Source organism: Zootoca vivipara, chromosome 6 (genome assembly GCF_963506605.1).
Source record: "Zootoca vivipara chromosome 6, rZooViv1.1, whole genome shotgun sequence".
In the NCBI taxonomy this organism is placed as follows: domain Eukaryota; kingdom Metazoa; phylum Chordata; class Lepidosauria; order Squamata; family Lacertidae; genus Zootoca; species Zootoca vivipara.
In genome coordinates this window covers 25785953-25928661 of record NC_083281.1, presented here as the reverse complement: position 1 = coordinate 25928661, position 142709 = coordinate 25785953, and the positions used below count along the sequence as shown (strand labels likewise).

At 46.6% G+C, this 142709-nt stretch overlaps 4 protein-coding genes across 4 annotated transcripts; all 4 read left to right on the top strand.

Moving 5' to 3' along the window:
- The first annotated feature begins 28663 nt into the window (after positions 1-28663).
- LOC118086255 (uncharacterized) lies at positions 28664-47607 on the top strand. Its single transcript, XM_060275271.1, has 8 exons — positions 28664-28697; positions 29132-29191; positions 31164-31370; positions 33977-34108; positions 35473-35625; positions 43925-44071; positions 44747-44881; positions 47435-47607. Exons 1-8 carry the CDS (start codon positions 28664-28666, stop codon positions 47605-47607), a joined length of 1041 nt encoding a protein of 346 aa, XP_060131254.1.
- A 10327-nt stretch (positions 47608-57934) lies between these two features.
- Positions 57935-66471, top strand: LOC118087192 (protein NKG7). Its single transcript, XM_035119612.2, has 5 exons — positions 57935-58214; positions 62068-62312; positions 63369-63515; positions 65040-65174; positions 66071-66471. Exons 2-5 carry the CDS (start codon positions 62138-62140, stop codon positions 66127-66129), a joined length of 516 nt encoding a protein of 171 aa, XP_034975503.2. The 5' UTR covers positions 57935-58214; positions 62068-62137; the 3' UTR covers positions 66130-66471.
- A 12040-nt stretch (positions 66472-78511) lies between these two features.
- ETFB (electron transfer flavoprotein subunit beta) lies at positions 78512-97324 on the top strand. The gene is made up of 7 exons (XM_035120256.2): positions 78512-78614; positions 83680-83838; positions 91005-91163; positions 92666-92728; positions 94434-94592; positions 94906-95093; positions 97084-97324. The coding sequence occupies exons 1-6, from the start codon at positions 78552-78554 to the stop codon at positions 95074-95076; spliced, it is 774 nt and encodes a 257-aa protein (XP_034976147.2). The 5' UTR covers positions 78512-78551; the 3' UTR covers positions 95077-95093; positions 97084-97324.
- Positions 97325-100307: 2983 nt separating this feature from the next.
- Positions 100308-137092, top strand: VSIG10L (V-set and immunoglobulin domain containing 10 like). Its single transcript, XM_035121052.2, has 11 exons — positions 100308-100718; positions 110743-111072; positions 114690-114953; positions 117327-117614; positions 120056-120313; positions 122057-122332; positions 123973-124260; positions 128148-128270; positions 129726-129787; positions 130680-130811; positions 136254-137092. The coding sequence occupies exons 1-11, from the start codon at positions 100655-100657 to the stop codon at positions 136335-136337; spliced, it is 2169 nt and encodes a 722-aa protein (XP_034976943.2). The 5' UTR covers positions 100308-100654; the 3' UTR covers positions 136338-137092.
- The last annotated feature ends 5617 nt before the right edge of the window (positions 137093-142709 follow it).

Genomic DNA, 142709 nt, shown 5'->3' with positions numbered 1-142709 from the left:
CTACTTCCTTTAAAGCAGGTGTGGCAAAACCTTTGCTGTCCAGCTGTTGCTGAGCTACCACTCCCATCATCCCTGTCTACAATTCCCCAGAGTGGGTTAACAACCAATCCTTCATCCCAGGGAATTCTGGGAATTGCAGCTCTGTGAGGGGAACAGGGGTCTCCTCCCGGGAACCTGAACAAACGACAATTCCCAGGGTTCTTTTGGAGAAGTCACAACTGCTTCTCCCAAGTGCTTTAAATGTACACTGCAGATGTGGACTAAATGCCATCTGTGTGTGCCAAAGGCACAAATCCCAAAGCCTATCCCTTATACTGATAATCCTTATTTATTGGGATCCTTTGGCGTGGATCTTTTTTAAGCCACAACAAATAATTTGAAAAATTTCTGCTCTCCCTCCCCGTTTTGGGGCAATTTAACTTTGTGTGCATATTAGCATGTGGAGCTTGCAGAATTTTGCCCTGACATTCCTGTCCACCTGGCATTGCTTGACTACCCAGCTCTGCATTCTAGCTTAAATTAGACATTGCTCTGCTTTATAGATTGTTGGCCCGGGCTATTGAGTTCACCACCTCACTCCACACTGTCTGACCTGCCAGGGTATATTTACCTAAGGCGAAGAACAGAACAAAGACAAAGCAACCAAGGAAGAAATCCTGGTATAGACTCAGGGGCACAGTATCATCCATTAAAGTTCTGATCTTTGTGTATATAATCACTAGAGTAGTCAGCATGCAGATTGCTGCAGACAAAGAAGAGAGTATTAGGGTTGTGGTGTCCTCCTTCATCCCCTAACAGCTTATCCCAGCCTTCCCCAACCCAGGGCTCTCCAGATCTCACTGGACTACAACTCCCATCAGCCCCAGACAGCATGGCCAATAGTCAGGGAGATAATGATAGGATCCGTAGTCCAACACATCTGAGGGGCATCAGGTTGGAGGAAGCTGGGAGCATTACAAGGCTTTAAAAATCCCCTCCATGAATTATATAGGGGAAGTTTCAGGAGGGAGGAAATGGGAAATGGCGCCTGGCCTCTCCTCTTTCCTTTCCTGCTCCCCAGAAACCTCTCCTCCTCCCCAATAAAAGATAGTATTATTGGGATAGTTCTGTGGTCACCATTCCTGAAAACAAAAATTGGCTCAGACTGGAGGGATCTGCTCTTTTGCAATAAGCGCAGAAGCAGACTTCTCATTCATCTTCTCTCCAATCTCTTTTGCCATGCATTTGTCCTCTAAGACAGGCATAGGCAAACTCGCCCCTCCAGATGTTTTGGGACTACAACTCCCAGCATCCCTAGCTAACAGGACCAGTGGTAAGGGATGATGAGAATTGTAGTCCCAAAACATCTGGAGGGCTGAGTTTGCCTATGCCTGCTCTAAGACAAAACATGGGGCTAAGTCCTTAGCTTTTTCTTTTTAAATTGCACAGGTGGGCAATCTGGATTGCGAAGGCAGTGTACAGAGCAGGGTGGCTTATCTCTCCTCTCCCAAGGATGAGAAAAGGGGCACATGCACCCTTCCTTTTACCTCTGGGAGGGATTAAAGGATTCCTTGCTCTCATGAGAGCAAGCCATTGCTCTTGTATCACGCAATATACCATCAAGCAGCCTCTTGATCTTTTTCATGGTGCATAACCTAACCCAGGGATGAGGAACCTCGAGTCCAGGAGCCAAATGCAGCCCTTGGAGTTTCTCTACTAGCCCTCAGGGCTCTCCCTGGGCCATATGACTTGCTCCTATCCAGCTGTGATAGTGCTCTTACTTTCCTGGAGAGGACCGTGAGTATGTCAAAACCTCTGACTTTGTTGCTGGAATATAGCCTTCCATACAAAGGTAACCGTCACATCCTTTCCTCCACCCACATTTGTACCTGGCCCTGCCCGCCACCTGTCTGCAGCCTCTGAAAGGTGGCACACCAGAGCAAAATTCTTGCTCAGGATCTAGCCTACTTTGCCCTGTGTAGAAAAGTTCTTGAAATAACCATCTGAAGACGCTACCCTGTTGTTTACTGGGGCTCAACCGTCCTCTATCAACTGTAACGTTTCCTTTCCTCTCCCCCTGCGCTGTCACTGATTCTCCAGGGCATTTCTTTGTTTGTTTTTGTTTAATACCAAGCCTAAATAAAATGTCTTTAAAGCTCAAACACTTACTCACTGTACATGTGTGTGCGCACACACCCCTCCCGTCCCCCGAAATATTGTGTAGTCATTAGAGTGCTCGACTAGGACCTGAGAGGCAAGGGTTCAAATCCTACCTCAGCCATGAAGGCCACTGGGTGATCTTGGGTCAGGTCACTGTCTCTCAGCCCAAACTACCTCACAGGGTTTCCGTGAGAATAAAATGCAGAGGTTGAGAACCAGGAGCTCCCCTACCCTCCAACATTTCTCTGATGAAAATAGGGACGTCCTATTCCATAATAACAATAATTTTATTATTTATACCCTACTCATCTGACTGGGTTGCCCCAGCCACTCTGGGTGGCTTTCAACATATATAAAAACATAATGAAACATTAAATATATATAAAAATCTTCCCTATACAGGGCTGCCTTCAGATGTCTTCTAAAGGATGTACAGTTACTTATCTACTTGGCTTGGGGGTTGCATAACTCCATACTCTCCAACATTTCTGCAATGAAAATAAGGACGTCCTAACCTAAGGAAGTGTGGGACATTCTGGGATCAAATCAGAAACCGAGACAGCTTCTGTAAATCTGGGACTGTCCCTGGAGGATAGGAGCACTTGGAGGGTCTCAGCTCTTTGGAGGAGAGGTGGAATGCAAATACAACAATAATGAATAAAATCTACAGCTGTAATATAAAGGCATCCTGTTACTCAACTATCCTTCGTAGGTGTGTGGCATATACATAATACCTGCAATGAAGTTAGTCACAAACAACGTCACGGCTTGGTCAATATTCTCTTTCAAACAGCAAGGCAAAAGATTCCATGATGTAATCAAGGCAGTTAAACAACAGCCAATGGCTATTATCAAAATGGCCCGGACAACAGATAGATATACTAAAGGGAAGAGAAAATAACAAGTACATATAAAGTTGTCTTACTATAATGAGTCATTCTGCTGAGAGAGAAGAGTTTCAGACTACGACCTGGGCTGCAGTCTCCACCCAGCCATGAAAACTCATTGAGTGACCTTGGGCCAGTGCTCTCTCTCATTGTCCCTTGACAGGGTCCTTGTGAGGCTGAAAACGGGGAGTGTGGAAAGAACTATGTCAGGGATGGGGGAGTTTGTGGTCCTCCAGCTGCTGCTGGTGTCCCAATTCGCTGTCACAATGGTGGAAGTTGTCATTCAGCAACATCTGGAAAGCCAAAGGTTTGCCATACCTGGGTTAACTCCACAAAGCCCCATAGCCCTGACCTGGGCATTTGCAGTTCCACAAGAACACCAGCCATTGGCCAGGCTAGTCAAGGCTAGTTTTTAATTCGGTTCAGGCTTTTGTCTAGAAAGATGGTTCTTTTTGCTCAGACCTATGAGTAAAAAGCTTCCCCCTAAGAAAGCAGCTCAGTTTCCACTAACTGGAAGCTGATCTCGTGGTGAGCACCTGTGTTACCTCACCTAGGTGGGTACCTCAAGTCCACGATGGCAGTTTGATAATGGGAAGAGATTCCTCAGTTGTGAGATAACACACTTCCTCAGTTGTGAGATAACACAGGTTCTGAAAAGCTACAACCTACAGCCTGATTGGCTAGGAAGACAGATCAGTTGTTAGGCCAAATTCTGGAAGGTAACTCATATCCCTTTCTTTGGTGCCTCATATTTTCTTTGACTGACACCTGGGCTATAGCAAATATTATAAAATGTCAGCAGTGATCCCTCCTCTAGAAGGAAGCCTGGCTCAGAAAAGGGTTGGTGCCAGTGCCAGTGTGGTGTAGTGGAGACCAGGATTCAAATCCTGCCTTAGGGATGGATTGCCACATTGCATAATTTAGGCAGGTTGTATAACTGCAACAGCCCTAACTGTAACTCATTTGGCAAAGGACACCAAGCGATGTGAACACAAGTCGTGTCTCTTACCTGAACTTTCAGAAATGACAGCACATTTTTTCTGAAAGCAATAAGTCCAAACCCCCGTAGTAAAATGGTCTGCCTCTGAAGGATGCTTCAGCCAGTAGGGCGATACAGTTATGATTATAAGCACCAGGAAGTTGACACAGCTGACACCATAGTGTAGGTTTTTGTAGAAACCAGTAGGCCAGCTCTTGGAGAACTGCGGAGGGAGGGAGAGGAAAGCTCAACATCAGAATAGTAAACTGGCACTGGTTCTTCAAAGCACTCCACATATGTGATGGAAAGGGACATGTGCAGAGGAGGGTGACCAGGATAACGAAGTGTCTGGAAAACAAGCCTTATGAGGAACGTTTGAAGGACTTGGGCATGCTTAGCCTTGGGAAGAGAAGACTGAGAAGTGAAAGTGATATGATAGCCATCTTTAAAGAGACCTCTGGGTATAGGGCAGTATATAAATTCAATAATAATAATAATAATAATAATAATAATAATAATAATAATAATAAAAATAATAATAATATAAATAAATATCTGAAGGGCCGACACAATAAGTGCTGTGAGATTCAAGGCACCTTCCAGCCATTTTTTACTGAGGTGACTTGTAAACAGGAACCCACTGCCTTGGCAATCTTACCTTTTTTGTTGTGTCAGCTTCCATGTCAAATCCACTCCCTGCTGACAGTCGTTCATGGTTTTCTCTTCATGCTTCTTTCAAGTGGGTTCTAGAATGGTTTTCCCCCCCCTGATCTTCCAGAGATCTTAGATGATCGATTGTTCCCCCTTAGGGATTTTCCCCCCTTCTCCCTAATGCACACACATAAAGTAAAGACTGAAAAATATTTTCAATGTAGGCAGATCACATGCGCACCAAATTTACTAGTCTAACACGTCCTCAAAACACACTCCCCACTCTGCGACCAGGGTAATTACTAGTGCTGTTTTTCTAGAAAAATAGGTGCTGGAACTCACCATAAATGACTCCCTTGTTATAAGGACAATGGTGCCTATCTGAGAGGTGCCAGAACTGAGTTCTGGCAAGTTCCAGTTGAAAAAAGCCCTGATTATAAGCAACCTTACATGCCTCTAGTCAACAGAGGAAGGGATTGAGATTAACAAGTGGGAGGGGAATGCAGTTTGTGGTTTCCCACCCAACTCTGACCCTTCCTCTCTCCTTCATGAAGCGGCCATGAGAAACTAACTGCCATCGTGCAGGTTTAGAATCCCAAGCTATCACTGTAATAATAAGCAGTGAGTACAGAACCTTTCTTCCCCCTTTACCAATGGGATCTCTCTGTGTTTTATTTTATATTTTTAAAGCAGTGTGTGTGTGAGACATAAAACACAACATAAAGGGTGATGGCTACATCTGGCTTCCAAGCTCTTAACTCTGCTCTAAAATAGAAAGCAATTTTATTATTAAAACCCAAGAACTTCAATCTTGCATCTTCAGCCCACAGCCCACAACCCAATGCCTCTGTGTACGCCAGATATGCCCATTCCACTCCCTGGCAAGGCAGGTTTCTTGATCGCAGAGAGGCTGGTGAATATGTTCAGGCAAATGCACTTACAAGGCCTCTCCGATAACCCATTTTGTTGCTTTCCAGGTGGGGCAGAGATGCTGTATAAGCTGTCATTAATATTGCTAGGGTTCTTGTTATCCTGGAAATGTCATGTGGCTCAGGGCTGCAGTAAGTGGAGGAGCGGAAGCAGAAAGACAACCCCCCCCCACACACACACTTGCTTTTGGTTTCACCACAACTGAGCCTGAAAAGAGAAAGCTTCAACTATCTCCCATTCCAGCCATGCTCTCTACCCTCCTCTTTGTTTGCACTCCTCTCTTGCCATGACCCTAACAACAAAATGGCCGCCCAGCTTCCAAGAGTCTTGGCTTCCAACTGCCATGGAATCTTCCCTCCGTCCAGCAAAAGAATCTCAAGGAGACCGGAGCAGCTGCTTTTCATTAGGAGACATCCTCTTTTGTTCCTTGGGAGAAATTCACACTAAAATGGCGCTTAATTGACAAAGGGTTTTTTTAAAATAACGACGACAACAAAACGGCGAGGAAAATGTGCCAATTGCTGCAGAAGTGTGGAGAACTGAAATTTTCATTTGGTTATTGTGTTTACATCCCCAATGTTTTCTCCAAGGAGCTTGAGGTGATGCGCATGGCTCTCCCCCTCCTCATTTAATCTCTGCAACAACCCTGTGAGGTAGGTTAGACTTAGAGCAGTGACTGGCTCGATGTCACTCAGCGAGCTTCGTAGCTGAGTGAGGATTATGAACTTTCAGGTCTTTAGTCGAACACTCCAACCACTAAACCGTACTGGCTATAAACTTGGAAACTCAGATAACTGGAATGGGAAAGTTCTTACATTCCTCCTGTTGGGAGGTAGTTGGGGGCTGCCCTGGCCATGAGGCATCACTAGATCCAGCAAAACTGGGTGCAAACTTGGGTGGGACTGGTGGTATGAGGCAGGCATGGTTGGGGGAGCAGCCTGAAGATGCCAACTCAGTCCCTGCCTACATATGAGGCAACAGGCAAGACTGAAAAATCAATAATTTTGCAAGCCAAAAAATGGCTTATCTTCTGAGTTATGCCAATAAAACTCTGAGACAGGAGGAGTTAGGAGTCCATTATGTTTATTGCAAAGCAATAAGGTTACAGTCGAATCTTTTCGCAAAACTGCAACCCCGCCCAACGTGGAGCAGAGGAATTTATAACATTTCAGACAAAGGATTTTGATTTAACCAATCACATAAATCATTACATCATTTTATATTTAATATTCATCATTACCTCATTTCATGTTTAATACGCATGCGCAACAAGCATCGCTAACTAAACTTTGATTCTCACCGTAATCTGTTACATATTGTTAGTTTACATGCATGGGAACCTGTGTCATGTGTGGATATAACTTATGTTCTAGCTTATGAATTATATCTTTGTGATTTGCATATTAGCTGACCTTCTGTTCTAGTAAAAGAACGGCATCTTGCTGAATCATCAGTTTCTTTAAAGCACCAGGTTACCATAACTCTTCTAATATAAGCATATTCCAAGATTTATAAGGATTTACATTATCACCTTAATTGTGGCCCTTTGGGCCCCTGCTACAAATACCCTCTGAGTAGCGCTGATTAATACAGAGACAAAAAAAGCCACGAGGTGTTGGAGAATTGTGTGATCATTTGTTGTCTTGCCTCTGACTGAGAAACATCCAGCTGTCAAGTGTTTTTATTATTTTATTTTTCAAAGTTGCTGAGTAAAAGTGATGTAGGTAAGAAGTGAGAGTAAAGTAATCAGCTGTTCCAGGCAGATGTGAAGGCAACCAGGTTGGCCAAGGCAGACCATCTTAGACCATTATTATCCAATCATGTTCCAGGGCCCCTGTTGTTGTAGATATGGACTATGGTCTAGAATTTCAGCTCTGTTTGGTGGTCTGTACTCTTCTCTGGGGATATTTCCACGCACAACCTCTCCTCTGCTGAAGTGAAGCCCATGTGCCGTAGCAGGCTCTGTGTGCCTGGAAAAGGGAGAGAGAGCAGGTCATAATGAATCGTCCTGCAACTTGGCTGTTTCACGGTGCATTTTTTTGTAACTAGTAAAGATGCCCAGGTGACAGTATCACCAAAGTAGTTTCAGGTGAGCACCAACAACTTCAGCCAACCCACCCGTGTTAAAGGACACGATCATGCTGAAATGGTGAGTCATAGCTCAGTGTGCAAACACTCAACAGTCCTGCAAAAATATTCAGCATCCCCCAGTTGAAAAGTGGTGGAGGGGAAGTCCCACCTATAGCCACTGAGAGTCACTGTCCGAGGGGAGAAAAAGCACTGATTCAGCATAATCTAACTCAGCATAAGGTAGCTATGGGTTCCAATTGTGCATAGTGTCATCTTTCCTAGGAATGCTGGAAAAAAACAACCAATCTTTGCTTTGAAAAAGTTTATGGGAACTTATTTATCCCATACTAATGAATGCTAGTGATGTGTTTGTTTTGAAAGCTTCAACAAATCAAGGACCACTTTAATGCTCATCAATCTCTGCTCTTCTAACTGGCCAGTGTGGTAACATTCGGCTCAGTGAACAACTCCTTGTGGAAACAGGGAAACAGAATCTACAAGTCACTTCCATTCATATTGCAGTTTCTATAGGGAGCCTAGAGAAAGGTGGGCTTTTCCCTACTGAGAGTTCTATGCAGACGACCCACTGGAACTGTGATCTCTTTCTGTGTAACTGATTACTCTTTAAATTACTGGCATGGCAAACTAAAACCCTTCTATCTTCAATAGCAATGAGGAAGCAGATGGTAAAGCAAGAACTTCTTTTTGGTATGTAAATTCACCTGTATTCTTTTTATGTATTTCATGCTGTTTGTATCAAGTGTCATATGGGACTGGTCAGTTTCAGATACTCTCTGTTTCTAAATTTCCCAGCCTTAAGTTCACTTTGCCTCCCCGACCCCAACCCCCATTTCCACATTAGTTTTGCGAACTTTTCTTCAAGAAGTCTGCCTGAAAAATCTGCATGCGTTTTCACAGAACAAGATGCCTTTTCACCTTGCCACGTCTCATTATGGTGCCTTTGTCTAGATTAGCACTCCAATAACAACAACATGAAAAAGAACAACAATGCGGGTTCACCATCATGGTGAGCATGATTTGCGGTGGGGGCTTAACAAACCACTCCTGAGTCCAAAGGTGGGGGCATGAGTGGTCACTCCTCTGTTGCTGGGCAAATTCTGATGTTGCGATTTTGAGGGTCAGCCCCCTGGGTTTAAAAGCCAAGAAAGAGGTTTCTCTTTCTCTTTGGATGCGTTTTTGGATCCCCACCCTCCCTCCGCTGTTTTTTAGGCCTCTGTGTTGACATTACTGTGCCTCTCAAGGGGTCGTCTGTATTCAGGGGCCTGGTAGGAATTTTTCCATTTGGCTGATTGGCTGGTGCCATCTGGTTTTTGCCTACTGCATAGCAAATAAGTCACAACTTGTAAGGTTGGCGGTTAGGCATTGGTTATTGGTTGTATATGGGGTCTGTTGACTTCGTTGGCCCCTTGTGTTAATGCCTGAGTTAGGGGAAATTCTGGTCAGGAATACAGGGGCTCTATGCAGTGTCCATATCCCCGGTAGGGGACCAGCAACACACATGAGCCCCTGGGAGCCTGAGGGGAGAGGGGAGAGCCTATTGGACTCAACTCCCTGTCTCTCCCTGTAGGGTTTCCCCTTGTTGACAAGGCGATTTTATTTCTGTCCTTAGGTGACAGTTGGAGAACCAATGCCTACGCAACCACTCACTGGTTTGATTTGTATTCGATAAAAGTTGTGGCCAAATTTATGCCAAAAACCATTAAACAGAAATTCTGTCTATGGTGCGAGTTATTTGAGGGGTGGTTTGGGGGACCTCCACACGCAACAGCAGCAGCAGCAATGCAGAAATTCAATCTCTCACTCCCACAAATTATGTGGAGTCCCTTTGCATTTGGGGAAATCCCAGGGGTCAGCACACCCTGAGAAATCTACCTTCATGATCATGTCAGGTAAGAATGCATACTAGCTCTCTTAGACTCCCAGCTTCACCTGCACCCCACTCCTTCCCACCTGTGCCATGGTGCCATTGAGTGTACTCACCCAAGAGAAAGCACAAGATGCAGACGAAGCAAGCCAGGAAGAAACCGCAGAAAGGTGTGAGGCGATTTCCATCTGTATCTACTTCAGTTCTAAGCTTTATGTCTGTAATCACCAGAGAGCACAACAGGATGATTCCTGCAGGCAAAGGGAAAGAAGCATTGGGGTGATGGTTGTCCCTCCTGCCTTTGGGGCCTGGCTTCTCTTTCTGTTCATCTCCTCCACTCTTCCCACATTCCACCATCTTCAGCTGACTGGAGGTCTCCCTCACCATTAAACAATTCCACCCATTATCCCTTGCTTCCCTGTTCTCACTTATTTCAGATCCCTCCTCTAAACTCCTCTGTGTGACCTTTGGCTTATCCCTTGCACCCTCATTCTCAGTTGCAACCAAGCATAAATGATGCGCAGTTGCTCTGTGGTTTTTCCATGCTGACCATTCTAGATTGTAAGCTTCTTGGGAACAGGGACTTGTGCATTTCCCTTTTTATATACATAATTTTTATCAAGTCTTTCTATTTTACGTTTTAGAATATTCATATAAACAACCTTAAAATATCTTCTTCTTTATTTTTTTCATTTTTTTTCATGCTTATTACATGCCAAAGAAGAAAAACAATACCGAAAAGGGGTACAAGAAAAAAGAAAGAAAATAAAATTTACACAATCTGTTAATAAGATAAAAATTATGACATAAATTTGAAATTGCAATTTCATGTTACAATAAAAATAAAAAATCTCATTATCTTTTATACCCAACCACCCATTTATTCCTTAATTCTTTTTACATAAATTTACTGCCATATCAAAATACTATTTTTATATTAATATTTTCACAATTTATAAATGTTTATATTCATATATAAGCAATTAGTAAAAACTGCTGGGATCACTCAAAAGCTGCTACAGATTTTAACATGGTATAATTTTGTTTAAGATATGTTCTGAAGGCCTCCCATTTTGATACAAATTCAATTCTCGGTTTATTTATTTTTTTCAGATAGACTAATTCAGCATATTCAGTCAAATTTTGTATCCACTCTTGTCTAGAAGGAATTATGTCGCTCTTCCACCTTGAAGCTATAAGAACTCTCCTTAAAATGTTTAGGAATATCTGAATCAGTAATGCCCAACAGATATGCCTCTGGTTTTCTAATAAATGAGATTCTTAACATTTTTTCTAGTTCAAAGTGGATTTCCTCCCAAAATTTCTTTATTTTGCTACATTGCCACCATATATGGTACAATGAGCCTGTTTGGTCTCCACATCTCCAACAATTACTTTTGGCTCCTTTGTACATTTTAGCTAATTTCCTTGGAGTTAAATACCACCAGTGTTGCATGTTTAACAAGTTTTCCTTTATGACATAGCACGTAGTAAATTTCTAACTATTCTTCTACAGGTTTTCCTATTGGGACATTGTTATAGCATACCGAAAGTCTTGAGACCACTTTATCATGGCTGATATAACTTCCTCCTCCTCGACTTCCCAGTCGAGGAGGTGGCGATAAGCTTTAGAGAGGGTTTTACTTTTTGAATTTATTACATTGTATTCAAATCTTGAGGTTTCCTTGGCGAACCCTTTTTGTTTATCTACTTTAAATATTTTGAATATTTGATAATATTGGAACCAATCTGTAATGACATCTCTTAATTCCTCAAAGCTCTTAAGTTTCCATTGGTTCTCTTCTTTTTTAAAAAGTGTTTTCTAGGTAGGCCAATTTTCCAACATTTTCTTCTTCTTCACCACTGTCACGGTCTGGTCGGCGGGAGGTAGCAGGCCCTCCTGAGGACGTCAGGACCGGGGGCAAGATGGTGGTGTGGAAGCAGGAACGGGGTCCGGATGGTGCAGGGCTGAGGGTCCAGCAACAGGCAGTCGCAGGGTCAAGAAACCAAAGGTTGGGAAGCAGGGCGTCATGGAGGTGAGGGCCCGAGGGTCAAGGAACAAGGCGGAGGTGAAGGTGAAGATCCAAGGGTCAAGGAGCAAGGCGAAGGTCCAAGAAACAGGAGGCCAGATGCAACAAGGCAGGGGTTGCGTTGCTGTGGCAAAGAGCTGAAGGGAAATGCTGAGCTTTTATCCCTCCCAGCTCTTGCCACCAAGTGCAGTGAGTTATCAAGTGGCCTCACCTGAGTGGCCACTCCTTGCTTCTCCAGCACAAGCTGAGGCAGGCCCCAGTCCTGCAAAGCACTACAGGCCCCAGAGCCTGACTCCTGCCCATACTCATGACAACCACTGGGGCCTCTACTGGAGAGGCCCACCACCGAATTTTGAACTCTTAACTGATCTTTATATTTCTCCCAAACTTTAAGAAGTGACCTCCTTATGATATGATTTGAGAAATCTCTGTGTATTTTTGCCTTTCCATATATTAAATAAGTGTGCCAACCCCAACGGTTATTATGTCCCTCCAAAGTCCAACATATCAATATCTCTCAAATTGCACCATTCCTTCGTCCATGTGAGGCAGGCTGCCTCGTAATACAAAATCAAATCAATTACTTCCCTTCTTCTCTTTCCATGGTTCATTTTACATAAAATAAATGCCTGCATATTTTACATAAACTAAACCTTTCAGTATTCCATTATTACATCCATAAAAACTTATTTACACTGTTGAATTTATCTTAATGCTGCCAACATTTTAAAATGTACACAATTTCCCCCATATATTCAATAAACATTTTCCAATCTTCTTTAAACATATGTTCTTATTGTTCTCTTATTCTATATGTTAGGTCTGCAAGCTGTGCATATTGCCATTCTTCTTTAGTTGGGACCTTGCTCGTTTTCCATTTTTGGGCTAACGAAACACAGGCTGCAGTGGTGGCATACATAAATAATATTTTTTGACACCTGGAAATGTCCATCTGAATTATCCACAATAAAAAGGATTTGTGTATTTCCAAACATTCTGCCCCACTTCTCCTGTTCTATAGAATCATAGGATTGTAGAGTTGTAAGGAACCTTGGGGGTCATCGAATCCAATCCCCTGCAATGTGGGACTCCTGTCCTGGGTGCACTCAAACCACCAGCCTTCTGGTTAAGAGAAATATGCACTGACTCATTACATCACCTCAGGGATTAGCTCAGGCTTCCTCAACCTCAGCCCTCCAGATGTTTTGAGACTACAATCCCCATCATCCCTGACCACTGGTCCTGCTAGCTAGGGATGATGGGAGTTGTAGGCCAAAAACATCTGGAGGGCCAAGGCTGAGGAAGCCTGGATTATCTGCTCCCTCATCTCCCAAGTCTTTGTCCCTTATTGCAGGAGTGGGGAACTGGAGCCAACCAGTAGGGACCTCACTTTTATTTCCCTGAAGCCCAGCCAAATTGGACAGGAGGGTGAGGCCATCACACACCACAATGATGTCAGGTAGCATGTTTTCACCTGCATGGTTTTGGAATTAAACCATGCAGGGATGAAGCCACAACAACCAGCTGGTTGTCAGGACTTCAAAGCACCATGCAGTTCTCTCTTCAAGCACCCAACTGGCTGGTTGTCAGAGTGTGTAAAGAGCTATGTGGGGTGCTGTTCACACCCCACAAATCCTTTGTTGGCTCAGCACCATCTTCACCTGCACACCTGATTTCATACATGCATGTAAATCCAAAGTTCATGAAATCAAAATCATCACACGTCTATGCAAGACGCCATTCCCACCTTCCACTGCTGTTTCCTCATCAAATGTTTTAAATTCTAAACTCCAGTGGAGGAGAAACCTGTCTTACTTGTTGTTTGTGATGTTCTAGGTATGCAGCTACCGGTAGCACAATACAAATATAATCGTCATAATATACTTTGATCTATTATCATTACTATGGATGTCAGGCACTGTATACATTTACAGACAGTGTGGTATAATGGTTAAAGTGTCAGACTAGGACCTGGGAGACCAGAGTTCAATTTTCCACTGTCTCTCAGCCTAAGACACCTCACAGGGTTGTTGTGGAGATTAAATGAGGATTGGGGAGAACCATGTACACCCCCCTTGAGCTCCTTGGAGGAGAAAAAGTGGGATATAAATGTAATAAATAAATAAAATAAAAACATTATAAGAATGTATTTTATCATTATTATCAAGAACACCAGCCAATGTGGACATTGACTCAATTAAATCAACAAGGTTTAATTAATGTCTCATTAAAAATAGAAATTCTGTGCTCAGATGATCTTGATCAAGGATTCAAATGACACCCCCCCCCCAAAAAAAAACCCCTCTATATATTATGCCAATGGTGCAGAATTTCCTCTGATTTAGTATGCTTTATTTTTGTTTTGCTAGTAAGGAGCAAGATGCTATTTGAGGCACTGAAGGCATGCATCACAGTAAATGGTGTTTATCTCTCCCTGTCCCCAGCCCTCTGTTTTCTGAGGTTTCAGAGGTAGTGCCACATGCTTTCAAGCGTACCTGTGCTGAAGTTAGCCAGAGAAGAAATCAGGGCTTCACATATCTGCACGTTTGAAAAGCGAGAGAGGAGATCCCGTGATGAAAGCACAGCAACTGAACTCATAAGGACAGCTAATATTGAAAGGACCTGAGTAGCCTCCATATATCCTGGAAGGATTTTTTTTTATAAAAACAAAAACAAAACAATTATTAAATATTAAGCTTCCTTAGACTAACTCAGGCTATTGATCCACTGGTGACTCACCTGTGGCCCTCTGGTTGCCATTGGACTACGACTCCCATCAGCCCCGGCCAGCTGTAGCCCAACAACCTCCGGAAGAACACAGGTTCCTCACCCCATTTCTGCCCCAACTAGCATTTTGTGTGTCCAAGATCTTCTGCATTCTCCGTCCTAGCTTTTTGTAGATTTGTTCCAGACAAATATTGAAAGGTATTTCTTTCCAATACTCAGGGCCAACCCACCCATGAGACAAGGTGAGCTGACTGCCTCAGGCAGCAGAATCCACTCCCACCTTGCCCCTGGTGTAGATCTTGCCTCACCCCTCTTCCCTGGCAGGGAGGCGAGCACCATTTTGGGGACTGTCTCAGGTGCCGAAATGTCTTGGGCCACCCCTCCAACATCTCATTTCAGATCACTGGCTTTGACCCTTGTGCTGAGGTCCTGAGCCTTTCCCCCAAATGATATGTCCCTGGGGAGTGTTTTATTATTTCGTGATTAACATCTGTCACATAAAGTCATTCTTTCTGTCTCAGGGAGACTTACATTTTAAAAAAAAGAGCAGTGAATGTCAAATTGAAATGCAAAACATATTTTATATATATATAAGTTACCTAAAAATACTCATCCTGCAACACCTAAAAAAGGCCCTGGTTGATGGCCTTTCACTTCTGCCTACTGGGTAGCAGAACCCCCACAAATCATATCTAAGAAAATAGATCAACTGGATCTTGCTCATGATGGAGGCACGTTACCCTGCTGCCAGTTGAAGTGCTGGATGGGGGGAGGGGAGAAAAATCCCAGTGTTTCTCCTACCTATACAATGGTCCGACCCTAAATTTGGCAAAGTAGTAGAAATGTGCAGGCTACAGTATGCAGTTTAAAACGTGCATTAATTTGCTCAGTTGGTTGTTGCTTTTGTGGTGGTGATAGTGGTTGCTAACATAGGCTGCATAATTTTAGCTTAGCATACTGCACCATTTATAGCCCTGATAATTAACAATTACCCATTTGGCCCAGGAACTCCCTACCCATCCCCAATATTAACCAAGCATGCCACTTACCATTTAAGACAAAAATGGCATCACACCCTAACTGATCACATATGGTCCACCATCCCAACATTAAATATTGAGCATCTTCATAATGATGCCATAGTATTAAGGGAGATCCTATGACAATTACGAGCAAGGTGAGGTTGATGCAGCACAAAGTAAAGTATGTCTTTTCCTGGAAAGAAACCTGGCGGATCTTGAGGAGGACCTGCAGAAAGGGGGGGAAAGCCCAGCATCATCAGGCATCCTTAAAATAGTAAGACTTCACATTGATATGTCAGAGCAGGTGCATAGCTGCCAAGTTATCCCCTTTTTTAAGGGATTTTCCCTTATGCTGAATAGGCTTCCTCGCGAGAAAAGGGAAAACTTGGCAGCTATGCAGGTGTGGGGAACTGTCCTGCTCTGGTAATGGAAAGGAGGTGATAAAATAAAACAATGCAGGTTGCTTGTTTCAGTACCATGGAGACCTCCTAGTGAGTAATGTACTCTAATAAGGCTTGGATGGAGACACTCCAGCCCACCTCGTCTAGGCTCTGTCTCCTTTGGAACAACTAGAGTCTCTTAAAGGATCAGTCTTCTGGCCTGATGAAAGGCACATCTCCTGCACTCTATAGGCTCTTACCAGATGTGTTCTCTGTGCCATTGGACTTGCAAGGGGGTTTGGGAGGTGCTCATAGGAACATGGGAAGCTCCCTTATACAGAATGAGACTATTTGGTCCATCTCAGTAGAGAATGGTCCATTTGGAAGACTGGGGAAATGCCCAACAAATCTCAGTCTGCCCTCAGAAATTCCTCACATGCCTGCCTTCTTACTTGGAACCAGTTCAGAGGGTAGCACTATGTGTCAGTTTCCAGGTCTTCCTTAGTTTTAGTGTTTACCCTTGTAGAACATAACTTGGGAAGCCGATGGGGACAAAACTAGCATTAGTTGGCTCTGCTCTGGGATTCTTCTGAACAGAGTTCCACCTGCCCTACCTGCACTACACATTTGAAGCAATATCATGCTGCCTTAAACAGACACAGCATCTTCCAGGCAGAGGGCCTTCTCAGTAGTGGTACCCACCCTGCGGAATGCCCTCGCATCAGATGTCAAGGAAATAAACAACTGTCTGACTTTTAGAGGACATCTGAAGGCAGCCCTGTTTAGGGAAGTTTTAAATGTTTGATCTTTTATTTTATTTTTTAAAATCCTGTTGGAAGCTGCGCAGAGTGGATGGGAAAACCCAGCTGGATGGGCGGGGTATAAATAATATATTATTATTATTATTATTATTATTATTATTACTCCAAAGGATCCTAGCAGCTGTTGTTTGCTAAGCGTGTTGAGAGATGTTAGGAAAACCCCTTTCCTCCCCATGCAGAGGTACCATTTTCAGAGTTCTCTGGGAAGAGGGATTGATTGTTAAATGCTGCCACAGAGTGTTGGACTCTCAGCTCCTGGAAAAGGATGCCAACTGCCTGTGCTTCCCAGTTCATTTCCCACACATTTATCCCCAGAGGACACTAGAAGGGTAAAGAGGAAGGAGAAGAGGGGGGTATGACTGGAAGGCAGAGGGGCAAGAACTATATGGAACTTAAGAACACAAGAAGAGCCACTTGGATCAGGCCACTAGCTCATCTAGACCAGCATCCTGTTCTCTCAGTGGCCAACCAGATACCTGAGGGAAACATTCAAACAGGACCCGAGAACAAGAGCCCTCTCCTCTCCATAGCTGCCAAGTTATCCCTTTTTTAAGGGATTTTCCCTTATGCTGAATAGGCTTCCTCGCGAGAAAAGGAAAAACTTGGCAGCTATGCTCCTCTCCCACAGTTTCCAGCTACTAGTATTCAGAAGCATTAAAGGTAAAGGTACCCCTGACCATTAGCTCCAGTCACAGACGACTCTGGGGTGCACGCTCATCTCGCTCTATAGGGTGAGGGACCTGGCGTTTGTCTGCAGACAGCTTCTGGGCCATGTGGCCAGCATGACTAAGCCACTTCTGGCGAACCAGAGCAGCACATGGAAACGCCGTTTACCTTCCCGCCAGAATTTATCCACTATTTCTCTACTTGCACTTGATGTGCTTTTGAACTGCTAGGTGAGCAGGAGCAGGGACTGAACAATGGGAGCTCACTCCGTTGTGGGGATTCGAACCGCCAGCCATCCAATCAGAAAGCCCTAGGCTCTGTGGTTTAGACCTTCAGAAGCATTGCTGTCTCCGAAAGAAAGTTTGTGAATAAAGGAGCAGCTTGCCAGAGTCTTGCCTACTCTGTCTTCCTGACCAGATGCAAGATACAAAGTGATTTGCTCGCATATTCTCAGGTCTGTGGATTGGGATGTACCTTATTGCTCAGTATCATCTCTCCCTATAGTTGGTTCTGTCCTTCAGCATCAGATCACAGGAACACGGCCTCCTTTCCTCTGTGCTGCTCATCTAGCAAGCATGATTCTGGGTGGTTTCCATGTCTGCCTTTGTGATATTTCCAGTGATGTCACACACCCCTCTTTCTGCCTAGACCTAACAATCCCCAGCTCCCATGGGAACAAAGAAAGCCATGTTTTAATAACAATGTACTAGCTGTCCTAGGGGAGTGGGTGGCGCTGTGGCCTAAACCACTGGGCCTCTAGTGCTTGCTGATCGGAAGGTTGGCGGTTCAATTCCCCACGACAGGGTGAGCTCCTGTTGCTCTGTCCCAGCTCCTGCCAACCTAGCAGTTCAAAAGTGCACCAGTGCAAGTAGATAAATAGGTACCGCTGCGACAGGAAGGTAAACAGTGTTTCCATGCGCTCTGGTTTCCGTCACAGTGTTCAGTTGTGCCAGAAGTGGTTTAGTCATGCTGCCCACATGACCCAGAAAGCTGTCTGTGGACAAAAGCCTTCTCCCTCGGCCTGAAAGTGAGATGAGCGCCACAACAACATAGTTGCCTTTGACTGGACTTAACTGTCCAGGGGTCCTTTACCTTTAGCTTTTACTAGCTGTCCTACACAAAGTTTCTTCTTTAGAATGAAAGAAGGCTCTGATTTCATAGCACAGGTAGCCAATGTGGTGATTTTAGCACTCAGAAGGGTCTGTTGGCAGTCTTTCAAATATTTGGGGCCTCATTTAGCACTTTAAATATCAATGTGAGCACCTTGAATTGGGCCTGGAAACTCTTCTCTTCTATTCCTCTCCCCCCCCCCCCAATGCCAGAAAAAGCCTCCCTTGTAGGCATTGCTTGGCTGCAGAATTGTACTGCAAAATTCAGATAGGTGCATGTTTTAAAGGATGGCTGTGTTCCTGCTCACATATCATCGTGAAAAAGGCAAGTGAGGTAAGTTTACCTCTAATTGCAAACTGAATCAAATTTCTCCCTCATGTTCACCAGACTAAAAATAGTGCAAAGTTGTCCAGAAATATGGGTTACTGAATCTATCAATTTCAGTTTCTCTCAATTTCTTATTCACATTTCCACATCAGTATGCGATTTAAAAAAAAAACAAAAAACAAGAAAAATTGTTTCCACATGAAACATGAAAACATGGGAAATCCTCCTGAAAATTGTGTTTGCTTCATCGTTTCTTTGTAGTTGCAATTTTGCCAAATTATTAGCATTATTTCAAGCAGCTTCCTGTAATACATGTTCTTCTGCCATTCTACCTAACATAAGCATTTTGATGCACACTTTGCCCCTCTACACACACTTATTGGTACTTCTGTACCCATTGTTGTGGGTTTGGAGTCATATTACAAACTTCAGAGAAGCAAATTTAAAAGGATAGCTCTGTTTCAGTTCATGTACTGATTTTGAAAGTGAATTGTTCATGCTGACAACTGAACTGACTTTCTCGCTCATCCCTAGCCAGAAGAGAACATTTGGAGAAGTGTGGGCTTCTAAATAAAATTAACACAGAGACAAAACTAGCCACGAGAAACAGAATAATGAAGTGAGTGTGCATAGCATTACATATCTGATTGAGAAACATCCATTTGACAAACAGTTTATTTTTAATGCTGCTATGTGTATCTTGCTGAAGTCCTTCAACATCTCCAGTGACTCTCTTAAGTGACATCGCCACACAGAATTTCCATTTTCCAGACAGGCTCCAGGACCTGATATGTGGCTTATGGAGAAGAATGCCTGCAATGATGGGTACAGCCCAAAGACTGCACAGGAGATATCATGCGATCCAACAGTAATGCACTTTGAATCCACGGCTGGTGTTATTTAGATCTTCATTATTTTATTTCCAAAGAACCACCTCCTGTGCTGCAGCAGACTCAGGGTTCCTGGGTGCAGGGGGAGTAGAAAAAAGAAGAAGCCATCACTAGTCCAGCAAGACGGCTGTTCAGAATCCACTAAGCAAGTAATAACAATAATTTTAGATTTTTCAGCTATACAATTAAATTTATTTAGCAAGCAAAGGTGTCAGAGCTACAATTCTCAGATCGGTTTAAGAGCCCATCCCTCTTCCCAGGGAACTCCGGGAATTGCAACACTGTGCTAGGGTCTCCTTACAACTCCCAGCACCCTTAAGAAACCCCACTCAGTCTGCTGAACAGGTGTTGCTCACCAGGGGTGCCAACTTGAATAAAAACATGGGGGACTCAGGTAAGCTCCACCCCACATAATAACAAGATGACACACCATTTGAATGGCAATGGCCACCAACTTTGCAGGGGCCTGGATTCCTCAAATATTTTATTGTGGGGGTGGGCTGAAGGGACCCCAGCCCCTAGGAGTGCCATGGCTCCTGTGCTGCTCATTGCTGATGGGCAACGCCAAGTCTCCTGCAGCTCTCCCTTCTGACGGCTCCTAATCTTAAAAGTGGGCTTGTGCCAGTCAACTCTTCAAGTAGAGGGTTGCCCTCTGAAAAGTAAGGTGCCTGGGCAGGGTTGGCATGCCCCGTTTTGCCGCCTGGTGTGAAATGGGAAGGTGCTGCCCCATGTTGCTCCCACTGCTGCCCCCTTTACCTGGGTGTCACGGCGGCTCCCACAATGAAAACAATGGCAGCAGGCTTGCGAGATCTTGCAGGGAACTGCCATTTCTCTGCCGCCTGTGGGGTGCCCACTGCATGGGCGAGCCACTCCTGTGTATGGGCTGTACTTACCTAAGATGAAACACAGGAAACAGGCAAAGCACCCAGCGAAGAATCCCAGGTATGGTGCTGCATGAGTCCCATCCGAATCAACCTCAATTGCAAGCTTGCAGTATGTAACCACTAAAGAACAGAAAAGGAAGAAACCTGCAGGCAGAAGAAGGACGAGAGAAGGCTTTGTTGTGATCCCATTCTCCTTTTCCCTCTTCTTCTGGATGTCTTAATTTTATTTTCAGAATTATCTGGTATGGACACCTTAAACATACATATCCATCAATAGTCGACATAAGGTTTCCAAACACCCAAGATCAACTTAAAATCGCACATAGTCAGCCCTATACTCCATGGCTGAGCAACCTTTGGCCCTCCAGATGTTTCTGGACTGCAACTTCCATCAACCTCAACCACTGGCTATGCTGGCTGGGGCTGATGGGAGCTGGAGTCCAACAATGTGCGGACACAGATACTTCACCCCTGCCCTACTCTCACTTCCTTGAGAGTAAGTCCCGTGGACCTTAGTAGGGTTTATTCTCAGCAGGCATGAATATGATTGCATGAGCAATGCACATACAACAACAACAACAACAACAACAACAACAACAACAACAACAACAACAACAACAACCTTATTTATACCCTGCCCATCTCGTTGTGTTGCCCCAGCCACTCTGGGCATCCCTGTCAGTGATAAAGGGGGGAGGAGGAGGAGGAGGAGGAGGAGGAGGAGGAGGAGGAGGAGGAGGAGGAGGAGGAGGAGGGCCCTTGATGTAAGAAATGACCAGCTCAGCCTGGCCTTGTTCACTCACATGTGTGGGTTTCTGACTGAAATAGGAATTATAAGGACTATTTTCTTTTTTAAAGATCCATTTTTACTTTTGACCTTCTTGTTTAATTCACACACGCACACACACACACACACACACACACAGAGAGAGAGAGAGATAGCTTAAACAAGGGACAACCCCTATCAAAGTAGTGTTCAGTTATTTATAAAGCCAACTTGCTTAAAAACGTCCCTAAACAGGGCTGACATTTAGAAATCACCTAAAGGCAGCCCTGTTTAGGGAAGTTTTTAATCTGTGATATTTTAAAGTATTTTGGTATTTGTTGGAAGCCGCCCAGAGTGGTAAATAAATAAATATGGCCTTCATGAGCCCTGGGAATTTAGAGGCTACTTGCCTCCCGCTTTCTAAGCCAAGTGTGGGGAACCTTTGCTCCCTCCACCCAGATGTTGCCAAACTACAGTTCTCATCATCCCTGCTCTTTGGTCATGCTTGCTGGGGCTGTTAGGAGTTGTAGTTCAGCAGTATCTGGAAGGACAAAGGCTCTCCACACCTGCTCTAGGGGAAAATATCACTCAGGGAGGAGGCTTCACCCTCTGGCACAGGATTCCTGTTCCCTTTCGCATTTGCTCCCTTTTGCAGTGTTCACAGTTGGTCCTTTCTCTCCAATCCTGAATCAACACTCTTCCATGGCTCACTGCTCTGTGATTTTTTAGCTGGTTCGTGGGGGTTGGGGTTGGGGTGGGGTTCGGGAGTGCTATTCTATCATATATTACTATTACGGCTTACACAATACCTGCGCTGAAGTGGGCCACAGAAGAAAGCAGGCTTTCGGATACCACCTTTTTCATGACCCGAGTAAGAGGCTCCCATGAAAAAATAAGGGCAGCGAAATCACAGATTAAGGCTAGTATCAAAAGCAGACGGACCACATGCAGATATTCTAGAGAAAGTGAAAGGAGGGGGAAAGAGTTAATGATATATAAAGCTGCCTTATACCATATCGGGTTACTTAGAGTTGGAGTGGTGCAGTGTTTTAGGTTACATGCAATGCACACATTTAAAGCGGTATCACAAACAGTGATGGCTTCCCCAAAGAATTCTGGGAGCCATTGTTTGTTAAGGGTGCTAAAAGTTGTTAGGATATCCTTTTTCCCCTCACAGAACTACAATTCCCAGAGCAATTGCTCTGCCCAGGGAAATCCAGAAATTATAGTTTTGTGAGGGGAATAGGGGTCTCTCCAGACAACTCTAAGCGCCCTTAACAAACTAGAGCTCCCAGAATTCTTTGGGGGAAGTCATCACTGTTTAAAGTGGTGTCACATACCCTCCAACACTTCTCCAATGAAAAGAGAGGTGTTCCCTCCAAATGCTTCTCCAATGAAAATATGGATATCCTATTCCCTACCCACCAGCATTTCTCTGATGAAAATAAGGATGTCCTACCACACCCTCCCTACAACACCCTGATGTTGGGAAAGATGGAGGGCACAAGGAGAAGGGGACGACAGAGGACGAGATGTTTGGACAGTGTTCTCGAAGCTACAAACATGAGTCTGACCAAACTGCGGGAGGGAGTGGAAGACAGGAGTGCCTGGCATGCTCTGGTCCATGGGGTCACGACTAAATGACTAAACAACAACAACCACACCCTCCAGCACTTCTCTGATGAAATGGGGATATCCTAAGGAAAAGCGGGATATTCCGGGATCAAATCAGAAACTGGGATGGCTTCTGTAAATCTGGGGCTGTCCCTGGAAAATAGGGACACTCGGAAAGTCTGGTGTCATAGTATGCTTAATGTGTGATGTGAACATAGCCTAGGAGTGTACAGGTGAGGGTTCAAGTCAACACTCAGCTACGAAGCCACTGGTTCACTTCACATATCCTGTGGTGTACTAGTAAATTCTGAATGGCAGGAGTTAATAATGAGAGACCCTGTAGCCACACCCCCAAGGAAGGTCCAAAAACACATCAGTACTATATAGCATGGCAGCCAATTTCTTGTGAACAGCGCATCTTCAATCCCCTGCAATTTACATGGAACAGAATGTATACAGCCCCGATCATTCCTAACTCATTTGTCCTGGGACTCAAGAAAATGGAAAACAAACTTTTGTCTCTCACCATTGACGGGGAGAAAAATGTCATCACACTCTAGATGATGGTTGCATATGGCCCACAATCCGAAAAGACTCAAGAAAATGGAAAACAAACTTTTGTCTCTCACCATTGACGGGGAGAAAAATGTCATCACACTCTAGATGATGGTTGCATATGGCCCACAATCCGAAAACAAAATAGCCGTCCACATAGTCGTGCCGGAGCCATAAGGGAGTTGCCATGACATTCATGAGCAGCATGAAGTTGATGAAGCACAAGGTGCAGTAGGTGCTTCTGTAGAAGGATGCCGAGCATATCTTGGCAAGGATCTGAGGAAAGAGGAAAGCCCACATCAAGCTATCCTAAGAGAACAGTAAGGCTTTCATGGTGGCGATTGGTACGATGGCAGTGAGCATTTATTATTTTGATGGGAGGCACCCGGAGTGGCTGGGGCCACTCTGGCAGATTAAGTTGATGGATTATGCCGAAATGGCAAAAATGACTGGAAGAATCAGAAATCAGGAAGACCAAAATTTTAAGAAAGAATGGGGGAAATTTATAATTTGTCTATAAAACCATTGTAAAACAAAATCCAGTAGCAATCCAGTTTTTAGAAATCCAGGACAAGGCCCTGTTTGGGTTTATTCTGAATGGTACGCTTTGACCTTGAAACTATGAAACTAGAGCTGATGAAGAATAAACCCAAACAGGGCCTTGTCCTGGATTTCTAAAAACTGGATTGCTACTGGATTTTGTCTTATTATTCTCAACTTAAAACTTTCTAAAATTTAATCTATTACCTGGCCAGAGCTCTTGGAATATTTTCATTTGATTTTCTCAACTCTCCAAGGACTCCAATTTATTTAGTATAAAACCATTGTAAACAGTTAAAATTGTTAGTACGATTGGAATAACACTTGTAGATTAATGGTGAATTTTGGATATAATGGAGACATAAAAGATTTGGATTATTATAAAAGGTGCAGGAGGAAATGACTAACAACAGGACCCACAAAGGGGAGGAGGGAAGTCCAGGAGATTCTTTGGAATCTTATTTTAAAGTTGAATGTGGGATATGTGATTGTAAAACTGTAATATGAAAAACCAAATAAATAAATTTAAAACAAAACAAAACAGAGTGGCTGGGACAACCCAGTCAGATGGGCAGCTAACAACAACAACAACAACAATAATTTGTTGATAGACCGACTGACTGACTGACAGTTTTAATTCTAATAATGTCTAATAGCTTTTTAATGACTGTTTTTAATATATGCTTTTAGCTGTTTCTGTTTTATCTGTAAGTCACCTTGAGTCCCTTCTGAATAAAGAAGGGATATCAAGATGATGGTGATGATATCCCTCTCCTGCTGTTGCATCCTTACTGTAACCATAGCTGCCAAGTTCTCCCCTTTTTTAAGGGAAATTCCCTTATGCTGAATAGGCTTCCTCGTGAGAAAAGGGAAAACTTGGCAGCTATGACTGTAACCCTTTCCAACTTTGTATTTTTCTTGAGAGCTGCAGTACAGGTGTGAGGGACCTTTGGTCTTCCAGAGGTTGCTGAACTATAACTCCCATCAGCCCCAGCAAGTGTGGCCCATGACCAGGGGTGATGGGAATGGCCGTTCAGCAACATCCAGAGAGCCAAAGGTCCCCCACACCTGACCCCACAGGAAGAATGAGAGGATGGTGAGAGAAAGAGAAGGGAGGCGAGATCGAAGCAGGAGTCAGAAGAAAGAACAATAAAGGAACCGTTTGTTTGTGTTCGAGCCTTGCCTACTGTGTCCTGCTTACCAGGGACAAGAAAGCAGGCAATCTGGCAATGGATCTTGGGATCCTATGTATTGTCAAACACTTCTTAGTCACTATCATCTCTGCCAGGAGTTGTTACGGACCTTTGGCATCAGAGAACACAGTAAACAACTGATTCGAGGCCTCCTTCACTCTGTGCTGGTCACCTAGCGACCACCAGCTGATGTTTCCATGCCTGCCTTTGTGATGCTTCCAGTGATGTCACACACATTCCACAGACGCAGATTTAGGGGAGCACGGCTGGTTCTCCCACACTGGGTGCTGAGCCGAGAAGGCGCCACAGGGGGTGCCGCAACAATGACTTAGAATGGAAGGCGAGAGGCAGGGGGGGACATTGAATTTTGGTGTTGCATATGGCGCTGCTGAAATTTGAAGAAGTCCACCACTGCATTCCACACATCACCTCTCTTCCTGCTTGTTCCTGGCATTCCCCAGCTTCCATGAAAGCAACTGAAGTCATTTTTTTTAAAAAAAATATGTCTGCTATTCCATGAACCCATTGGCCATTATACAGCTACGTGGTGCCAAGTGACCTCCATCTATTTATTTGTTTATATGCATTTATAAACCACTTGATTACTTTTTAAAAAAATAAATAAATAAATCTCTGTATGGTGTACAAGGCTGCTGCAATTCTGCAAAAGTGTAAAAGCGTGGTGCTGGATGCATAATCTAGTGTCTCGAGAAACTCAGTTTCTGGTACTCACCTTCAGCAGCACATATACTAAAATTGGAATGATACAGAGAAGACTAGTTCCTGATTTAAGGACCAAGCAGGTTCCTAGTCTTTCCTGTTACGAATATATGCTCGCAAGTGTCTGGGGAGTGCCTGGAAAGGCCTCATGAGCCATAGGAGCTGCTCAGCTTGTGCATTTGTTACATCTGAAGTAGCAATTAAATATCTGAAAGACCATACCCATCCCTAACTGACTGTCTTAGGCATTAAGCTCTGCAGTGGGGGCTTATTTGGTAGTTGCATCACCCTCAGAAGGGCAGAGAATAGCAGCCCAAAGAGGACTTCCTCCATGACAGCCCCTAAATTGTGGAATTTCCTCTTTTTGGAGGGGCGTCTAGCATCTTCAGAATACAGTTTTTGTCACATGCTTAAGATGAACAATTTAAAAATTAATATTTTGTTTTTCATGACCCAGCTGAATTTATATTGTTGTGTTCCATCCTGGAACGGTATTGTGTGTTTTAAAATTGCAGTGATTTTTATCCATTTTAAAATCGAGTTTTGTGTTTGCTGTCACCCACCCTGGCAAAGGGTGGGTAATAAAGCTTACCAACCAATCATATGCTTATATTACTTAGACTAGTGATCTAAGCAGCCATGGACACAAATAATGCCAACTCTGTCCCCATATCTGGGGGTTTGTTCACCTTCTCATCTTCACAGATCACCCCCGAAAGAGGAAATGTATCATCAGGACAAATGAGGACACAAATCTGCAGAAATCCGGCACACACCAATTTATATGTACAGCTGCAAACTTAGAAATAATGGGTATCTATTAAGTAGAGTCACAATGCGTCCTATTGCAGTGAGTAAGACCAGGTGATCTGTGTGCCTGCTCAGTCTGAAACTTCAAGGCCCCTCCTGCATCTCCCCCTTTTGATGGTTCTTTATCTCTAAACCAGACTTGGGTTGGTCAGTCCTTCAAATAGACAGCACCTTCAAATGGAGGACCGTCCGCTGAAAAGTAGGACACCTGGACACCCTTGTCATAGGCTATGGCTCTAGTCTCTCTTTCTCTTGGTAATGTCTACCATTACAAAACATGTGGTGTGGCATGGGAGAGAATTTCCTGGCCATACTTAAGGAAGCGAGGTTGAGAAACCGGTGGTGTGACGGCATCACATGTTTTCGATTTTGACACCATCGATGGGAGCCAAGCTTGATCCCATAGCTGTCAACCCCTGGATTTGAAGATAAGGAATCCTATGGGGCTGTCAACTCCTGGATAAGGGCACTGAATAAGGGAATTTCCTGCAAAAAAGGGGAAGTTGACAGCACTGCTTGATCCCCATTCACAAGCTGCTCCATCACCCACCCACCACTACAACGCAGGGCTGGCTGGTGCCCATGGGGTCTAGTAGGGCAGAAGGAAAGGAGACCAACATTAGTTGGCGCCAGAACCAATGACAGCCAGAGCCAACTCACTCTAATTTTGTGCCTGTTCTTCTGCCTGCTAAGTTCTACAAGGGCAACATTGAGCTTGAGGGGGAGGAAGCTGACAGGCAGTTCCACCCATCTGAATGTTAGAGATTCATTCCCCATGTTTGCTGTCATGGGATTGTTGTCCATCACATGATGGTATATGTTTTCATTCCACAGTGGGAAGTGATGAAAACAGGATGTTTGTGTTACTGTGTTTCCTGAAGTGGGATTATTGTCCTTTGTTCTTTCTCTTTGCTGCCTGATGCCAGAGAGAGAGAGGGAGCCATGCTGCAGTGCTCCATGTGTGTTTATATGTCAATAAACGTATAGCCAAATGCTGAGTTCTGTTACGCAATTGTGCAAACTCTGCAGATCCGTAAGTGTGCAGGTGTCAGTTGGCATCAGTCGCTGTGATGTTCGAGCTGGAGAAAGCCTTTGAAGCTCCCGAACGATCGACCAGGAGGGAGAGAACATGCCAGTCAGGCATGTGTCTCTGCCAGGATCCTACTCACGAGTAGGATATCCTAACACTGAACTGGTTGCAAATGCAGCGGTGCCTCGCAAGACAAATTTAATTCGTTCCGCGAGTCAATTCAATTTGCAAAAAATTCGTCTTGCGAATCGCGGTTTCCCATAGGAATGCATTGAAATTTCTTTTTTTGCCCATAGGAATGCATTACTTAAATTTCAATGCATTCCTATGGGAAACCGCGATTCGCAAGACGAATTTTTCGCAAAACAAATTCGTCTTGCGAGTCACCATCAGATCGCAAGACGCATTTGTCTTGCGAAAAGTTCGTCTTGCAGGGCATTCGTCTTGTGAGGTACCACTGTACAAAGGTAGACAGGTGGGGACTGGTTGAGGGCACACTGAGATTGGCAGGGCAGTGGCCCATTTGCCCAACTGGACCAGCCTCCACTGCAAAGCTGTCATATTGGGAGTTGGGTCTGTGTGTGGGTGTGGGGGCTGAGGAGGGAGTGTGGCCTGGAAAGAGTCCCCAGGGCCATATAAGGAGGCCTGGAGGGTCAAAATTGGGCCACTGACTCCCAAGCCTACTCTTGTGGAGAGAAGTTCTTCTGAGAGCCTGGTGGGTGAAGAAGGTTCTATGGCAGTTACAGACATTTGGAACCTGGCCAGGAGATTCCAGAAAGCTGAGCTGAGCTGGGGAGGTTCTGAAGAAAAAGGGGTGCATCCCACTGAGCTTGTTACTGTGGCCAGTGGAACTGCTGACCCTAGAGAGGATGAAAGCAAGCATCTAAGAAGCAAGCCTAAGTCACATACATGGGAAACAGAGGGCAGGTAAGTGGAGAGGAACCAGAAAAATAGCCACAGCGGGAAACAGATGTATGACAAGGATAGATACTATTTTAGAACAGCCCTCCTCTACATTGGTCGCCAATGTGGCGCCCATGGGCACACATGTACCCACAGAGGTCTTCCTGGGTACCCCTACAGCAGGGATTACCAACTGCCACATGTGGGAAAAGGTAAATACCATCTCAAAAATCCACAATGCATGAGAATTGGCTTCAGGATGGTGATGTCAGAGTGAGAGCAGGAGAAGAAAGTCCTTGCTCTACCCTCATTCTGGACTCATCATCTGCACAGGAAGAAAAGCAACAACTCAGCATTAGGGGCCTACATGATTGCTACTGCTGCCTCTAGAACCGTATGACTGAGTGGCAGCAGCAGCAGAGAATTGCAGTAGTTGGTCTACCTTTCAGAAGCTTTTCACCCTCCAGCCAACCCAAAGACCCAACATTTGTGCCTACAAATATTATTTTAAGAGCTTTGGCCTCCGCTCTGTTTTTATCCAGTGCTAAAATCTCTCTGCTGAAAGCTGATCCCAAGTTTCCTTTGGTTGTGTCTCTTGACAGGTGCCTCTGCTGTGTTTGTGAAGCTTTCCCACCACTTAAAGATGCAATTTTTGGGGAAAAGTAAGTAAGTATGAACAGCACAAAAGATTTTGATGGAGACATCTCCATTTATTTAATGTGCCCACTATTTAATGTGTCTTAGATACAGAAGTATAAAATGAAATAGATCTTGTGATAAAATAATAATTTTATTATTTATACCCCACTCATCTGCCTGGGTTTCCCCAGCCACTCTGGGCAGCTTGCAGCACATTAAAAAAACATAATCAAAAAGCCAAACATTAAAAACATCCCTGGTACAGGGCTGCCTTCAGACGTCTTCTAAAAGTTGTGTAGCTCTTTACCTCCTTGACATTTGATGGGAGGGTGTTCCCTGGGGAGGGTGCCACTGCCAAGAAGGCCCTCTGCCTGGTTCTGTCTGTCTGTCTGACTGTCTATCCTCTCTCTATGACTTCATCTGCGCTATACATTTAAAGCAGTGCCATGACACTTTAAACAGCAATGGCTCCCCCCAAAGAACCCTAGGAAGTAGCACCATATGTATGCATAGCAGATATCCTGCCATTAATCTACAGCCCATCCTTGAGTGCTTTTGCCTGGCTGGGATGTGCTCTTCAGCTGTGACCATGCCTCTTGTTTGTCTGGAGAGAGATGAATGGACTTTGTATATATGCAAACCACTGACCCTTGGGTGACTGCAGCGCAGCCTACTATAAAGAGTGAAGTACAATACCTGTTGCTTTGCCCACTTTTGCCTCAGTTCCTGCCCACCTTTGCTATGTGGTCCCTGGAGGATTGTCTATGGGGAAATGAGGCTCATGTTGTAGGCCCCCTTGAGCTTGGAGGAAAGCTTGGTGGAAGACAGCAGGAGGAAGCAGCCCGGATAGAGGGTTAGCAGTTTGAGCCCCTCACCAGGAGCCCATCACTTGAGGCCAGAGGAAAGGAACAGAAATGAGCAGATGGTCAGGGACTACACCTGGGAGCTCTTGGAGGAAACTGATTTTCTAGATCTATTTCAGTTGAGATTTAGGCCTGGTTTAGACACAGAAACTGCTTTGTTTGCCCTGTATGATGTATGATGTATGTATGATGTCTCTCTCTTGGGAGAGAGACAGGGGAGATGTGTTCCTGTTAATTCTCATCAAACCTCTCAATGGCTTCTGGAGCAACTGTCTGAGTTAGGGCTGGGAGCCACTGCTTGGTGGTGGCTCTGGTCTTACTTGAGTCATTTTCAGAGGGTGATGCTTGGGGAGAGCTGTTCAGCCCTGTGAAGCCTTCAACCGGGGGTTCCTCAGGGTTTGATTTTATTCCCTATGCTCTTTAGCATCTACATGAAACCACTAGGTGGGGTCATCCGGAGGTTTGGAGTATGTTGTCAGCACTATGCTGATGACACACAGCTCTGCTTCTCCTTTACATCTGCAGGTACTTGGACCATTGTTTTGCCCTGGTAATGGACTGGATGAGAGCCAATAAACTGAAGCTCAATCCAGATAAGACTGAGGCACTATTACTGGGTGGTTCCCTAGACCAGATGAATGGGAAGTTGCTTGCTCTTGGTAGGGTTACACTCCCTGTGAAGGATCGGGTATGCAGCTTGGGGTTACTCCTGGATCCTTTGCTGTTACTTGAGGCTCAAGCATGCTGGTTATATGAGGCTGGTGACCCTACAGATTATTATTTTAGTTCGATTTATACTTACAAATTCCAGAGCAGTTCACAAGTCACACTGTCAAAAATAGAACATCATCATCATCATCATCATATGAGCAGACCTTTCCAGAGAGGATGCAAGACTCTTCTTTTCCATAATGAAGGTGCCTGGTGCCTGACATCCTAGCATAGGATTCTATGCTAGCATTGGATGTTAGTACACTATTTAGAATGCTGCTGCTGCTTATGTTTTTGACGTGGGGGGTTGGAATTTAATGTTTTCACGAACCATGTTTTATGGATGAGCTGGTGCTGCTGGCCTGTTAGACGGGGGTTAAAACATCTCACTTCCATCACCCCTTCCCATCCCAACTCTCAGTAGACACCCACCGTTCTGAAGATAGCCATTTATCCTTCCGGTACAAGTTCTTCATCAGAATATTCAGCTGCGTTGGCCTGGTCTGTTTGTTTATCAGTCTTCTCTCTCCGTTCTGGATTGAGATCTTCCACAAGAATTTCGTCACCAATTTGGGCCTCTGGAACATCTGCATAAAAAGAAGATGCAAGAGAATTAGGCTGAACTCAAGTAAGGCAGCCCCTTTCCCTCCCTGCCTCCCTCCATCTCCCCCCCCCCAGCAGTGCACCTGGGTTGGTCTTTGAACTTCGCCGACCCAAGGACTGGGGAAATGTGTTGCCAGGTCCGGCCCTTCCAGTGAATGGCAAGGGAGGAGGAGTGGGAAAGTGATGTAGGGTGGGGCTACAGAGGCTCCTGCACCCCCTAAGACAGGGTGGTCCACTATGCAGTCCTGAAGGCCTGTTTTGGCAGGCCGGGGAAAGCTTAGTTTACCGGCATCAACTATAAGTGGCCATGGGTGCTCATCCCCTGCACCGTGGGGCCATAGCTGCCAAGTATCCCGTATCCGCCGGGAAAACCCCTTTTTTCTTACCGTTTCCCGGCGGTCTCCCGTTTAGCGGAAAATCCCGGTATTGTCCCTTAAATCGGGACACTTGGCAGCTATGAATGGAGGAGAATTACCCGGCCATTTTTCTGGTGCCGCTTGCCCTTCTATGGGCACCAGAAAATGGCGGCGCCGGCGCCGGAAGTCACTTCCGCGCATGACCGGAAGTTGCATGACGCGACTTCCGGTGGCGCTTCGCCCTTCTATGGGCATCAGAAAATGGCGGCGCCGGCGCCGGAAGTTGCTTTTACGTGTTTCCGGTCATGCGCGGAAGCGACTTCTGGCGCCGGCGCCGCCATTTTCTGATGCCCATAGAAGGGCGAAGCGCCACCGGAAGTTGCGTCACGCAACTTCCGGTCATGCGCGCACTGCCGATCCCGGATCTTTACGACCCGGACTTGGCAGCTATGCGTGGGGCATCCAATGTGACTTCCGGTGCCTTGCGAAGCACCAGATGTCACATCTGAGGCCTCATGGGTGTCAGGAACGCCCCCCCCCCAGAGCGCAGCAGAAGAGTCAGCCTCAGAAATTGAGCTGAGTGAGCAAGGGGCTGCCTCTGGGGATGAGAGTTGTCTGAGTTTAGAGAAGACAGCCTGGCCCCCCTCACTCCCAGGGAACAAGCTGTTAGCTCCCAAAGAGAGGAAGAGCTGGAAGTCGGCCAAAGTGTTGCCAGGCAACCAGCAGATAAACCAGAGTTGGAGGCTGTGTCTTCTGGGGAAGAGACAGGCCGGCCATTCAGTCCCCATACGAGGAGGTTGAAGAGAATCAGAGAGCAACAGAAGGGAAGGAGAAGAAAGGCGGGATTTGAGCATCCTTCCTGTTGGGGGAGGGACAATGAGTCAGACTGAGCAACTAAGGTTAATGAGAGCAGGCAGAACACCATGCTCTGGATGTGTTTTATTGTAAATAAACTTATATAAAACTGACAAAGAGTCCTTACTGCTTATCAGGCTGCTTGCCTGCCAGAGATCATTATAATGGGCGGCCTAGGTGCCGCTGCGGCGTATGCAACATGACGCAAGTTGGTGCCCTTGGCTTAGTTAGTGTTTTCCCCACTTTGGGAACAAGGTGGGAGGTTTCTAGGATCCTGCCAGTGTCTCCCACTTCCTTCCCAAAGCCTGGTACCACAATTAGCCCACTTTGGGAAGGCAGGGAGAGGGCTCCCCACCTGCCGTGTGACATGGCAGTGTGTGGCCTGCAGGTTTGAAGTACCCTTGTGGCCCACTTGGTATGAAAAGTTGGACCGCTCTGCCCTAAGGGGTAGTGAAGAACACTTTCCTATTGCCAGTGTTGAAGGAAGATTGAGGTGCCCGCCTGATTGGCACACAGGAGCGGGATGCCATCTTGTCCTTTGCCTCAGGTAGCAAAATTTCTTGGGCCAACACCATTGTCAGGGAGCGGCTGTATGACAAAGAGCGGTTGGAGGCTTCAGCCGGGGAACTCCCAAGGGAAACGACAGAGGAGGAATGCTCAGAGCCAGGGGATTGGTGGTGAAACACTGGGGAGAGGTCAGAGGGAGGGGATTGGGAGAAGGGGCTGGATGCTGGGGGGGCAACAGGGTTTAGTGAGCAGCAAGAGCCTGTGACAGGGAGAAGTTCAGACTCCAAAGCTGAAGCAGAGGCTGCTGAAGAATTGCCCTCTCCTGCTGCAACAATCCCCTATCCCCTCTGGTCTCCGAGAACATGCAGAATAATGAGAGCAGAACAGTGGCCAGTGGTGCGCAGACACAGTTTGAGACTGCATGGAAAACATATGGGAGAGGAGAAGCCTTAGAAAGGGTGAAAGGCCCTTCAGCCCTGGCAACTGCTCCATAGAGGCAAGACCTGCTGGGAAGGGTTGCTGAGGTGTCTGCCGTTTCCTTGAATAAAGAGTTAACTTCACTGACAATTGACTCTGCCTCTTCCTGCTGACATGCTGGGCTGACTCCAGCCCTGGCACCTGTGTACTTGCAGTAATATTTGGATTTTTTTTGGCACAATCTCCCTTTAAAAATGCTTTTCTGTGCTCATTCTTTGGCTGCAGAACTGTGCTGCAAAATTCACAGGAGTGGGGATTGTAAAGGACAGCTGTGTTTCAGATTCCACGCTGGGTTGAGGAGTGCGCGTTAGGGAGCTCCTTATTAAGATGCAAATAAATTTGAATGACCCCCCTGTTCCCTACTGTACTGTAATGCTAAGAACCAATTCTCTTACACGTCTGTCTTTCAGCATCACTCACCTTTGATTCTCCCCAGAAATCCTCTTGGCCACCAGAATCTTGATGTCAGTCAGCACAGTCTTTGGCTTGGTGGCAACTGCCTGCACATTGCTGTCCAGCACCACCTTAAGGCTATCCAGGTGGCCAGCTGTCGCCAATTTATGCACAGGTACAGCTCTCTCTGAAAGGCTGATGATTTTCCCTTAGCATTTGTGTAATACTCGGTTAATTTCATTGTACACAGGTTGTACATTAACAATAAAGGTATTATTATTATTATTATTATTATTATTATTATTATTATTATTATTAATATTTCAGTGCTACTATGCCCGCATTGCTTTATTGTGATCTTTACAGCTCCCCTGTTAAGTAAGTGAGCATTATTCAGTGCTGGGATGACCCTCCCAGTTTTATTGCCTCGTAATTGCTGCACTCCCGATAGCCTTGGATGTGATAGGGCTAATGTCTCAGGGCCATTGGTTCCAGCCCCGCATTGGACAAAATATTCCTTCATTGCAGAGGGTTGGATTAGATGGCCCTCATGGTCCCTTCCAATTCTACAATTCCATGATTCTATGTTTTATTTCCCAATTTATATAACACCCAAGTAAGGCTTAAGAGTTTCACCAGCGACCAGCCTCTTCAGCAGGCAAAGAGGGGAGGAAAAGTTGCAAACATCTAGCTTGCTCGCAGCTTGACTCCCCTTACTTGGTCTGCTAGCGAGAGTATAAGTAGAATATTGGGATATTAGGAAATTTATACAAGTAGGATGTTAGCAGACAGAGGGAAAGCAAAACATTGTTCTAGAGGAAACAAGGAGATGGAGAACTTTTTTTTCAGTCCAAAGGCCACTGAGGTCCAGAGTATTTCTGGGAGGGCAGGTAAGCCTTGCCTGCAAAATCAATCACAAGACATAGTACACACACATCATTTGAATGGCAATGGCCATCAACTTATTTGGGGGGAACTGTCCCCCTCCAATATTTTATGGGGGGGGGAGCAAAAGGACCACAGCTCCTAGGAATTGGCTCCTATGCTTCTGGGCAGTCTTCCAGGAACGCCATGCCAGTGGTGGGCACTGCCCCCTGGTGTCACATTTCAATGACGCATTATGAACGTTAAAGGCAGAACGTAATGTGTCTGTCGGCATTATGAAACCGATTCCTTAACGCTTCCTTAACGTTATAAACCATGAGTGTAGATCCACCCTCACAACTCTCTATCCTCCAGCCAGGTGAGCAAGAAGCATGGTCAGAGTTCAAAAATGCATTCCAGCCGGGCAATTGCATTCGAGGAGGGTGTGAAGCAGCACCAGTAAGGGGTGTCCTGGGGATGGGGCAGATAGAGTGGCCTGGAGGGATGCTGTTGGCCTCCAGACCTGGGGTTCCCCTTCCTGTTTGAGTGAAATGTTAAATGTGGGCCAAGGATATTCGGTGCATCGAATAGCATACTGCAGGGTATGGCAACTCCCTGCAGGAAAAGGGTTTTTGTCAGGGCCTGCTGCTGAGTGCTCTTTTTTCGTACCCACAGGAATCGTTTCACTGGTCACCATGGTGTTGTACGGCACGTCAATCTCACCCAACAGCCCCTTTGACAGCCCAGTCCCTTATACTACCTCTCCAAAGTATCTCTCCTGGTCCTTTGTGATAGGCTGCTTGGCCGCCTTCCTGTTCCTGACAAACAGTGAGTTTTCCTTTTGTGCCCTGATATACGGGGGATGCAGAAAGGAGGAGGAGGAAGACAGAAGGGAGGGAGAGGAGAAAAGAGAAGAGCCGGCTGCTGAAGCCACGCCATGCTTGGCTTTGCATTTTGCCTCTGTGCTTTTTACAGGTAGATGTTGAAGGGACTCTGCCCCATCCCAAATATATTGGGAAGGAGCTGGCATCCCTGGGGGCTAGAAATTCTTTTTAAATATTTAACAGCTTAAAAGCATAGGCATGAAATTCCAAGAACAGCGACAAAACTTCAGCAGCAGCAGCAGCAGCAGGCACTCTCCTGGACGTACCTGCTCAAACTGCCTTGCTCTGAAGAACCCCAGCCTTGCCTCAGAGCGAGCCAGAGGGGAGGAGGAGCCTGAGGCTGAAGGCATGGCAAATGGTACCCACATGTTAGTGGCTGCAAAAGTGTTAACAAGGGGAGCGAGCAAGCAGGAGCCAGAGCAGTGGGGAAGAGAGGACAGGACTTCTGTGCCTTTAACTGCCCTGCTCTCTTTTGAGTCTGGAAACCTTAAAGAGAAACCAGCAGGCCCTTTGTTTAATTTCCAAGCAAAGGGTCTGCTGGTTTCTCTTTAAGGTTTCCAGACTCAAAAGAGAGCAGGGCAATTAAAGGCACAGAAGTCCTGTCCTCTATTGAGTCTGGCAACCCTAGTTGGTTCTGGAGAGACGTGTGCAGAACCAGCACATCCATGAAGCAAGTTTAGGCGACCGCCTCAAGCAACAGGATCCAGCAGATCCAACCGCCAAGGGATGGGGTGGCCGCAACAGCTGTGGCACACTCCTTGGAGGCCAGATCTCCTGCCACTCTTGATGAATAGGCAGAGTGGCTGGTATCCTCTTCCCCTTGTTCCTGATGTAGACCTTTGTTTCTCCCTTGTTCTTGATGTGAATCTTCACTCACCCCTTCTTCCCTGGCTGGGGGCGGGGGGCACCTCAGGTTTGCCTCAGGTGCCCAAACACGTGGCCAGCCCTGGCCACGTGCACAATCTGGGAGAGCCAGCGAGTGAGTGGAGAGCCTGGGGGCCAAATTCACACCCAGCCATGCCCACCACCTTAGACAATTGCCTCCTTTTGCCTCAGGATGATAGAGCTGGCCTTGCACGCATTGATGGGGGCCGATGACCGCCAGCGCGTAGCTCTGGTGCTCAAAAGCTTGCACTGGCCATGCATAGATTACCGGGCCTAGTTCAAAACACTTGCACTGATTTACAAGGCCTGTAGCATCTTGGGTATATGTTAAGGATCACCCAATCCCTTATACCCCTGCCTGATCACCAAGATCTTTGAGGAGTCTCTGACATGGCTCAGATATACAGCTTGAAACTAACTGCAAACGATGCATTCAGTGTTGTGGGCCGAAACCTGTGGAACTCCCTCCCACCTGACATTAGAGACAGAGCCCTCTTTGCTGAACTTCAGGCCCATGGCAATGGGCTTCTTATTCCAGGAGTCGTTTTAAGGTAGTGTTTGGTTTTATGATAGCTTTCTATTTTTTATTTTTTGGATCCCTGTTTGGTCTCTTAGGTACATTGCTTAGAAATGCTAATGATTAATAAAATAATAAATAGGTCTACCAACAACTTGTGTTCTCCCCAATCTCCCCAACCCACCCTGCCTCAAACAGTACTCCTCTTCATGCTGATAGAACTTGAGGGAACCAGTAGTACACATGCTGATGTCCCGCCAAAACAACGTCGCCTCATCTTGGTCAAATAGAAGAGTGTGGAAGCACATTGGTCTTGGACCAATCTAGAATGTCCACATTTAAGGATTCTGATGCAGGAGCTTTTTCTTCCCCTGGCGCTGAAGAAATACCCTGGAAGGAATATCCAGAAAATCTTGTTATATCAGAATGCAGTTTTTTCTTTTTTAAAAAAAGAGAGAGAATTTTATTTAATTTTTTAAAAAATTAAGTATGCAGAGTGCAAGAAAGAAAACCAAGCAAGAATAACCATATGCAAAGAGCTTCCTGCACATCCTGCCTGAATCCACAATGGTGTGAACAGGGAACACCACCATAAAGCAGAGTCACAAGATCCAAAATTTACTGTAACAGAAAAGCACCAGGAGGTCAGCCTACTTCTTCAAACCCCAAGCTATTTTTTTTACTGAGAGCTGAACCATTAAAATGAATATCCACATGGGGACTAAGGGTCCTTTGCTCTGCATTTCTAGCCACAGTTCTGGGCTTTCTGGGTCCGAGTCCAAGGGCTTTACTTGCTTGTTTATTTTTGCCCAAGCGCTTTCCCCATGAAAACCCCACTCTTTGCTGCTGAAAACAATTCCAATTTGGTGGTAAAGATTGAGTTTACCTGGGGAGAGTGGCAGTGCAAGGGTGAGAGGTAGGTGTCAATGAGCCCGAACTTTGTCCCTTAATTTTGATGCATTTACTTTGAAAATTTGTTCCATACAAACCCACTGTTATGAAATTTAGATATGGTAAAGATGCTAACATGGAATGCAAACACTTGTGTGTGCATCTCTCTCTTTTTAACATTCCAACACTTTTTACCATTCTCCTGGGGCGGACTTTGATAATGTAGCGGCCCTGTGCAAGGCTAAAATCTTTGAACCAGAGGTGGATGGAGGTGGTTGAGGGGTGATTTGCAGCTCAAGGCTGAAGTGGTTGCAGCTCTTGGAGCCCAGCCACCCGGGGAAAATCTCAGCAGTCTGGAGAGGAGGGGAGCTTTATTGCAGATATTAATATTGTGCAGCTTGAAGCCACTGGATACATAAAAACTGACTCCTTTTGGAACAAAACATTCTCCAGACCTATCAGATATTACTCAAGACTCTATTTGCAGAACTTTCTTCAAAACAGAACAGAAAAACAGTAAATGATATATCAAACTAATTTCATACAATATCTTGCGCAAGTCCAGCACAGGTTCAGCATCTTGGGGGGGAAAGATAATTCCAAACAGAACTATAAACAAAAGTCTCTCTCCTTACAGCCTCCATTTTGCCAGAAGTCATTTCCTCTCCCTTCAGGGGACTCATTTACTCATCCTTACTCCCACAGAGCCTGAGAAACAGACTGAAGGGCACTGTTGGCATTTGATGGCATACACAATTGATCCACCCAATCTTAAACAACAACTCACCCACAATAATACCGCCACCAGACTTAACATGGACACTGGTACCAGAGCCTGCAATAACCCCAGATGCCAACTTTGCTGCCACATACACCCGGACAACAACATTACTGGCCCTAACATCCAACATACCATCTCAGGACTATTTAATTGCTCATTTTCTAACATTGTGTATGCCATCAAATGTCAACAGTGCCCTTCAGCTCTCTATATTGGACAAACAGGCCAAACCCTACGCCAAACGATAAATGGACATAAATCTTACATCAGGAATCACAAGACAGAGAAATCAGTAGGAGAACACTTCAATCTCCCAGGACATTCTATACAAGATCTCAAAGTAGCTGTCTTATTACAAAAGAATTTCAGAAATAGACTGGACAGGGCTGGCCCTACGGCTAGGCTGGGTGGCGCAGGGCGCCAGGGGGGCGCTGCACAGCTGCGCCCACCCGCCCACTGCGGAGCTGCGCCCGCCCCCCACCACGGAGCTGCACCCCCGGCAGCCGCACTGTGCGCTGCGCCCGCCTGCCCCCCCAGCCGTGCAGCTCCAGCCGCGTAGCTCCGCCCGCCCGCCGCGCTGGGAAACGGGGCAGGGGCGCCGGAGGGATCCATCGCACCTCGGCGCCAGGGCGCCAAATATACTTAAGACGGCCCTGAGACTGGAAAGAGAAGTTGCTGAATTGCAACTTATTACCAAACTTAAAACCATGGAGAGACCTGGTCTGAATAAAGACATTGGATTCTTATCTCATTATACATGATAAAGCTTTCTTTAGCCATCTCACCCCTTGCTTTTACCTGCAAGACCAATTGCAGTCGTTAACAGTCATTAACAGGTTTACCACTCTTATCAGCCAATCACCCATTCCCACCACCCTTCTGAGTAATACCCCTCTCCACACTCTGACTATACATAAGGGTCTGGTGACTTCTGTTTCAGTGTATCTGAAGAAGTGTGCATGCACATGAAAGCTCATACCAATGACAAACTTAGTTGGTCTCTAAGGTGCTACTGGAAGGATTTTTTTTTTTGATTTTTTGTTTCGACTACGTCAGACCAACACAGCTACCTACCAGTATCAAGGAGTTCAGATATCACTTAGTATACTCCAGTGGCATTTCCCCATGTTACACCTTTTCAGCAATACACATTCTTAATTAAACAATTATATTTAACAGGATTATGGTGTGTTCTTTGACACATTACAAATTTCTGTGTTGGTTTTTGCACCCCCTGGGCTCAGTGCTTCATGTGGGGGAACCAGTAACACTGCCCAAAATCTGCCTCTGGTTAATTCTTCTGTGGGTCAGGCCACAGTTATCTCTGGGAAGTGTGGGGGACAGGACGAAAAAAAGAAAGAAAAATGAAGAAGGTTTGGGACAGAATCTACAAGTGGACATGTCCACACACTGCCTCCTAAAGGCACAATCCCACCTCTGATCTGCACCGTAAGGTTTCCCTGTCAAACAAAGAGGCCCAACCTGGCTGTTTGCCTTGGAGACATTGGCCACCCCTGGGCAGCCTTCAGGTGAATTTCCCCATTTCCCCAATATGCCTGTTATGGATTTGTGTGTGTGACCTGGTTTACTCAACATTTCCAAACTTCACCTCAACTTTTATATGGATTTCAATGCTACTTTGACACCTAATGGTGGCAGTGGTGGGAACTCACCAGTGTGGGTATGGTAAGATCAGGGTGTTCACCACACCACCAATAAGTAAGGCTTATTGGTGATGTGGTGAGACACCAAAACCGACAGATGAGCCCATATCTATGCACTGCCCCCCATTCAGGGCACACGGTTTTTAAACTTTGCAGTCCCAAAACTGAGGGCAGTGTGCACGATTGTCAAAAAAGAGATACAGCACAGCAATAGGCCTGATAGGAAAGTCTGTGGCCACACCCATGCCATACATTTAAAGCATGTGATTTCCCCACCACTGTAAAGAACGGTAGTGTGTTAAGGTTGCTGGAAAATGCAGCTCTGCAAGGGGTAAACTACAGGTCCCGGGATTATTTGGGAGAAGCCATGTGCTTTAAATGTGTACACCGTAGGTGCCATATCTCTGTGCAGCTCCCCTGTGTGGTGGTGCACTGAACTTAAGGGGGCAGGTCCCCAGTGAGGCACCTTCACACCCTAGACTGGCTATGTCCACCCAGCCTGCCCAATGGATCCTCTAGGACAGGAAGCGGGTATGAAATGCTTCCTGTTGCAATTGAGCTGTGCTTGAGCATCATGGTCTTTTTATATCCTTGGCTAGGTCTGGCCACTTGATCCTGCCTCCTGGCTTTGGTGCTTTGCTCACTGATTCCTGGCTCGTTCCACAGTTCCTGGTTGCCGGCTTCTGGCTCACCTCTGATGGCTATCCCTAACCAAGCCTGGGCAACCTACCACAGTGCTCTGGAAAGAAGCATCAGCCCTTCATTCCAGACATGTGGAATGTGTCATTTCTGTTATTACATCTGTTGGTACAGCACAGCACTTCAGGGAGTTACACAGATCTCTGCCCTGAGGAGTTTACAATCTAAAATATATGGGCATGAGGAGGAGGAGGAGGAGGAGGAGGAGGAGGAGGAGGAGGAGGAGGAGGAGGAGGAGGAGGAGGAGGAGGAGGAGAGAGAGAGAGAGGGAGAGAGAGAGATGAAAGCAAGATCGGCACACTGCTTAATGAGGAAAGTCACTGTCCATGTGCTAACAAGCACTAAATATAAATATTCATATTTAGAGCAGGCAAGGGGTATGTGGAAGGAGGCTTTGCATATTGCTGGTCTATTGGGTTGGAGGAGTTCAGTGGGTCCGAAAACCACACTCACATGATATATTTAAAACATTATGATACCACTTGAAGCAGTCAGGGAAGAACAGCCTAAGAATTCTTGGAGTGGTAGTTCGTTAAGGGATCTGAGAGTTGTCAGGAGACCCCCTATTCAGGACCTCAGGACCTAAACCAGGCATCCCCAAACTTCAGCCCTCCAGATGTTTTGGACTACAATTCCCATCTTCCCTGACCACTGGTCCTGTTAGACCATGGGAGTTGTAGGTCAAAACATCTGGAGGGCCGCAGTTTGGGGATGCCTGACCTAAACAAACACCTCTCCCTATACAAACTATTATCTGTTATCTAAGGCCCCTCTCTATGTCCACACTCCCCAAGGGGTTCAGATGTTAGCAACAGGAGAACGGGCCTTTTCTGTGGTGAGTCTCCAACTGGAATACTCTCCCCCGAGGCTCACCTGGTATCATCATTGCATGTATTTACGTGCCAGGCAAAAACATTCAGCCTTACCCAGGCCTTTTGGTCATTAAATAATATATGGCCTGTTAAATCTGGCTGAGGGGCCCGCTATTATGGTGATTTTATTATTATGCTGTCTTTTATTATGCTTTTAAATTGTGCTCCATAAAATACATTCTTAATGTTATACACTACCTTGGGATCTTTTGATAAAGTGTGGTATATAAATTCTGTTTTGTTGTTGTTGATCTCCCCCCCTCACAGAGCTACCATTCCCAGAGTTCTCTGTGAAGAGAGATTGATTGTTAAACCATTCTGAGAACTGTAGCTCTGTTAGAGAAATAGAGGTCTCCTGAGAGCTCTCAGCACCCTTAAAAGACTACAGCTACCTCAATTCTTTGGGGGAAAGCAATGACTTTAAAGTGGTATCATGGTGCTTTAAATGTATGGTGTGAAGATTGCCTAAAAGCCATGGCACCCCATCAGCGAAGATGCACCCACCCATTGGATAGTTAAGTCAGGCCTGCTTGGCCAACAGAAACCCTACTGATGGCTATGGGGTGTTCCACGGTAGTCAAGGTAACCAAGAAGCAAACGATGGAACCAGCAGTGGGATGACAACTCTAAAGAGAAGGCTGACGATTCCAGGTTGTGAGCTTTTCATAAATCGAGTGGAAGCAGGGGTAGATTGCCATTTCTGGCCAGGTCGAGAAACCCTGTCAGGAAACCACTGTTTGAAATGGAATCCGCTTGGAGAAAGCAGGTGGCGAAATAAAGGGAAGCCCTCAGACCTACTGACAGAGCTATGGGGTGGAACGAAGTCTTGGCTACAGGGTTCACAGTCTTCACTATCCTTTTGCTTGTCTGCGCTGTCATGGATCACCACTGGATCCTAGTCGAGACCAAGATGCAGAGTTACTACAGCGGCATTTGGAAAGTCTGTATCAAACAGGTGTGCTCCGATCTCATTGCCGCTTCACGTAAGTTTCCCATACCTGTGGACAGCCCCAGATTCTTTTACTCAGGAATTAGTCATTCAGAGGGCCACCTATAAGGAAGGATATAAAAAGCCACCTTTCCCCATCCTACCTTGTGTTAATTTTCTAGAAAAAGAGGCACTAGAGCTCACCACAAACTTCTTCTTTGTTCTCTTAGAATGGCAATGGCACCCACCTGAGAGATGCGGCAGTGAGCTCCTGGGAGTTCTGGCTGGGGAAAAAAGTGCCCTGCCTATATCACAGCTGAATTGTAAAAGATAAATAATGGCACTAGTGTGGGGTGGGTGGGGGTGGAGTCATAGCTGTCAAGTTCTCGCCTTTTTTTAAAGGCAAATTCCCTTGTGCTGAATAGGCTTCCTCACGAGGAAAGGGAAAGCTTGACAGCTATGGGTGGAGTGGATTTCCTAAATGCATGATTTGGATTTGGGAAAGGATGGGGGGGCTTGCAATACCTTCCAATGTGGCCCTCTACGTCTCACAGTCTGGCCCTCAGCATTCTCCTTAGACCACACCTCTCAGTGGCCCTGCTGTGCCTCTTGAGTGTTTTTCACCTGGCAGGAATGTGTCCTTGAACTGTGGCAATACCTCTTGCTTGTTGGGCTAGAGAGGGGTGATGGTTGGTCTTACTGTGTGTGGAAGCTGGCCTAACTGCGCAAAGGTGAAACTGAGATAGTTGCTCAGAAGGGACTGGGAGTGAGCTCTCGGTCTGAAAAGGGTTTCCTTCTATAAAAGGTGCATTTCCTTGATGCAGAATTTGGGTTTGGGAAGAGGCATGGGAGTGTGTGTGTGTGTGTGTGTGTGTGAGAGAGAGAGAGAGAGAGAGAGAGAGGGAGAGGGGGAGAGAGAGAGAGAGAGAGAAGGCGACCATGGAAGGGCCTTGCTATCCCCCCACCTCTAATAAGCCTTCCTTTGTTTTCTGCCCCACCACTGCAGCCAATGTCTATGGTGCCCGGACGCTCCTGGTCTTAGCCCTTTTCTGTGGAATTATTGGGGCCTCATTTATGACATTCACTTACCGCTACTCCTCCCCTTTCACAATATACCGCTACCTGGTTGCTGCAATGGGATCTTTGATTGCAGGTATATATATATTATATAAAGAAGTAGAAGAATGTTGCATTTCAGGGCACATACAGAATGAGCTTACACTAAATCAGTCCATCTCTAACCTGGTTTTGGGGGTGGGCAGACAGCAGGTTGGAATGCCAGGTCATTTGTGTGGGAATGGGGTGGGGGTTATTGTTTTGCTGCTTTGTTTTAATGATTTACTTGTTTTTATCCTGTATTTTATTCTGTGAACTGCGACCTTACGATTAAGGGTGGTATATTATTATTTATTATTAATTAATTAATTAATTAATTAATAATTTGCAACAGAGCAGCAAGGACTTCTGCCTCCTGGTGGGGAAAATGAAGAGCATGAGATGTGCCAGTGAGGGGGCTTTCTGAACTCCGAGGACCCTCAGCCAGTGCCCAACTCAGCTGACCACTGGTACTAGGCTTGGGGCATATCAATAGTCAAGCTCTCTCCCAAAGGAGCTCACCCACTTTCTCTCTCTCTCTCCTTTAGCTGGGGAAACTCAGATAAGCTCCTGGCAAAGCCCAAGTTCCTCAGGGCACAGTTTGGTTTAGTTCAGGGGGCACAAACCAAAAACTGGCCTAAAACGTAGAAGCCAGATTGTTGCAGTTCTGCTGTCTCTCTTAAAACATTCCAGGGGACCACACACTAAATTTGTCCTTGTGTTTTCCCCCTAGCTGCCTTGGTGTTCTTAGCTCTGAGCATTTACACCATCCGTATCTCCACGCACTCCATCAGCAGAACAGGCAATATCACGTACCTGTTGTCTTTTTACATGGCCTGGACCTCCTGCCCTTGCTTCATTTTAAGCGGTGAGTCAGGAGGGGGAGATATTCTGTCCAGTTTGCATTTAAGGATGACTCTTGTCAGATCTGAAGTTTCTGAAACACAGAAACGTCCTTTGAAATTTGCACATCCGAATTTTGCGATGCAGTTCTTCAGCCAAACAACCTTGCTCAAAAATGCATATAGATTTGGGGAAAGTGTGCATTATAATGGATATAATAGTGAAAATGATACATAAAAATGTAGTGAAAATGATACATAAAAAGGCATTGTATTAGAAGAACACGCTTGCAAACAACAACAGCACCATGTTAATTGCATACAAAATGTGTTCATTAAGATGAATTTGTTCTATAATATTGAAGAATATGCATTAAGATTTTTATTGTATTTTTTTACTGCAAATTGCTGCAGAAATGTGGGGAACTGAATGTCACATTGGAAAAAAGGAGAAACTGAGAAGAAACCAAAGTTGACTGATACTTCCATCCCTAGGGGTGAGGGAAGAGGATAAGGTTATAGGCTGATTGTAGTGTGGTACGTTGGGGAGGAATAATAGGAAATTAGAATGACTGCTTAAACTGGGAAGGAGCTGCCATGCAAGTTTCTGTACCCAACACAAGCTATGCATCCAACTCCTGTGTCTCGTGGAGCTGCTGTCTTGTCAGTTCTAAAACCCTGTTCCAGCCTCACTAAAAGGCCTGGCAGCAAGGTGTTCATTTTGGGGTGGCATCAGTTCATTCCTATTATCCTAATGTGTGTCAGGCACATTGATGTTGATTCCTATTGAGAATTTGTGTAGTTGCATTCAGGGCCACTGCCATTTTCGCTTTTGGACTTTGAGACACCTGTATCTGCACATTCCTCTGCATTTTGCTACCTGTTAATGCTCATTCTGCATTTTTATGCCTGGTGTTGATGCTAAGGCCATGATTTTCATGCATCTACTTCTTTTTGTAATATGGATGTACGGTGGTACCTCGCAAGACGAATACCCTGCAAGATAAATTTTTCACAAGACGAATGCGTCTTGCGATCTGATGGTGACTCGCAAGACGAATTCGTTTTGCAAAGAATTCGTCTTGCGAATCGCAGTTTCCCATAGGAATGCATTGAAATTTAATTAATGCGTTCCTATGGGCAAAAAAGAAAGAAAGACATTTCAATGCATTCCTATGGGAAACCGCGATTCGCAAGTCAAATGTTTCGCAAAATGAATTTACTCGCGGAACGAATTAAATTCGTCTTGCAAGGCACCACTGTATATTTCTTAGAGTCAAGGTCATTCAGTTCCTGCTGCTTCCCCCTCCCCCTTTGCTTTGCCTTCTTCAGTGAATATGTTTCCCTTCCCTTCTCTTTTGTTTTGCCTTTGGTTTGGACTGTATCCTGAGCCGGCCTCCCCATGAAACAGACTGGAGTCAGGACTGGAAGGGCTCATATATGCCTTGATGAGTTGCATTTCCCACCTCTGGACACTAGATGGCACAAGATCTCCTCCCCTGTGTGCACCAGTTCCTGTTCAGACTGCCTGCACATTGAGCATGAAGGGGCAAAAGGGGCTTCTTGGTGCATTCAGTTAGAACATGCTTAGAAGCCTCCCTGCCATCAGAAACCCTGATCTTACAGCCCAGCATACTTTGGTCACATCCACAACATACATTCAAAACACTCTTTGATCAGGTAGGTAGCCGTGTTGGTCTGAGTCGAAGCAAAATAAAAATTTTTTAAAAAAATTAATTTTTAATTTTAATTTTTCAGTGCTACTGTAGTAATTTTTTTATTTTACTCTTTGATCACTTTCACAGTGATAGCTCCACTCACCAAGTGTCTTTGGGGACTGTAGTTTACTTGAAATACATAAAATGTGCTCTGGAAGAAATGCTGTTAGAGTTCTCATAAGTATATGAGCCTGCATGGCTCATGGTGCTGGTAACCCCAAGGTTGTGGGTTCGATCCCCATATGGGACAGCTGCATATACTTCAAAGCAGGGGGTTGAACAAGATGACCCTCAGGGTCCCTTCCAACTCTATGATTCTATGATATAGCCTAGAGAGGAAGTTGCAAAAGTGTGAGGTCGCCACTGAAACTATATTAGCATCCCCCCCCCTTTATTATGCTGACGCACCAACAGAACACAAAGAAAACTATACATTTACGTCATTTGTTACAAATACTATACTGGCATTTCAGCTTTCCCCAAGGTCCGGGGATAGGGGGAATCCGAAATTCTCGTCTTTAATCTGGATTCCACCCTATCCAGGAACTGTGCTGGAAATGCAGAATGTCAAAGTCTGGGGCAGAATTCACTTGAGCCAGATTCATTCTCAGGATTTCCAAACTGTCAGTCCTACTCAGGGATTTTTGCAACTTATGCTGGTGTCATCTTTTTTTTGCTTGAATAGGTTTCAGGTCTCCTTCCAGATCAAGGCAAACCATTTAGTAGATCGCTGAAACAAGGGATCAAAGAATAAGAAAATAAAGTCTAAGTGAAGTATCTAAATGAAATAATGTGCTGCTTCACCACTTTGTGCTGCTACCGCCACTTCCCTCCCCTTCCCCTTCCCCACCCCCTCTGTAGGTTTGTTCAGCCTGATGGCACACCAACGTTTGCTGGTGCACGGATCCGGCTTATCAGATGGAGAAAGCTCCACAGCCATGTCAAGCTCCTCAGCATGGACCTCAAGCTCCACGAGCTATTTGGATGATTCAGATGGAAAGACGTCTATTTCAAGGCGGTCCTTTCCTAAATAATGGAGAGGGGCACATGTCTGTGTTGTGTTTGTCGGGGGCATATGGCTCCCAAGCAATCTTTTGTGGTTCAGAAATTGTCAGTGCATGCATGGGTGATGGGGGTGGGGGTGTGGGGGAGGGAGAGAAGATGTAAACAGAGGTTTGTAAGTTGTATCCTACCTTGTTAAATGACAGCTGGGGCGGGGGGGGGGATGAAAGTGTGGTTTATAAATTCTTAAATAAATGAATCTTGGTCTTCAGTCTTTCTGTTTGTTTGTTTGTTTAGATAGTGAATATGTTGCTTATTTTAAAGCAAGCAACGTAGGTGAAAACAAACAGCAAATACAAAAACATTGCAAATACACACACCACAGATGTGTTGACAATTCAATGAAGCATCCTTTGGGGAATTAAAATTAAAATTGCATCTAAAAATCAAGAACAGGTATAAGGGGAAAACAATCATAGCAAATAACTAAACCTCTGTAAACACCACAAAGTAAAATGCTACAAATTGTGGTTTTATATTCTAAACTGCCTTGTGGCCCTTAGATGAAGTACAGTATAGAAACTGTGATCATGATGATGATGAAAAATGAAATAAAACTAAAAACTATGAGGGCTGTATCAAAGTAAATTTTACTCAAAGTAGGCCCACTCTGAAATTAATGGACATTAGTTAGACCTTGGAAGACGCCTGCTTCTTGGGAGAAAAGCAATGGCAAACCTAGACAGAATCTTAAAAAGCAGAGACATCACCTTGCCAACAAAGGTCCGTATAGTTAAAGCTATGGTTTTCCCAGTAGTGATGTATGGAAGTGAGAGCTGGACCATAAAGAAGGCTGATCGCCGAAGAATTGATGCCAAACTGTGGGAGGCAGTGGAAGACAGGAGTGCCTGGCGTGCTCTGGTCCATGGGGTCACAAAGAGTCGGACATAACTGAATGACTAAACAACAACAAAGTTAGTCCTGGCCATTAATTTCAATGGGGCTACTCTGAGCAGGAATAAAATTGGATACAACCCGTAAGATATGATTGACCATTGGGCCAAAAAAGACAGACAGGAATCAGCTTAGTCTTCTCAGTCACTGCCCCTGCACCAATTATTAATTATCATTATCATCGCCACCAATCATCACCAATAATGCCAGTATTACATTTGAGACCTGCCCTTCACTGATAGGGGCCAGGGCAGGTTAACAGAGATGTAAAATTCAAGATCAAAAACAGTTTAAATAAATCACCACCACAGTAAATAAATCAGCCCCGTGCCAGGCCGCTTCCTACCCCCTCAACCCAAGGATGTGAAGGAAGTCAAGATTCCACGGCAGTTGAGGCCAGCCTAGAAGTATCTGCAGGAGCCTTAACTGCTGTGCAGAGATTCTGGGAACCACTCGTTCTCGGTGGTCCTTGGTGGCTGCTTCTTCCCCCTAGTGAAGATGCCCCCAGCCAATGCCTGCCAGTGGCTCCGAGTGAGCTTGCCATATCGAGCCACCACAGCTGCCTCAACTTGCATCAGTTTCCTCCTCCTCTCCGTCTCCCTGCTTAGTCCCTCCTGGATGGAAATCATTGTCCCAGACACAAACGCGCCTCCTAACCCCGTGGCCAACAAACTCTGCAACAACGTGGCCTGCAGTCAACTGAGCAGGAGCAGCGGTAAGGAAGTGTGCTGGTGCCCGCCGTCTCTGTCCTACACCTCCCAGCTCTCTGCCCCAAACCGTCTCCTCTTACCCCACGGCTACATGACTCCAGTCCTGGGGAATCTGCCCTTCAGGAGATGTCTAAGTCAGTTTTTGGATCTCCAGCGAGATCCCATGCCAACATGTACTGATGTGTAAGCCCATATGAAGCAAGGTGTTTTGAAATGTTTATTTCATTTATGAATTGCTTCCTGAGGAGATAAACAATTTGCCCATGGATATTGTTGCATGCAGCCCCAATCTCTGAGCAGTGCGAGATTGCAGGGCCCAGGGTTTGTGTTTCCTTTGAAACGAAAGACAGCAGAGACTGTGGTATATTTATGATTTATGGCTTGTTTACACATATATGCAGGTTCAAAGAATTAACTACCCAAGAGAGCTTGCTTCCCCCATAGCTACAGCCTTGGATTCAAACAGAAAACATCATTTGCTTCCCCCCCCCTCTCTTCTAGCTCACACCACTCTACTTCCTGTTCACAGCCCTGGTTTTGGCCTCCTAACTACCCAGAGTTGAGGGAGGGTGGAGCTCCACCCATTTGCCATCTTCCACAGAACTGCTTCCTTTGTTCCCCTTAATGGCCCATCACCCAAGCAATCGCCTTAACAGGAAGCTAACCTGACTTTCCCAAGAATTAGAAGGCTTGATTAGCTTTTAACTGTTAACACTTATTGAATCCAGGTATTAGGAGGGTGTCCGCAAACAGCCCAACACTGTCCCTCCAAACTCATAACTATTACTACAGTGGTACCTCGGTTTGCGACCGCAATCCGTTCCACAGAGGCGGTCACTCGCCAAAGGCACGCTTTTGTGCATGTGCAAAGCTCTGATAGAGCGCTTCTGTGCACGCGTGCACTGTGCAGATCGCTTCTGCACATGCGTGAGCTGCGCAGATCGCGTCTGCACATCCGACGCCGCGGAACCCGGATGTAAACACTTCCGGGTCCGTGGCGGTCGCTCGCCGAAGCGGTCGCAAGCAGAGGTAGACGTAAACTGAGGTTTGACTGTACAGTATCGATATAGATATAGATATAATCTTTGGCTATATCTATATCTAGCTACTTATATATCATCTCCATATCATGATCTGAAGCAATTTGATATGGAGCAGAGATTTGCTGATTATTGTTAACAACTGTCAGGTGGATGAATTTTTAAAAACTGTTTTTTAAAAGTGCCTTCACAGAATGCCAAAATCCAGAAAGCATAGAGAGATTTGGTCTCAGGGGGGCATGATGAGGCACCTCCAAAAGTTCAGCCCCTGAACATGGCAGTGATTTAGCCAGCCTATAGGGAGCAAGACCCTCTTAAGGTATCTTGGTCTGAAATTATTTACTGTAGGGCTTTGAACTCTAGTCCCCCAACTTTGAAGCTGGGCTGGGGACAGACAGCTGGTGCAGATGCTATGGCACTGTTGTTACAAGCTGTCAGAAAGTTGGTGATAATGATGATTTGTACTAGAGTCTACAATCGTCAGCAACTCCTGAGAACTAGAGCCGTCAAGATCAAGACTGATGTTTAGAAGGGGAAACCACATCCCATTTGCTGCCTCCTGAGAACTGAGCTGTTGAGCTGTAAAGAGGCAGCTTTAAGAAAGAAACACTCCTACCCTCTGGAGCAGAGGTCAGGTGCATTGTTTTTTAAAGCAAGTAGGGATATTCACAACTGATGATGCATCTATTTGCTTGATTTTTTTCTCTCCCCCCACTCACCCCCCCATCGTGCCCTTTTCTTCCAATGAGCCTGGGGCAGCATGTGCAATTCCCCCCCCCCTGCCCACAACAGCCGTGCAACATAGATTAGGGTGAGAAATAGCAACTGCAACACCCAGTAAGAGATCCAGAAGGGGTTTAAACTGTTCCACATCTTTAAGAATGCATCTTCTGTTTAGGGTTTAATGGATATTAGACTTATGTATGTAGATCAGGAAGGGAGAATCCCAGTTCTCTCTGTCCAGGCCTTGCAACAATCTCGATGCAATGTGCCCAAAGTGTTTTTGTTTTGTTTTGCCTAGTGGGACTGTGTCCTTGAACTCTGATCATGCCTCTAGTTAAGGGCATAGCTGCCAAGTTTTCCCTTTTCTTGCGAGGAAGCCTATTCAGCATAAGGGAAAATCCCTTTAAAAAAAGGGGATAACTTGGCAGCTATGGTTAAGGGTTACCCAAACTTGGGTCTCCAGCTGCTTTTGGACTACAATTCCCATCATCCCTGACCACTGGTCCCACTAACTAGGGATGATGGGAGTTGTAGTCCCAAAACAGTTGGAGACCCAAGTTTGGGAAACGCTATTCTAGCTTCTCTAGATGGAGGACAGAGTGTTGCTGCAAATAATTTAGACAAACCAATGGTCCTTCTTGCTTCCTATGTTCCATGCCCCAGCCCTGACATCTGTATGTGTATGTAGCTGGAGCAAATGAGCTTATCGACCTGGACAACAGGGCCATAGTGTCAAAAGTGGTATATTGCCTCGGCTGGGCCTGCATACATTTTTTTTAGAAGGACCTTCTTTAGGAACACATTCTCACCACACATTAAAAGCAGCATGATGCCGCTTTAAATACAGCCTGCCCTTCCCCCAAAGAATTATGGGAGCAGTAGTTTTTTAAGAGTGCTGAGAGTTGTCAGGAGAGCCCTATATTCTCCTCACAGAACTACAGTTCCCAGAGTTACCTGTGATGAGAGATTGATTGTTATGAGCCACTCTGGGAATTGTAGGTCTCTGAGGGGAATCAGATCAGACCCTCCAAGTGCCCCTGTTTTCCAGGGACGTCCCTGATTTAGAGAAGCCATCTTGGTTTCTGATTTGATCCTGGAATGTCCCACTTTTCTTTAGGGTGTCCCTATTTTCATTGGAGAAATGTTGGAGGTTATGGAGTTATCTGACCCTCTGAGCTACCTGAAGGCAATCCTGGATAGGGAAGGCTTTTTTAATGCTTAATGTTTTGTTGTGTTCATTGTGGGCAACAAGTCAGATGTGTGGGGTATAAATAGTAAAATTATCATTATGGAATGGGACATCCCTATTTTTATTGGAGAAATGTTGGAGGGTATGGAATCATGCCCTAACCACTTTCAGCAGCGTTTAAGAACTACAGCTCCCAGAATTCTTTTCGGGAAGTCATAACTAGGTTTAAAGCAGTATCGTAGTGCTTTAAATTTATGGTGTGAGTGTGTCCTTGGTCTTATTTAGCAAGTATATTGGTACACTTCTTCTGACTGATATTTTATATGGGTTTGTTTTCCCAAACTGTTGCCTTCTTTGGGTGGTTATTGTTGTTGGCTCTGCCTGTGTCAAAAGACAATGGAGTGTGCCTTCAGGGGTGAAGTAAAACTGCTGCATTAGCAGCACTGAGATGACTTCTCTGGGGCACAAGCCTGAGCAGTGTATATGGAGGCCCTGGGCTGCCCAGACAACAATAGCCAACGTATACATCAGAAGGTCAGCGGTTCGAATCCCCGCAACGGGGCGAGCTCCTGCTGCTCTGTCCCAGCTCCTGCCAACCTAACAGTTTGAAAGTATAAAGACTTATAAAGATCTGAGGAAAATGTGGGAAATGATTGTAGTTAAAAAAAAATGGAATTATGATATTGAGATGTATAGGAATAGGACTTGATGGATTGGTTGAGCGAAAGACTTTGTTCCGATAGGTGAGACTGGATTCCATGCCAGCTAGCCTCTATGGAAGGAAGAAGCCTCGGCCAAAGAAGATAAAGAAGAAGATAAAAAAAATAAGACTGGCAAAATAAATTTACTGAACTATGCAAGACGAATTACGTATTACAAAAAAGGGCAACTGTTCAATGCATATTTTTTAAGCTTTGTGTATAGATTCTTACATTAACATAACTTTTAAAACTCAGTTGTAATAAGATGAAGGTTTTAAAATTGGATTGTTAAGTACCGGTATATAAGGTTTTATGGATGTGCATGAAGCAGTATATTATAATGAAACCAAGAGGGGGAGTGGAGAGAAGTCGACCAAGAATTATGGTTTAATTTGGTTATGATTCCCCCCCCCCTCTTTTCTGTCCCCCACCCCCGGTTGTTGGTTGTTGTTTTTTTTTTGAAAATTATATATATATATATATATATATATAACCATCCAGGGGTCCTTTACCTTTTGTTGTTGTTGTTGTTGTTTAGTCGTTTAGTTGTGTCCGACTCTTCGTGACCCCATGGACCATAGCACACCAGGCACTCCTGTCTTCCACTGCCTCCTGCAGTTTGGTCAAACTCATGTTCGTAGCTTTGAGAACACTGTCCAAACATCTCATCCTCTGTCGTCCCCTTCTCCTAGTGTCCTCCATCTTTCCCAACATCAGGGTCTTTTCCAGGGAGTCTTCTCTTCTCATGAGGTATGAGAAAGTATTCAGCTTCAGGATCTGTCCTTCCAGTGAGCACTCAGGGCTGATTTCCTTAAGAATGGATAGGTTTGATCTTCTTGCAGTCCATGGGAGTCTCCTCCAGCACCATAATTCAAAAGCATCAATTCTCCCAAAAGCAGGCGTCTTTTAATTTCGTGACTGCTGTCTGATGGCAGAAAGTGAGGAGGAATTAAAGAACCTTTTAATGAGGGTGAAAGAGGAGAGCGCAAAATATGGTCTGAAGCTGAACATCAAAAAAACCAAGATCATGGCCACTGGTCCCATCACCTCCAGGCAAATAGAAGGGGAAGAAATGGAGGCAGTGAGAGATTTTACTTTCTTGGGCTCCTTGATCACTGCAGATGGTGACAGCAGTCACCTTTTTTTTTTTATCCCTTTATGAAACCAATGGACTTAAGCCACCTGTATGCAGGCATTCTCCAGGATTTCAGACAGGACACAAAGCATGATCAATCCATATTAATCTTTCTCTCCCTGGCAGGTATCATGAGAGCGTCAAGAATCCTCCTGGCAGTCGCTACTGTCACTGGCTTCGTGGCAGCCGTCTCCCTCCTCATCTCCTGCCAATGCCTGAGGCGTTGTGGGGGACCTTCCAACATGCTGTTGTCCTCGGCAGCAAGCTTCGCTACAGGTAAGAAAGAGGACTCCCCTTAGTTTCGGAAGGGCTCAGTGGCACAACAAATGCTTACATGCAGAAGGTCTCAGGTTTCAGGCTTCATAGGTCAAAAGCAGCACTTCCAATTGGGCCCAGAAACTAAATGGCAGCCAGTTCAGTCGGCCCAGATTCGGTGTAATATGCTCACCCCACTGAGAAGCCTGGCCATCAAATTCTGCACCAGCATTCAATCCCCAGCATCTGCTGGTTGGCTGGGGAAATCCTCTGTCTAGAACTTTACAGGGCAGCTGCCAATCAGTGTAAACAATACTAAGTTTGTGTTGTCTGTAGCTTCGTGGTAGAGGAATTTGTTTTGCATGCAGAAGGTCCCTGGTTCAATCTCTTGGGAGGGTTGGGAGGGAACGCTGTCTGAAACCCGAGAGAGCCTCTGCCAGTCAGTGTAGAGACCATTGGTAGGCAAACTAAGGCCCGGGGGCTGGATCTGGCCCAATCGTCTTCTAAATCCGGCCCACGGACAGTGTGTTTTTATATGAGTAGAATGTGTCCTTTTATTTAAAATGCATCTCTGGCTTATTTGTGGGGCATAGGAATTATTTCATTTCCCCCCCTTCAAAATATAGTCTGCCCCCCCCCAAGTTTGCTGACTCCTGGTGTAGATGGTACTACACCAGATTGTCCAGTGGTTTGGCTCAGTATATGGCAGCTTCCTACCTTCCTGTGCATTCAAAACAGGATGCTTTTGGGCTTCATTCAACAGGTTCACGAAAAAACCTGGATCAAATGGATCCTCCATCCCTACTCAGGTGGCATCTCTGACTCATTTTTACTCCTTGGTAGGCATCTTTGGCTTTGTCACAATGGCCCTATACACAGTTGATGTGACCCAGAGAGATATGAGTTCTGTCGGCCACCTTCACTTCACATGGAGTTTCTGCCTCGCCTGGCTGGTGTTCACCCTCTATGTCATGAATGGTGAGTGTTGTTAAACCACAGTTTCTTGGGGCATCCCTACTGGGAAACCATGGTTCAGGTCAGGATGTTATAATAAGCCATCACTTATTAGGACAGCAAAGTGGAAGGTGGATCGGAGCCATAGGGCACAATCTACCAGGACGTTCTCTCATGTAAGCCCTATGGCACGGATGGTCAATCTCCTTAGGCCTGTGACCTCCTTTGGAGTTTTGAGTGAGTGCCGAAGCACCACCCCCTCTGGTCAATTCTCTCCCTTCTCCTACAGGTCAGCCCGTGGGACAGAAAGAGAGCTAGTGTTTAGGTTTCCCCGGGTATGTGGGTCAAAGTCAGATCCAGTGGAATTAATCAGAGCCTTGCCTTGAACAGGACATAGAGCTGAAAAAGGAAGTTGGGAAGAGTGTCACTCTACCAACTCCTTCCTTTTACTCTATGCACTTTTTGAGGGGGGAACAAGCTAACCATCCTCACCATCTCATAACCAAGGAGGCTTCGTGGACAGCAGGGAAAGATCACATGGGCACCGCTGTGCCCATGGGCACTGCATTGGTGACCCCTGCCCTGTTGAAATGAGCAGGAGCCACACGGCCCATTTTGCAGAAATCGTGTTCATTCCAGTTTGGCTTATGAAGGAGAGCTTCCTTGATCCCCATAATTTAATAGCTCTCTGTGTGTTTCCCATTTCCAAACCTGGGGACCAAAATGCTTTCAGTGAGACTTGCATGATTACTGTTATGCACTGCGAGTAATTGGGTGAGTAATTGGGAAATGCCTGTTACCCTGAGCTCCTAGGAGGAAGGGTGGGATAAAACTGCAATCCATCAATTCAGTTCAACTTTTAAAAAAAGAAAAGGAATATGGTCCTTCTTTTCTCCCCACAGGTTTCTTTAGCTTGATGACGCATTTCCTGACCATACAGTCTGGCAGCGAACAACATTTTAACACAATTCTCTTGGAAGGGAGCATGCAGCAACCTGGAGCTGGGGACCACACAGCTATGGGGCTGTCAGTTCTCCAAGGTCAGGGTCTGGCTGCTCCACCTGCAAGAAGCCCCCTCCCAAACCCATCCATCTGTTTTAATTCCACCATAATCTAAACTCTTCAACCTGATAGTTTCTCATTTCCCTCCCATGCTATTTATTTTATTTTTTTATTTTTATTATCAATCCGCATTGTCTATTAAAAAAAATATCCATCCTACTGCTTCTCCTGTATTTTTTTTTTAATATTCCAATGTCTGATTTAAAAATAAAATAAAAAACCCAACACCTAAATCTTGTAATGAAGTTGTTTCACGTTTTCAATGCCTGGTCTGTAACAGTTCCTTCTCTCTCCCCCACCTTCCCCCTCCTTTTGGGTACGTAAAACCAAAGAGAGCTGTCCATTTCACCAGGAACTTTTAGGGTCTCCTAACAACTCTCAGCACCCTTAACAAACTACAGTTCCCAGGATTCTTAGGGGGAAGCCATGGCTGCTTAAAAGTGGCATGAGGCTCCTTCGAATGTGTAGTGCAGATGGAGCCTCGGATTGCTTTAAAAATTATAATTCATCGCTCTAAACGGGTTTTCCCCTGACTGTGCTCCCGAGTACGATGCAGTGTTTCTCCTACGTTCTGAAAAAAAAGGGTGACATCAGCACAGTATATGGAAAATTGTGATAGATTAAATATTTTCCAGCGTGGTGGATGTGTACGGTAATAATAGTGGAACTGTCAGCTGCTAACTTTCTAAGAGGCAGAGGAGCCCTATTAGGAGAGAGGAGGAAAGTGACAACTCTTGTAACTGGGTGTGCCATGCATAGAAGTGTGTGTGTGTGTGTGTGTGTGTGTGTGTGGCAATTAAATAAATAACCCCATTAAAAACAGAAGTGAAAACACTTAAAACCATTTAAAAGCACACAAAAATGAAGTAGAACACCCATCCTTAAAAGACCTTGCCACAATGGCCAGTTAGTGGCCTAAAGCCTGTGGGAACAAAAAAAGAAGTATTTGCCTGCTAGTGAAAGGAAAGCAGAGAGGCAGACAGCCTTGCCTCCTGTGGAAGGGAGTTCCACAGGCCCTCTCTTTTGTCCTCACTGAGCAGGCCTGTGAAGGCGGTGGGGCCGAGATACAGGCTTCCCCCAGAAGCCCAGGCAAACTCACATAGAGAGATAGCCTGGACCTACAGTAAGCTGTGTGGAGACTAATTGCCTTTCCTTTCATATATTTGTCTCTAATACAGGTGAACTCAGACCCCCGACTCCCAGAGGTCCCGTGGGAGAGATCCCAGAGACTAGCATGCATGCACAGCCTTGCGTTCACTGAACAATCAACTTTGGTTTTTGGGATGTTGGTTTGGAACGCTGTTGGGGGAGGGATGTGAGAGCTGTGACAGTTTCCAGTATGTTTGCATCTGACTTATGTTGAATTAAAAGAAGAAGAAAATTGCCAGCCTGGTCAGCTCCTCTTTGTGGAATTCAGGGGAGAGGTGGGGTGCGCTGTGCTGCCCGGGGCCTCAGGAACCAATCAATCTTAGACCACCCCTGAGAACATTGCAGCATCTCCCCACACAAGCCACATACACTTTAGTCTCCCCCCACAAGTACCACTTCCCCAGGATAGGGGGGGGGGGCACAGAGGACGATAGGTGCTAAAAAGAAAGAGCGAGCGAGCTGCAGTAGAATTTGGGGATGACGTGGCAAAAGGAGCAGGGGGTCAAACACACAGGGAGGAGAGAAACAGGGGGAAAGCAGAGCTGAGACAGACTATAGAAGAAGACCAATAAAGAGTGTGGAGACAAACCCCGCTTTGAAGGCTCCTTCCTTTGCAACCACAGCTCTGTCCTGACCCCACGCTGACAAGGACCAGCCTTTCCTGCTACAAAATCTCAAGCCAGCAGCTCCTGACACAAGTTTTCCTGCTCTGGAGTCCTCAGCATCGCTATCTGGCCAACACTTGTTCTTTCCGCAAAGAGAGCCAGGTAAGGATGGCAACAGTTCCGCTCCTCTCTAACCCTCCCTTTGTAGAGAATAAGGCAGGCTCTTCCCCAACCTGGTGCCCCTTCAAATGCTTTGAAGAGACAGCTTCCACCAGGGCCCCCAGCCAGTATGGTCTGGAGTAAGGTTTAGGGAAATTCCAAGGGCAGCTTCCAGCAAAATATAAAAGCAAAGTAAGACGTCAAACATTAAAAACTTCCCGATACAGGGCTGCCTTTAGATATCTTCTAAAAGCTATGTAGTTCTTTATCTCCTTGACATCTGACGGGAGGGCGTTCCACAGGGAGGGTACCACTGCCAAGAAACCCCTCTGCCTGTCTCCCTTTAACTTCAATTCTCACAGTGAGGGAACCACCAGAAGGCCCTCGGTGCTGGACCTCAGTGTTTGGGCTGAACGATGGGGGTGGAGACGCTCCTTCAGGTATACTGGGCCAAGGCTATTTAGGACTTTAAAGGTCAGCACCAATGCTTTCAATTGTGCTTGGAAATATACTGGGAGCCAGTGAAGATCCTTTAGACCAGTGTTATATGGTCCCGGCAGCCGGTCCCAGTCACCAGTCTAGCTGCCACATTTTGTATTAGTTGCTGTTTCTGAGTCACCTTCAAAGGTAGCCTCTCATAGAGCACATAGCAGTAGTCCAAGCAGGAGATAACCAGAGCATGCACCACTCTGGCAAGACAGTCCATGGGTAGATGGGGTCTCAGCTGGTGTACTAGATGAAGCTGGGAGACAGCTGCCCTGGACACAGAATTGACCTGCACAAGCGATCCTCTTGGGTGTCATCCTTATATGCTTTCTGCATCATGATTATTGACAAATATTTCTACCCAGTTCACAAAGCCCCATCCCTCCTTCAGCCTGCTTGGGGTGCAAAAGTCCCTATTGCTGCAGGTGGAGGCAGGAGAGGTGAAGAGGACATCCCTAACAGTTGTGCTGAGATAGAGATTCTGATAGGAATGGCTTCCTTTGCTCCTGCAGTGGCAAGATTTTGGCATTTGCAAAATTCGTTCTTCTTACACGGTGGATACAAATGCCATAGGATTGCCCACCGCTGTGTTTTGCAATGGTGTGTGTGTGCTAATTTCAACTTTTTCTATGGGTTATTTCTGTAGCTCGTGGCATGAGGAAAAGTTGGCATAAGGCTGCATTCACACCATACATTTAAGGCACATTTAAGGCACATAGAGCTGTTGTTTCAGTTATTGGATTTCATTGGATTTTATGTTGCCTGCTGCTGCCCAGGAAACCCTTCAGAGAGAAAGGGTGGGCTATATACAGTTAATAAATAAATATAAATGGGCTGAATTAAAGGGGAAGAATTGTAGCTCAGTCATGGGAGCCAACTCCTAGGGCCCATGTGGGCTTCAGCTCCCACAATAAAATATTTGAAGAGGCCAGGCCCCCACAAAGCTGATGGGCATTCCCATTCAAATGGTGTGTGTGCACTGCATCATGGGACTGATTATGCAGGGCAGGGGTTATCTGGGCCCCCACAGTATTTTATTCAAGTTGGCACCCCTGAGCTCATTGGAAGAGAAGCAAGTCCCAGGTTTGGTCCCCAGCATCTCCAGACAGGGGTCAGAATGTGGCCTGTCTAAAACCTGGACAGCTCATTTCCAACAGTGTACTGCAGACAATACTAAGCCACATTCATCTCGGGGTCGGCCTAGGAAAGACAGACTGGAACTCTGGAGAGCGACTGTAGACCAGAGGTCTTCAGATTGAAAGGTTGCAGAACACCTGAGATTATCTGTTCTTGGCCCTGAACTTGATTGATGCTGCTTGCACAACATACACTTAAAGCCACAGTTAACACACATGACTTCCTGCAAAGAATGCTGGGAACTATTTTGTTTAGGTTGGTGGGAAACGTAGTTCAGGAGGGGGAAACTACTGGATTGATATGTATACCGTCCCATTGAAAAATAACGCTTCTGAATATTAGCACACACTTATTTCGTTAGGGAGACTTGAAAACTGAGGAGGTAACAACACTTCAAGAGGAAATGTTTGAGGCCAGTCCTTTGCCTGCCATGTTGGGTTTCTGTTTGCAGGGACTTTTGACTGCAACGGATATATTAAATATGTACCCCCCTACACACACTCACTCACACACTTCTGAGGTCTGAAGTGGTGCAGTCTATTTACCACCTCGTCCCGCTCCATGCAGAGACCAGGCCTCAGAAGCAAAGTTCCTTTGATGTCATCAACACCCAAAGTGTGAAGGCTCCAGGAAGTGGCTTAAGGTTAAATATGAATCTGACTCTGTGAGCTGTCATCATAACCACTGAATTCAACCCCCCTCATCATGTCCCTGCAGAAAGAAACCGTTTTATTTACTTACCACATTTCAACCTTCCCTCTCCAGCCAGTGGCTTTCAAACTTTGTTCTGGGGGACCCTGGGGAGGACCATCCCCAAGGTGGAGGGATCCTGCAGCAAAACACTATATGGAGAGCCCCACAGCCAGCCGCCTGTAACAGCAGCAGGTTTCTCCATGGCAGCCTGGGAAATTTTATTGGTGGCCCAAGCTGTGAACTCTGGATATTGCCCAAGAATGATGCACACTGACACCACACCTGTAGGAATGTCATCCTCCAGTGTGTATTCATAGGGCCTAAGGACTTGATCCCAGGAGATCTATTGTAATCCTGCTCCCCTGAATCATGTTGGTATCTATTGCTATTGCTATTTATTTAAATCAGAACCACAGATTTGGATTTAGAATTCAATAAGAAAAGTCACAAATACCCGACTATGGCTTTACCGTATGAAGGTGAGTTAGTTCAATCTAATTAAACTGAGGCTCTAGTAAAATCCTGATTTTGCACTATCACATTAATGCAATCAACAGTAAATGTGAGCTAAAATCATTATAATTGCATACACTTGAAGATGTTTTGCCAATAATCAAATTTACCACAAGGGATTACTAAAACTATTAAGCACTAGGTATTTTTTAGTTCTATTAATTACACATGGGAAGTTTAATGTTTGGAGTTGGATGTGTGAAATTCATGCTATTATAAGTCTTTCAAGCTACACGGCATCATCTTCAGCATAGACCCATGGAAATAAATGAACATGTCAAAGTTTGGTCCATTAATTTCAATTAATTAATGAATTGATGAATTAATTCATTAATTTCAAACCCCTTAACCTTCTCTTTAGCCTGGAGAAGAGAAGGTTAAGGGGTGATATGATAGCCATGTTCAAATATATGAAAGGATGTCATATGAAGGAGGGAGAAAGATTGTTTTCTGCAGCTCCAGAGAAGCGGACACGGAGCAATGGATTCAAACTTCAAGAAAGAAGATTCCACCTAAACATTAGGAAGAACTTCCTGACAGTAAGAGCTGTTTGGCAGTGGAATTTGCTACCAAGGAGTGTGGTGGAGTCTCCTCCTTTGGAGGTCTTTAAGCAGAGGCTTGACAGCCATCTGTCAAGAATGCTTGTGTTTCCTGCTTGGCAGGGGGTTGGACTGGATGGCCCTTGTGGTCTCTTCCAACTCTATGATTCTGTGATTCTATGACAGTGTAGTCAATGGACTACACTGAGGAAACTTAGTTGGCTACAATCCCACTTTTTTTTTCATCATCCAAGGCAATAAATACTAAAATAAATGTTAGGAAAATACAGTTTATTCCACCTGGTTAGTTGTCCCTTCATTGCACCACCCGTGGCACAAATGGCTGTGAACTGATCCCTCCCCACCTTGTGCTCCTAATTACAACACCATGGTTGCTTCTTTGTTTGCCTCTGGCACCTTGTGACCCAATCTTGTTTCCTTGCTTTCTGCTTCTGCATTAAATCCCATTCTCTTGATTGTACCCTCAGGGTCCTTCCAGGCAAGAAACCAGCCCTACAAGGGTTAATTTTGCCAAGGCTCTTCCATACAATCGTAAGGATGCTGCTCTGCAGAATCTTAAGCATACCGGTGGCTTCCATAAGCATCATTGCTTTGTTCATTGCCCTGACCACCGATTACTGGCTAGTGGCTTACGGACCGGCTGGCATTGCCCACAGTGGCCTCTGGCAGGAGTGCATGGGTGGGAACTGCTGGACACCAACCAAGGCTAATGGTAAGGAGAATGGTGACAACTGCCAAGGGACACCCCCTCCCCCAATACACAAAGGTTATGGGTTGAGGGGGGTCATCAACAAGGTGCTCAGGGGCACTAGTGTGCCTGGCGGCACCTGCTGTGACACTCTCAAAAAGTCTCGGTAAAAAATCCCCTCAGAAAAACCACTGTGCCAGGACTAGTTATCAGAACACAATGCGTTCTCAGGAAATTGCTTGTTAGGTTAGTGCTTGCACAATGAGTTGACAATTTCCATTGATTTCTATGGGAAACTTTCTAACGCATTCCTGACCTCAGAATTTTGACCCTGTAGTGATGAAAACACCCAGGAAAACCCTCTGAAACCTTGCAAAAGGCAAACAAGGAAGGGGGGGAGCTCTCTTATTTGTCCAGTCTCTCTCCCACCCACCATGGTTTCTGACGAAGGGCTACTACAGACCAGAAAAACACTAAAATGAGGTTTGTTTAAGGCTGTTTATTTGTTTACAGTACTGCATACAGGTCTGGCAGTTTAGATATCTGAATCTGTGGTGTGTATAGAGAGGTCTGGGTACTAACTCTTCCAGTTTGGATACGTGAATTTTTGTGTAATGAACATTTAGGTAGCGGGATCTGGGTGTACTTTTTGATATAACAACAACAACAACAACAACAACAACAACAACAACAACAACAACAACAACAACAACAACAACAAATGGGGGAACTATATTCACCTCAAGCCAAGGTTACATTTTGTAACCTTAGGCAAATATCCTCTTTCTCACACTTGATCCTCTTTCACTTTGAAATTGAAGCCTTTTCAGTTTAAATTGGTAAGTTACACTTTAATTACTAGACCTTCAAGCTAAGGTCAAACATCCTGGGTGATATCCAACCTTGGTTATGCCCATTAAGATCATTTATGGCAAGTAACATAAGTCTATTGCCTTCCATGGGTCTACTCAATGGGCATAACTAACCTCTTCTTCTATTTTTAGGCTTCTGGCAGGTTCTAGGTACAAGAAATGAAGACACTCTCAACTAACTCTTTCCGCTCAATGCTTTCATTTACAGAATACATCCTTGCCACACGTGCGTTCCTAATCTTGGGCTCCCTGGCAGCTTTGGCCTCAGTCATTTCTCTTACCGCCTCCTTCATGCCTTGCGACTGTGGCTTCCTTGGCGGAGCCTTCGTCACGTCCATCGTTGCCGTCACAGGTGGTAGGTGTACCAAAGATTACGAGGAAGAACCTGCTCACGGTTGCAGGTGCTAAATAGCCTCATGGTTATGCCCCACATGCTGTCAGCTTCCACTAGCCACAATGGCTGTGGTCTAACTCCTCTGTCGGAAGCAGTATGCCCCTCAAAACCAGTTGCTGGGTATTGCAAGTTAGCAGGCGGCGGCTGTGTTCCGGCCCTGCTTTTGGGCTTCCCGTAAGCAACTGGTTTTCCACTGTGAGAAATGGACGCTGGACTAGATGGGCTTTTCAGCTGATGCTGTGGGACTTTTCTTACATTATTATCCCGTGAAGAGATCCGGCATGGCTCTAGAATTGAGAAAAGAGGATCTTGTAAGGGGGAAAGGACCACTGGAGCATAGAAAAGGGTAGGGTGTTTTCATTCTCTAAGGCCGAGCTTAAAACATTTCAACGCCCTTTAAGGGCGCTTCCACACCAGCAGGAAGGAAAACAAGGGCCCTGAGCAGGGGCGGACTTTGGTTTTTTCAGATTTCAGCAGCTCCCCATGGAAGGCCAAAATTCAGTGCGCCCTGTCACCTGCCTCTCACCTTCCATTCTGCTCAGTTTGCTACATCATAGTTTGCAACGCCCTGCAGGGGCCCCTAAACTAGACGCCCAGTGTGGCAGAATTGGTTGCGCTGCTCTAAATCTGCCTCTGCCTTGGCCCCTGTGGTAGGGTTGCCATAGCTCCGGGATTCCAACGACGGACTTAGTGTCTAGGGGGAACTTCAGGAAATCGTCCAAATGTGCAGATTTTTGAAATCTCCACTAAAAAAGCTCAACAACTTTTTTGTGTCCGGATTTTTACTTCTTGAAATATGGCAACCCTACCCTATGAGTCAGAGCCTATGCATCAGCTTCATAGTTGGGAAAGGATGGGATAAGCCTCACGTTGCGACCCTGATTTAAACCAACCATCCTTACGCCTGTAATGAAAGCGGGAGGAGGGACACCCAGCATCTGCAGCTGCACCCATGCACCCTTAGTGCAAAACCTATAGTTTGCACTCGGATGTGTGAACTGAGCGCCTTGAGTGCCATGATATTTTTAGATGACAACGATGATACAAGAACATGGAGACACCAAAAATTGTGTTATGATTGAGGAGGTACGAAAATTCTCTCCGTGGTGTTAGATCTAGTAGAGGCTGCACCATTAGAGCCAATGGGACACGCTGCCCCACCAACCTGCCTGCCTTCTGACTTATGGCCAGTCTAGGGGGAGGCCCCTGCTGCTGGCTTCCTCCTCCATATCCTGAGTGTTTGTAGAATTCAGCAGGAAGTAAGAAGGGGACAAAACAAGAATTAGTTGATTCTCTCCCATCACTGCCTCCGGCGCCACCTACTGTTCGTCTCCCTGCCTTCTGCCCTATCAGCATCAATGGGCACCAGCCAGTAGGGGTAGATCTGCAACACACATACCAGCCGGCCCTTGATTATTGAGTGGTGAGGTTGCCTGTGTGAATCAGTGCTAAGTTGGCTGCCCTGACTCCTCTGCTCTTTTGTAGCACTCTTCACTCTCGTTGGTGTAGTCGTATTCACCGCTGAATCCTGGGGGAAGAACAGGGACCCTCAAATCCAGCTCACCTATGAGTGGTCCTTCTATCTTGCCTGGGTAGCATTTCCCATGATGCTCCTGACTGGTGAGTAGGGTGGGTGGGGAAGGGAGTTAGAGTCAGTTCGCATTTAAAGGCAAACCTACCTCATTTGAGCTTTCTGAAACAATACGCAAGGTGAAACAGAAGCAGCCTTTCACATTTGCACTCCTCTGAATTTTGCAATGCATTTCTCCGGCAATGTAATGCATACAAAAATGTGTACTGACTAAGGTGAAATGTACATAAAGATGCATGTATTAGTGGAAATAACGTGCAAGAGTGCATTGTGTCAAAGGAAATTGCTTTGCAAAGATGTGTGCATGAGTGAAAAGTGCACACAAGCATGCATATTTTAAGGAGAAATTTTAAGCATGTATCTTTTAAGGAGAAATTTGCACTAAAATGCTGGTGAATTTTCATGATGGCTTAAAAAAAAACACCCCACAAAATGATTCAGAATTGGAGAGAACTGAATTTAAGATTGGAAAATGAACAACCAAAATGGACAGACTCACCCACACCCCTAGCACCGTGTAGGCAGTGTGAATGCTTACCAATGCCCTTCTGCCACCACATAGAGCTCTGCATGGTACGTAGCTCTATAGCAGCACCTCACATGTGTGACATGCACTGTAAATGGTCCTTCAGCAATCTACCTGATTGGAAGTCTCCAGATAAGTAAGGAAACATTCACTTCACACAAAAGGAAGGCCTTCGCACGTGCTCATTAGCACTTTGTCCAAAGGTCTCTTAAAAACAAATTCTTTCCCTTGGACAGAAATGAACTCTGCACATGATCAGAGGCACCCAGCCTCCAGTGAGAATCAGAAGGTTGATCAACAGAAGGTGCCAGTGCCATGTGAGGCTGGCTCTGGCTACCTGAGTCCGTTCCACTTGGAATTTATTTTTCTCTCTCTTGCTCTCTCCTCCTCTCGCTGCAGGCATCTTCAGCTTTGTTGCTCACTTGTGCCCTTCAAGGCCTGGCTATGAGAATGTGTGAGGACCTGGTTCCTAAGAAGCAAAGGCAACCTTTGAAGACACACAACACACAAAGGAAGCCTGTTCTCTCCCTCCCTCCACTTCCCATGCCAGTGAAATCGCCTTCACAACTGTCCCAATCGTGCTTTCATCCCCAATCCATTCACAGCACCCCCTACATAGCATCCGAGCTGCCTTGTCTTCAGGGAGCTTTTTCTGCACTGCCTAGTCTACAGGTTGAGCATCTGCCATGGAATCACTGGTTGCAAACAAAAGATGCTTCGCAGGAGGCCACCGACCAAACCGCAAACTGATATGGAAATGTGGAAAGCTAAATGTAAGGCTTGAAAAAAATAATAATAATACACTGACAGATTCTCTCATCCTTGCCTTTGCCTTCTCCCTAATCCCTAACCATGGCAAAACTTAGAAAATTCAGGGCAGGCAAAACAACAACAACACCAGGTCTTCTTCACACAGCGTAGATAAACTACGGAACTTGCTCCTGCAAAAACTTGTGATGGCCACCAACCTGGGTAGCTTTAACAGAGGGTGGGATAGGTTCAGGAAGGGTCTCCAGCTATTACCCACGATGAGTGTGATGTAGCTCCACTGGTGGAGGCAGTATTCTTCTGGATGCAAGTTGCTGGGGAACCCTAGTGGGAAGAGTTCTGTTGCACTTAGGACCTGCTTTGGGGGTTTCCCATAGGCATCTAGTGGGCCACTGTCAGAAAAGGGTGCTAGCTGGGCTCTTTTTGAGTTGTTTGATGCTCTTGCATTGGGAAAGGCTTTAAAGGAGTTCCCTGGGAAGAGGGATTGTAGTTCCCTGGGAACAGTAGCTCTGGGAGGGGAATAGGGATCACCCGACAACTCTCACCACCTTAAGCAAACTACAGCTCTCAGAATTCTTTGGGGGAAGAGCCATGACTGTTTAAAATGGTACCATGGCACTTTAAATGCATGGTCTAAATGAGGCCTTAATTTACCTTAGTGCGTTTACTGGCTGTCCCCAAAGCTTTCTTTCTAGGGCTCAAGCAGAAAGAAATTTTGTGCAGACTCGGAAATTCTGAGGGGCAGTGGCAGAGCTTCATGTTCCGGCACCGGGGGGCGGAGAGCAGGTGGGGGCGGGGCTGGTGGGCATCCCAGGGGCATGGCACACCGGCACCGTGGGCGTGGTGCCCAGCATGCGGGGGGGGGGAGGCAGCTTCCCAAACAGGGCTGCCTTCAGATGTCTTTTAAAAATAGGATAGCTGCTTATTTCCTTGACATCTGATGGAAGGGCGTTCCACAGGGTGGGTGCCACTACTGAGAAGGCCCTCTGTCTGGTTCCCTGTAACTTCTCGCAATGAGGGAACCACCAGAAGGCCCTCGGCGCTGGATCTCAGTGTCTGTGCTGAACGATGGGGGTGGAGACACTCTTTCAGGTATACAGGACTGAGGCTGTTTAGGGCTTTAAAGGTCAACATCAACACTTTGAATTGTGCTCGGAAACGTACTGGGAGCCAATGTAGATCTCTCAGGACCAGTGTTATGTGATCCTGGCGGCCACTCCTAGTCACCAGTCTAGCTGCCCCATTCTGGAATAATTGCAGTTTCCAGGTCACCTTCAAAGGTAGAACACATTGCAGTAATCCAAGCAGGAGATAACCAGAGCATGCACCACTATAGCGAGACATTATGTGGGCATAATGCCTGCGTACCAGATGGAGCTGGTATACAGATGGAGCTGGTATACAGCCGCCCTGGACACAGAATTAACCTGCGCCTCCATGGACAGCTGTGAGTCCAAAATGACTCCCAGGCTGCACACCTGGTCTTTCAGGGGCACAGTTACCCCATTCAGGACCAGGGAGTCCCCCACATCTGCCCGCCCCCTGTCCCCCCAAAACAGCACTTCTGCCCGAACCCCCTGATGGGCTCTCCCAGCGGCTTCATATAGATATTAAAAAGCATGGGGGAGAGGACAGAACCCCGAGGCACCCCACAAGTGAGTACCCAGGGGTCTGAACACTCACCCCCCACCACTTTCTGGACATGACCCCGGAGAAAGGATCGGAAACACTGTATAACAGTGCCCCCAGCTCCCAGCCCCTCTAGACGGTCCAGAAGGATGTTACGGTCAATTGTGTCAAAGGCCGCTGAGAGATCCAGCAGAACTAGGAAACAGCTCTCACCTTAAGAATGCTTATGCTGCCTCTGATTGTTAGACATTGAATTCTTAAAAGTATCAGGGTGAAAAGCACTCGATACAGCAGTCTTGAACTTGGATCAATGAATGTGCTGGGGTATGCTTTGGATTGCATGCAAAGCCTTGTCCAAAACTGCTCAAATCTTGGCCATATCCAAACTGACTATAAGGGAAATCTGGCTGGGTGGTTGGTAGCTTGCTCACGTCCTGAGTTGGCTGAGAGGGTGGCAGAAGGAATATACCGATGGGACCTCCTTCTCTTCATGTGGAAGAGCCATCCAGGAATCTGGAGAGGTTCCAGAATGCTGAAGTTGCTATGGGAGCAATGGTCTTCCACCCTTCATCAGCAGAACCTTTGGCTGGAGCTCAGACACCCAAAAGGTCAGGGAATGCAGTTCTTTTCCAAGAGAAATGAGCCCCGAGGCTAGAAGATGGGTGATTGCCTTAATTCCCCCCGTCAACCCCAAGCTGAGGGTCCTGGTACTGCTGCTACTTCCCAATGGCCCTTTGTTAAGTTGTTCAAGAAGCTAACGAAAATTGAGAGGCTGAGGATATGTGGCATCATTATTTCTTGCCTGGAGACCATTCTGCTTGTGGTAGTGATCTCGACAGTATCCTGGGTCAAGCGGTTTGTTCGGGGAATCTTCGTGTTCCAGGGACTGTGGCAGGAATGCTATTTGGGGAACTGTGTCTATCTGACTGACAGACCAAGTAAGGGCAACATAATGCTCAGAATTTTGAACTAGAGATCACTGTAGAAGGTCTCAATATTTCCTGCCAGTGACAGAAGCATTTAAACAGTGGAACAGGCAACTTGATAGTTCCTTGATAAACAGCTGCCCTGGACACAGAATTGACCTGCGCCTCCATGGACAGCTGTGAGTCCAAAATGACTCCCAGGCTGCGCACCTGGTCCTTCAGGGGCACAGTTAGCCCATTCAGGACCAGGGAATCCTCCACACCTGCCCACCTCCTGTCCCCCACAAACAGTACTTCTGTCTTGTTGGGATTCAATCTCAATCTGTTAGCCGCCATCCATCCTCCAACCGCCTCCAGGCACTCACATAGGACCTTCACCGCCTTCACTGGTTCTGATTTGAAAGAGAGGTAGAGCTGGGTATCATCCGCATACTGATGAACACCCAGCCCAAACCCCCTGATGATCTCTCCCAGCGGCTGCATGTAGATGTTAAAAAGCATGGGGGAGAGGACAGAACCCTGAGGCACCCCACAAGTGAGAGCCCAGGGGTCTGAACACTCATCCCCCCCCACTTTCTGAACATGGCCCAGGAGGAAGGAGCAGAACCACTGTATAACACTGCCCCCAGCTCCCAAACCCTCTAGACGGTCCAGAAGGATGTTATGGTCGATGGTGTCAAAAGCCGCTGAGAGATCCCGCAGGACTAGGAAACAGCTCTCACCTTTGTCCCTAGCTTGCCGGAGATCATCGACCAGTGCGACCAAGGCAGTTTCAGTCCCATGATGAGGCCTGAATCCCGACTGGAAGGGATGGATGGAGCGGAAACCCCACAAGATTGCTCTAAAGAGTCTCTGTTCATCCTTAAAGCATCAGGCTTTGGACATTTCCAGTACATAAGAGTTCCATGTTCTTACCTGATATTGTATGAGCCTTTTGCTCCATCTGCTGGCTAGCTCATAACACGTCAGGAAAGAAACTTCAAAAAAGAGACTTTTGCCAGTGGCCCTGTCTAATTGGCTTTTAAAGTTTCTACCTATGCGGAATCCCTTCCACATGGACCTTTCTGCTAAGGAATACCTGGGCATAAGTCACAGAACCTGTGTGCCTTGTGGGAAATTTCCATGCATGCAGAGGCTGCACACAGAGCAACACTGTGAACTGAGAGTGGACCCTCAAGCATGCTGTCATGCATCGCTGGCAAGACCAGCTCCAATTCTGAGCGAACGCTTATCAAAGTGCCTTTCTGTGAACCCTCTCCCACAATTGTGGGGCACTTCCTGACAACAAGGAAGGGAGCAGAAGTGCAGTCACTGCAGAGAGCCACCACTTTGATTTCCCACCATGCTCCCTGTGTTGCTCCATGCTTTCTCACCTCCAGTAAATTTGCCACAGTGCTTTGGTAGGATACTCCATTGGGGATTTAAAATAGGGGCTCCCCTAACTCACAAGTCTGGCACTGATCAGAGAATCCAGGGCAGGTATACTTATTTTTTTTCCTTCCAGTGTCAGCATATGTTAATGTCACCCTGAAATGGCATGGCTTTTCTGCAGGGGAAAGATTCCCTTACCCCAAAGAGCAAGAGATGCATTTATGTCCATATGCATGCATCCTTTGTAAAACAATAAACATATGTTTCAAAAAGTTGCAAAGCTGCTCTGAGGTTTGAGGATCGTGTGTCAGTTCTGGTAACTGCACACAGGCACTAGCCAATCAGTTCCTGCAACACCCTTACACAGACACCTGTGAATTCAGCTTTAGTCCCCTTTCTGGGAAAGGGAAATCATGGACCTCAGGAATACCTTGAATTTGAAGCCCAATTAAAAAAAACTAACAAACAAACGAACAACCCTAGTTTGATCAGAGGCGGGTACCACACACCCCGGTGGGTTTTGCCATGCAAAACAAACAGCAGGCAGAATCAAGTACAGAGGCTACTTGGTTAGCGTTGTGCCAAAAGGAATATAGGAGTCATCCAGCTGAATTAGACCAAATGCCTATCTATCTAGTCCAGGATACTGGGAGCAGGATACTGGGAAGGTGAGTGGAATCCTAGTCATAAGCACATTAGAAGAGCCTGCTGGATCAAACCAGCAGCTCATCTGGTCCATCAGACTGATCTTACAGCAGCCAGCCAGATGCTTATTTATGGGAACCCCAAAAGCAAGGCTTAAGCTCAGCAGCACTCTCCTCTCCTGTGGTTTCCAGAAACTGGTATTCAGACGCATACTGCCAATGAAGGCTGGTCCATTGTGATGAATGGGGCACTGCCCCACCGACCTCAGCTTGTTCTCAGCCAACCCCAACTCCTGGAGGGGGTTATTGGGTTGTTTTTATTTTGATTATGTATTTTGTGGTTTTATATTTTGATTTTATTCTGTGAAATGCCCTGAGACCTCCGGGTATAGGGCAGTATATAAATTCAATAAATAACTACAGCTCCCATCATCCCTGACCACAGGTCATGCTGGCTTGGAAGGATGGGAGTTGGAGTCCAACAACATCTAGGGACCCGAGGTTGAACAAGGCTGGTTTGGAGGGTTGCAGGTTCCTCATCCTTGGCACTCATAGCAGCAGAAGTCCAAGTGATCATCTCCTCACCCCTGGCAAGGCAGGGCTGGGGAACTGTGCTGCTTCCAGGAGGGCACAGGTCAAAACCTGGTCTCCTGGACCAACCGTGGAGAAAACACAAGACTGGAGTTGCACAATATCAAAGCCAGTCTTGGCCATTGCTCTTCATGGCCGCAGATAAATATATCATTGGACTTCTGTCTGTAATTTCTCTCTGTGTTTTTATCATACTGATGCAGCGGTTGAATGTTGGTTTGTACAACTGTGCACCACTTAAGACAATTCTTGAAATGTTAGGTGGTTTAAGAAATACTTTTAAAATAAATGATAAGGGTGTCACTCTGCCCAGGCAGCCAACCGATTTAGTTTCAATTCCAGAAGTTCCAGGAAGGACTGTGGTGGGACTGTCCTGCCTCAGGAACAATCAGGAGGTGTTTCAGAACCGTGGTAGCCCATCAGGTGGCCACACCTCCTTAGAGAATTGCTCCTCATGCTAGGATGGTGCTTGGGCTGTGAGCCTCCCTCTTGCGGAGCAATTCAGAGGTGGGACTGCGGTGGTAGTGGAGGAGCCGAGGTCTGAGATTAGGGAGCGGGGCAACGAACAGAGGGCCACTAGGATAAAGTTTCTTTCTTTCTTCTCTCCTAGACTATATTTACGTCTCTATATTTTTTATGCTGCTCTCTGCTGGGACTTCCTATGGGTCTGTGGTCACTGGGACACTTTGCCTCACACCCCTCCAACCGCCAAAGTGGTTGACGACAACATGGCCCACGCTAACCATCGGCCTCTGTTTTGTCTCGGGTAAGAGGAGCCATCTTCTGACTCTTATTTACCCTGCCACCTCCCCTTTTTGTTCCCCAAAAAGACTTTGTGCGGTTAGCACCCGACTGTGCAGGGAAGTGCAACCAAAATGATCAAAAGGGATGGAGGAAAGGTTGCAGCGTTTAGGACTTTTTAGGTTAGAGCCGTGTTTCCCAAAGTTGGGTCTCCAACTGTTTTTGGACTACAACCCCCATCATCTCTAGCTAGCAAGACCAGTGGTCAGGAATTATGGGAACTGTAGTACAAAAAAAAAAAAAACCGCAGCTGGAGACCCAAGTTTGGGAAACACTAGTTTAGAGGAAAAGGAAGGGTGACTTGATAAAAGTGTGTACAATTATGCGTGGCATGGAGAAAGCAGAAAGAGGAAAGTTCTCCTCCCTCATAACACTAGAACAGGCATCCCCAAACTTCGGCCCTCCAGATGTTTTGGACTACAATTCCCATCATCCCTGACCACTGGTCCTGTTAGCTAGGGAATCATGGGAGTTGTAGGCCAAAACATTTGGAGGGCCGCAGTTTGGGGATGCCTGCACTAGAACTAGGGAACATCCAACAAAGTTGAAAGATTTGGGACAGATAAAAGAAAGCACGTCTCTATGCAGTGCATAGTTAAACTATGGTACTCGTTCCCACAGGAGGCAGTGATGGCCACTAATTTGGATACCTAAAATGTATAGAAACTTACTCATGTATGCTACTACAGTGGCAAGAATGTTACTTGCCCCAAAATGGAAAGAAGCAGAAGTCCCAGTAAAGCAGTGGTGGCCAAACTTGGCCCTCCAGCTGTTTGGGGACTACAATTCCCATCATCCCTCACCACTGGTCCTGTTAGCTAGGGATGATGGGAGTTGTAGTCCAAAAACAGCTGGAGGGCCAAGTTTGGCCACCACTGCAGTAAAGGAAGAATGGATACAAAAACTTATGGAATAAACAGAAATGGCGACACACACACACACACACACACACACACACACACACACACACACACACATGAATGGAAATGGTTTATTGAATAATTACAGATAAATTATAAACAGATAAAAACACTGGCAGGATTATTGTAACAACCTGCAGTATTATAAAAGTATATACTTAAAGAAGATGAATAAATGAGTAAATTAAGTTAATTTTGGATATGCAGAAGATATTAAAAACAAATTTAAGGAACCGCAGAAAGAGGGGTGGGGGTGGGAGCCGAGTTTTGAAATGTGAAAATGAATGTAAAATTAGTGAAATGTATAAAACTAGTGAAATATTTAAACTTGGAAAGTATAGATAAATAAATAAAATGCAAAAATAATAACATTGGATGGCTTTAAAAGAGGACCGGGGAAATTTCATGGAGGAAAAGGTTATCAATAGCTTTCAGCCATGATGCTCTGCCTTCATGGTCGGAAGCAGTCATGCTTCTGAATAGGAGTTACTGGAAACCACAGGAGACCACGGGCATCTGGTTGGCTACTCTGAGAACAAGATGCATTGGCCTCAACCAGCAGGTGCTTTCTATGTTCTTATGACCAGTCACAAAAATGGGTTGCTGAGGCCAAATAAACAGACTGGTGAGATGGTTTCTGGAAATTCAGCAGAGTGTTACATGACAACCCCACCCCCAATCTCTGAGCAGTGTGAGGTTCCAGCGGTACCAGATGCTCTGTAACCCCAGGGTCTGACTTTCCAGTGGGACAATAAGGCACAGCAGAGACTGTGGTGTCTTTATGGTATATGGTTTATTTACACATATATATATATATAACCTGAAGCCGACAATGGGGGAGACCACAGCATTCCTGCCGCAAGAGGATGCTCCTCTTATAGGCACAGCAGCATCCTTGCCCTGGCAGCTTGCCTTTTCCCAAGAATTGTCACATCTCACCTGTTCTAATCTTGCTAACGTAAACCCTGGACTTTTGTAACACAGAGAGAGAAGCCCCACTCATCTGAATTATCATACAGTGGTGCCTCGACTTACGAATTTAATCCGTTCCGAAGGCACCTTCGTAAGTCGAAAAATTTGTAAGTCGAAAAACGGCATTGGAAACACGATTTCCCATAAGAATGCATTGGAAAGGGAAAAATTCGCAAGTTGAAGCAACCCTATCTAAAAATTTGTAAGTCGAAAAATCCCTATCTAAAACCGCTGCGTCCGTCCCCCCCGATGCCGAGACATTTGTAAGCGCACGGCCATTACCCCCATTCGTAATTCGAAATATTCGGTTGTCGAGTTGTTCGTAAGTCGAGGTAGCACTGTACCTAGCTTTTTGATGCTTTGTTGTGCTACTTAGGTTTTACACATGTTGATTGGGTAGCATTAAAGGGGTGGCTTATACACAATTTAGCAAGTTTGCCTAGGTTAATTAACATTCACACATGCTACTTCCAGGGGGTTTGAAGCGGTTTTCACGCATGACCTAATACATGCATGGATCTACGGTATCTTAAGACAGAACCATACGGTCTGGCATCCTGTTTTAACATACCAGTTAACCAGTTAACATACCCAGGCATTTACCACCCTCCACAACAGACCTAAAACAATAGATTACTCCACTGTGGTCCTTTCAAATGAATTGTGTTAGATTGCTAAATAATATCAGCTTTTCATAGAATCATAGAGTTGGAAGAGACCACAAGGGCCATCCAGTCCAACCCCCTGCCAAGCAAGAAACACCATCAAAGCATTCTTGACATATGCCTGTCAAGCCTCTGCTTAAAGACCTCCAAAGAAGGAGACTCCACCACACTCCTTGGTAGCAAATTCCACTGCCAAACAGCTCTTACTGTCAGGAAGTTCTTCCTAATGTTTAGGTGGAATCTTCTTTCTTGTAGTTTGAATCCATTGCTCCGTGTCCGCTTCTCTGGGGCAGCAGAAAACAACCTTTCTCCCTCCTCTATATGACATCCTTTTATATATTTGAACATGGCTATCATATCACCCCTTAACCTTATTTTTATTTTGAGAAGAAATGCCAAGGCAGTTCACAAACTAGTTACAGATATGCACTCACACCCTGTAGTTTGGAAGGGTCCTGAGAATTGTTCGGTAACCCCTATTCCCTCCTAGAGCTACAATTCCCAGAGTTCCCTATGGAGAAGCATTTGTTAAATTATTCTGCAAACTATAGCTCTGGAAGGGAAATAGGGGGTCTCCTAACAACTCCCAGCATCCTTAACGACAGTTCCCAGAATTCTTTAGGGGTAGCCATGCTGGAGTGCTAAAGAACTCAAGTGCTTGACCTTCCCATTCTTTGCTATCTCGTTGGCTCTCACCTTCCAGGCTTCAATGGAGCGATGGGCCTCTTCAATTACATGAGGGCAGCCACCGAGATGCCCAACACTTTCCTTTCGTGGTCCCTGGCACCAGGGTGGGTCGCTGTCATTCTGTCAACCATGGCAGGTATGAGCTATTCAAAGCCCTGGGGGGGGGGGTGTTATGGAAAGATGAAAGGACAGGTGGGGAAGACTTCATGAATGCAAGCAGAGAAGGGCTCAGTGCACACCAGACAATTAATTGCAACCCCAGTTGTAAAATCTGGCTCTCTGAAACACTGGATTTAGCATCCTGGGATGCAGCAAGAAATAAGTGGTGGCTGGTCCGATAGGGCAAATGGGGCACTGCACCACAACCTTCAACCTGCCTTTACCCAGCCTCAACCCGACTGCTTTCTTACTTACACCTAAGGGCCACATTGCCTCATGGCAAACTTTCCAGGGGCCGCCTGATAAAAGTGGGTGGGGCAAAAGCAGCAGAGCAGGCAAAGCCACCAGCACTATATGTTACAAGTATAGTCAAGTGACCAAAAGCCATGAAGTTAGGTGGACAGTCTGGCAGGAGGGCAACTCACACCCAGCAACTGAAATGGGCTCCTTTTGGCTTACAGGAGTTTGTCACTTGGTGGCGAAGAAATGGGAGCAGGATGAAGATACCACGGAGCTTTTCGCAGGCATGACTATGAAGACGCTGAAAGACGACTTGGTGGATAACCCTGTCTCTCAGTGTGCCCTCAAAGGGAGGCCGAAGGGGGCCACGTCAAAATCTGTGACGAGTCTGTGAACTCAACGCTGCGAGATATACAAGTGGCATAAAGTTTGGGCAGGTAGGGTGCCCTGGTTGCGTGAGGGCAACCATGCCACCCGATGGCATCTGAGCTGTGGGAATTAGGGTGAGAAGACACCTTGGCAAGGGGTTACTTTTTGCAGCAAATTCCCAGCAAGCATCAAACATCATGACACATTCAGTTGCCTCTAAGCTACAAATGATGGATGTTGGCATCAAGGGGCTCTGCAGTGACACTCCACATCATGCTTCTGAACTTTTTTTTTTTTTACTGTAATGCTATTTCTATACTTTATATCCTTCCTGAATAAACTCCTTTAATATGCTTCATCCTATGACTCTGTTCTTCTAGAATCACCTCTTGACAGGTGCTAGAGCAGGAGTGGGGAACCGCTGGTTTTCTAGATGCTGCAGGACTCCCAACAACCACCATCCCTGACTGTGGGCCAACACCGGCTGGTGTGGACGTAAGTTAAGAATCCAACAACTGGAGGGCCGTAAGTTCCCCATCCCTGCATTAGAGACTACGGTAACACAGTGGCCAATCAAGCAAAATTGGATATTTTAAAGCAGATAACCATCTGTCAGGGATGCTCTAGCTGCAATTCCTCCCTTGCAGGTGGGTGGCCAACACTGGTGCCCCTTCCAACTCTATACAGTTCTCTTCAGTAGAGAACCCAGGCAGATGCGCAGGGTACAAATAATAAAATTATTCTTTTGCAATGGGAAACAGCCGTAGCAAATGTTTTGTATGCAGAAGGTGCCAGGTTCAAATCCCTGGCCTTTCCAGGTAGGTATGGAATTATCCTCTGCCTGAGACCCTGGTTAATACTCTGTCTGATGGGGCAATGGTTTGACTCAGTCCAAGACAGATCCCTATGTTCCTACAATATACCTGTTGTGGTGTCTTTCGGAAATCTTCTGAAGAGCTCTTCGCTTTCTTCTTACTTTAGTACTTTAAATGAAGTGTGTTAAATTTGGAGAGCAAGGGCCAACTGCAATTTGCAGATTCAAGTACGGTATTGCAGCAACCTATGGAGAGTGTTGGAATGCAAACCAAGGCCATGAATGCAGGATCAGGCTAATGGCCCATCTAGCCCTGAGCAGTGGAGGCCTGGGAAAAAAGGAACATGGAAAATATTTTTTGCGGGGTCGCAACCCCTAGAAAAACAGGATTCTGTTCCTCCCCCGTTTTCCAGGTTTTGTTGGGGGTCGGACAGGAAACCCTGGCTGGCAGCAACAATGCCAGTTTCGCAATTGCAAAGTGTTGAGGTTTTTCCCCCGATGTTGTTCTGTTGTTCCCCTTTAGAGGAGACACGTGCCACGGGAGATCAAGAGGGAACCTCCGTGAGCAGAGGAAGTTATTTCTAATCGTGCAAGTTGTCGTTGTGATCTTTTTTGGCTCCCCATTTCAGACGTTACACTGCCGACTCGAAGGTAGGACACGGAGGTCGGCAGGGTGCAGTTAAATCCGAACCGACACTTGGACGGCGCGCTGTTCCCGCGAGCAGGCCAGCTCTGCGCGCAACAATTCGCACGTTACAGCTGGACTCGTAACTACGTGAACAACAAAAGACACGCGTCACGACCTTTCACCCAGTTTCCTCCAGCGCGCGCCGGCAGCCTCCCTCCCTCCGCAAGCCTCTCCCTCTTCAATAGTAACTCAGACACCGCTCTGATTGGCCTCCTTTCATTTCGGAGGCGGAGTGGGGTGGGGTGCGCGTCACGTAAATGCCGCTGGTTGATTGGCCTGGACAGATGGCATAATCTCCGGAACCCTCGCGCTTCCCCCCACCCCAATGCTGTGATTGGTGAAAACGGCACATCAGTAATCCAATTTGAAAAAGCAGTCGCTTTGCCTTCGTTCCCCCCCACTCTCGCCCTTATGCCCTCCTACCGAGTTCCTCGATTGGCTTGCGGAAACCCGAAACAAACTCCCGATTGGGCACCACGGAGTTTTGGAGACACACCCACGTGATTCCCTCCGCCCCTTCCACATGCGCACGGATTGGACCGCTTGGCCCTCTTCCCGATTGGCTGGGAGAACCCGGTGGGCGTGGTGAGGATGAAGCTAGGTGGCTGCTGATAGGGCGACTGGGAGCGGGGCAAGATGGCGGCGGCCGGGCTGAGGGCGATGGTGGGAGTGAAGAGGGTCATTGATTACGCCGTGAAGGTGCGCGCGGCGAGGCAGGGGAGGGCGGTGCGCGGGGAGGGAGCCCCTCGGACGCCTGGGTCCCAAAAGAGGGAGCGCTTCTCCGGAGGTCCCCCTAGTCCAGACCCGCATGTTAACACGACGCTGAGCGTGTGGCGCTCACACGTTCACGTTGTCACGTGTGTCTGAACCTCCGTATTCACGGGCAGTCTACCTCAGAATATCAGGTGTTGGAGGGGGCGTCCTTTTTTTCTTCTCAAAACCGTTTGCCGGAGGCATTTGCCTGGTGCTGCTGCTGTCTTCTTTTCTCGCTGTACTTGGCTGATTGTTATTATCTTTTTCAGTTATTTGCTTCTGAAGCAGTTTCAGCCGAGAAAAGCTTACAGCGATAAGTATGACTAGAAGCCCTCCTCCTCATGTTTAGCATCTAAAATGCATGGCACAAGAGGAAAGGGGGGATTGAGAGGGAGAAAGGAAAGGAAAGGAAACCCAGGCAGTGGTTTTTACTCATTTATTATTTTGCTGTATTGTGTTTGTATTCTGCCTTTCCTCCAAAGAATTCAAGGTGGTGCATATTGTTCTCCACTTCCCCACCTCCACATTTTATTTTCACAACAGCCCTGTGAGGTAGGTCAGGCTGAGGGAGAGTGACTGGCCCAAGGTCACCTCTTGCTGACAAATGCCTTGGCAGAGGAGAAAGCTGTCATTGGCTGTCAGCCGTGTTGGCAAAAAAAACCCCCTCCATTTTCAGAGACTGTATAGTTACGCTTAAGTTTTTCACCATGGAGTACTGTAAAAGAAAAGAAAAAACTTTTTTGCAATAGATTATTGTATTAAAAGGAGGAGATCTGAGGGAGGGAGTTGACATCAAGGAGGTGTACTGGGAGAGAGCAGAGTTGTTGCCATCATGTTGCATTAAACCTTTCCTGGTTTTATTCTGTACTTGCATTCCTCAATAACTATGTTAATATTTGTTTCTGATTCAAGAATCTTAGCTGGACCTTGGACCTGAGAGCAGTGTTCAAAACTCCCGTTGTTCTAGACACGTTTTGCAAAAGGCAATTTTATTAAGTGTGAGCAGTTTTTGAGCCTTAGGCACAGCACTGAGCCTAAGCTTTGAGATTAAAACTGCAAAGGGGGACCTTTTTCTGCCTCCCCACTTCCAGCTACTCTCTGAAGACTGGAAAAGAGACCCTCTTAAGAATATTAGGAGGGGTGGGCAGGGTAAGGACTAAACCGTGTGAAAAATGAACATAATATTTTAGCTACAGTTCATTCATTTTCAGCTTTGTATTCTTCTTATTTAAAAAGTGTGCCTAAACATTCTGTTGTTGTGCCCATAACCTGGGTTTAAGGTTCCATTTAGCTCCTAGCTTTCCTATCTCATTTTTTAACACTGCCTGAGAGATCAGGGCTAAATTTCCATGCTCAGCGGGTGTGTCTTTGGGCAACTTCTGTCTCTCATTCTCAGGTAAATGGGAATAACAGTGACCTGTTTGTTGTCAGGTATCATGCTTATATCCTGTGTTTCTTCCACGTAGCTCAATATCTTGTCTTCTCATGGGATTACTGGTTTGAGGCTAGCCAAGCTACTTCTTCATGGAATCAAGACTTTGAGGGCTTCTTCACACCTTCTGATTTTTTTATATGAAAGGCACTTCCATGTAGGGAAGCTGTGTGCAGGTTAACATTTGTGTGAGGCACTCATATGTGTCTCTCCTACTGAATGCATGCATACTGGGAAACTGCCCTCCAGCATGGATAAGTTGTGAATGCATATGTAATAATATAATAATTTTATTATTTATACCCCACCTGGGTTCCCACAGGTGATATTTGCACCTGAGAATCTACATGCACCAGTCTTGTGTCTTCTGTTCAGTGATGCAGTAGTTTTGGTATCAGAAGGTCTTAACATCTGAAGAACCCATGGTGCTGGTCAGCCTAATGCAGGCATCCCCAAACTGCGGCCCTCCAGATGTTTTGGCCTACAAATCCCATGATCCCTAGCTAACAGGACCAGTGGTCAGGGATGATGGGAATTGTAGGCCAAAACAATCTGGAGGGCTGAAGTTTTGGGATGCCTGGCCAATGCAAGCTTCCTCAACCTTGGCCCTCCAGATGTTTTGAAACTACAATTCCCATCATCCCTGGCCACTGGTCCTGCTAGCTAGGAATCATGGGAATTGTAAGCCAAAAACATCTGGAGAGCCGAGGTTGAGGAAGCCTGGCCTAATGTGTGGAGAAAGTCTGCAGAACAATGCCAGATGGTTCTGACTGCTGGAAGGCTTGAATGGGTGCCTTGCAGCTGTGTGTGAACACAATCCCTAAGCAGCCAGTATGGTTGCTAATTGCGCAAAGATGTGTGTGCAAACAGCCGCCTTCTTTTTCTGATTTTAAGTCTATGTTTACTGGATCTCTGTGCAGGAGCAGGCTGTTTGATCTTGGGCCTTCCTTATGCAAACAGAAGCTTCTTCCAAAACACTTAAACCTGTAAACATTGAGGAGGCATACAATGAGCATTCCTATTGTTCCTAGGTTTCTCTCAAAGAGTTGAGGGAACTTACTTGAGAGTGCCTTGGACTTCAGCTGTGTGTTTCCTGTAATTCCTTGTGTGCTTTCGTATTGTACTGTGGGTACAATTCTCCTTGGGAGTAAGTCCCATTGAATTCAATAGAAACTACTTCTGGGTAAACATGGTTAAGGTTGTGGTTTTTGTGTATGAATATGTTACTAGAATTTCTTCTCTCAACCAAAGATATTTCTGCATTCAACCGATTCACACGTTATGCTAAGCCAAACCATGGTTTAACGCAAATGCACAAGCGTGCGAGTTCCCAGAGAGGAGCTTGTGGCTGCTTTGAGCAAAGCCCTGGTTTGGCTCAACATGCCATCTGAATGCAGGCATGTGGCTTATCTGGAGGAGAAAATCATGAGATCCGGTTTGAATAACGTGCTAAAACAAACCATGGCTTAGCTTGCAACAGGATCAGAGAGGAAGAGCAAAGTGGCTGCAATCTGCTCCCCAGCAGGCTGCACATTCGTGCATTTGCACTAAGCCATAGTTTATCTTAAACAATGTATGCATACCAGCTCATTGCCTTCACAAACTTTAGGGATGAGAGGATGAGGAAAGAGTAGAACCAAACCAATCAACTTGAGCACCCCAAAATTAACCTGCCCAAGGCATAGAGGAGGGGTGAATGGCTACTAAGTGAATAGTTTTGGTCTCTCTTTTTTTGGTCTTCTAGCCACTGCCCCCCTCTTCCTTCAGCTGGACTGTTCCCAGAAAAGTTGCAGTGTAGAGATTAGCATTTTGTGAAACTGACAGTCTGTGGATGTGCTTCAACTTCTGCAATCTTGGTAGCCCTTTTTGGAGCAAACCCCAATTGCTGAAATCACAGCTGAGCGTATCCATGTACCGATGGGTCATGTCAGAGCTTTCTCTGTGTAATTTCATTCCCATGCATGACCAGAGATAATCAAGTGGAGAAAAAATCATAATTGAAAATGACCACATGAATCGGAGAGCAGAGAATGGCTGGAGGGAATGGGATGATGTTGATTGCAACCACCGCCACCCCCCAGCCATTTGTGTCATCTTTGTTTTCATTTGTTTTGTCAAAATCTTTTAATTGTTCATCGCTTCGGGAATCCAAGATGATTGAAAGGCAGGCTAAAAATAAACAAGCAGACAGCCCCCACAGAAGGCTGTGCATAAGGAATAAACTGCAGCCTTATGTTTGTGGCAAAATTGGTGGATGGCAAATATACAGATATAGTCTTGGCTGAGAGGTTTGATTTCAGGTGTTGCTTGTTGGCTTCACACTAGCAGGAGAAGGGCTCGGCTTGGTCAGACCAGTGCCCCATCTAGTCCAGCATCATGTTCTTACAGTGGCCAAACAGATGCCCATGGGAAGCACAAGAGCAGGACCTGTGCGCAACAACTGGCATTCAGAGGCACACTGCCCCTCACGGTGGAGGGTCCTTACAAAGGAAGCGGGTGGCGCCGTGGTCTAAACTGCTGAGCCTCTTGGGGTTGCCATTCGGAAGGTTGGCGGATTGAATCCGTGTGACGGGGTGAGGTCCCATTCCTCTGTCCCAGCTCCTGCCAACCTAGCAGTTCAAAAGTATACCAGTGCAAGTAACATAACTACCATATGTACCGCTAAGGCAGGAAGGTAAACAGCATTTCGCTGCGCTCTGGCGCTCGTCACAGTGTTCTGTTGCGCCAGAAGCGGTTTAGTCATGCTGACCACATGACCCAGAAAGCTGTCTGTGGACAAACACCGGCTCCCTTGGCCTGAAAGCGAGATGAGAGCTGCAACCCCATAGTCACCTTTGACTGGACTTAACCGGTCTTTTACCTTAGCCTTATGCTTCTTGCATTTGTCTAATCCTCCCTGAACGCCATTATGGATCTGGTTGGCCACTGTGATAACAGGATGTTGAACTAGCTAGATGGGCATTTGGCCTAATCTAGATAGGCTCATCTTGGATTCTTATCTCATTTAAAAGAGAGGAAGCTCTTACGGCAAACATGCATTAATGCAACAACGGGTGGCGCTGTGGGTTAAACCACAGAGCCTAGGGCTTGCCGATCAGAAGGTCAGCGGTTCAAATCCCCGTGACAGGGTGAGTTCCTGTTGCTCGGTCCCAGCTCCTGCCAACCTAGCAGTTCGAAAGCACCTCAAAGTGCAAGTAGATAAAGTGCAAGTTTACCTACAGCGGGAAGGTAAACAGCGTTTCCGTGTGCTGCTCTGGTTTGCCAGAAGCGGCTTTATCATGCTGGCCACGTGACCTGGAAGCTGTACGCCGGCTCCCTCAGCCAATAACGCGAGATGAGCGCTGCAACACCAGAGTCGGTCACGACTGGACCTAATGGTCAGGGGTCCCTTTACCTTAAACTATTTGAAAACTTTGGTAATGTTTGCTACCCTACCTGGGGCTGATGATGCCCTGTGTGCTGCATTTAGCTTCTGGATCCTCATGCCCCAAAGAGGAGTGGGAAAGGTCCCCAAGAGCTTCCTCCCCCAATTCCAGATCTTCCTTAGCTGCCTCCATGACAAATTTGCTCCTCTTGCAGGTGCGGGTGAAGCCGGACAAAACAGGCGTGGTGACAGATGGAGTCAAGCACTCCATGAACCCCTTCTGTGAGATCGCCGTGGAGGAAGCCGTGCGCCTCAAGGAAAAAAAGCTCGTCTCGGAGGTGGTAGTTGTGAGCTGCGGTCCACAGCAGTGCCAGGTGAGGAGGCATTCCCCGAAAGGAGGAGGCAAGGCAAATAGAGGGCAAGGGAAGGAAATCATTGTGTAACCAGAACCCACAGCTGAGTATCCAGTACTGGCTGTGGGTTTGACAGCAGTGGACGTTGTCCGTTGAAACTGTTGAGCCGAAGGCAGGGAAACTTAACAATAGGTGGAGCCAGGGCCAATGGCGAGCAGAGCCAACTGAGTAGTTGGGGCAGGTGGGAGCTGAATGAGGACAAATAAGAGGTTGGTGCGACCCTGCCCAATCTGCCCTAATTGCAATCCTCCACTGGCCTCTATATAGGACCCCACCCCATCAATGGTATCTCAAACCTGAGTTCCATTCCCAGATGGTTCAGTCGGTCACTTCTGCTTTATCCCAAACAGCTGCTGTTCTCTCCCACCTCAGACTTTCTCCTCATTTTTGCTTTTACCCCCCAACATTTGGTATCTGGTGTAGAACTCAATTCCTGGAAATACTTTAAGAAAGTCTAATGACTAGCTGTTATATTTGTCAAGCTGTGCATTGGATGCTTACGCACTGTAAGCAATTAAACCTTTGCAATATAATAGAATATACATTACTTTCAAAAATGGCAGGTTAGCTCAAAAGTGAAAAGAACAACTTGGGTGGTGGTGAAAGGAGATTCAAACTATTGCCTCTATAATCTGCTAAATTTCTGCAGACGATGTTTTATCTAAGTTTAGCTGCTATAACAACAAAGTGGGCAACTCTTGAAATTGCTTTGCTTTACTGTGTCATTTAGCAAATCCATTAACTTGTTTGTCAGTGACCAGCCTGTTGTTTTTTCAAGGAAAGAAAAAAGACCCAGTAATTGTGTCCCTTGGAGCGTTTTAGAGGAAGTAAAACAGTAGAAAGCAGGCAGGCTCCTAGATAGTTCCTCAGCCACCTTGGCAAAGTCTTGCTTTGTAAGATGCCTTAACTGTAATTCCTTAACTGAAGACCTTGTAGTTTGCACTTGAAGGGGTGGTGATCATATTAGAAGACTTCAGGTCCCATGCACCCAAAAGCTCATACCAATAACAAACTTAGTTGGTCTCTAAGGTGCTACTGGAAGGATTTTTTTTTTGTTTCAGATCTAATAAGTAACTAGACCTATAATTCAGTTGAGCTACATATAGAAACATACATGAGCTGAAAAAATGAGCATATCAAGGAGACTTAAATTCCTAGTTACACATGTCTCTTCCCTTGCTGTTGCCAATTCTAGCAGTGCTAAGTGCTGTGCAGGTGTATAAATGATCTAGTTCCTGCCTAGAAGTGCACCTAATGTCAGCCTGTTGCAGGCGGTAGCCAGTGCCTTTGTACCCTGCATGTGAACACCTGCCTGGCTGTAGCTCCACTCAGAATGCTAGACTTGATGGGCTATTGGTCTGAGCCAACAGGGTAGTACTTGTATTCTTAAGAGTGGTCTCTGACAAACAGGTGGCAGTTGCGCAATCATATCTCAGCTTAAGAAGCTAAGATACGTGTGAGCTTCAGGGATCTGCCTGCAGCCACTTTGTTCTCCCCTTCATGCGAGTTTCTTGTCTGGACATAACAGCAAGCTATGATTAACCATGGCTTCTTGGCTTGTTCTTGGCTTATTCGCAGAAAAGGAAGAGCAAAGCAGAAGCAAAGGGGTTGTATGCGGGTACATGAAGCTTGCGTGGTTCTCGATTTAATAAGCCGTGGTTTGATTATGCAAATGCAGCCCTGGAGAGAGAGAGAGAGAGAGAGAGAGAGAGAGATGGTTCTTAAATCCAGTCATCTCTTGAAGCACCTCTACTTCACCTTTAAAATACATCTTTTCCAGATGTGTCCTTTTGGGGTGGGGGATGGAGGTAACCAGAAGGCATCCTAAGTACTGAGGTTGAGTAGAAACAGTGAGAATCTTGTGGAACTTTAAAGCCTTGGAGATTTATAATGGTATACTCCAGGCATAGGCAACCTTGGCTCTCCAGATGTTTTGGAACTACAACTCCCATGGTTCCTGACCACTGGCCCTGTTAGCTAGGGATCATGGGAGTTGTAGTTCCAAAACATCTGGAGAGCCAAGGTTGCCTATGCCTGGTATACTCTCCTCCACTGTACTTGTCTGACCACATGATGCATCTGATTAAAATAGACTGTAGTCCATGAAGGCCTATGCTGTAATGAATTTGTTTGCCCTTTGTATCGCACGGGACTCTTTAAGACTAAAGCAAGAATGGAAGAGCTTTTACAGACCAGGGGCCACATTCCCTGGTGGCCACCCTTCAGGGGCTTCATGCCTGTGGTGGATAGGCAAAGGAGGTGACTCATACCTTTGTACAGTAGGCTACAGATTACCATGACTGCTTCTACTGGGTTGAGTAAAACTGGAGATGTAAAATCAGAAAAGCTTCGCATAGACAATGCTTTGCAGGGAGCTCTGCTGAAGTCCTCCAAAACCCTGGAGCTTTGGACCCCTGGCTAAAATGAGGTTGCTGGTTTCTCGAAGCCTGGTTCTGAATGAAAGTGGGCAGGTTGCAGGAGGGCAACGTAGCAAGAGAAGGGCTAGCTCAGCTGTGGTTTAGAGTTTTCATCCTCGGCATTTCTCCTTGGGTAGGAAGCTTGCTCGGTGAGTTTTACCCATGGTACTTTCCTTTACTTTTCTTTTTCTTTTTAATTTTTTATTTTAAAAGTATAAAGATTCAACATACATATACAAATACAGTGGAACCTCGGTTTATGAACACCTCGGTTTACGAATTTTCGGTTTACGAACGCCGCGGACCCATCCGGAACGGATTAATTCACTTTCCATTACTTTCAATGGGAAAGTTCGCTTCAGTTTATGAACACTGCAGTTTATGAGCAGACTTCCGGAACCAATTGTGTTCATAAACCGAGGTACCACTGTACAGAAAGAAAGGGGGGGGGGGACAAGAAAAAAGTAAAAGAACTAACACTACAAATACCACTACCCATGTAGTGTAATTTTATTTTCTGCTGTAATTTGGGATCAGGAAGGAATCTTTCCTGCCACCAATATTGGCAAGTGATTTTTAAAAACCTCTCTTCCTCTTATTTGTGAGGTGGCTTAAGATGCAGTAGGCATTCTGTACGTTCTAAAGCAACAAAGATCGCCAGCAGACCAGGGAACTGGTGGCATCACGGTACCCATTGGGGCACAGCTCCTCTCCTACCTTCCCTAGGTCTGCTTGACTTGTGTGGCCGGAGGGAGGACAGAAGTGAAGAAGGCCCATAGCTCAACGGTAGAGCATCTGCTTTGCTTGTAGAAGGTCTCAGATTCAATCCCCAGCATCTCCTGTCTGAATCCCTGAAGGAGAAAATACTACACAGACCAATGATCTGATTCAGTATCGGGCAGATTCATATGTTCCTAATAGGAGGCTAGGGAGTTTGTGCCATTAGCTCCTGAAAGGACCATTAACCAGCCTGAGTAAACTATATTCTTGCAACGTATATTTAGTATTTCATGCCTTGGAAGAAAGGCAATATATAAATGACTCAGAGTAGTCGCACTGGAATTGATGGACCTAAGTTCATAACTGCTGTTAATTTCAGTGGGTCTGCTTTAGTAAAAGTTAGTTGAATACTACCCTATTCTTCTAAAAACACCCCCTGAAATCCCTGCTGACAGCCTATGATCAAATTAAGGGTCATTAGCTGAGTCATAGAGCCCATGTTTTGCAGGCAGAAGGTCCTGGATGCAATCTCTGGCATCTCTGAGTAGGACTGTTTGAGGGTTGTATGCCAACTAAGTTGTGCTCAGAGCAGACTTATGAAGTTGATAGACCTGTTAGTCATGTCGGTTAACTTCACTGAATGTACTGCAAGTGTGACGAACATTGGATGCAGCCCTGACTACTTGCCAGTCAGTGTAGATCAGGGGTTCCCCATCTTTTTGGGGCCCCGGGAGGCACATTATCTATGAAATTGCTGCAGGCCGTGCAATGCACCCATTTCACAGAAGAAAAGTGGACAATGCTCAGACACACACCCTTCAAAAAAAGGAGGCAACACACCTGCATGCACCCTAAATCACAGACAGAAAAACAACAGGCCACTCTCTCTACCCAACCAAAAAAGAGAGAGCCAACTTTCGTCTCTCAATGTAAATAACAAAAATAAAAATTGAGGGGTGCAAGGGCCCATGGTGAGTGCAAAGATATGACTCAATATGGGATAGTTTAGTATGTTCTTATGCAAGTGGTCTGCTTTTGAGGAAACTGTTTGCTGCGGGAGCAGCTTTCTCTCGTAAATATCCTCTGCTTGCACAGCTTTGGTCTGTGTTGCATGGGACAGGCGGAACAGAGTGGCCTCTTCAGGGAATGTCCAGTGTGATGCAGGGGGACAGCTTTCTTACTCCTCATCTGGTGACTGGAACGGCTTGTCCTAAATTATTTTCTCCACCCTCCATTTGAAATTGGTGCTCAGGCACACCTAATTGCTTGTCCCAAATTCTTTTCTCCAATTTTCTGTTGGGAAATTGGTGCTCAGGCTCCTTTCTGTCTATCTGCCAACTTGCTGAGTGGCCTGTGATCAAAATAATTAATTCTAAATCGAGAGCTTTTTACAGCTGAGGGGGCTGAGTGCAAAGAGATGAGAGATGGGGGCTGAACTAACTGGTGTTAGTTGGGCTGGTGGCCACCAGGTGGCACCAGCAGCACACAAGAGAGAGCTCTGTAGCATGTTGAGGATGCTGGAGCCAAAACCCTTTCTTCTCCAAATGCTGGGTACCAACCTTTGACAGACTTAACACACCTGAAGCAATGGAGAAGCCTTTCTTTCTCAACCTGTTGAGGTGTGCAGAGTACAGTCATACCTCGGTTTGAGTACTTTCAGTTTAAGTACTCCGCAGACCTGTCTGGAACGGATTGATCCACTTTCCATTACTTTCAATGGGAAAGTTCGCTTCATGTTAAGTACGCTTCAGGTTAAGTACAGACTTCCGGAACCAATTGTGTACTTAAACCGAGGTACTACTGTATAGTTGTCTGGGCTAGAGCATTGCATGTGTGAACATTAAGGGTGGTTTTCTTGTCCGATGAGCAGCAGAGAGAGAATTAGGAGCTTGGCAAATGAAAAGGAGGCTCCCATATCTTTAATAGTTGTGCCGATGCAGGGATTTCAGCAGGGCACACTTTTAAAGGTGTAGGACCACCATCATCTAAACACCTCGCTGCGTTGTTAAGAAAAGGGGCTCTGTTTAGAGAGCATCATAAGAGTTGGAAGGGACCACATGGTTGATCTAGTCCAACCCCCTGCAATCCTGGAATCTTTTTGACCAACCTGGGGCACAAACCCACAACCCTGATTAAGAGTCTCATGCTCTACTGCCTGAGGTATCAAGGCTTGTGAGTCTAGGGCAGACACAGACAGACTTCAAGCTTTCCAAATTTACCTTTCTTTCCTTTTTTAAATCACCATTTAGAGCTGGGTGCCAAACAGTGACTTGCGAGTAAGACTAGATTCAAATGATGACTCAAGCAGCGGAAGCAATTGACCCCCGGACCCAGGATAACTTGCATATATATGCAAGTAAAAAAAATGCATCTGAGTTAATTTGTAGCTAAGCAGGAATTCTGACAGTTCTATATTTGGGTGGGGGTTGTGGTGGGGGCAGCTTTTTTGTTGCTATAATTGGGAACCTTTTCCAGCTGACTGAAAATCATCCAGCAATCTACAAACCAATCCCAATGTACCTTCACTTCGCCCCTGTTTAGGGGGAGCCCAAATGCAGGGTGGGAACCATCAACAGAATTTTCAGTGGACACAGTCATAACACAATAGATGAGAATCTGCATCACCTGCTGGAATTCCCTCTGCCTGTTAGAGAGAGAGAGAGAGAGAGAGAGAGAGAGAGAGAGAAGGAGGAGGAGGAGGCTGCAGCAGGGCTCCCTTAAAGGTGCTGACAGTGCAGCCCTGTCCACATTTACTCACACGTAAATCCCACTGTTTTCAAGAGGGGTTGGCTCCCAGGTAAGCGCATAGGATCGCCACTTGCACAGCCTTGAGCATGACCCTCCTGCAGCCAAAACCCAGCTCCCAAGAAGGGCCATGGGAGGGGGGCGCTAGAAGGCAGACGCTCTCCGCTCTTGAGATCCCACACTGTGTGTGTCTGCGAGCAGCTCCAGCAGGTGAAAGTAACCGGGTTGGACATGCCTCTCTTGCCCCCTCCACCCTGCCTCTCCCCAGACCTGGCTCTGCTCTCTTTTCTCTCAGCTGCGGCTTCCTGACAGCCCCACCGTCGCCAGCTATTTTCTGCACTGCTGCCCCCGCTTCCCAGTGACCTTCACTTGCTGCACTGCTCTCACAATCCCCCAGGTTTTTTTTTTAAAGAGCAGCCCTTCCCTTCCCCCAGCAGCAGCAGCAGCCAAGCTGACGTTCCTCAGTCTCTCAGATTGGGAACAAACACAGGGCTTTTCTTTCTCTCCCAAGGCCATCTTCTCTCTGCCCTCCTGCTTCTGATTTCTGCCTGCGGGCTGGCTGGCGCAATGATGGGTTTACTATTGCAAACTCAGCAGCTGGATCTGTTGGGGGGGGGGAGTGGTGTCTTGGCTCTGTTCCCAGTGGGGCAGGCATCCCCCTTCCCTATAGAGGCTATTATCATTGTCATTAACAAAGCTGGAAGAGTGAACTTGGATTTCTTCATGCCAGGAATGTGTATCTTGAAAGCACAGCATCCAATTTTCTTTATACTACTGGCCCCGCTCAAGGCAGCATAAATCTTCCAAGACTGCCACCCAAGGCTGGTTTCTTTCTCAAGATGACTGCATTGATTCTGGACCCGTGCTCTTCTTAAGCACCACAATCTTTCCTTAGTGAGAGGGGGTGTTGGGTGACTTACGGGGCTTCCCAGTGTTGTTGGGCTCCCAAAGTCCTATCAGCCCTAGACAGCATGACCAGTTATTGGGGGTGATGGGAGTTGTAGTCCCACAGTGCCTGGCAGGGCCCTTGGGGTAAGATATGTTTGATTGCTAAACAAGCAAATAGGCCTGAGAGGAGAGCTAACATCACAAATGTATTGTTTTTCCCCGGAGCGCTCTTCTTCTAGGCCTTCCCGGGGGACTTTCTAGGACAAGAATTAATACCTTAAAATTCTGAGGAAAGCAGATGTGTGTGTCAAGTTCAAGGCTTCCTCCTTTATTGTTCCTTTTGCCTCCTCCCTCCAGGAGACGATCCGCACAGCCCTCGCAATGGGGGCCGATCGAGGGCTGCATGTGGAGGTCCCTGCCAAGGACTACGAGAGCCTCAGCCCCTTCCAGGTTTCGAAGATCCTGGCTGCACTTGTCAAAAAAGAAGGCATCAACCTTCTAGTGCTGGGGAAGCAGGTAATAGAGATGCAGGAGTGTGTGTGTGTGAAAGAAGGGATGAGTTCTTGCACAGATAAGTGGTGCAGCATGGGAATGAATGTGCACCCACCATGTTGCTCTCCTTACGAACCTCCAGGCATCAAGTTTCTTGTCATCAGGCTTCCGGAGAAGGGCCAGTCCACCCAGCGAGCTGCCACTTGTTAAATCCTGATTTCATCCCTTGCCTTCTCATGCCAGGAGTCAGTCCTTCTGCATGGGCGTGCCACCATGGCTGAGGCACCATTTCCATAGGAACATGGGAACCTGCTTTTATACTGAGTCAGGTTACTGGTTCACCCAGAGAAATATTGCCTGCCTTTCTCTCTCAGCTCTACCTGGAGATGCCGAGGATTTGAACTCGGGACCTCCAGCGTGCAAGGCAGATGGTCTGCTGCTGAGCTACAGCCCTTCTTCAGAATGGGGACGTTAATATGGCCTCTTATTACCTAGTGGACATAAGAGGAAAAGGAACTGGCAGGCATAGAGGCAGAGTTATGAGAGGCTGGACCTAAGAGGCCTGAGGGCTGAAAGGAGCAAACGTCTGGGTTGCCAGTTGCAGGTTTCCAACTTCTGGACTGAAGCTGATCCAGGGAGATTTATGAAGTGGTCTCCAAGATGACTGGAAAGCAGGTCTGAGACTTGGGACTTGGGAAAAGGAAGTGGTGAACAGCAGGGGAGGTGCTGCTTCCGCAGCATCACAGATGGGAAACGTTTGCCTCCCTAGGGCAGAAGCAAAAGCAGGCAGAGCAGCAGTTGTGGATCTTACCTTTGTACAGCTGGCTGCATTCCAGACACACAAGAGGCTGAACTTCCTACATATATATACACACACACACAACACGCTTCCATCTAGGCAAGCCAGAGACAATGCTTCAAGAAAACATTGCAGCCAGGCAAAAGCACATGACTTGAGGCTGCTGGGCATCGCAAGTGGGAGATGTGGCCTGGGAAGAGGGATTATCGGTGGAGAGTCCCAAGGGCCAGGTCCCGAGGCCTGGATGACCACATTTGGCCTGAAGTTCCCACCCCCTATGCCCAGACCTCTGCTTCTGCACCCGAAGGATGCAAGGTCTCATTTGCAGGGGCTGTTACTTGTCAGAAGGATGGTGGTTCTCATTTCATGTGGCTGGTAATTTATCCGGCTCAAGGGGAACATCTTGTCACTTCTGAAATGCCCAGGTGACCACAGGTACCCTCATTCCTGTTGGGAGACCTGCCCTGACTTGAGCCTCCCAAAGAGAGTGCAACCAGTACATCCCATGTTACAACTTTTCACCACTTGTGATGGCTGGAGACCTTGGCATTTTTGGGCCAGACACAATTGCTGCAGAGTCCTGGGAGAGGTGCCCACAGGAATGCATTTGGGGGGCTCTGCCCCCTGAAGGGGAAAGGCTCTTTGCCCTGAAAAAACAGCTGCACTTCCTTGTCCTTTGGGTGACACCTCTCTCCAATCCTTTTTTACCCCTTGCTTGTTTTTCCAGGCCATTGACGATGACTGCAACCAGACAGGGCAGATGACCGCAGCGTTTCTTGACTGGCCTCAGGTACTATTCAGTGGGGAGGGGGGGGGTGTTATGTGGAATAGATGGAAGTGAGCAGCAGGGCTGGCAGGCAGAGAGCAGGTGGCCTATTAAGGAAGACGCATTCGTTTTCCATACTCGAGGAGGCACAGCTTAAAGAAGGGAGTCCATCCAATAGGCTGCTGTAATGGTATGAAGGACTGGGGTTTGCCAGCAGTGGTTGGGGCAGAGCCAAGAGTGGGTGGGCACCCCTTCCTTCTTGTTTGCCATTTTCCTTTTCCTTCCTTTCCTTTCTGGCCTGAGGGCAGCTGTGTGACCATCCTGCTTTGAGAACCAGCTTGACGTAGCGAGCGGTGAGAGTGTCTTGACTAGGATGTGGGAGACCAGGGTTCAAGTCCTCACTGAGCCAGGAATCCCAGTGGGTGACCTTAGGCCAGCCCTGGCCTTTCAGCCTAACCTACCTCTCAGGGTTGTTGTGGGGATTCATGGAGGAGGAAGAGAACCATGTATGTCACCTTGAGCTCCTTGGAGGAAAAGGTGTGATATAAGTGTAATAATAAATAAAAATACAGTGGTGCCTCGACTTACGAATTTAATCCGTTCCGAAGGCACCTTAAAGTGGAAAAATTCGTAAGTTGAAAAGCGCCATTGGAAACGTAATTTCCCATAGGAATGCATTGGAAACGGAAAAATTTGTAAGTCGAAGCAACCCCATCTAAAAATCCGTAAGTTGAAAAAACCCTATCTAAAACCGCCGCGGTTTCCGTTCGGATGTTGAGAAATTCGTAAGCGTGCGACCATTTGCTCCATTCATAAGTCAAAAAAATCGGTTGTCGAGTTGTTCGTAAGTCAAGGTACCACTGTAAAATAAAAGGAAGGAGTTGTTTGGCATACAGGCAGCCTCCCCCCCCCCCGTTTACGCAGGGATTACGTTCCAAGGTACCACACTCCTTGATGAAATCACGTATAATTGAAAAAGCCTGCACTCTTTTTTTCAGTGACATATTTATGTCGTTTCTGGGTCACTTCCAGGTTCGGCGCGATGTACATGTACACGGTCGTGCACGTATTGACCGTGTGTAAACAGGCCCCACCCTAAGCTAGTGACCTAATTAACGTGCCAGTGAAACCCTAGACTAGCTGGGAAGGGAATGACTGATTGAACTCCTCTGAACACAAAGTTGCCAAGTTGTCCCCAGAGAGGCATGCACATCCCAGGCTCCTTCACGATGTGGTTCCAAGAATATATTAAGCATGCAGTCCTCAAACGATTTAATGGCTCTCTGCCTAGGCCCTGGGGTTGTGCATTACTGCCTCTTCTGCCGTGGATGCCAGTGGCTCGTAATAGAGAGGAATGCCGTGCCCTGGGCTTGTGCTTGTGACGGCATCAACCAGTCATGGCAGCCTCGGCTTATTCTGAGGTGTGCCTGAGGGTTTGTCTGGGCTCAGTTGCCTAAGGAGGCAAGTTGCGATTTTCCATTGTGGTTTAATGTGCCACTCTGGGCATGTGGGTGTTTGGCAGGGTAAGAAGTCTGAAAAACCCAACCCCCTAAATGATTTCAATATTCGCTTAGCTTTTGTCATTTTTTAAAAAGCTGGTGAGTGCTTCAAGCATGTGCAGTTGGTGTAGCAACTGGCAAAACTCTTCCGAGATGTGTACTTGTAGAATTTTGTGTAATGTGTTACCTGCCCTGCCTTTAACCCAGCAGCCCTTCTCTCCCTATTGCAGGGAACATTTGCTTCACAAGTGACTCTGGACGGGGACTGGCTGAAGGTTGAGCGGGAAGTTGACGGGGGTCTGGAGACGGTGCGTCTGAAGTTGCCAGCCGTGGTGACCGCTGACCTGCGGCTGAACGAGCCGCGCTATGCCACCCTGCCTAACATCATGGTATGTGTCTGACAACTTTTAATGGGTATTCCATACTTGGCACAGCAAACCCTTAAGCAGAGCCTTGTTCTGGAGATAAATGACACACACACACTCCCCATTTTGTATCCATTTGGGTCCAGAGGACGTGAGGACGAGAAGCAAAGGGCCCCAGTGACAAAATAGTAATTGACAGTTTGTGCAGAGCCCTTGACATCCCCAATTGATTTTCACATTCAACATTTCAGCAGCAGCTGATGATTAAATGGGCAGGGGAGCAAAGAAGGGTGGGTTGTTTTAAGTGCGCCTTGTTTTTATTCCCACCCCAACCCAGAAAGCCAAAAAGAAGAAGATTGAGGTAGTGAAGCCATCCGACCTTGGTGTAGAACTTACCCCACGGGTGAAGATTGTCAGTGTGGATGACCCTCCCCAGCGTAAGGCTGGAGTCAAGGTGGAGACAGTAGAAGATCTGGTTGCTAAGCTCAAAGAGATTGGGCGGATCTGAATCTTCAAGTGGTTCTGGTAAGGAGAATACAGTTGTTGTTGATGGAGTCCAGCTCCCAGCAGCTCCTGCCCAGCATATCCAATAGTAAAGGAAGAGACTGAAACCAAACCTGAAATCTGTTGCTGAAAAGAGTAGCCTTTTCCAAAAGGAGTGGCTCAGTTGTCAGAAGATCAGGAAAATCCATCTGGTGATGCTGAAAAAGATTGTCTCCTGTCTTCATCCCCAAAGAGGAGCAAGAAAGCTATTTTCTAGCATTTCCCTTCATCCCGGGTGGATTTTCTCCTGAATGGGGACCTGTAAAGCTAATTATATGGAAGCGTGGGCTCATTTTGGAGTGTCTAAGGCCTTCTATCTAAACTCAGTGAGGCTTGCTTTTTTCAGCAAGAAGTGTTCAGTTAGTGCAGAAGATAATCTTTCTTCTGGCAATTTGTTCAGCAGCGAGACCCACACACTTGTTGGTCCCTCCTTGGATTCTTTTTATCACTGAGCCTCATCTCACTTAAAAGTGAAAATAGAGAATGTAAGAACTGCCTTGCTGGAGACTGGCATCCGCCAAGTCTAGCATTGTTCCCTGCAGCATCGAGGCAGTTTGCCCCTGGGAAGTGCTTGAGCACAGAGTGAAGGCAATAGCTGCCACCTGTTTTCCGTTCCCTGCATCTAGTGTTCAGAGTTAAACTGCCTCTGAACATGAAGGTCCCACCTCACCCCTTGTCATTCATACCTGTTGATTCCCCCCGTTTCTTCTTAAAAGCCATTTGTGTAAGGGGCCATCATGCCTTGTGGTTCCATAGGGTTGTACAGTCATACTTGTTGCACTGGCGAAGGAGTTCACGGCAGCGGAACACTTTTGAGCAGGTTGCTGCTAACTCGGTTGTGCAATAGATTGCTCAGTCTGTTACACACTGAATTTATGCTAGCACATCTGTTGCATTGTATCCCGCTGTTGCACAGTGCTGAAATCCACCCATCCGCTGGCCCATCAGCTGTTGCACTAGCAGACAGAGAATGTTGTGCACAGCCCATTGAAATCGATGGACTTAGGGTATGCCCATTAATTTCAGTGGGTCTGCTTTGAGTACAACTAACATTGATTGCAACCTGTGGTTTTAAGTGATCTCCTGGCGGGGAAACATTTATAGTCTCTCCCGAACTTACCTCCCACAATTGGCAGTACCCAACTGCTGGTATTTGTATGAGAGGGAACAAAATGCCCACTCTCTCTGTCTCTCTCCAGCCATTAATAATTGTATAGATGCATGTGTCATATACCCCCCTTTAGGTGTGTGCGTTTTCCTCACAGGAAAATGCTCCAAGCCATTGTGTAGCCCAGCCCTATTCATGTGCCCTTGGAAGTGCCTCACTGTTTTTAGTGGAACTTAACTCCCACACTCCATAGGATCTTCCCGCTGGGTAACAAGAACTGTACAGACTATTCCAAGTGTGATTGCACCATAGATTTATATGTGCCTTTATAGTTGCCATTCTTTGCCAGAGAGATAGGTATGTGTGTGTATAAAATGGGTGTTTATATTTGCATGTGTATGTACACACACACACGAAGCTAAATTTCTGGGTTCTTCCCCGCTGCACAAATCAATTCTGCAAGAACACATGAAAGCAGAAATTCATTTGATTTGATCTGTGGTCAAATATACCTTAACGAGTGTTCTGGAGGGTGCAGTGTTAGTGCATGCAAATAGTATGCTTGAAAAGGAAAAAAATTAGAAGGTCATGACGTGAGGTGGTTAGAATTAGCTCAGTGCAGCTGAACCAAGACAGCTGCATAGCTTTTGTTGAACCCGAATTGGAACAGAGTTCATATTTTTTATGGTCTGGCTCCCTGAAATGCAGCCCTGCGTACTTTTTAACAGAGCGCCTGTAATCACTTGATGCTTTGACAGAGATTAAAAATAAAGCCACAAGTGCTCGGGAATCATTTGAAATGCAACTTTGGCTTCTGCTTTTAGGATAAGAAGGCATAATCGACCTGTCCTTTCTCCCTTTCAGCTTTGCCTGGAGCTGCTGCTGCTGCTGCTGCTGTTGTCGTCGAGGTGGGTGTGGCCCTCGGGGAAGGGGGCGCATCTTCCCGCCTCACTGGGTCCCTCCAACATCCTAACCATGCTGCCTTCCAGCTCAGCTGGCCACTGATGAAAGCTGAATGAGACTTTGATTCTATTTTCTGTATTAATGATTGGTCAGATTGCAATAAATGTCCTGTGATTTTCGGAGGTGCTCTGAGCAAGCATCACATCACTGCTGTGGTTATTTTTTGGACTGGGGTGGAGGGATTGCATTCCCAATTGCTTACTTTGCTGTAAGGTGTCTGGGCCTGGACACGAAGTGGTATAGTTGTGCTTCCAATGGCATGTGCTTTGCCAAAGTGGTGTCTGAATAGTTCTCCTGCGCATCATAGCTGGAGGCTAACTTTGCCCTGTTAAATTACCATAGGATTCACGGGTATTTATATGGCTGGGCCCCAGCATCTGGTTCCTTTTGGCCCTTAGCAGGGGGAGCTCACAGAGACTCCCTCTCCACTTGCATTCATAGAATCGTCAAGTTAGAAGCGACCACAGGGGCCATCTAGTCCAACCCCCTGCAATGCAGGAATCCTTCGCCCAGCTCTGGGATTAAGAGTCTCCTGCTCTGCCGACCGAGCTGTCCTAGTCTATCCACGAGGATACCTCTGGAATCAGAGGACGCTCTATTAACTGCCCCCGTTGCTTGCCTCCAGCAATTCTGGCATCTGAAGAAGGAAGTTACAGCCTCTGCAAACTTTTATGTTCTTCTAAAACGAGTCTCGAAGGTGCTACTCGACTCGGCTGTTAAATAATGATAATCTGAGACTGACATAGCTGTCCTACTGCATTTGGTGTCTGGAAGCCGCTTCCACTTCTTCTGCTGTGATGAATGCCTGGTTCATGCTACCAGCCAAAGGGGTGCAAAAACTGTTCCAGGAGCCTACTTTTTCAGATTGGAGGGAGGGAAGTGCATGGTTTTCCCATGGGGTGGGGCATGAATTCCCTGCACAAATGAAACAAGCATGTTGGAAAAGTCTAGGCTAGAACTGTTTCCACTGATAGCCTTATCCTTCATGAATTTGTCTAATTATTTTGTTAAGCCATCTAAGTTGGTAGCCATTATGGCCTCCCGTGGGAGTGAGCTCTGTAGTTTAACTACATAATTATTTTATTTCATAAAATTGATATGCAGCTTGATTCTAGGAAAAACCTCAAAACTATGTTCTGCGTAGCTATGCGGGTCGGCTTCCTCTCAAGTGGTCTTTTTTTCCTTGTTCTGCAAGCACCGCCAGGTCCCAGAATCCTGCCAGTCATTTCCCTTCTCACAGAGGATTTTTGGCAAGTCTTAAGAGGTAGCAAAAATCCGTCTCTCATGCTTGTTAATCTGCCTTGCACTGGAAGGAACACACTAGGGTGTGTCTTAGGAGAATTGCTCCTTGATGATGAATGACGGTCCTTTAATTCTAATGAGCCAGCTTGCCTCCCTTTCCAGCGATGGGCACAGAGTCTAAAGCAGGCAATCAGGCAACTGCCAATAGTTGCCAGGGGCTGAGATGGTTTGGGAGCAGCAGCGACAGAGGCTGCACAGAGACCAATGCTACTAGTTGTAGGGGATCAAAGAGCCTCAGGTTTTTATAGTATTTAACATAAGCTGCCGTGGGATTCGTCCTGGGTCAAAGACAAGAGTTCAATTACAAAGAGAGTTTTTGATTCACCCAATAACCCCACGAAGCAGGGCACTGCCAGGACTATATAAACACTGCTATTTATCATTATTATTTAATCCCATATAAATAATGCAAATTTGTAAGAGTTGATAATTTGGCATGCTTTCTGTTTTGCATAGTTTGAATTTGCTAGGCATGGGGTAGAGGGGTGTGTGTGTGTGCCAGGCAGGGAGGAAAGTTCACTCAGTTGCCCCTTCTACGGTTTCAGCAGGCATTGCCCATGGGCTTTCCGGGACATATTCACAGTCATATGGACTAGAAACTCTTCTTTCCCTTAAATGTTAGAGCAAATTCTATTGTTTGTTTTCATGTTGCCTTCTAAGCCACTGCCTCAAGGTGATTTACACATAAGGGGATCAAAAAGACACCAAAAAGATAAATATATTTAAGAGAAGACTAAAACTCCTAACAAGCAGACACTTGTTGTAAAGTCCCATTTATCCAGCTGGGAAAGCCCATCCAAACAAAAATATTTAACTTCTTCCAGCAAGTGCAGATAGGTAGTGCCTGTCATCAGCTGGAATGCTATTCCACAGAACGGGCAGCCGTCCAAAAGACACTGCTCCAAGATTTTTGGGCCACAGTACCACATTTTCACTTTTTCTGTGCTCCCACAGAATCGTAGTATACTGTGCCTCCACTTTGTCTTTCCCATCAGCTATGCTCCTTTTCTTCTCTCTCTCCCCCCCTCCCCCCAACCCAGCACTGTTTTTCTCTTCCCAGCGCCTGATGAACAGCTCAGCCCTGGCTATTCTAGGATGTCTATCTTGAAGAACCAGTTTCTGCTTTTTAGGAACCAGAGCACCAAACAGAAGGCCAGCCGTGTGTGTTTGCATATGCATGTGTCCGCTTTTGGGGGTGGGGGCAGGCTATGTCCCCCCTAGTTTTAGTAACACTGTCTTAGCAGCTACTCTGAGAAATTTTGCAAGAAAATTTGGGCGCGGACAGTTTGATGCAAGGACTTTTCCTTTCAGGCTTGCCAGTGAGCATCAGTTCCTACATGAACTCCGGACCCAAACAGCTTCTCTGCTTCGGAAGATGGCGACCCTGGTACCTCCAAGAATCAAAGAATATCCCTGGTCTTGTGTTGGGTTCTGCCACAGTCAGAACAGTTCTGTATTGTCCCCTTCAATGCAGACCAGTCTCCAAACTCCTCCCGCCCCATTTCTTGAGCCACAGACCCTGCATTCAACCTGGCTGCTGTACCTCTGAACGAGTCCCTGCTCTGCCCTGTCTCGGTTCCCCTCAAGCTATTGCCCGGCACATAATTCTCTTGCACTCCTGGGTCGGATGTGATGAGAGATCATTCGATCGCCGTATCTGCACATCTGAAAACAATGGCAGAAACGCTAAGGGCGGGCTCCTCTTGTATTCTTCCCCCAGGGGTTCGATTTTTTGCATTGTGCCTTCAATTTTAATTTGGCAAGAGTATTGCATGATTCAGAGAGCAAGGAGTTTGCTCCTTGGCAGAGACATTCCCCGCATAACTCCCCCAGCCTGTGCCTGCTCCAAACCACTCCAAACCTCGGTTACGAAACCCCTGGCAACTCGGCTGTGCGATTCTTTGGCATGCAACACTCCTCCCCACCTGCGACAGTCCAACAGGTTTCCCTGAATATCTGAGATGCTTTTGTAACCTCTCCCCTGAGGGCAGGAGAGGATCAAGTCTCTTCCTGGGCCTTGCCGCCTCCTTCCGCTCTACCTGGTGACACCTGCCTTCCGGCCAACACCATAAGGCCCTCCCCTCGCCTCTGGCTCTCAGGGGAGAGAGTCTTTTGTAGATCCGAGTGTCCCACCTTGCGCCACCGCCTTGCCCTGTTGAGCCAGCCTGGCATGGCTCCCTGGCATGGCACCTGTCTCTCTCCTACCTTGACCGGCTGGCTTCTCTCGCTGCTGGGTGAGTCAATTTGCCCCGGGGTTTCTTTCCTCCTTCCAAGTCTGATCTTGTCGATACCTGGGAGAATTTGAGCTGTGCTGGGGGGGGCGTGTCTGTGTAGAGAAACTGGCTAAATATTGAAAGGTGTCGTTCCTCCCTCCTCGCAGTGCCACATCATAAAAGAGAATGCCGGCACATTCCACTCAGAGCGAGCCTCTGCCGTTGTTGCTTTTTTGAACGTTTGCAGGGAAAGGAATAATTCTCTCAAGCCCGACTTCTGTTCTCTTGTGGCACTGCAGAAGGAGAATTGGCTTGAAAGGCTTCCGTGCTGTGTGTCCATTAAACCTGCCCTGCGCACCTTTCTCTGGGTCCACCAAGCCAAAATGTGGCCTCTCAGATTGTAGCCTAGGGAAAGCAGGGGCACACAGTTTCTCCCTTCAGCAAGCCACCCCACCGTGCCACCTGCAGGCTGTGGCATCTTCTCTGCCCTCCGAGGCCACATTTGCACCATACATTCAAAACATGACGATACCACTTTAAACATTAGTGGATTTTTCCCCCCCCCCAAAGAATCATGGGAGCTGTAGTTTGTTTAAGGTGCTGGGAGTTGTCAAGAGACCCTCTGCCCCCTCCTGGAGCTACAATTCCCAGAGTTCCCTCCAAAAAAGGAATTAATTGTTAAACTGTAGCTCTGGGAAGGGAATAGGCGTCTCTCAGCACCCTGAACAAACTACAACTCCCAGATTATTTTATTTTATTTGAGCTGTTCAAAGTGGTGTTGTAGTGCTTTAACTGTGTGCTGTGAATGCAGCCTTAGTCTCTGTGTTGCCTTTGTGGTATTAGTCAAGGAAGGAGTTGGGGGCAATGCTAGAATGAACTGACTCCCCCTGTCCTTGGCTCTGGCTCTGTATAGCCTTCACCCCCACCCCCAACCCCACTTTCTACCCTACCAGCTGCAATGGACATCAGCCCAAACCTGATATTAGCCTCCCATCCCAAGCTTCTTTTGCAGTCTCTGTTAAACAGCGAAAACCAGAGCCTTAGCATGTCCTGGTGGGCTGCATTGAACTTGATGGGCCATGCAGGCCTGCGGTAATGGCACAGAATAAAAAGACCTTGTCTGCCCCCTTCCCCCCCCCTCCATTGTAGTCCCTCTTATTACAGGCGATGCTTCTGGGCCCGTATTAACAGTTGCAATCAGAAAGGGAGATGGCTGCCCCGAAGCTCTCTTGCCAGCAGCCTTGAACACGCAGCCTAATAATAACCTGCCTTGAGGAAGAAACCGAGTTTGGGGAAAATGAAAAACCTTGCTGACTTTTCAGGATTCGTAATTGTATCTCCAATGTTTTCCCCTAATTAAGAAATGCTGGAGTTTAAAAGATTTCTGCTTGCAACTGTTTGTGCCACTGCCATCTGAACCCTTGAGCTGCCGTCTCAAATGGGGAGGCCCTCTTCGTACATTGCCAGGAAAGAGGAACAGAGGAACCGTGTTGCCAAGAGAGAGAGAGAGAGAGAGAGAGAGAGAGAGAGAGAGAGAGAGAGAGAGAGAGAGAGAGAGAGAGAGAGAGAGAGAGATATCATGAGGACAAAATAGGACACTGATTTGCATGTGTGAATATGTTTGGAGATATGCCAATCAGCGAATAATTACAGGATTTGAATAGAAATAGATCTCACCATGGTGGGGGAGATTCTGTGAACAGATGACCTGTGCACTTGCTGGGTCCAGGTACTCAGTATTATTATTATTATTATTATTATTATTATTATTATTATTAATTACCCCACCCATCTGGCTGGGTTGCCCCAGCCACTCTGGGTGGCTTCCCATTAAAAACAAAACAAAATAAAATGTCAAACATTAAAAAGTAGATGGGCAACTTGTTTCTTCGGGTTCTTTTGCTTTTATAAACTGTTCTTGTAATGGGTTCTCCCTCAAAAAACAGAGGACTGTCCTTCAAATAAAGGGCTGCCCCCCGTGGTCACTGGTTTCAAATGCTATGCGACACTGGGTGGACAAATAATTGTGCACATCACGTTTGCCTCCTGTTCTTCGTCTTTGAGGGTTGCCCCAATTTTATCCTGCCAGCAACCGACTGACAGGGTTGGTGGCAGAGAGCAGGAGCGACTTGCCTCATGACCCAGCCAGTGAACTTCATGGAGGGGCCTTTGAACTCAGGTCTCCCTAGTCTTGTTGTTTAGTCGTGTCCAACTCTTCGTGACCCCATGGACCAGAGCAAGCCAGGCACTCCTGCTGTCTCCTAGTCTACCTCCAAGCTATTGCATCACACTTGGCCCTGGCTAAGACCTTGCTTGCAGCAAAGAATCTTGGGAACTGTAGTCTAGGAAGGTTGCTGGGGGCTGCTCGAAGAGCCCTATTTTAAGAGGGGTGCTGAGTTTCAGCTCAGTGAGGTCTCATAATGTTGTAAGCCAAAAATGGCTTATCTTCTGAGTTACGCCAATAAAACTCAGAGACGAGAGGAGTTAGGAGTCCATTGTTGTTTATTGCAAAGCAATAGGTTACAGTTGAATCTTTTTTGCAAAACTGCAACCCTGCCCAAGGGTCAGGCCGGTGGTATTTATAACATTTCAAACAAAGGATTTCAATTTTCACCAATCATGTACATCATTACCTCATTTCATGTTTAATACACATGCGCAATAAGCATTGCTAACTAAACTTTGATTCTCACCATGATCTGTTACATTGTGTTAGTATGTGTTACGTGTAGCCATTTGCATCAACTTATGTTCTAGTTTGTGAGCTGTATCTTCATGAGTTACGTTTTAGCTGTCCTTCTGTCCCAGTGCGGGGCTGCATCGTGCAATATCATCAGTTTCTTAAAGCAGCAGGTTATCATAGCTTCTCTATTAGAAGCATATTCAAGGATTTATAGGGGTTCACATTATCACATTCATTATGGCCCTTTGGGCCACAGCCACAATAACAAGTCTCAGCATCCTTAACTACAGTTCCCAATATGCTTTTCAGAAGTCATGGTTGTGGTATAATGTGAGCTTTTTTTTTTTTGCAAGGCTACTCATTGGAGTTACAGCACCTTCCTTCCTTCCTTCCTTCCTTCCTTCCTTCCTTCCTTCCTTCCTTCCTTCCTTCCTTCCTTCCTTCCTTCCTTCCATCCATCTGCTGGCACCCACGATGCTCATCAATATATGAGTATCGGCACCTCAGGGTTTGGTTTAACAAAAAAACAAAAACAAAACCCAACTAGGTATATTACTGCGTCACATGTAAGCTGCAGATGTGACCAACATGTGCCATTGAGGAGTGTTCATCCATGTTTTTCCATTGGGCTCCAAACAATGTCACCCCCCCCCGAATCTTTCCCCCCCCTTCCTACCTTCTCACATCTCTAGGCCACAGTTACAGTGTATTTTTTTTGGCGTGGGGGAAGAGAGGCTTTAGAGTTGCTGGCAGAACTCAGGTCATTTAGACTAGGTTTGGGGTGTCCGCTCTTGTTGAGAAAAGGTCACTGTGTTTGAAATTGGGCTGAAAAGGTCTCAGGGCTTTCCAGAAGCTGCTTTGCGCTCCTTATGATTCTCTTGCTGAGAAAGACACATACCCGTTCTTGGAAAGGAAAAGCAAAGTTAACCTCTTTTGTCTCCGTTTAGTGGGATTTTATCGAATGCATTTAAAAAAAGAAAAGTTACATTTGTCCCTTCCACAAGTCTCTCAAGAAATCTGGGATAAGTTAACCTCTAATTTGTTTTTGTTTTTTAAATCAAAACACAAAATTCTTGATGTAATGTAGAACCTCTATATTTTCGGCACTCCTTGCGTCTCTGATGGTTTCAGTTATAGGTTTATGTTTCTGCGTATCTCACGAGTCATGTGCAAAACACCTCTTGTATATTACCGCAAATATTCGGATAACCAGCCTTATCATTTTTTCCTTGTGACTGTAACATCCAGTGCTTTTTTTCTGGGGGGGGGGACGCCGGGGGGACGCCGGACTCATACCCCTAAGCATTTTTTGAATCTACGTTTGACCTCACTGAGCAGCAGTATTTCAATATGAGTAGGAAAATGAGAGTACCCCTAAACATTTTTAATAGAAAAAAATCACTGGTAACATCCCATGCTAACCTTGATTCAGTTCGGTTCGGTTCCTTTGCTTTTGCCTCATGAAGTTCTGTTTGGTTATTTGGGCCATATAGATAACATTCAAGGGAAATACTTTCAAAATGACAACAGGACACCTTCCTTGACATTCCTGCAGAGTGATCTGAGGGAATGCTAGGGCAGAAGGCCTCTCGGAGTAGAAAACCTTCCTCCGTTGAGATCCTGTTGGAACACAACACTTCTCACTCTCTGTGTACTGGCCATGCTCTGTGGGGATGATGGGTGTTAGGGGTCTGAAAGCATTGGAGGACCTCAGAGTGTTGCACAATGCAGGTTCCTTAGCCCTGCAGTAGGCCATGACTCGTAATTTCCCGGGCAACATTTGCAGGAGTATGTCAAGGTTGCTTCCACCCACCCACCCCCAATGTGAGCGTTATTAATCTGTAATCATGCTGAAAGTGCGAGGCTGGGTGTGCCGAGCCTGCCCTGTCCCCACTTAACCTTGCTGCTTTCGGTGGCAAGGTTGGAGAGGGCTTGTAAGCACGCTCGCTAGATCACATTTACAAGCCCCCTTCAGACCTTCCTGTTCCGTGCTGTGAAGCCGGGTGGGGGACAGTTCGCGGCCCTGAGCCTCCAGCACAATTGCCAATGAATAATGCCCAAATTGCAACCCAAAGAACGTTTTTGTGATCCACCTTTTGTTGTCCTTGGGGATAAGACAACAAAGCCGTCTTTAGAGAAAAGCGGCAAAGGATGCAATCCCCCTAGTTTGGGAGTAAGTCGCATTGTGGACCCAGGGATATATTATGTCCGAATAATGCGGAGGATCAAGCTGCAAGAGGGGTGAGCTTGGGAATGTGTCTTGCTCACTCAGGAACTATCTCAGCTGTGAATTGACCTCGAACCAGCTGCTGGTCTCAGTCTTTGCCTCTCAGCAACCTTGTCTGCTGTGTGGGGCATAATTGTACTGACCAACCCTACGGGAGCTAAGATTACTGAGCTAATGCAAGCAAAGGGCCTTGAAAAGTCTATTCCTGTTCAGTGTTCCGGATAGCCAACCGTGCCTTTTTCATAATACTCCACATCTCCCCTACCCAGCAAAGAATGCCCCCCCCCAAAACCTTGGATACTTAGCATTCCATGGCGACCGACTCATACCCTCCAACATTTCTCCGATGAAAATAGGAACGTCCTATTTTCCGGGATCAATTCAGAAATCAAGACAGCTTCTGTAAATCCGGGACTGTCCCTGGAAAATAGGGACACTTGGAGGGTCTGCTCTGTTCTCACTGGACTGCTTTGTGGTTTTCGTGGCACTGTTAATTTGACCCCCTTAGGTGCCCTGCCCTATAGATTCCCCTCCCAGACTTTTGCAAACCTTGGGCTTCCCCCAAGCATACTCATGCTTCCCTCTCATTTGGTGGTAGTCCTGTTTTGGCAACATGGCCGTCATAATGACCACAATGGTGAAACAAACTTGCTTCTGGGCTCAATTCAGAGTGATTGTTTTGACCTATAAAGCCTTGTTTGGTTCAGGACCGCAATACCTCAAGGACTGTCTTTCCTCATATGAACCGACCTGGACCCTGCAATCATCATCTAAGTCCCTTCTTCATGTACCCCCTCCATGGGAGCTTTGGAGGGCGGCAACACAAGGAAGGCCTTTTCAATGGTAGCCCCACACTTGTTGAATACTCTCCCCAGGAGGCATACTTGGTACCAACTTTCTTTTCCTCTACCTAGGCTCTGGCCCTATTATCTTTATATTTGTGTTTTTCAGTTTTTCTTGTTAGTTGGATTTAATGTAAGTTGCTTTGTAAGTCACTGAGAAAAGCAACTAACAAATATAATCTTTGTCACACACACCCCTTTTTTGTGATGGTACCATAGCCTCTTTTTGCTGTCCATGGAAGCCATTTTGTGCTGGCACCCACATCCCTTTTTATCAAAACACACACACAAACACACACACACAACACTGGTATTAATAAGTTGGCACTGGACTTCTCTATTCATATGTACACCAGCCTTCTCTGATTCAGTGCCCTCCAGATGTTTCTGACAGCTTTCTGGGCTGATGGGAATCCTAGAATCCTAGTTTGGAAGGGACCCTAAGGGTTGTGTAGTCCAACCCCCTGCAATGTAGGAATCTCAGCTAGAGCATCCATGACAGATGACCATCGAACCTTTCCTTAAAAACCTTCTGAGTCTGCCACCTTCCGAGGGACACCTTTCCACTGTCAAACAGCTCTTGCTGCCAGAAAGTTCTTCCTGATGTTTAGCCAGAATCTCGTTCCTTGTAAACTGCAACCATCAGTTCAAATCCTACCCTCTGGAGCTGGGGAAAACAAGCTTGCTCCGTCCTCCTTGTGACAGCCCTTTAGATATTTGAAGACCACTGTCCTATCTCCTCTGCCACATGCTGATCCTACAAGATTTCACCGTTCTCCTAGAATGGAGTGGCAAGCCTAGACTTTAAAAACAGCGGTAACAGAGTTCGCCAATGTGGCGTTCTCTAGATATTATGGCCTGTGACTCCCATCCTCTGTGACTGTTGGCCATGTTGGCTGGGAATGTTTAGAACTGTCATTCAGAACCCCTGGAAGGCTACCCCTGGGTTATGAAATACAAGCACGGGGTCAAATACCCATTAAGGGGTAGCGGTGGAGCTGCCAGTCCTTCCCACCTCAAGGAACTAGCCCTCAGTGATGGAAATGAGACAGCCGGGGGCCTTCAGGAACTGCCTGACAGGCAGAAATCTCATCGCTGCATCTTCATCCCAGGCCAAGCTTCCCCTGTTGGTTTCTGCCTGGCATGCCGCTGTGAAAAGGCCCAGGGTCCTTCTGTGTTGTTAAGCAGAAAAGAAAGGGGGGAAAGATGGCTCCCTTCACATCAGCCCCCCGCTGCCTCCTTAGCGGACGGCCCAGCACATAGGAACCTTGATGCCCACCCTGCCCACCCCCTCCTGTTAGATTTATGGCCTTCTCCCATCCATGCCCCGCTCTCTTTCCCCACAGGGAGCCGGCCCATCCATTACAGCTTGTGGTGGCTGCTGGGCTCCCACTGAGCCAATTTTCATCCATCTTCCCCTGTCGTCGTCCCCCGCTGCCTCCCGGCTCTCCTCACTCAACTCCCGCTAATGCAGCCCCTGGCATGTGGCCGATGCTGTTGTTCGGCTTTTAATTTACAAGGGCTCAGACCTGCAGGCCCCGCCGGCTTGGGGTTTGTTATATGGATGGTTTCAAAGAGCCGGAGATGGAGGGGAAGGGGCCGGATTAGACTGGGCAAATAAATCCAAGCGTGTTGCCTCTCTCTCTCTCATCTCGGTAGTGTTGACAGACAATAAAAGGGCTTGTGGAAGGAAATGAAAAGAGGAAGGGCTTGAATATCGAGAGGCGGCGTTGTTTGCTGCCTCATTTCCCACATTATCAGCCTAAGGTGGGGAGGGCAGGGAAAGTCAAGATGCCAACATCATCTATGGTTTAACAAAATTAACCTGTAAGTTACCAATGGGGTGATCCCTTCCAACACACACACACACACCAGATGTTTTGGACTACAACTCCCATCGTTCTTAGTCAGTGTGGCCAGCAGTCGAGGATGATGGGAGTTGTAGTCCAAACAGGATGATGACAACCTGCGCGCTGTGGCTCTTGTAGTGCTTTTCTCAGTCTCAACAAAGAAACGCTCCCTCTGGTTGTTTCTTGAATGCAGAAAGGGCCAAGCTAGTATTTGTGAGCCTATGCTGGGGATCAGAATGAAATGTCCTCCGATTTTAGCAGCGGCCTGATCTGTTTGTTTTGACACTCGGCGGCGGCTCTCGGCATGACCTCCTGCTCTGGATCCGACCCCCTGCGCTTCCCTCGCTGTGGCCCCCAGAGCAGATTGGAGGAAATGGCAGGATTGGCACAAGTTTCATGGCATGCAGGTCACCGATTACAAGCTAAATGCATCAGGCAGGGCTCTTTGTCTGGATGCAGATAAGCGCCTGTCCAGGGCAGCTGTGCGGAAAGATGGGGGCCGAGACCAGAGCTTGTGAGCTGCTGGCGAATTCTGCTGTCCGGTGGGGAGAAGCTGTGTGGCAGGAGCAGTCCTGCCTGCCTGGTTCAGACTGTGTCAACAGCTCTGCTCTCAGATCTGATCAGGGTTGGGGGTGAGGAGGGCTCCCAGGAGATTGCTGCTATCCAAGACAGCCAGAATCTGCGCACAGGAAGAGTTATATGTTCTAAAAGATACCCCTTTAAGGCTTGATCTTGCTTTTTTCCTTCTCCCTCCTGTTCCCTTTTCCTCATGTGCTGTTGTATCAATGCCTTTAACAAACGAATAAATGTGTCCCTATTACAGTCTGAGTGAACGACATGGAGGATATACAAGTCTCACAGTCTCTGCCTGTTCTAGGAAGGGGCCCATTACAACAGGCCTTCCCTATAAAGTTACATTATTTAACCGGATTTTGAATTTATTTAAATGTATACAAATTTAAAGTAGCTGCCGGCAAGCTTTGGGACTGAGCTTTAGTATTATTGTTCATGGCTACGTAGCATTAATTAGTGCTAATTAGAAACAGAGTCTTAATGTAGGCAATAGTTGTTTTTAAAGAGAAAGTGAGTTGAAGGTTCTGTGAGAGAAGCATACTTTTCTATACAGTGTACACATCACTTCCTTTTGTCCTGTCGTCATCTCCACACAAACAGGTTTGGCAGGTTTTTGAAATGTAAATCCTACAAAACCTGTGAAAAATAAAGGCTGACACCAGGGTAGGAATGGACAAATTAAGTGCTATTTTTCTAGAAAAAGAGGTGCTAGAACTCACCATGAATGCCTCCCTTTTTCTCTTATAATGGCAATGGCTTCCGCTCGAGAGGTGTTGGAATTCATTTCCGGTGAGTTCCTGCTGAAAAAAGAGAGCCCTGGACAAAATCCTTCAGTTTCGGTTTCTCTCCGTTTCTCATTTTTGCAAACTTATCCATATTTAACGCTTGGACCCTTCTTTCCAGGCAAAGGTCTGCAATTTAAACCTCTGTGTTTTGGGCTCTCCTTTTTTCTTTTTTTTTGCACCAGAGTTTTCCCTGCAAATCTGTGGATTGCCATTTCAGTGGGATTTAGTGGGGAAAGTTCCAGAGCAAAAAAGAGGGGAAAGAGTGCTTGGACATGGAGCTTGAAAACACAAGCCTTTTTCTGGAAAGCACAAAGAAAACGTATGTGTATATAAGCTCTTAAATGCAGTTCTCTTAATTTCTGCAGCAGTTTGTGATTTTTTAAAAAAAGTCTATGCGACGTCAATATTTTGGCACAGATTTCTCCTAACAAACAAATTTTTTGCATGCACTTGCGACTGACATGCACCTTTTTGCAAACTATTTCCCATAATAAACAATACATTTTTGGATGTGCTTTCCACCTATATATCCATTTTTGTGCACACTTCTCTCTCAAGCCCCCCCCCCCAGCCCCAATGCATTTTTGTTCATGTTGCTTGTTTGGAGGAAAAATGCATCACAAAATCTGGGCAAGTGCGGATTTTCGAAGGATAGTAGTGTTTTGGTTCTTGCATTGCTTTGAGAAGTGCAAATTAGGTGGTCTCTTATTAAAATGCCAACAACATTGAGTTTTCTCCCTGGTCCTCACAGCAGGATCAGTCCTCACAAAGGCAACAATGGGCTTTGACATTTGCAGAAGAAATAAATCAGATAGCTCTGCCGTACTTTCACATCTCATGAAAAGGCCATTGTCTTTTTCCAGCAATGGGATTAAAGAAAGAAAAAGACTTTTATCTCTCATGTCTGAGGCTGATAGGAGTTAAAATGCAAAACATCTAGAGGAGGCCAGCCTGGGAAAGGCTGATGTAGAAGAACTTTTCTGTGAGTGGATAGGAGTTCATGCTTCAAGTGGTTATTGCCACTGCACCACACAAGCGTTAGCAAAATAATAATTATCTCATTTTCTCCCTCTCTTCATTTTCAGTTCCCTTATTTCCTGCTCTGCCTTCATCTCCTCTGGCTGTGCTAGTGGGAGACTCTGTTTCTCTCCTGGTCCCATTTGCCTTACCCCCCTCTCACTCTCAAACCACCATTATCTGGAGGAAAAATGCAACCAACATAGCAATGGGAACCTTGACACCCAACTTCACTGTTGTGGTAGCAGACAGATTCCATCCTCAGTTCAGCGTGGTCCCTGGGAGTGGGAACCTCAATATTACGGCCGTGACGACCTTGGATTCTGGCATCTACACGGTGGAGATCTCCCCGCTAGGGAATGCGGTGCAGAAAGGCAACATTGCTGTCAGGGTGTATGGTGAGTACTGGTGGATGGGCGAGTCCGTAGCTTAAGTGCCTTTCCTGTCTCTGGCTCCAACCTCTTGCAGAGTCTGGCCACACCTTCACCATATGTTGAAAGCACTGCTGTACTACTTTGACAGGGACGCAGGTGGCGCTGTGGGCTAAACCACAGAGCCTAGGGCAGGCATCCCCAAACTGCGGCCCTCCAGATGTTTTGGCCTACAACGCCCATGATCCCTAGGTAACAGGACCAATGGTCGGGGAAGATGGGAATTGTAGTCCAAAACATCTGGAGGGCTGAAGTTTGGGGATGCCTGGCCTAGGGCTTGCTGACCTGAAGGTTGGTGGTTCGAATCCCTGTGACGGGGTGAGCTCCCATTGCTCGGTCCCAGCTCCTGCCAACCTAGCAGTTCGAAAGCACCTCAAAGTGCAAGTAGATAAATAGGTACCGCTACAGAAGGAAGGTAAATGGTGTTTCCGTGTGCTGCTCTGGTTCGTCAGAAGCGGCTTAGTCATGCTGGCCACATGACCCGGAAGCTGTATGCCGGCTCCCTCGGCCAATAACGCAAGATGAGCGCCGCAACCCCAGAGTCGGACATGAGGTCCCAACCAAAGAAGAATGGCAACTCAAGCTGACAGATTATGCACAACTCACGGACTTAACATATAGAATAAGACAACAAGAAGAACATACGTTTAGAGAAGATTGGAAAACATTTATTGACTATATGGGAAATAACTGTGTACACCTGAAAACGCTAGCAGCATTAAGATAAATTCAACTGTGTAAACAAGTTTTGATGGATGCAATAGTGTAATACTGAATGGTATAGTTTTTGTAAAATATGCGGGGATTTATGATATGTAAAATGAACCATGGAAAGAGAAGACGGGAAGGCACTGATATCTTAAGGATGTAAAATTAGTATTTTAAATGGTAAAACAGAGAATTTAATAAAAATTAGATATATAAAAAAGAAAGAAAGAGAAATGGCTTGTGGCTGTTTTGGCCACCCACACCATCGCCTGCCTGAGGCAGCTGCCTCCCTTTGCCTAATGGCATGGCTGCCCTGGATCCTGACTGCTCTGGCCCGCAGATTGCCCTCTCGTCAGGTTTATTTAACCCTGACCACGCAAACTCTTACACCTGCAGCGTCGCAAGCGACAAGGCAACATCTCACTGAAAGCAGGTTGCCCTGCTTCCTCTTGCAATGTCAGCACACCAGGGACACCCAATGCGCTGGTGTGCTAGCTAGGGCTGTGCCCATAGTAGCAGAGTTTTTCTCAACATGCCCTCCGGCGTTTCATCGTATGAAAACAGGGGCATGCTTGCAGAAGTTCACTTCCCATACCAGGGATCAGTGTCCCAGATGCTCTTGTGTGTTTCTGAAGACTCTGCTCTTCCAGCAGCACACTTGTTTTCATGTTTTCTGCATCAGAGACAGGCAAGCTCTCCCATGCTCATCTCGGATTAACTCAGAAATCAGCCAAGCACAAACAAAAGCAAATAACAGATGGATTCTGACTTAACCACCACCCCTCCCAAGTGAGGCCAGGGCTACTTCTTAATTTTTCTCCTGTTCCATGTAATGAAGCAATTTCACTCTATTACAGTGGTACCTCGATTTAAGTACACAATTGGTTCCGGAAGTCTGTACTTAACCTGAAGCCTACTTAACCTGAAGCGAACTTTCCCATTGAAAGTAATGGAAAGTGGATTAATCTGTTCCAGACGGGTCTGCGGAGTACTTAAACTGAAAGTACTCAAACCGAAATGTACTTAAACCGAGGTATGACTGTATATTAAATCGAAGCAGAGTGAAGAGGCTCTGGTGGCAAAAACTGGCCCAAAGATAGAAGGTCCTTGGCTGCCAAAGCTGCTAGTCCAGTCTTGGGCTGCAGGGTCAAAAGCCAAGAGCAAGGAAGCCCTGCAAGTCCACGTAAAAGAGGCTTCCCCAGTGGTGCTGGTGCCCTTTGGGACTTGTGGAGTGGAAAGCCAGGAGCCCAACAGTAGGTGGCGCCAGAGCCCATGACAGGAAGAGACAACTAAACCCCAGTTTGGTTCCCCATCCTTCCTGCTGCTGAGTTCTACAAGGGGCATAACTGAGACTAAGGAGGAGGAAGCTTGATAGGCAGGGCCAATGCTTGGACTGGTTGGAAGTAAGAAGGCAGGCAGGTGGGAGCCTGTCTAGGGCCAACTGGGATTGATGGAGCAGTCCTCTGTTTAGGAGTCCTGTATTGATGATCTGCCCAACTCCAAGTCTAATCTAAAGACAAAGATGGCCTCGGAGTGGCCCAACAATACTTAGCTCCTTGACTGCAGACTGTGTGGGTCGCAGATGTCGACATTGTGGCGGAGGACGTGCATTGTATTTCTATGTAAATTAACATTTCAAAATGTGCAGCTGTGCATATAATGCAGCATGTGCAAATCACCTTTTTGTGGAGTGGTGTGTGTGTGTGTGTGTGTGTGTGTGTGTGTGTCCTCATTTGCCCTCTTAGGCTGCCTAGATGGGGCAGCATCACCCTCTTTCACTGCACAGGGGACAATTAAGTAAGTTGCAAGGGAGTGGGAGCAAGCCAGTGTCCCAGAGATGGCTTACGGGGGATGTTTATCCATGTCTTCCTCTGTTATTGCCCCCACAGCCCAAGGGTGGAGTGGCTAGGTTTGGCAGCTGAGGACCATGGTATGTTGTCATTGTGCATGATGGGTGTGGCGAAGTCAGCAGGTGGGCTTAGTAAGAGAGAGAGGTAAGGTGGCATGGGAGGTTGGTGCAGTGCAAACACATTGACAGGAGGGCTGGATTGGCTTTCCGCTGCATTTGCACCCTACCAACCTCCCTGCCACCTCCCCACCTCCCTCTCAGTAACCAACAGTGACATACTTCCTGGGAAGCCAGTACCTTGTGAGTTGCTTCTGCTGGTGACCTCCAGCTGCCAATCTGTCCCAGCCCTAGAGACCTCTGTCCCCTGCAGGGAGTCTCTGGTTAGAATGATTCCTGGCTGACAACTGCTTTGCTCAGCTCAGAGAGCTCTCTCTCCTTGCCACGCAAAACCTTTCACAGTCAGGAAGCCAGAGATTCTTCTGAGGCTCAGATTTTCATTGGATGTTGAGAAGAATACAGGGACGTGAAGTTTCCCTCTCCCTCTGAGGAAGTGTGAAACTCACATTTCCTTTTGAGCCTTAGTTGAACAAGCCTCCAGAGTTGCTTTTTCAAAACGTAGCTTGGGGGAACTCTGCTGCCACCTCTATTCTGCACTTGCCTGATATGAAATGGTTCACCCAGGCTGCAAATTTAGAAGTATACGCATAGGTGCAAACTTAGGAATCTGTTACTATAACAAGAGACTAATGCACATATGCACAAAGACGGGAGCTGTGAAGAAACATTTCTGAATCCACAGCTCCATCTGGGAAGGGAGTGGGAATTAGTGGCTAGAGCAGGGGTAGCCAGTGTGGCACCCTGCGGATGTTGTTGGACTACAACTCCCATCATCCCTGAGCATTGGTCATGCTGGTGGGAGTTGGAGTCTGACAATATCTTGTGTGTTTGTGTGTGTGTGTGTCCATGCTGGTTATTATTGCACCAGACCTATGGTGTCATGCCATTCCTGTATTTACTTATTTTCCAGAGGAGGTGGGCAATGTCTCTGTGACCCCACCCTTTGCGGAGGTGACAGAAGAAGACAGCTCAGTGTTCCTGAACTGCACCCCAGTGCGAGGCTCTGTCTCCTGGACCAAGGATGGGAAAAACCTGGAAGAAAACCCCCGATTCTTGCGGTCGGCTGGTTCCTTGCAAATCAGAAACCCTCTACGTACCGATGCAGGTGTCTATCGCTGTACTATCACCAACCCTTTTGGCAACGGGACAGGCACCGCCAACCTTACTGTCTATTGTGAGTACACACTAGAGATTACCATTTTTATATACTGACGTATTGTACCCTTGTGGTTGGACGTAAACTGGGGACAGCCAGCTATATATACCTGCTAAACCACTCATCTTCCTGGGTGGCCTTGGGCCAGTCGCTGGCTCTCAGCCTAGTCCAACTCACTGAGGCCAGGCATTCTTTTTTGAGTTTCTCAGGCAAAGGGTGGGATAAAAATGTAGCAAATGATAACTTTATTTTTGTGTTTATTGAATTTGTATACCACCTTTCATCCAAAGATCACAGGGTGGTTTATAGCATCAAAACACACACACAAAATAACTTTTAGACTTCTAGGGAGCCCTGCTCCTAAAGATCACAGAGGCAGGAGGACAATGTACTCTAAAAGTCTTGAGGACTAGCCTGGTATCTGTGCTTATTCATTCCTTGGTATTTATAACCTGATTTCAAGCCAAAAATCAGTCACTTTATTTTTTAAAATTTTATACACTGGTACCTTGGTTTGCATACGTCTTGGTTTGCATATGTTTTGGATTACAAACACGTCAAACCCAGAAATGCGTGTCCCGGTTTGCAAACTTTTTTGGATCACATCCCATTTTTTTATTATTACAAACAATATTTTTGGGGGAGGCCCCATTGGCGAAAGCGTGCCTTGGGTTACAACCTGTTTTGGTTTACAAACAGACCTCTGGAACGGATTATGGTTGTAAACCAAGGTACCACTATACAGTACTGCCCTTCATCCAAGGATCATAGAGTGATTTAAAGTATAAAAACACAGAAATACATAACACAATAGCAAACAAAACAATGACCCTCAAACACAGTGTTTAAAAAGCCTTACATTGTTTAATTAGCCAATGGCCTGGGGGAAGAGGAATGTTTTCGCCTGTCACTTATTATTGATGATGTTATCATAACTAAAGAAATAACGAAGCATAGCTCATTCGGTAGAGCATGAGTCTCTTATTATTACAGACCCTAATGTCCCTTTTCTTCAGGGATATCCCTGATTTAAAGAAGTCGTCCCGGTTTCTCATTTGATCCCAGAATGTCCCACTTTTCTTTAGGTCGGACGTCCCTATTTTCATTGGAGAAATGTTGGAGGGTATGGAGTAATCCGACCCTCGAGCCGTCTGAAAGCAATCCTGTATAGGAAAGTGTTTTTTAATGTTTAATGTTTTTATAGATTTTGGAAGCTGCCTAGAGAGGCTGGGGCAAACCAGTCTGATGGATGGGGCATAAAGAGTAAAATGATCATGATGGAATGGGACGTCCCCATCTTCATTGGAGAAAGGTTGGAGGGTATGATATTAGGGTTGTGGGTTTGAGCCCCACATTGGGCAAAAGATTCCTGCATTGCAGAGAGTTGGACTAGGTGGTCCTTGGGGGCCCCTTCCAGCCCTATCATTCTATGATTCTATGATCATATATTTGGAGGCAGGAATGGTTCTGAACACCAGCCGCTGGAAGCCACTGGAGAGGAGATCGTTCCTCTACAGTGGTACCTCTACTTACGAGCACCTCTGGTTACATATCCTTCGGGATACGCACACTGCAAACCCAGAGGTTTTTTTCTGGGTTTTGCCACATGCACAGAAGTGCTCTGCCGCGCTGCGCGCATGCACAAAACAGGCACCTCTGGTTGTGAAAACCTCGGGATCCGACCGGAGCTCCATAACGGATTCCGCCTAAAACTGGAGTTACCACTGAACCTGGATCCTGTTTGTAGGCTTCACCACAAACATTTGGTTGGCCCTGTGACAACAGGATGCTGGGCTAGATGTTCTTAAGGAAGATTTACCAGAGTTCAATTAGCTGCTCAAAGGGAGATGTGGCTTAAGGACCAGTTCACCTTCCTCCCAAACAGCTGCTCTCCTCTTCTTCTTCCTCCTCCTCCCGGCTGCTGGCGAAGACTATGTACTGTAGTCTGAATCATTCACGGGAGTTCATGCACTGATTCTACACACTTACTTCCTCTCCCTCACCCCTCCCTTGCATGTGCTTGCGGCCAGCGACCTCAGCCAGCCTTTCGCCACACTTCTCGGGGAGAAAGGGCAAACATCCCAGCCGCAAGCGGAAGGGACAAGCGGAAGGGCTGTGCTGCATTTTACCCAGGTGGCTGGGCAAATACAGCTGACCGTAATGCACCTTTCGGCTGCTAAATGACCACTGCATCAATCTGAATGGCCACATTCATTAACGAGGTTGCAACCTGGATAACCGAAGCTGGGGAGAGGAGGCAGGTTCGCCTTCAGTTAAGCCTGATAGATAGATTGCCTGCTGTGTCTTTTTTTAAAACAACAACAACAACCTAGGAAATAGACATTTCATTGGTACCGTATTACATGGCTGTGTGGCTTTCATTCCTCTCAGATGGCCCAGAGACCCCAACGATTACCGTTTCCTCGTCGGAGCGGGACTCTGAAGCGGGGAGTTTTGTGCTGGTGAACAGTACTGTGAACCTAACGTGCCTGGCGCCGTCCGAGCCCCCGGCCAAGATGTACTGGAATGTGGCAGACGCTCAGGACCTCTACGTGCCATCCTTGCCTATCCTGCAGCTCCCCAAGGTGCAGCTGAATCAGGCCGGCTCATATTCCTGCTTGGCCATCAATCAGCGCACGCAGCACCGGGTTCGAAACACTCACCATCTCACTGTTGCCCGTGAGTTGAATTCGACGTCCGTCTTCCTGTCGCACTAAGAGGCGTGAATCTCAGCAGGGAGGGAGTCAGGCACAGGAGCATATATCTGCACCAGAATGGTTTGCAAGTGGGGAGCTGCAGCAAAATGTTGCAGTGTAGAATGCCCCCCTTTTCAGGAGCCCATCAAGTTCCAAACCCCAGTTTTCCAAGGCGGGGTGGGGTGTGGATAGTGGCTCTGCTCTTGTAAACCAAGAAATGATCTATCCAGACAATTCTCGCTATTCTTTTCATATCTGTGTGACTCTTTCTCCACTCTTCTCTTCTTAATATAATACTCATTACAATTTTATTATGTGTACTGCCTTCAGATGTCTTCTAAAATTCAGATAGTTGTTTATTTCCTTGACATCTGATGGGAGGGCGTTCCACAGGGCAGGCGCCACAACCTAGAAGGCCCTCTCAGAGCCGTCTTTCCCATAGGGCTTAGTGGCTCGTTGTGCCAGGGTGCTGGCCTTTCAGGGGCACCATAGCAAGTGGGGGATCTGCACGGCTTTGCTGGCGGCCTCCCCTTTCCCTGCATGCTGCCAGCTGTGCCCCGCCAACCATCTTTCCTTCCTACCCTCCTCGGCCCACCCCCCTCTGTGGGTGGGCGCATTAGCGCTGCTGCTGCTGCTTGTGCTACTCCCACAAGCGCTCTGCGGTGGTGGCGGACGAGGAGCCACTCGTTGACTCTGAGGCAGTAGCTGAGGACAGGCAACCGCTGCCTCCTCCTCCTCCTCTCCCTCGGCCACAGGATTCCCCTCAGCCACCGCCCGCTGAGTCGCTGTCATCATCGTCTGAGGAAGCAGCAGGAGCGATGGTGGCAGAAGTGGCTCCCGGGGGCCTCTTCCACTTCACCGGTGCCCGCCGCCCCCCCACTACCACTCCCCAGGGCACAGGCAGCGGCATGACAACTGCCTCCTGCTCCTTGGGCCCTTGGGCCACTGGGCAGCAGCGAGAGTGCCGGCAGCGGGCTGTCGGTGTCAGACAGTGGAGGAAGAGGAGGTGCGGGGTTCCAGCGGCCTGGTCAGCTGTGCCGTGTCCATCATATTGGTGACGTCTTCTGTGGGTGGCGGCTCCCGGGGCTACGAGGTGGTCCATGAGTTGGGCCCCGAGTTCTAAATTCTGGAAAAGGGAGAGGGCACTGGAGGGATCTTTGCACCACAGTGCCGGATATGCTTAAGACGGCCCTGGGCCCTCTGCTTGGTTCCCTGTAACTTCACTTCTCACAGTGAAGGAACCGCCAGAAGGCCCTCGGAGCTGGACCTCAGTGCCCTGGCTGAGCAATGGGGTGAAGATGATCCTTTCCACACCCTTAATGGTTATTCAACATTCTGTGATCACAGAGCATGCTCAGCCCCGTTGTGTTGGGTGTGCACTTCATTTCGGATTTGTTTTTTAAATGTAGTTCTGCAAACCTTGGGTTCTCCCCAAGCCTGTTGATACTTCGCACTTGTGTGTGGGTGCCACTACCTAAGCAACATCACTCAGAGCTTCACCATCAGGAGTAAATGAGACTAGTTTCCCTCTCAAGGCCTTCCCCAAAGAACCCTAGGAATTATAATTTGGTGAGGTGCTAGGTTTCCATTGTAGAGTTCCCCAGCCTTGCTAAAGAGCCCAGATTTCACCAGAAGTGGAATGACTGTTAAACCAGTGGAAGTCTGGTGTAGAGAGATGCCTTTTCCTCTGCAGCAGAAGTAGCTACCGTGGCAACTTCCATCATCTCTGACCATTGCCCATATTGGGGCTGATGGGAAATGAAGTCTAAAACATCTGGGGGGCTTATACTTTGCTCTACGTCTGCACGAAATCTTCCTTTGCTTTTGATCCAGCTTCTGTTGAACTAAATTTACTGCCTTTGCCTTTTAGGCAGGCATCTTTCATGCTTAGGTTTTTGTTTTTGTTTTAACCTCAGCTATTATTAACACAAGCTTACCCTGCTATGTGACCCAGTTTAATGTTTTCTCCTCCCTTTAATTTTTTTATCTCAGATTTATTATTATTATTATGAAGTTATGTTGATTTTGTTACGCATTCTGCTTTGAGGAGGTTTCTTCTGCTTCTTGATTTAGGGGCTTGGCCTCTCCTAGAATCCCCCCCCATGGCAGCCATTTTATGAAATGCCACATACCCCATAGCAGCCATTTTGTGACTGGCGCCCGGCACACTTTCTCAAAATTCCAAATGTGCCCACTTGCCCAGCAAAGTTGGCAAGCCCTGGCTAAAATTACCTAACCAGGCCACCTCTTTCCCCTCACCTTGCCCTATCTCCCACTTAGCAAGAGCTAGTTCTGATAGCCGCATGCGTGAAACTATGTTGTTTGAAGATCTTTTTCCTTGTTATGAAATATTCTGTCTCTCCGAATCCAGCCAATCTGATTTGTGTGTACGGTTGAGTTATCGCTTTCTTTCTCCCCTCTTAGAACGACCCTTTGGATCCCCCCGTTGCTCTGTGGCCTCAGCAGACAATGGTACCGCTTTGCTTTTCATTTGTTCCTGGCCTGGTGGCTCCCCTACCCCACAATTGACCTTCCGGGGGCTCCCAGGACACAAGGAGGAGGTCAGCACCTCCAACTTGCAGCGATTGCTGGTCTCTCCCTTCCCAGCTGAGCTCAGTGGCACCAAAGTCACCTGTCTTGGACGCCATATGACTGGGCAGGGCAACTGCAGCTTGATTCCAGGTGAGACTAGCAACTGCTAAACTGGTTACCAGAATCCTCCGCAAGGAGGAACCGGAAGGCAGGATATGGGTTCTGGTTCTGGTGTAGTATTGTGGTGTAGCCGTCAGGGTGTTGGACTAGGACCTGGCAGACCAGGGTTCAAATTTCTATTGGGCCATGGAGCACACAGGGTGCCCTTGAGACAATCGTGGTCTCTCAGTATGACCTACCTCATAGGGTACCTGTGAGGATAAAATGGGGACGGAGGGATCATGTATGTTGCTTTGAGCTCCTTGGAGGGAAAGGTGGGCTGTAAATGTTAACAATTAATAAGTGAGCTGTTACCAGCAAATGATGGGGTGCTTGGTGCGTGGTTTAGGGGTGTATGTCCCCATTAAGAGAGCTTAGCTAGTTAGAACCAGTGAGATGCAATGGGCAGAGTTTTACAGCTGGTTAGAAAGAGAGATGCTCAGTTGCTGATCTTTGTCCCAGCCACTGTCTCTCATCCTAACCTTCCTTTGTGAGGATAAAATGGAGTAACCCCAATATTTGTTGTCTCCAAATCCTTGGAGGAAGAAGATACAAATGTTATGAACAATACTAAAAAGGGGCACTGAAACTGAAAAGAACAAACTCCTTGTATTAGGCAAAACGGACATTACGAATCCAACTTGTTATAGGTTTGGGGGGTCAGTTTGGATGATATCCAAGGGTTCCTTCCAGACCCGTGATTCTGCATGAAGGTGGCTTAGAATCTAGTAGATGAAGCTGCTGAAACAGCCAGACCAATTTCTTTGTAAGATTAGTCTTAAGTCAGTCAAGTACTTCCATCGACATGTCCAAAGAAGTTGCCCTGTTACCATGGAGACAAATGGATAAGCCTTTCCCCACCTCATTGGGCTGGAGCCCCATCATCCTAGGATGTAGAACAATAGGCCAAAGGCATGAGAGAGATTTTGGCTAATGCGAAAACCTCAGACACGGTGGCTTCGGGCTCTCCCAGGAAACCCAGTTGAGATCTGTTGGAGCACCTCCATCCTACACTCAGGCTGCATATATGTGTAAATAAAGCTAGTTACAGGTAGGTAGCCGTGTTGGTCTGACGCAGTCAAAACAAAATAAAAAAAATCCTTCCAGTAGCACCTTAGAGACCAACTAAGTTTGTCATAGGTATGAGCTTTCATGTGCATGCTGAAGAAGTGTGCATGCACACAAAAGCTCACACCTATGACAAACTTAGTTGGTCTCTAAGGTGCTACTGGAAGGATTTTTTTAAAAAAATTGTTTTAAATAAAGCTAGATATCCTAAAGACATTGCAGTCTGGGAATACTCTGAAGACACCACAGTCCGATGAGGATGTGACTAACGTATGGAGCTGCATTATGCTGGCACATCAAGCTGACTGTTGTCTATGCTGACTAGTAGCAGCCCTCCAGGGGGTCTCTCTTCAGAAAGGGATTATCTCCCAGCCCTGCCTGGAGATGCCAAGGATTGGAGCTGGGCTCTTCTGCATGCAGAGCAGATGCCCTGCCACTGAGCTTTGCCTCGTCTTTGATTTTCAGAAAGTTTTGTTTACCAGCATAACAGACTTCCCTCCCCTTTGGGGCTATCTGTTTAGCCCTTTTTTAAAGTGCTGGCTGTGTTTAAAAACCCTTTCAGATGTTTTAACTTTGTATGGATACATGTATCTTTTTCTGACTGACGGTCGAATAAAAAGGATGGTGATGATGATGATGACTCCCCCCCCCAATCTTCCACCACAGAAGCTCCCTCAGGAGTTTTTCTCTCATTCCGGATGTACAGCGGCACCGAAGAGTCCGTTACCATGGAACTGCATTGCCAAGGCACCTTCAACCCTGTGGAGATTGACTGGTTTCGGGACAAGGGGTCTCCCATTCCTTTTGGAGGCCGTTACCACCTGAGCCCCGGACGAACGCAGCTCACCATCTGGAACTTCACTTCCCCAGATGACCTGGGCGATTACAGTGCCACCTGCTACAATCCGCTGGGATCCCAACATTCGAACCTCACCATCCTCGGTGAGAGATCCTTCCACCACCCCTGAAGTCCCTACAAGACCTGTTTTCTATATCTACTTCTTTTCATGGGTTCCTAACACCAGCCTTTTGCTCTCTGCTGTAAGTAGCAGCCAGGCAGTTACATTAGGTGGGGAAAGAGCATGTGTAGTAGCCACCATTTTGGTTCCTGGCAGTGAAGTGCGAGAAGCTGGAATGTGTGCATGGGGACACCATTTTGAATGGGGGCATGGATGCTCACTTTTCAAGACAAAGCAAGATTTGGGAGAGAAAACAAGCAATATGTCTTTTTAACCCACCCACGTCCAGCCTGAGGGAGGGGCTGTATTGGGTGGCAGGGCAGTTCTTGGCTTGAGGAGTGATTTGGGTAGAGCCAGTGTGGTGTAGTGGTTAGAGTGTGGGACTAGGATCTCAGAGACACGGGTTCAAATCCCCACCCAGCCATAGCCGTATTTTTTAAATCCAATAGCAGCTTTGAGGAGAGGGGAGTGATGTATTTTCCTAGTTTCCTGGAGTAAGAGCCATTAAACTCAGTGGAACTTATTTTGATGAGATGTACTGTTGGACCTGGGACACAGGTGGCGCTGTGGGTTAAACCACTGAGCCTAGGGCTTGCCAATCAGAAGGTCGGCGGTTCGAATCCCTGCGACGGGGTGAGCTCCCGTTGCTTGGTCCCAACTCCTGCCAACCTAGCAGTTCGAAAGCATGTCAGCGCAAGTAGATAAATAGGAAACGCTCCGGCGGGAAGGTAAACAGCGTTTCTCGTTCACCACAAAGTGGCTTTGTCATGCTGGCCACATGACCCGGAAGCTCTGCCTCGGCCAGTAAAGTGAGATGAGTGCCGCAACCCCAGAGTCGTCCGTGTCTGGACCTAATGGTCGGGGTCCCTTTACCTTTACCTTTACTGTTGGACCAGAAAATGAACATCTCTCTGTGTGTGCATGTGTTGGGCATTCATATTACTACTTCTCCAGTTATTATCAGACCCTAGCCACCTAAGAAACTTTAAAATGAAATTTTAAAATTGGGAAATCTGTTCACTGATAAGACTATAGCAAGGATGCGGAACCTTTGTCCCTCCAGATATTTCTGGGCTGCAGATCCCATCATCCTCAGCTGTTTGTCATGCTGGGTAGGTGATGCTGCCTGATGAGAGTTGGAGTCCAACAACATCTGGAGGGCCATGTCCTCAGAACATAGGAAGCTGCCTTACATTGAGTCAGACCGTTGACCCCTCTAGCTCAATATTGTCAACACTCGTCCAGGTTTTCAGGCAGAGGCCTCTCCCAGCTCTCTGAGACCTTCTGCCTGCATTGAGAGCCAGTGTGGTGTAGTGGTTAAAAGCGGTAGACTTGTAATCTGGGGAACCGGGTTCGCGTCTCCGCTCCTCTACATGCAGCTGCTGGGTGACCTTGGGCTAGTCACACTTCTTTGAGGTCTCTCAGCCCCACTCACCTCACAGAGTGTTTCTTGTGGGGGGGGGGAGGGAAAGGAGATTGTGAGCCGCTTTGAGACTCCTTCGGGTAGTGATAAAGCGGGATATCAAATCCAAACTCTTCTTCATCATCACATCTGTTTTGGTCCTGTGCAGCAGGATTGTACCTGTTGGACTGCGCCCTCAATGAGTTACCCTCTCTTGGCAGGTCCTTCGATTGCCAACTGGACTCTCTCTCACGGACCTCATCCTGGTTCTGCCTACCTGGCCTGGAATGTTCCAAATGGATCTGCAGTGACTAGCTTCTGGATCCAGATGCAGGGTCCTCAGCAGCACCGTTCTGCTGAGGAATGGAAGACGGTGCAAGTCTTAGGAGCCAACAACCGATCCACCACTGTTATAGGATTGGAGCCCCGATCTCCATACTCCTTCCAGGTTGTGCCTCGTTTGGGATCCCAAGCCGGGAATGCCTCTGTTGTTTACATCCTTCAACCAGGTGTGTGTTCCTGATTTTAGGAGACACATGGAACAGGGTGGTTTGAGGATGGGGATAGCATTGCAGATAAGTCTAGAAAAAATGACTGGGCCACAACAAAATTTGCTAGCCTATATTATTCTCTCTCTCTCTCTCTCTCTCTCTCTCTCTCTCTCTCTCTCTCACACACACACACACACACTCACACTCACACTCACACTCACACACAAATATAAGCTGCTCATACTGAAGTAAAAGAACTTGCACGCATCTAAAGCAGCTTTATACTACAGTCGTACCTTGGAAGTCGAACGGAATCTGTTCTGGAAGTCCGTTCGACTTCCAAAACGTTTGGAAACCAAAGCGTGACTTCTGATTCACTGCAGGTAGCTCCTGCAGCCAATCGGAAGCCGCAATAATAATAATAATAATAATAATTTATTATTTATACCCCGCCCATCTGGCCGGGTTCCCCCAGCCACTCTGGGCGGCTTCCAAAAAAAAAACAACAGAAATTCTAAAATACAGAAATCCATCAAACATTAAAAGCTTCCCTAAACAGGGCTGCCTTGAGATGCCTTCTAAAGGTCTGGTAATTGTTCTCTTTGACCTCTAGTGGGAGGGCATTCCACAGGGTGGGTGCCACTACCGAGAAGGCCCTCTGCCTGGTTCCCTGTAACTTGGCTTCTCGTACTGAGGGAACCGCCAGAAGGCCCTCGGAGCTGGACCTCAGTGTCCGGGCAGAACGATGGGGGTGGAGACGCTCCTTCAGGTATACCGGACCGAGGCCGTTTAGGGCTTTAAAGGTCAACACCAGCCCCATCGGACGTTTGGCTTCCAAAAATAGTTCGCAAACGAGAACAGTCGCTTCCGGGTTTGTGACGTTCGGGAACTAAACTGTTTGAAAACCAAGGTATGACTATACTTTAAACAGACATGGTTTCCCAAGGAATCCTGGGAACTGTAGCCTGTCAAGGGTGTAGTTTCTAGATTTCTATTTCCTTCACAGAGCTACAATTCTCAGAGTTCCCTGGGGAAAGGGATTGATTGTTAAAACCACTCTGGGAATAGTAAAGGGAACAGGGGTCTCCTATTCTCAGCACCCTCAACAAACTACAGTTCCCAGGATTCTTCAGGGAAAGCCATGGCTGTTTGAAGTGGCACAATCTTGCTTTAAATGTACTGCGCAGACGGGGCCTCTAAGTTTAGTCAAACTTCTCAGGCTGCTGATGTTTACATGCAGCTCGGTTGTATTCCTTCACAGGGACTTAAAGAGGGTGACAGTAAGATTTATTTCCAAATCTGCACGATGCCCATTCCTCCCAATGGGCCTTCCATGGCATTCATTTCAACAAATGGCCACATTTTCATGGAACATTTGTATAGCACTAACCCCCATGTGGCCCCCAACCTGTGGAGGAAGAGAATTGGGGCTAAAAGGGCAAGGGAAAATGTCGCTGCGTGGTGGCAACATTGCAAGCAAGCATGAAATGTCAGACTCTGCACCGTTTCTGTAGCTCACATGGTAGGGGAGTGAAGGCAGGAACCTTAACTGACGATATCCATTAGGGCTGTGCATCTTGTCTGGAGAAATCACGGATCATGAATCCAATTGAGCCAATTCAGGTCCAATTTAACACCTGAGCTTTTAATTAGGGGCAGTGCAAGGCTCCCACTTTGTCTCAGGACTGAGATCGGTGTGGGTCAGATCAGGGGTGCAGAATCAGAGTTGCCTTGCACAGCCCTAACAGTCATGCTTTTTGATGCATACATGCATTTTCTGAGAGTTTTCATTCTCTGTTTAAAGTAAATGCACTTTTTAATCATCACCCGAAAGAGTGGGAAATTCTCTTCTGATTTGCACAGGTTCCTTGGCTTGGTTGCCTGAAGGCAATTCTTTACTCACCACAGGCGACTAGGCCAATGGCCATTATGAGGCAGGTTTGAGGGGGGAAAGGAAAAGAGTCGTGTTTTATGGGACTGAATGGACACAAAAGGCGGCGAGAGTGCTTTAAATGGCTTAAAATAGTATAGCGCCAGTACTAAGCGTTCACACCTACTGCTTTTTAAAAAGCACTTTGCAGCCATTTAAAATGCTTTGCCATAATTGTTAAAAATGAAAATCTTTAACGAAAAGTAAAATAAAGCAGAGGTTCACCAAATGTTCTCCTGCTTTAATCATGGGGTTATAAAAGCACTGCTTTCAGAGTCAGGAATATTCCCCCCCCCATGCTCCTAAATTATATGGCCACTACTGACCTTTCCCCCTATCCTGTTTGCTATTATTGTTTCCCCAATGTGCTTCTGATTTTGGACTTTTTCTGTAATACTTGGTCTCCTTCCTGCGAATAGTCACATGGGTGATCCCAGCCAGCTGGGGATTTTGTAGTGAATAGGATATATTTGATTATTTGTTGACGTCAGTGAGGGCAAATTAAGTCAATTGAGAAGGAGGTGGATGCTCCCTGAGAACAGTGGTATGAACAAAACCAGGCTATTGTGATAATTAATGGTATGGCATCATAACAACATAGCCAGTCAGATCTGGCTCTGTGGCAATGTCACTAAGGTCAAAAAAGCCAGTTCCAAGTGAGGGCAATGATTACCCCCCCCCAAAAAAATCCTTTCAAATTATTTCACAGCAAACTCTGAAAAGTTGCAAAGGTGTCATGAAAAATGTCAAACCTAGATCACATTTACATTACCCCTTGTCCTTTTCAGAACCTAACCCTTTTCAGATCTGGGGCCCTTCTTTAGTCCAAATATGCATTTTGCAAACCCAGATCTCTACTTTTAACAATATATCTATGATGCTGTTAAAACTGAACAGTGGGGCCCAGCTCATTACCTGTGTGCTAGAAAACCCAATTTCTGTGTTCAGAGTTAAGCATGATTGCAGAAATCTCTTAAGTTCTGTGCATTTTGTGTTATTTCACATGGTTTAGATGTTGTTTTATTGTTTAACAAGCCAGGGCAAACGCCATGAGGTCTAGAAACTTGTTTCTTCTTTTCAAAAGAAAGCTACTCTTTCCTGAATGTTAAATTCCACTCCATGCGTAGCAGTACAAAAACTTGTTATGTGAATGCACTGATCCTTCACAGCGAGCCCTTTGCAGGTCCACCGGCCTCACCATGCTTTTGCCTCTGACAGAAGAGTTTTGCCTCCTTGGACAACAGGACATGTCCTGGGTCGTGTGGCCTTCGTGGCTCTTTGTGCAACATTTCCTATTCATGCCACTTAATATGTGCCTATCCTCCCTTTAAGGTCCTGCAGAGTGTTCTGATGGTCCACAACAGGGAAGGGCAACCTGTAACCCTCAAGTGGTGTAATGGTTGGAGTGTTGGACTAGGACCTGGGAGGCCAGGGTTTGAATCCCCACTCAGCCATGAAGCTCACTGGGTGACCTTGGGCTACGTCACCGCCTCTCAGTCAAACCTACCTCACAGGGTTGTAGTGAGGATGAAACGGGGAGGAAGAGAACCATGTACTGTACATTGCCTTGAGCTCCTTGGGAGAAAAGGTGGTGTTTATGTATGTAATAAGCACACGACACACAAATATACAGATGCTGTTGAACTCCAGCTCCCATCGTCGCTGACAATTGTACGTGCTGACTGCAGATGATGGGTGCTGGAGTTCAGGTTTCTCACCGTGAGCTTACAGTTTCAAGGAAACCATCTGATGAGGATCAGATTCCTGGCTTTAAAAAACTTTTCTGGCTCTAGAATCCTTGATGGATAGGATCTAAAATAAGAAGCGAGGGTCTAAATTTCTGAGCCTTGGAAATTCCTCAGTCTTGCAAGACAAATATGTGAAGCTCAAGAGCTCCTCTGTGGACTGTGTTTGGACAAACCTGAGGACCCCTGTGTTTCTAATCCTGATTTACCCTCCTTCCTCTGTGTCACAGATTCGGGTCTGAGTGCAGGCGCCATTGCTGGAATAGTGATTGGCTCCATCTTTGGGGCACTTCTGATCCTCGCTCTCCTGTTCTTGTTGATCTGCTTGATCTGGCCAATCTGCCTTCGGAAAGGTGGGCTGAACCACGAGCGAGCGAAACACAAACTAACTGAATTGCTGATCTTTACTGATTGGGCGGGAAGCATCACATGGCATATGGGTGTGATCAGCTGACCTCCCTTCAGCCAGTTAAACAACAAGCATGGAAAGTCAGGCTCAAGAAATAGAATAACTATGTTAGTTTTAAACCACAGTTGCCCAACCCGGTGCCCTCCTGCTGTTGTGAACTGCATTTCTTATAGGCTTGGGGATGATTAGAGTTCTCAAAATCCAGAACGTTTGGAGGACGTCAGATGGGATTTTATTCTGTGAACCGCCCTGAGACCTCCAGGTATAGGGAGGTATATAAATTCAAACAACAACAACAACGGCTGCTTTTAAGTTGATTGTGTAAATATAGGATAGAGAAATAGACACCCACCAGTTTCATTTCTCTAGTCCTGCCAAAAAACTATTTGAAAAATCTGGAAATCAGATGCAGTCTTAAGGACTAGAAACTTGGATGGAAATGGAGACTCTCGGGGTTCTTAAGTCTGTGTTCCCTGGGCCAGCTTCTGGATTTGACTTTGCCCATGAGATATATTGCCCATCATATATATATTTGGCATTATTTTGACCAAATGCGGGCAGTATCTGATACTACCTAACTGATACCTAACTCACCAATCCCTCTATTTCCAATGTTCAGGCATGTTTTTTGCTCACACAGCTAAAGCAGAACATCCTACACACACTAGAGGGAGATTTGGAGGAGCTCTGAGATTTGCAGAACAACACATCTTTGTTGGGTGGCGGTGGTGGGAAGATTGAGCATGTTCAGTGGCCACAGAATGCCACACATCTCTTGAGGGTGAGAAAGGGAACAGAATAGGGGAGCAACGTAGTGTCTCCAGATATTGCTGAACTCCAGCTGTCATCAGCTTGCAGCTAGCATGTCCAATGGTCAAGAATTATGAGAGTCATAGTTTGGCAATATCTGGAGGGTGCAACATTAACTACCCTTGCATGGGACTGTCCTGGAGGAGGGGGTAGCATGTCTGCCTGTAACAGCAATCGGGAAGATTCCATGCTGCAACATTTTGTTGCAGATCCCACTTGTACTGATACTTATAAGCCAGGAGGGGAAAACAATCCTCTAGCCCAGGCATCTCCAAACTGTGGCCCTCCAGATGTTCTGGCCTACAACTCCCATGATCCCTAGCTAACAGGACCAGTGGTCGGGGAAGATGGGAATTGTAGTCCAAAACATCTGGAGGGCCGAAGTGTGGAGATGCCTGCTCTAGCCCTTGTGCTGAGCTGGTCACAGTCAAAGAGGATAGGCCAATCAGGAGTTGGCTGTGCTCACAACTAGCCAGAAGGGTTCAGTTCTGGTTCAGCATTCCAGGGGATATTTCTTTGGGAACTGAGAGACAGCCAATCTCACCGTCAGTACAAAGCTGTAGTGACATCGTTCTTTCACTCCTTGCAGCAAATGAGAAGAAAGTTCCCCCAATGCCACCTGAGAACAGACAACACTACCTGTCACGTCAGGTAAGATCAAATGAGATGCAAGTATAATAGGGTGTGTGTGTGAGAGAGAGGGAGAGGCCATTGTGTGCTGTGTTGATCAGTTGTGAAACTCACCTCTAACCAGGTGTTATCATTAATGTGCACAGGTTTTTTGTAGCTAAGAACAATTAATTGTTTTTAGATGCTGATGTGTATTACTTCAAAATGTTATAAAGCATCCCTGCTGCTGTTGGGGAGCCTTTCTCTTGTTCATTCTGCTGCCTGGGACCCCAACATCTGCTTTTAGGTTCTGTTTTGATGACAACACTGTCTAAAGGACCACTTCCTCTCACTTGTAGCTGCTCAACTTTTGAGATTCACCTTGGGTGAGAGGAGCTTCTTGGAGGGGGAGGCACTTGATGAGGCAAGGCAGAGAAAGGGCCTTCTTAGTGGTGGCACCTCTTATTTGAAACAGCCTCCCCAAACAGATCCGACGACATTTAGGTGACAGCTTAAAACTTATTGTCTGAGCACAGGTTTCGAATGATTGGTAATTTTCTGTTTTATGGATACACTGTGTTCCCACTCTGGATTTTTGGAGTGGTGGATCGGTGCTGTTTAAAATGATTATTGCTACCGGGTTTTTTGTCTGTTATTAGTGTTTTTGTGTCTTTAATGTTATGGCAATTTACATGTGTCACACTGTGCCTGGGTAGGCAAGTGACTAATAAAAACCACAAACAAATAAACCAACCTGATGCCCTCCAGACAATGCCATGCTATAACTCCCACCAGTCCCAGCTAGCATAGCCAGTTGTCAGGGATGATAGTTCAGCAACATCCAGAGGTTACCATGTTGGCTAATACTGAAACAAATCATCGGCAATTCTTCTCTGTATGTGTGTCCCTATTCAATATCGCTCCATCTTTCCAGTTCCCAAATGGCAACAAGCGAGAGTCGAACGACCCCTCTTGGGGGAACCCTCGCTGGTCATCAGGAGACTCTGACATCTATGCCATTACCTATGAGGAACACCTACGCAAATATGGTGGCCCTGGCACTTTGGTAAGTACTGTGGGAAACACACTGTTAAGTTGTGGCAGATGGGGCCAACCATAACAAGGCCATCCCTGTTCTACTGCTTCTGCAGAGCCACCTGGTGTTCTACTGGGGAATCAGACCAGCATTAACCATTAACTAGTGCTTTCCCCTACAGAGCTCCTCCCAATCTCATCCCCTATTTATTACCTATTCTCTGCACAAAGATGCCCTCTCATGTCCTTCTGCTGGCATGGATTTTTGATTGACTGGCACAAGTAACTGCTACCCAAAGTCCTACTGCTTCAGGGTAAAAGCTGAGTGCACATGTTTAGCCCAGCCTGGGCTCCTGGGGAGCTTTAAAGGGTCAAAGAACCATTGTTTGCAAACTCCACATAGGCTGGGCTGCAGGGGCGTAGCCAGGATCAAAACTAGGGGGGGGGGCAAGCCATGGTCGTTCAGGGGCGGGGCCAAGGCACAGAAGGGGAGGGGCCACAAAGTGGGCGGGGCTAAAGGGCCAACGGGCCTGATGACATCGTGGCGGCGGCAGCAGCGGCCACCTTGTGCTTCTGGGGCTGGTAGCGTTGGCGGCTACCCTGCTTGGCTGGAGAGGACGGGAGGGTCGGGCAGGCGAGAGGGGGTGGCAGGGCGGGCGAGGGAGAGGCAAGACACAGCCGCAGCCACGACGGCTCCGAGGCGTTGCTGCATATCAGCATAATATTTCAACCATGGTTCAAGCCCCACCTTAGGAAAAAAATCCTGCATTGCAGGGGGTTGGACTAGATGACCCTTGTGGTCCCTTCCGACTACAATTCTATGATTCTATTGATATATTACCATAGCATATGCATCATTCTGCTTTCTTGAATTGTCCTACTCCTAGGCATAGCATCCAACTCCTAGAGGCCTAGGTGCCCCCCCCCCAATTACTGCTAAATACCGTATTTGAAAGAGTCATCCCATGTTGATGGGCTTTCTATGTGGGGCTTATCTGCCCCCCCCGTATTTTATTAAGGATGGAAGAGGGAGGGAAGGAAGGAAGAAATAGAGAGAGAGATAACTCATATTTGTGGGTGTCTCTGGATGACGCAGTGATGCTGGAACTCTGCAGCAAGAGGACAGGAGGGTCGGGCAGGCGAGAGGGGGTGGAAGGGCGGGTGAGGGCGGGGCAAGGCATGGCCGCAGCCACGACGGCTCCGAGGCGTTGCTGCATATCAGCATAATATTTCAACCATGGTTCAAGCCCCACCTTAGGAAAAAAATCCTGCATTGCAGCGGGTTGGACTAGATGACCCTTGTGGTCCCTTCCGACTACAATTCTACGATTCTATTGATATATTACCATACCATATGAATCATTCTGCTTTCTTGAATTGTCCTACTCCTAGGCATAGCATCCAACTCCTAGAGGCCTAGGTGCCCCCCCCCCAATTACTGGTAAATACCATATTTGAAAGAGTCATCCCCCCATGTTGATGGGCTTTCTATGTGGGGCTTATCTGCCCCCCCATATTTTATTAAGGATGGAAGAGGGAGGGAAGGAAGAAATAGAGAGAGGGATAACTCATATTTGTGGGTGCCTCTGGGTGACGCTGTGATGCTGGAACTCTGCATGTACAGGAGCCTTGTAAGCAGCTTTCTCTCTGCTTGATTTACAGCAGGCACGTCCAACAGGTAGATTGTGATCTACCAGTAGATCACTGGATGTCTGTGGTAGATCACTGGTAGGTCACTGGCACCCCTAAAAAAAGCTCACCCAAAATTTCCCTCCTCCCTCAAAAAAGTTGAACTATGACCTGAAGCCCTAAACAAAAATGGGCCTCCCTCCCTCCTAAAAGAAGCTCAACAAGTTTGACCTAAACCCCAAAAAACAGGGCTTCCCTTCCTTAAAAAAAAACTCAACAGCTTTGACCTGAACCCCCCAAAAGGGAGTAGATCACCCCCAGTTTTAAACTCTGAGTAGATCAGAGTCTCTTGGGAGGTGGCCACCCCTGATTTACAGTATACAGATGCAGGAGGAGGGGCAGACTGGAACACCAATGCTTTTTATAAACATCACCGTGTCTGTCAAAGCTACAGTCCCCCCTCTTTCTTATTCACTTCTTTTTAGCCTTGCAGAGCCACCTTAGTCAAATTGAATCCTCTGAGTCTGCACCCTCATTAAATCGCCAATAGAACTCTTAATGCTCCTGAATGCTCATTAACAACTCCCACTTAAGAACAATAGGGTGAAATGGTCAGCTATCGAATCTTGCCTGGGGATATATGCTCCATTGTCTTAACTGCTTAACTACTGGTAGCCACTTTGCTTTATTTATTTGATGTGTTTTTGTTACTGCTGTGTGTCCCCCCCCCCCAGCAAGCGGAGACTTAGCTGCTCTTGCTAAAGCAAAGCCCTTTCCACTTCAGTTTTTGGAGGGGAAAAGTTCTGGTTATGGTCTGTAAAATACATTATTTTTTTTTGCTTCTAGGGGGGGGGGCAGCTGCCCCCCCTGCCCCCCCTGCCTACACCCATGCTGGGCTGAGTCACAAATTGTGAAACTCCAGGTCAAATACAGATTGCATTGTGGCCTGTTCTTTGCAGTCTCAGCCAGGGAGCAGAAACAGGATGTTTATGGAAGCAATAGTGACATACGATTGATACGCAGAAGGGGTGGCTGTGCTCACCTGGGTGTGGGCAACAACTTGCCTAGGTGTGGTGGTGATGCAAAGTAACATTTTAGCAAGCATGATAAGGCCGGACAACATGTGATGTGAATCATGTGGTCTTTGCCCTCCAGCACAGTTCTTCTTCCAGAAATGTGTGCATGTGTGCTGTGATCTGTCCCAGGGGTTAGCCTTTTGTTCTGTGTTGCTGTCCCAAACCACATCATGGGGGCTCATGCTTGCCATTTGAAAGGTGTGGGAAAGTTCCCATTTACTCTGATTGGAGTGTCGTCGCCCCCCCCCCCTTTGTGGGAATTGCAGGAATGAGGATCCAGATCTGGATCAGGATACCAGCAAGGGGGAAAGAGTCCTAAACTGTATCGATTATTCTCCCTGCCAACTTTATTTATTTATTCATACATTTATTAAAATGTTTATAAGCTGCCCTTTGTCCCAAAATGGATTTCAGGACCGCATGCGAAGAAATTTAAAATTACAAAACATATTATGAAAACAAAAACCAGCAGTGCAATAAAATTAAGAGTTATACAGCTATTCAACCAGCTTTAGGAAATGCCACAAATCTGAAATTGCTTGGTGAAATAAAAAGGGTTTTAACGTGACACTGAAAGGACCACAGCAGCGAGGGGTGGAGAAGGAGCAGGGTGCCACCAACCCTTTGGGGCCCATGGGGACATTTGAAAATTGGGGAAACTGTTGTGGGGATCATGTGTACCCCACAACTCTTCCCTCCCAGGATATAACCTGCCCCCAATTCCCCGCTCTCTGCAACACACTTAGGCTTGGAATAATGGCTAAAGGGTTTTTTTTTTCTCCAGCCTAATTTCAGAAAGGGGAGATGGGGCCATGTAGCTGCCAATAAATGGCTCTGTAGGGCCATATGTACCTGGTTGGCAGCCCTTGGAATTACAGGGTTGGTATCAGGCACACTGTTCTTCCCCCAACAAGGCATTCCACAGGCAGGGTGCCATCACAGAGAAGGGCCTCTCTTAGGCATCCATAATATACATCTTTGTCTAAGAAGGTTCATGGGAAAAGAACCTCTACTGGCAGAGGAGCTTGGGAAGCTGCCTTGGAAAATAACTCCAGGGGATCCTGACGCTTTTCAGCCCACACCCCCAATTATTCTCTGGCTTGCATAAAAATCTGAGCCAGGGAAGAACTCCCAGCTCCCTTTGTCATAGGAACACAGGAAGCTGCCTTGTACTGGATTACATCAATGATCTCTCTAGCTCAGTGCTGTCTAGACTGACTGGCAGTGGCTCTCCAGAATTGAGGCAGAGGACTTTCTAGCCTTACTTGGAGATGCTGGGGATTGATCTCAGGTCCTTTTGCATACAAAGCAGGTGCTCTGCCACTGAGCTATGGCCCTTCTTCTAAGAGTGTATCAGAGCACAGGCATGTTGGTATGGGAGAAAGCATTCCTTCAGGTGCATGCACACCCCAAGCCTCTTAGAGACTGGCATTTTAAATTGGGCTCATTAGCAAAAAGAGATCCAATGTCCTTCCTTTAGTACTGATATAAACATGGTTCCATCACAATCAAACAGCAGGTATTGTGGTAGCTGGTTTCTGTGCTAGTTTCCAAGCCATTTTCAAGGGCAGTCCCACATATAATGCATTGCAGAATTCCAAACCTGCATGTCGTGGAGCACCCTGGCTATGGCGGTTCCCTCATTACGAGAAGCCAAGTTACAGGGAACCAGGCAGAGGGCCTTCTCGGTAGTGGCACCCACCCTGTGGAATGCCCTCCCACTTGAGGTCAAAGAGAACAATTACCAGACCTTTAGAAGGCATCTCAAGGCAGCCCTTTTTAGGGAAGCTTTTAATGTTTGATGGATTTCTGTATTTTAGAATTTCTGTTTTTTTGGAAGCCGCCCAGAGTGTCTGGGGGAACCCGGCCAGATGGGCGGGGTATAAATAATAAATTATTATTATTATTATTATTATTATTTCCAAAGCTCCCTGAGAAATGTTGCCAGCCTTGCAAAAAGATATCTTTATTGTCATTGTCCCCTTGCGGGAACAACGAAATTACTCGGTTGCTACATCCACTCAGATAAAGCATTCCGCATAATCCAAAATTACAAAAAGCTAATTAAAAACAGTAATTATACTACAAAATGACAAGTAAAATAAGATGACTTCAAAGTCCGGGCTTTCCATTTAAGGCCAAAATTGCTCTAGAGAAGAAACTGTTCCTGAGACGGCTCGTTCTTGCCTGCATTGTTCTATATCTCCGTCCTGATGGCAGGAGCTGAAAGAAATGGTGACCAGGGTGCGTTGGATCTCTTGATATATCTAGTGCTTTTCTATGGCACCTGGTGGTGTAAATTTGTTCTAAGGTGGTGAGTGAGCAGCCAATAACGCTCTCTGCTGTTTTAATAATTCTACACAGCCCTGCTCTGTCCTGGGAAGTACAGCTTCCGTACCACACGGACCACACGGAAGCTCAAAAACTCTTTGAGCTTCCCTTCAAAATGGCCCAGTGGCTCTGAAGGAAGGTGGACCCACCCCACCCAAATTTGCTGTGAACAATGCTTTAGGCCAGGGGTGCCCAAACTTTTTTCAAAGAGGGCCAGATTTGATTAAGTGAACCTGCGTGAGGGCTGACCAAATTTGTGGAGCTTATTTTAGGATTGAAGTTGCTGAGCTTTTTAAAAGATTTTACCCCAGGACATATACTGCCACAGGGGCCAGATTAAATCGACCGGCGGGCCAGATTAGGCCCCTGAAATGGACTTTGGACATGCCTGCTTTAGGCCAGTTTTCTGACCTCTTCTCTCTCCCATTTCTCTCTAGCCCATCAGCACCACGGACAGCAGCTCCTCCTTCCAACCTATACAACCTTGCACCAAGAATGTGCGCAGCGCTACTCAAGTCTGAAGGTCCATCTTGGGCTGAAGAGGAAGCTTCAGACCAAGCACGGTCTTCAGTATGGGACCCAGGCCAGCGAAAATGGAGCCATGCTATCGTCTTGTGGGGCTTGACTGTGGGGTGTATGGAATCCAATGTTTTTGAATTGGAGCTTTGGTTTCTTGGCTTAATGATGAGAGGTGGACATGCCGTGCGGGATCTAGGGGTCTCGGGCAGCAACCTAGCCAACCCAGTTAAGGGGAGTCCAGAACCCAGAAGGGTACATTGTGTGTAGATGAATTCTGATGAAATAATTCTAGGATTCTGAGTCTTCCATTGTGGCCACAGAAGGGATCTCTTGCAATGGAGCTGGTTACAGAACACCTTGAGGTGCTGGGAAGAATCAAAAGGCTATCCGGAGGGTTAGGTGCTGGAGGGATAATACATTACCAAGAGCTCTAAGTTCAACCTTGCAGCAGAGGATAGTGTGAAGGAAAGCAATATGGGAAAGTGCCTTATATTGAGTCAAACCATTGGTCTAGTATTTTCTGCACAGACCGACAGCAGCTCTCCAGGATTTCAGGCATGGTTCTCTCCCAGCCCTACCTGGAGATTGAACTTGGGACTTTCTGCATGTAAAGAAGATGCTCTGCCACTGAGCCACAGCCCTTCCTGGAACACTGATGCTGTACAAGAAGTGTGAATTGGAAGGAGGGAGGAAAGGTCTTCGTTGGCAGAGTAAAAACGTGCCTTTTACAAAACCACACCAGTGCATATACTTTTTTACGCTGCAATGTAGCCTTTGCCAAAATTCCTCTTTGTGTTATCAAATGACTGGAGCCACGTCTGATACTGATTTTCGGAATCTTCCCTGGACCTTCTGTTTTGAACGTATTTGAAACCGGTGGAGTTTCATACTTGAGTTTAGAAGTCCAGATTTGAAAAAAAAAGAAAAAAGTGATACTTTTAAGCTTAGGAAGAAGGTGCAGCTGTCTGATTTGAATGGGACTGCTGAGAAACTGGAAGAAGTGCTTCCCAATATTGACTGGTGGGAGATAATGGGATGCCCTGGTCTTCTCTAGGGGTGGTATGGAGAGGGATTTCCGATGCTGAACTATTTTGGAAAAGTGAACCTCGCAACCTGCTCCCACAAGATGGCTACCAACCTCCTGGATGATTTTAAAAGAATGATGAATGATAACTATCCCCATTCTGTATGTGGCATGAGTAAGCTGGCCAGAAATGTAGATGTCCCTAAACGAATAACTATAAAAATAGCTACTGGCAGCAATGGCTATGCTCTCCCTCCACTGTTGGAAGATGTGCCTTTGAAACCCAGTTTCTGGGCATCATGAGGGTGGGGGAGACTGTCCCTGTGCTCAGGTCCTGCTTACAGGCTTCCCAAAAGGCACCTGTGGTTGGCCACTTCAAGAAGAGTATCCCAGACTAGATGAGCCTTTGGCCTGATCCAGCAGGGCTCTTCTTATGATGTTTTATTCCAGCAGGTTTCCTAGTGGGGCCTTTTGTCCTACTTTACAGAATACAGTATTTTCCAAGAAGCATCTGTTGTGTGTTTCGTTTCCCCCCGCATCCCATAAATAACTACATAAATAAGCGGGTTATCCCTCTTCCTTCCTTCCTTTTTTTCTGAAGGAACTGGCATTTCTCTGTATGCATTCTTAGTACATTTAATTGGTTATAACGATCACCGTTCTGTATGCAGAATCAGTACGTTGGCCAGAAACACGGATCTCCCTAAAGGAATAATTATACATGGTCTGAAACGCCTTCCTTAAATAGCTGCTAGCGACGGTGGCGACGTTCCTCGCTGTTGGAAGCAGGATATGCCTTTGAAAACCAGCTGCTGGGAATCACAAGTGGGGAGAGTTGCATTTGCACTCAGGTGCTGCTTGCGGACTTTGCATAGGTGTTGGGTTGGCCACTGTGAGATGATTGTGCTGGGCTGGGTGGGCCTTTGGCCTGATTCAGCAAGGCCTTTCTGATGATCTGAAGGTGGGATATGCTGGCCGTGCTGGTCTCTGTTGTGTTACGAGTGTACTGTCCTCCCAGCATGGAAACGGGAAGCGGGGGCGGCATTTTATTAGTTCCCATCTCCATCCTCCTGTCCAATGGACCTCTCCCATTCTTTTGTGTTCCATTTATGCCAATGCTAACTCAGCATGCTCACTCATTGATATCTGTGTGAGCATTTCAGCTATTTGACTTTTAGAAGACATCTGAAGGCAGCCCTGTTTGGGCTCTGAGCCCCTTCTGGCAGTTCCCTCACTGCGAGGTTAAGTGAAGCAGGCAGAGGGCCTTCTTGGCAGTGGCTCCCTCTCTCCGAAATGGGGTGCGCACCCGACACAACTCAATGGGGCTGAGCATGCTCTGTGACCACAGGAAGTTGCATAAACATTAAAGGTGGGAGAAGGAGCGTCTTCACCCCATTGTTCAGCCAGTACACCAAGGTCCAGCTCTGAGGGCCTTCTGGCGGTTCCCTCACTGCGAGAAATGAAGTTACAGGGAACCAGGCAGAGGGCCTTCTCAGTAGTGGCACCCGCCATGTGGAACACCCTCCCATCAGATGTCAAGGAAATAAGCAACTATCTGACTTTTAGAAGACATCTGTATGGGGAAGCTTTTAACGGTTGATGTTTTACTGTGTTTTTAATATTTTGTTGGGAGCCACCCAGAGTGTCTGGAGCAACCCAGTCAAATGGGTGGCTTATTATTATTATTATTATTATTATTATTATTATTGGCAGAGGAGAAGGGTGTGAGGGGATTTTTAAAATATGCTTCACTTTCATTTTGCTTTCACAATGAGCTTGGAGGTTCTCCCCCTTCCTGGCCTGCAATTGTTAATAATGCTAATTTCTTCCTAAACGGAATAATTCATATGAATTATTCTGTTTAGGAAGAAAATTGGCATTGTTAAACAACAACAACAACACTGCAGACACAGTAAGAGTACATAAAATACAAACCCACAACCCTCCAGCTCATTGTGTAACACCAAAGTGGCAGATCAAATAAGCTTGCTGATGAGGTTTCATATTGTTGCTCTCCATAAACAAGCAAGAATTCCCCTTATGGCCAGAACAAAGGGGGCTGTATTAGTAAGAAAATTAAAACTGCGTTATATATTAACACAGTTTTAATTTTCTTAGTAATGCAACCCCCTTTGTGCTGGCATTAGAGAGAGTTCTTATTTGTTTCTGAACAGCAATATGGAGTGATTTTAATGAGTTTTTCCTCTACAGAAGGTTACTAAGGTGGGGTGACGGAGACACAATCTGGATAGGGAAAGGAGACAGCCCCCCAAACATGTATTAAAGGGACAGATATAGCATTTCCACTTATGGGCTAATTAAGTTTGTTTTTGAGGATGGTACTCTGAAGGCCAGATGGTGGCATTTTATTTTTATTTTTTTGTTGTGAAGTTTTGCAACTTGGTGCAGCTGGCTTTATGCCTGCAATAGAGCACATGAAACATGTTTACAGGTGAGGAAGGAGGAAACAAGAGATCCAGCAACAGGTCCACTGGATATTGTTTGCTTCTGCACAGTGAGAACTGGCAATGAGAATTGAAGGGGAGTCACCCATGGGGATGTCATGGCACCATCCCTTTTAGGATGCAACGGGGAAGCCAGTCTGGCCCCAACCAACAGGCCCGAGAAGTAAGGATGCTTGAGGAACTCAACCTCTGCAAATCTCACCATGGACTGATGTGACCCACATATCATACTGTTGCAGGGCTGGAAGGAACCCTAAGCATCATCTGGTCCACCCCCACCCCCCAGTAATTCAGGAATCACAGCTAATGCTGCAGGATTTAGTTTTCTGAGGTCTCGCTTTTGTTGCTCAAGGTAACAAAGCTCAAGGGTGCTGCTCCAGATGGCAATAATGTGATAACTTGGAGAAGCATCACAGAACAACTGATAAAGTGAAATGATGTCCTAGTGGTCCAGTATAAATCAACCGTGGCTGCACCTGTGTTGCATCAATGACACCTGCCAAAAGAACCCCCGCCCCGCAGTCTGCAGGGCCCCCTTTGTTCCTTAGCTTTCTTTTGCAAGGATTCTCTTTCTTTGGCAGCGACAGGTAGCAGAGGGTGTGTTGAACCCACCGGCATAATAGCACATGGCTGTGGGCAACACCATACGTCCCCGGTTTGCGCCCCCCCATCAATATTCACCTATATAGTTTGACTTCCTTCCCTTGCCTCTCCTCAGCCTCCCAGGGATGAGCTTTTGGTATTTAGCCCTGCTAATCTGTCTTGATGGCTGACTCCCTCCTGGCTCGTCAATCATTTTTGTTGCTTTTAAATGGGAGCCGTGATGAAAGCTAAATGAATAGCAGCGCAGTGATGGGCAATTGCTCTGATTGGAGGCTGCCCAAGGGAGGGCGGCGAGGGGAAGAAGAAGAAGAAGAAGAAGAAGAAGAAGAAGAAGAAGAAGGAGGAGGAGGAGGAGGAGGAGGAGGAGGAGGAGGAGGAGGAGGAGGAGGAGGAGGAGAAGGAGGAGGAGAGAGAAAATCAGTCAGCTTGGCGATGAGTTGAGGAAGGAGCTGCAAGGAGACTGATAGGCACGTTTGGGGGGACGGACCTGCAACGAGGATGTTTTCACAACCGCAGCCAAGTCACAGTAATTTACAGTACTTGCAGCACACACAAAATAGAAACTCTCTGCTAAGATGAGATCTGGTTACATGTGCCCTATTCTGTGCAGATGGAGAACTTCTTACCTTCCAAGGGTGGTCAGTCTACAACCAGGCTATGAACCCTGTGGATCTCCAGGTGTTGCTGGACTACAGATCCCATCATCCTTGACTTTTGGCATCTGGGCTGGGTCAGATGGTGGTGGTGTCCAACATCTGATGGAACGTCCTCAGGTTCCTCATCCTTGTACATACACACCTATGAATTACTGGCATGACAGAACAGGCCTTGAGGAAGCTATCACCCTCCTTGGACTCCAGCTGCCACCAACCCCAGCCCACATTCCCACACAACCAGGTATCAGGACCACAGAGTATTTGTGGGTCAAACCTTCCTTCCCTCTGCAGCCCTGATCCAAATGTCTCCCAGCTAGTGATGGGCAGATCTGTCACCTTGTTTCCTTTCAGTTCCTCATTTTTTCACTCATTAGTTCATTTATCCACATTTTCACATCACTTTCTGAATATATGGGGTTGTTTTTTTTTAGACGTTCTCATGAAACACCTTAGTGTGAATTTCTCTGAATATCCACATTTTTTCAGGGTGATTTTCCCTACCCTAATACATTTTGTGTGCTGTTTTCACTAACAGGTGCTCCTTAATACACATTTCAATCCAGGGCATGCATTTTTGGACACGTGGCTTGTCCAGAGAACCGCCTTTCAAAATTTGGAGAAGTGTAATATTTTGAAAGATGGCTTCTGTTTTGGTTTATGAATTCTTTTGGCTGGCACAAATTAAGCAGGCTTGTCTGTAAATTGTTTATTTATGATTATTTATTAAGTTTATATATCACCCTTCATCCAAAGATCCCAACAGAAAAAAAAATGTAAATGTGAACCGAATTAAAGTTGTCCCCCACCCCTCCCTGCTGCATTCCATCAGCTGCTATTAGCTGCAAAGGGGAACATATAAAGTCCTAATACTAGAGGGGGAGACTTGGTACTGGGGAAACTTTGGTGCTCCAGATATTGCTAAACCAAAACTCCCACCATCCCTGACCATTGACCATGCTTTCTGGGACTGATGGGAGTTGTAGTTCAGCCTGGAGGGTCAAAGTCTGTCTGTCTGTCTGTCTGTCTGTCTGTCTGTCTGTCTGTCTGTCTGTCTGTCTGTCTCCTGCTGAATTCATTTTCCACCCTTTTTTTCTCAAGGAGCTCAGTGTGAGAGCCAGTGTGGTGTAGTGGTTAAGAGCGGTAGATTCGTAATCTGGGTAACCGGGTTCGCATCTCTGCTCCTCCACATGCAGCTGCTGGGTGACCTTGGGCTAGTCACACTTCTTTGAAGTCTCTCAGCCCCACCCACCTCACAGGGTGTTTGTTGTGGGGGAGGAAGGGAAAGGAGAATGTTAGCTGCTTTGAGACTCTTTCGGGTAGTGATAAAGCGGGATATCAAATCCAAACTCTTCTTCATGGTTATCCCCCTCCTCATTAAATCCCCACAACCACCTTCTGAGTTGAGAAGCAGTGGCTGACCCAAAGGCCACTCAGTGAGCTCCATGGCTGAGTGAGGATTTGAACCCTAGTCTTCTAGATCCTAGTCCAACATTCTGACCATTGTGCCACACTGGCTCTCTAAGGTTCCCACACTTGGTATAGGGGGAAGAGTTAATTTCTGTGCCCCCCCAGATGCTTTTCAGTCCCCAAAATGACATTTGAAATGCATTCACACATCTCCGATGG

What these genes read in the sequence shown, in the direction of transcription:
- LOC118086255 (XM_060275271.1), top strand. Translation starts at nt 28,664, where the DNA reads ATGGGCACACATGTACCCACAGAGGTCTTCCTGG. An exon ending in TGTCGCCAATTTATGCACAG is followed by an intron (nt 34,109 to 35,472) that starts GTACAGCTCTCT and finishes TCGTACCCACAG; the next exon opens with GAATCGTTTCACTGGTCACC. An exon ending in AATGGGATCTTTGATTGCAG is followed by an intron (nt 44,072 to 44,746) that starts GTATATATATAT and finishes TTTTCCCCCTAG; the next exon opens with CTGCCTTGGTGTTCTTAGCT.
- LOC118087192 (XM_035119612.2), top strand. Translation starts at nt 62,138, where the DNA reads ATGCTGCTCTGCAGAATCTTAAGCATACCGGTGGCTTCCATAAGCATC. An exon ending in GACACCAACCAAGGCTAATG is followed by an intron (nt 62,313 to 63,368) that starts GTAAGGAGAATG and finishes TTTCATTTACAG; the next exon opens with AATACATCCTTGCCACACGT. An exon ending in CATCGTTGCCGTCACAGGTG is followed by an intron (nt 63,516 to 65,039) that starts GTAGGTGTACCA and finishes GCTCTTTTGTAG; the next exon opens with CACTCTTCACTCTCGTTGGT.
- ETFB (XM_035120256.2), top strand. Translation starts at nt 78,552, where the DNA reads ATGGCGGCGGCCGGGCTGAGGGCGATGGTGGGAGTGAAGAGGGTCATT. An exon ending in GCGGTCCACAGCAGTGCCAG is followed by an intron (nt 83,839 to 91,004) that starts GTGAGGAGGCAT and finishes TCCTCCCTCCAG; the next exon opens with GAGACGATCCGCACAGCCCT. An exon ending in CCACCCTGCCTAACATCATG is followed by an intron (nt 94,593 to 94,905) that starts GTATGTGTCTGA and finishes ACCCCAACCCAG; the next exon opens with AAAGCCAAAAAGAAGAAGAT.
- VSIG10L (XM_035121052.2), top strand. Translation starts at nt 100,655, where the DNA reads ATGGCTCCCTGGCATGGCACCTGTCTCTCTCCTACCTTGACCGGCTGG. An exon ending in CAACTGCAGCTTGATTCCAG is followed by an intron (nt 120,314 to 122,056) that starts GTGAGACTAGCA and finishes CTTCCACCACAG; the next exon opens with AAGCTCCCTCAGGAGTTTTT. An exon ending in TGTTTACATCCTTCAACCAG is followed by an intron (nt 124,261 to 128,147) that starts GTGTGTGTTCCT and finishes TCTGTGTCACAG; the next exon opens with ATTCGGGTCTGAGTGCAGGC.